Below are 144,007 nucleotides of genomic sequence, written 5' to 3'. Positions count from 1 at the left end.
ATCTGTATATAGAGGACAGCAGGCGGTGGTGAGGTAGTGTTATCTGTATATAGAGGACAGCAGGCGGTGGTGAGGTAGTGTTATCTGTATATAGAGGACAGCAGGCGGTGGTGAGGTAGTGTTATCTGTATATAGAGGACAGCAGGCAGTGGTGAGGTAGTGTTATCTGTATATAGAGGACAGCAGGCGGTGGTGAGGTAGTGTTATCTGTATATAGAGGACAGCAGGCGGTGGTGCGGTAGTGTTATCTGTATATAGAGGACAGCAGGCAGTGGTGAGGTAGTGTTATCTGTATATAGAGGACAGCAGGCAGTGGTGAGGTAGTGTTGATCTGTATATAGAGGACAGCAGGCGGTGGTGAGGTAGTGTTATCTGTATATAGAGGACAGCAGGCGGTGGTGAGGTAGTGTTATCTGTATATAGAGGACAGCAGGCGGTGGTGCGGTAGTGTTATCTGTATATAGAGGACAGCAGGCAGTGGTGAGGTAGTGTTATCTGTATATAGAGGACAGCAGGCGGTGGTGAGGTAGTGTTATCTGTATATAGAGGACAGCAGGCGGTGGTGAGGTAGTGTTATCTGTATATAGAGGACAGCAGGCAGTGGTGAGGTAGTGTTATCTGTATATAGAGGACAGCAGGCAGTGGTGAGGTAGTGTTATCTGTATATAGAGGACAGCAGGCGGTGGTGAGGTAGTGTTATCTGTATATAGAGGACAGCAGGCGGTGGTGAGGTAGTGTTATCTGTATATAGAGGACAGCAGGCGGTGGTGCGGTAGTGTTATCTGTATATAGAGGACAGCAGGCAGTGGTGAGGTAGTGTTATCTGTATATAGAGGACAGCAGGCGGTGGTGAGGTAGTGTTATCTGTATATAGAGGACAGCAGGCGGTGGTGCGGTAGTGTTATCTGTATATAGAGGACAGCAGGCAGTGGTGAGGTAGTGTTATCTGTATATAGAGGGACAGCAGGCGGTGGTGAGGTAGTGTTATCTGTATATAGAGGACAGCAGGCAGTGGTGAGGTAGTGTTATCTGTATATAGAGGACAGCAGGCAGTGGTGAGGTAGTGTTATCTGTATATAGAGGACAGCAGGCGGTGGTGAGGTAGTGTTATCTGTATATAGAGGACAGCAGGCAGTGGTGAGGTAGTGTTATCTGTATATAGAGGACAGCAGGCGGTGGTGAGGTAGTGTTATCTGTATATAGAGGACAGCAGGCAGTGGTGAGGTAGTGTTATCTGTATATAGAGGACAGCAGGCAGTGGTGAGGTAGTGTTATCTGTATATAGAGGACAGCAGGCGGTGGTGAGGTAGTGTTATCTGTATATAGAGGACAGCAGGCGGTGGTGAGGTAGTGTTATCTGTATATAGAGGACAGCAGGCAGTGGTGCGGTAGTGTTATCTGTATATAGAGGACAGCAGGCAGTGGTGAGGTAGTGTTATCTGTATATAGAGGACAGCAGGCGGTGGTGAGGTAGTGTTATCTGTATATAGAGGACAGCAGGCAGTGGTGAGGTAGTGTTATCTGTATATAGAGGACAGCAGGCAGTGGTGAGGTAGTGTTATCTGTATATAGAGGACAGCAGGCAGTGGTGAGGTAGTGTTATCTGTATATAGAGGACAGCAGGCAGTGGTGAGGTAGTATTATCTGTATATAGAGGACAGCAGGCAGTGGTGAGGTAGTGTTATCTGTATATAGAGGACAGCAGGCAGTGGTGAGGTAGTGTTATCTGTATATAGAGGACAGCAGGCAGTGGTGAGGTAGTGTTATCTGTATATAGAGGGACAGCAGGCAGTGGTGAGGTAGTGTTATCTGTATATAGAGGACAGCAGGCGGTGGTGAGGTAGTGTTATCTGTATATAGAGGACAGCAGGCAGTGGTGAGGTAGTGTTATCTGTATATAGAGGACAGCAGGCGGTGGTGAGGTAGTGTTATCTGTATATAGAGGACAGCAGGCGGTGGTGAGGTAGTGTTATCTGTATATAGAGGACAGCAGGCAGTGGTGAGGTAGTGTTATCTGTATATAGAGGACAGCAGGCGGTGGTGAGGTAGTGTTATCTGTATATAGAGGACAGCAGGCGGTGGTGCGGTCATGTTAGCTGTGAAAATCCATGAAAACAAATAAAAATGACCCCTTTTCTGGTGTCTCTATGCTCTTCTTCATACTGTGTATTTCTCTCTTTTGTAACAGTGGCTCAATAATATTATGGTCAGAAGAAACCTGTTAGGGGTCTATGTTGGGGGAAGGAATTTTAGCTGTGTGGGGCCCCAACATTTCTGATGGCGGCCCTGAGTGAGACACTATACTACGCTCAATGTACATGAATCAGTAGGAGATGTCTTACCAGGCACTACTAAAACTACAGATCTTTGCCCGGTGATCAATGAAGAGGATGGGGCACTCACCAGAAAGTCAGACCCCCCATCTTATACATGTGGCCTACCCTAAGGACAACCTGTCCTCTACAAAGACCCTGATACAACCAATAAAGTGTAGAATCATGTCTACAACCCAACCCTGAGGCTATGCAGGAATCTGCTGCCCAACCTCATCTACAATTTCTCGGTATAATGTTATATAGTGTTTTGCTGTTTTTCTTATAGAATTTACATAGTTTCCTTTGGAAAGTTCAGAAAAATGAGGCATCCCAAAGGGCATCCATTCCTTCCTGGTAGGGCGGTGGGCAGACTGGAGGTACAGGTTTATCCTGTCAGGCAATGGTTCCCGAGAATATAAGATAAATTCTAGAGACAAAGCAAGAGAGACGTCAGATGGACATAGCAGCAGGTGAGTGAACGTGAATCCTGTTCTTAGCATTCTCACTACCATACAGGTGGGCTATAGTGTACAGGTGATCTTTAGTCTAAAGGTGGTCTTTAGTGTACAGGTAATATTTAATGTACAGGTGATCTTTACAGGTGGTCTTTAATGTACAGGGGATCTTTACAGGTGGTCTTTAATGTACAGGGGATCTTTACAGGTGGTCTTTAATGTACAGGTGATCTTTACAGGTGGTCTTTAATGTACAGGTGATCTTTACAGGTGGTCTTTAATGTACAGGTGATCTTTACAGGTGGTCTTTAATGTACAGGTGATCTTTACAGGTGGTCTTTAATGTACAGGTGATCTTTACAGGTGGTTTTTGGTGTACAGGTGTCTTTAGTGTACAGGTGGTCTTAACAGGGGGTCTTAAGTATACATGTAGACTTTACAGGTAGTCTTTAATGTACAGATGATCTTTACAGTACAGGTCATCTTTAGTGTACAGGTGGTCTTTACAGGTGGTCTGAAGTGTACATGTAGACTTTACAGGTAGTCTTTAATATACAGGTTATCTTTAGTGCACAGGTGGTCTTTACAGGTGATAGTTTACAGGTCATCTTTAGTGTACAGGTGTCCTGTGGATAAATTTTTAGTGCCCGGAATCCCCCTTTTAGCTTTATTGCGGACATATTAGAAAACAGACTGTGCTTTTGTGTCCTACAAACATAATGTATCCATTCCTGAAAGGGACCCGGGCAAGGCAGTGTTTGCACATAGATGGGCCCACCACAAGGCCCCATGAACTCCCCCATTCTGGTTCATTGAATTTGGAGAATAATTTTCAGACATAGGGGTTCATTTACAAACATGATCCTGACTCTCTTTTTTTCTCTGGTTTTGCACCCAAATTGTGTCGCACTGTCCATGCGACACAATTTGCGACCAGAAAACCCCAAACCCTCCACTTAACAAGGAAAACCAGAAAAGGGGGCATGGCCATGGCAGAAAGGGGTGTGGTCCCAACAGTTTTGAAAAATCCCAACATATTTGAAAATGTGGTGGATTTCAGCTGGGAAAAACACAACAGATCACAACAATTGTAAAAAATAAAGCAAAACATATGGAAAAGTGCAAAATGTGGGGAAACATTAGTAAATACCTTGGGAAAATACCTGTCGGGAATAAAAACCAACAAAGAAAAGAACACTACACTCTTAGTAAATAAATCCCATAGTGTTTTAAAATAGGTTTCAAACCCAATGAAACCCATTTGGAGAATTGCGTGTACATAGCATGCGTCTTTTGAAAAGGCGAATGTAGTTTGAGATTTTAATCAATGATAATGCTTTGTATTTTTAGAGAACACATTTTTATAAAATGCTTGGTTTACATGCAGACTACAAAGGTTGTTTGTGTTATAGCACCCTCATTGGGAATGTTTTGGGGTCACAGGTTAGGTCTTTTCTGATTGTAATCATTCATTTTCTTTTCTATGTCCTCTAGTCCAGACCATCATGATGACTTCACCCAGTCAAAACTTGACTTTGCAGAATCGCCTTTTTTTTACTTCATCTCTATAAACTGTGGATCAAATAGCAATAGTGTTGCCTGGGTGCCCTTACAGTAATAGTGCCCCCTTCTGTGCTTCAAAGTAATGTCCCTCTTGTGTCCCCATACAGTAGGTAGGTTGGAGAGCCAGGTAGGTGAAGCCCCCAATATGGACCCCTTTAAGCCAAAGACCCCCCTCCCATATAAGTAAATAGACAAACCCACATTCTTCCCTAAATTAGGTTGACTCCCCCTCATTAGATGGGAAGACCCTCTAATAAAATGAGGGAGTGCGGAGGAATAGCTGGAAGCTGAGCCTGAATGTATATAGAGAAGACTGGAGGAAAAGCTGGGGACATGTATATAATGGAGAATGGAGGAATAGCTGGCGGCATGTATATAGAGGAGTATGGAGGAATAGCTGGGGACATGTATATAGAGGAGTCTGGAGTAATAGCTGGGGACATGTATATAATGGAGAATGGAGGAATAGCTGGGGACATGTATATAGAGGAGTATGGAGGAATAGCTGGGGACATGTATATAGAGGAGTCTGGAGGAATAGCTGGGGACATGTATATAGAGGAGTATGGAGGAATAGCTGGGGGCATGTATATAGAGGAGTATAGAGTAATAGCTGGGGACATGTATATAGAGGAGTCTGGAGGAATAGCTGGGGACATGTATATAGAGGAGTCTGGAGGAATAGCTGGGGACATGTATATAGAGGAGTCTGGAGGAATAGCTGGGGACATGTATATAGAGGAGTATGGAGGAATAGCTGGGGACATGTATATAGAGGAGTATGGAGGAATAGCTGGGGACATGTATATATTGGAGTCTGGAGGAATAGCTGGGGACATGTATATAGAGGAGTATGGAGGAATAGCTGGGGGCATGTATATAGAGGAGTATGGAGGAATAGCTGGGGACATGTATATAGAGGAGTCTGGAGGAATAGCTGGGGACATGTATATAGAGGAGTCTGGAGGAATAGCTGGGGACATGTATATAGAGGAGTCTGGAGGAATAGCTGGGGACATGTATATAGAGGAGTCTGGAGGAATAGCTGGGGACATGTATATATTGGAGTCTGGAGGAATAGCTGGGGACATGTATATAGAGGAGTATGGAGGAATAGCTGGGGACATGTATATAGAGGAGTATAGAGGAATAGCTGGGGACATGTATATAGAGGAGTATGGAGGAATAGCTGGGGACATGTATATAGTGGAGTCTGGAGGAATAGCTGGGGACATGTATATAGAGGAGTCTGGAGGAATAGCTGGGGACATGTATATAGAGGAGTCTGGAGGAATAGCTGGGGACATGTATATAGAGGAGTCTGGAGGAATAGCTGGGGACATGTATATAGAGGAGTCTGGAGGAATAGCTGGGGACATGTATATAGAGGAGTATAGAGGAATAGCTGGGGACATGTATATAGAGGAGTCTGGAGGAATAGCTGGGGACATGTATATAGAGGAGTCTGGAGGAATAGCTGGGGACATGTATATAGAGGAGTCTGGAGGAATAGCTGGGGACATGTATATAATGGAGAATGGAGGAATAGCTGGGGACATGTATATAGAGGAGTCTGGAGGAATAGCTGGGGACATGTATATAGAGGAGTCTGGAGGAATAGCTGGGGACATGTATATAGAGGAGTATAGAGGAATAGCTGGGGACATGTATATAGAGGAGTCTGGAGGAATAGCTGGGGACATGTATATAGAGGAGTCTGGAGGAATAGCTGGGGACATGTATATAGAGGAGTATAGAGGAATAGCTGGGGACATGTATATAGAGGAGTCTGGAGGAATAGCTGGGGACATGTATATAGAGGAGTCTGGAGGAATAGCTGGGGACATGTATATAGAGGAGTATGGAGGAATAGCTGGGGACATGTATATAGAGGAGTCTGGAGGAATAGCTGGGGACATGTATATAGAGGAGTCTGGAGGAATAGCTGGGGACATGTATATAGAGGAGTCTGGAGGAATAGCTGGGGACATGTATATAGAGGAGTATAGAGGAATAGCTGGGGACATGTATATAGAGGAGTCTGGAGGAATAGCTGGGGACATGTATATAGAGGAGTCTGGAGGAATAGCTGGGGACATGTATATAGAGGAGTATGGAGGAATAGCTGGGGACATGTATATAGAGGAGTCTGGAGGAATAGCTGGGGACATGTATATAATGGAGAATGGAGGAATAGCTGGGGACATGTATATAGAGGAGTCTGGAGGAATAGCTGGGGACATGTATATAGAGGAGTCTGGAGGAATAGCTGGGGACATGTATATAGAGGAGTCTGGAGGAATAGCTGGGGACATGTATATAGAGGAGTCTGGAGGAATAGCTGGGGACATGTATATAGAGGAGTATGGAGGAATAGCTGGGGACATGTATATAGAGGAGACTGGAGGAATAGCTGGGGACATGTATATAGAGGAGTCTGGAGGAATAGCTGGGGACATGTATATAGAGGAGTCTGGAGGAATAGCTGGGGACATGTATATAGAGGAGTCTGGAGGAATAGCTGGGGACATGTATATAGAGGAGTCTGGAGGAATAGCTGGGGACATGTATATAGAGGAGTCTGGAGGAATAGCTGGGGACATGTATATAGAGGAGTCTGGAGGAATAGCTGGGGACATGTATATAGAGGAGTATGGAGGAATAGCTGGGGACATGTATATAGAGGAGTATAGAGGAATAGCTGGGGACATGTATATAGAGGAGTATGGAGGAATAGCTGGGGACATGTATATAGAGGAGTATAGAGGAATAGCTGGGGACATGTATATAGAGGAGTCTGGAGGAATAGCTGGGGACATGTATATAGAGGAGTCTGGAGGAATAGCTGGGGACATGTATATAGAGGAGTATAGAGGAATAGCTGGGGACATGTATATAGAGGAGTCTGGAGGAATAGCTGGGGACATGTATATAGAGGAGTCTGGAGGAATAGCTGGGGACATGTATATAGAGGAGTCTGGAGGAATAGCTGGGGACATGTATATAATGGAGAATGGAGGAATAGCTGGGGACATGTATATAGAGGAGTCTGGAGGAATAGCTGGGGACATGTATATAGAGGAGTCTGGAGGAATAGCTGGGGACATGTATATAGAGGAGTCTGGAGGAATAGCTGGGGACATGTATATAGAGGAGTCTGGAGGAATAGCTGGGGACATGTATATAGAGGAGTATGGAGGAATAGCTGGGGACATGTATATAGAGGAGACTGGAGGAATAGCTGGGGACATGTATATAGAGGAGTATGGAGGAATAGCTGGGGACATGTATATAGAGGAGACTGGAGGAATAGCTGGGGACATGTATATAGAGGAGTCTGGAGGAATAGCTGGGGACATGTATATAGAGGAGTCTGGAGGAATAGCTGGGGACATGTATATAGAGGAGTCTGGAGGAATAGCTGGGGACATGTATATAGATGAGTCTGGAGGAATAGCTGGGGACATGTATATAGAGGAGTCTGGAGGAATAGCTGGGGACATGTATATAGAGGAGTCTGGAGGAATAGCTGGGGACATGTATATAGAGGAGTCTGGAGGAATAGCTGGGGACATGTATATAGAGGAGTATGGAGGAATAGCTGGGGACATGTATATAGAGGAGTCTGGAGGAATAGCTGGGGACATGTATATAGAGGAGTCTGGAGGAATAGCTGGGGACATGTATATAGAGGAGTCTGGAGGAATAGCTGGGGACATGTATATAGAGGAGTCTGGAGGAATAGCTGGGGACATGTATATAGAGGAGTATAGAGGAATAGCTGGGGACATGTATATAGAGGAGTATGGAGGAATAGCTGGGGACATGTATATAGAGGAGTCTGGAGGAATAGCTGGGGACATGTATATAGAGGAGTCTGGAGGAATAGCTGGGGACATGTATATAGAGGAGTCTGGAGGAATAGCTGGGGACATGTATATAGAGGAGTCTGGAGGAATAGCTGGGGACATGTATATAGAGGAGTATAGAGGAATAGCTGGGGACATGTATATAGAGGAGTATGGAGGAATAGCTGGGGACATGTATATAGAGGAGTCTAGAGGAATAGCTGGGGACATGTATATAGAGGAGTCTGGAGGAATAGCTGGGGACATGTATATAGAGGAGTATGGAGGAATAGCTGGGGACATGTATATAGAGGAGTCTGGAGGAATAGCTGGGGACATGTATATAGAGGAGTCTGGAGGAATAGCTGGGGACATGTATATAGAGGAGTATGGAGCAATAGCTGGGACATGTATATAGAGGAGTCTGGAGGAATAGCTGGGGACATGTATATAGAGGAGTATGGAGGAATAGCTGGGGGCATGTATATAGAGGAGTATAGAGTAATAGCTGGGGACATGTATATAGAGGAGTCTGGAGGAATAGCTGGGGACATGTATATAGAGGAGTCTGGAGGAATAGCTGGGGACATGTATATAGAGGAGTCTGGAGGAATAGCTGGGGACATGTATATAGAGGAGTATGGAGGAATAGCTGGGGACATGTATATAGAGGAGTATGGAGGAATAGCTGGGGACATGTATATATTGGAGTCTGGAGGAATAGCTGGGGACATGTATATAGAGGAGTATGGAGGAATAGCTGGGGGCATGTATATAGAGGAGTATGGAGGAATAGCTGGGGACATGTATATAGAGGAGTCTGGAGGAATAGCTGGGGACATGTATATAGAGGAGTCTGGAGGAATAGCTGGGGACATGTATATAGAGGAGTCTGGAGGAATAGCTGGGGACATGTATATAGAGGAGTCTGGAGGAATAGCTGGGGACATGTATATATTGGAGTCTGGAGGAATAGCTGGGGACATGTATATAGAGGAGTATGGAGGAATAGCTGGGGACATGTATATAGAGGAGTATAGAGGAATAGCTGGGGACATGTATATAGAGGAGTATGGAGGAATAGCTGGGGACATGTATATAGTGGAGTCTGGAGGAATAGCTGGGGACATGTATATAGAGGAGTCTGGAGGAATAGCTGGGGACATGTATATAGAGGAGTCTGGAGGAATAGCTGGGGACATGTATATAGAGGAGTCTGGAGGAATAGCTGGGGACATGTATATAGAGGAGTCTGGAGGAATAGCTGGGGACATGTATATAGAGGAGTATAGAGGAATAGCTGGGGACATGTATATAGAGGAGTCTGGAGGAATAGCTGGGGACATGTATATAGAGGAGTCTGGAGGAATAGCTGGGGACATGTATATAGAGGAGTCTGGAGGAATAGCTGGGGACATGTATATAATGGAGAATGGAGGAATAGCTGGGGACATGTATATAGAGGAGTCTGGAGGAATAGCTGGGGACATGTATATAGAGGAGTCTGGAGGAATAGCTGGGGACATGTATATAGAGGAGTATAGAGGAATAGCTGGGGACATGTATATAGAGGAGTCTGGAGGAATAGCTGGGGACATGTATATAGAGGAGTCTGGAGGAATAGCTGGGGACATGTATATAGAGGAGTATAGAGGAATAGCTGGGGACATGTATATAGAGGAGTCTGGAGGAATAGCTGGGGACATGTATATAGAGGAGTCTGGAGGAATAGCTGGGGACATGTATATAGAGGAGTATGGAGGAATAGCTGGGGACATGTATATAGAGGAGTCTGGAGGAATAGCTGGGGACATGTATATAGAGGAGTCTGGAGGAATAGCTGGGGACATGTATATAGAGGAGTCTGGAGGAATAGCTGGGGACATGTATATAGAGGAGTATAGAGGAATAGCTGGGGACATGTATATAGAGGAGTCTGGAGGAATAGCTGGGGACATGTATATAGAGGAGTCTGGAGGAATAGCTGGGGACATGTATATAGAGGAGTATGGAGGAATAGCTGGGGACATGTATATAGAGGAGTCTGGAGGAATAGCTGGGGACATGTATATAATGGAGAATGGAGGAATAGCTGGGGACATGTATATAGAGGAGTCTGGAGGAATAGCTGGGGACATGTATATAGAGGAGTCTGGAGGAATAGCTGGGGACATGTATATAGAGGAGTCTGGAGGAATAGCTGGGGACATGTATATAGAGGAGTCTGGAGGAATAGCTGGGGACATGTATATAGAGGAGTATGGAGGAATAGCTGGGGACATGTATATAGAGGAGACTGGAGGAATAGCTGGGGACATGTATATAGAGGAGTCTGGAGGAATAGCTGGGGACATGTATATAGAGGAGTCTGGAGGAATAGCTGGGGACATGTATATAGAGGAGTCTGGAGGAATAGCTGGGGACATGTATATAGAGGAGTCTGGAGGAATAGCTGGGGACATGTATATAGAGGAGTCTGGAGGAATAGCTGGGGACATGTATATAGAGGAGTCTGGAGGAATAGCTGGGGACATGTATATAGAGGAGTCTGGAGGAATAGCTGGGGACATGTATATAGAGGAGTATGGAGGAATAGCTGGGGACATGTATATAGAGGAGTATAGAGGAATAGCTGGGGACATGTATATAGAGGAGTATGGAGGAATAGCTGGGGACATGTATATAGAGGAGTATAGAGGAATAGCTGGGGACATGTATATAGAGGAGTCTGGAGGAATAGCTGGGGACATGTATATAGAGGAGTCTGGAGGAATAGCTGGGGACATGTATATAGAGGAGTATAGAGGAATAGCTGGGGACATGTATATAGAGGAGTCTGGAGGAATAGCTGGGGACATGTATATAGAGGAGTCTGGAGGAATAGCTGGGGACATGTATATAGAGGAGTCTGGAGGAATAGCTGGGGACATGTATATAATGGAGAATGGAGGAATAGCTGGGGACATGTATATAGAGGAGTCTGGAGGAATAGCTGGGGACATGTATATAGAGGAGTCTGGAGGAATAGCTGGGGACATGTATATAGAGGAGTCTGGAGGAATAGCTGGGGACATGTATATAGAGGAGTCTGGAGGAATAGCTGGGGACATGTATATAGAGGAGTATGGAGGAATAGCTGGGGACATGTATATAGAGGAGACTGGAGGAATAGCTGGGGACATGTATATAGAGGAGTCTGGAGGAATAGCTGGGGACATGTATATAGAGGAGTCTGGAGGAATAGCTGGGGACATGTATATAGAGGAGTCTGGAGGAATAGCTGGGGACATGTATATAGAGGAGTCTGGAGGAATAGCTGGGGACATGTATATAGAGGAGTCTGGAGGAATAGCTGGGGACATGTATATAGATGAGTCTGGAGGAATAGCTGGGGACATGTATATAGAGGAGTCTGGAGGAATAGCTGGGGACATGTATATAGAGGAGTCTGGAGGAATAGCTGGGGACATGTATATAGAGGAGTATGGAGGAATAGCTGGGGACATGTATATAGAGGAGTCTGGAGGAATAGCTGGGGACATGTATATAGAGGAGTCTGGAGGAATAGCTGGGGACATGTATATAGAGGAGTCTGGAGGAATAGCTGGGGACATGTATATAGAGGAGTATAGAGGAATAGCTGGGGACATGTATATAGAGGAGTATGGAGGAATAGCTGGGGACATGTATATAGAGGAGTCTGGAGGAATAGCTGGGGACATGTATATAGAGGAGTCTGGAGGAATAGCTGGGGACATGTATATAGAGGAGTCTGGAGGAATAGCTGGGGACATGTATATAGAGGAGTCTGGAGGAATAGCTGGGGACATGTATATAGAGGAGTATAGAGGAATAGCTGGGGACATGTATATAGAGGAGTATGGAGGAATAGCTGGGGACATGTATATAGAGGAGTCTAGAGGAATAGCTGGGGACATGTATATAGAGGAGTCTGGAGGAATAGCTGGGGACATGTATATAGAGGAGTATGGAGGAATAGCTGGGGACATGTATATAGAGGAGTCTGGAGGAATAGCTGGGGACATGTATATAGAGGAGTCTGGAGGAATAGCTGGGGACATGTATATAGAGGAGTATGGAGGAATAGCTGGGGACATGTATATAGAGGAGTATGGAGGAATAGCTGGGGACATGTATATAGAGGAGTATGGAGCAATAGCTGGGACATGTATATAGAGGAGTCTGGAGGAATAGCTGGGGACATGTATATAGAGGAGTATGGAGGAATAGCTGGGGACATGTATATAGAGGAGTATAGAGGAATAGCTGGGGACATGTATATAGAGGAGTCTGGAGGAATAGCTGGGGACATGTATATAGAGGAGTCTGGAGGAATAGCTGGGGACATGTATATAGAGGAGTCTGGAGGAATAGCTGGGGACATGTATATAGAGGAGTATGGAGGAATAGCTGGGGACATGTATATAGAGGAGTCTGGAGGAATAGCTGGGGACATGTATATAGAGGAGTCTGGAGGAATAGCTGGGGACATGTATATAGAGGAGTCTGGAGGAATAGCTGGGGACATGTATATAGAGGAGTATAGAGGAATAGCTGGGGACATGTATATAGAGGAGTATGGAGGAATAGCTGGGGACATGTATATAGAGGAGTCTAGAGGAATAGCTGGGGACATGTATATAGAGGAGTCTGGAGGAATAGCTGGGGACATGTATATAGAGGAGTATGGAGGAATAGCTGGGGACATGTATATAGAGGAGTCTGGAGGAATAGCTGGGGACATGTATATAGAGGAGTCTGGAGGAATAGCTGGGGACATGTATATAGAGGAGTATGGAGGAATAGCTGGGGACATGTATATAGAGGAGTCTGGAGGAATAGCTGGGGACATGTATATAGAGGAGTATGGAGGAATAGCTGGGGACATGTATATAGAGGAGTATGGAGGAATAGCTGGGGACATGTATATAGAGGAGTCTGGAGGAATAGCTGGGGACATGTATATAGAGGAGACTGGAGGAATAGCTGGGGACATGTATATAGAGGAGTCTGGAGGAATAGCTGGGGACATGTATATAGAGGAGTATAGAGGAATAGCTGGGGACATGTATATAGAGGAGTATGGAGGAATAGCTGGGGACATGTATATAGAGGAGTATGGAGGAATAGCTGGGGACATGTATATAGAGGAGTATAGAGGAATAGCTGGGGACATGTATATAGAGGAGTCTGGAGGAATAGCTGGGGACATGTATATAGAGGAGTATGGAGGAATAGCTGGGGACATGTATATAGAGGAGTCTGGAGGAATAGCTGGGGACATGTATATAGAGGAGTCTGGAGGAATAGCTGGGGACATGTATATAGAGGAGTATGGAGGAATAGCTGGGGACATGTATATAGAGGAGTCTGGAGGAATAGCTGGGGACATGTATATAGAGGAGTATAGAGGAATAGCTGGGGACATGTATATAGAGGAGTCTGGAGGAATAGCTGGGGACATGTATATAGAGGAGTATGGAGGAATAGCTGGGGACATGTATATAGAGGAGTCTGGAGGAATAGCTGGGGACATGTATATAGAGGAGTCTGGAGGAATAGCTGGGGACATGTATATAGAGGAGTCTGGAGGAATAGCTGGGGACATGTATATAGAGGAGTATGGAGGAATAGCTGGGGACATGTATATAGAGGAGTCTGGAGGAATAGCTGGGGACATGTATATAGAGGAGTCTGGAGGAATAGCTGGGGACATGTATATAGAGGAGTCTGGAGGAATAGCTGGGGACATGTATATAGAGGAGTATGGAGGAATAGCTGGGGACATGTATATAGAGGAGTATAGAGGAATAGCTGGGGACATGTATATAGAGGAGTATGGAGGAATAGCTGGGGACATGTATATAGAGGAGTCTGGAGGAATAGCTGGGGACATGTATATAGAGGAGTCTGGAGGAATAGCTGGGACATGTATATAGAGGAGTCTGGAGGAATAGCTGGGGGCATGTATATAGAGGAGTCTGGAGGAATAGCTGGGACATGTATATAGAGGAGTCTGGAGGAATAGCTGGGGACATGTATATAGAGGAGTATAGAGGAATAGCTGGGGACATGTATATAGAGGAGTCTGGAGGAATAGCTGGGGACATGTATATAGAGGAGTCTGGAGGAATAGCTGGGGACATGTATATAGAGGAGTCTGGAGGAATAGCTGGGGACATGTATATAGAGGAGTCTGGAGGAATAGCTGGGGACATGTATATAGAGGAGTCTGGAGGAATAGCTGGGGACATGTATATAGAGGAGTATAGAGGAATAGCTGGGGACATGTATATAGAGAAGACTGGAGGAATAGCTGGGGACATGTATATAGAGGAGTCTGGAGGAATAGCTGGGGACATGTATATAGAGGAGTCTGGAGGAATAGCTGGGGACATGTATATAGAGGAGTATAGAGGAATAGCTGGGGACATGTATATAGAGGAGTATGGAGCAATAGCTGGGGACATGTATATAGAGGAGTCTGGAGGAATAGCTGGGGACATGTATATAGAGGAGTCTGGAGGAATAGCTGGGGACATGTATATAGAGGAGTCTGGAGGAATAGCTGGGGACATGTATATAGAGGAGTCTGGAGGAATAGCTGGGGACATGTATATAGAGGAGTCTGGAGGAATAGCTGGGACATGTATATAGAGGAGTCTGGAGGAATAGCTGGGGACATGTATATAGAGGAGTATAGAGGAATAGCTGGGGACATGTATATAGAGGAGTATGGAGCAATAGCTGGGGACATGTATATAGAGGAGTCTGGAGGAATAGCTGGGGACATGTATATAGAGGAGTCTGGAGGAATAGCTGGGGACATGTATATAGAGGAGTATAGAGGAATAGCTGGGGACATGTATATAGAGGAGTATGGAGGAATAGCTGGGGACATGTATATAGAGGAGTATAGAGTAATAGCTGGGGACATGTATATAGAGGAGTCTGGAGGAATAGCTGGGGACATGTATATAGAGGAGTCTGGAGGAATAGCTGGGGACATGTATATAGAGGAGTCTGGAGGAATAGCTGGGGACATGTATATAGAGGAGTCTGGAGGAATAGCTGGGGACATGTATATAGAGGAGTCTGGAGGAATAGCTGGGGACATGTATATAGAGGAGTATGGAGGAATAGCTGGGGACATGTATATAGAGGAGTATGGAGGAATAGCTGTGGACATGTATATAGAGGAGTCTGGAGGAATAGCTGGGGACATGTATATAGAGGAGTATAGAGGAATAGCTGGGGACATGTATATAGAGGAGTCTGGAGGAATAGCTGGGGACATGTATATAGATGAGTCTGGAGGAATAGCTGGGGACATGTATATAGAGAAGACTGGAGGAATAGCTGGGGACATGTATATAGTGGAGTCTGGAGGAATAGCTGGGGACATGTATATAGAGGAGTATGGAGGAATAGCTGTGGACATGTATATAGAGGAGTATGGAGGAATAGCTGGGGACATGTATATAGAGGAGTCTGGAGGAATAGCTGGGGACATGTATATAGAGGAGTATGGAGGAATAGCTGTGGACATGTATATAGAGGAGTATAGAGGAATAGCTGGGGACATGTATATAGAGGAGTCTGGAGGAATAGCTGGGGACATGTATATAGAGGAGTCTGGAGGAATAGCTGGGGACATGTATATAGAGGAGTCTGGAGGAATAGCTGGGGACATGTATATAGAGGAGTCTGGAGGAATAGCTGGGAACATGTATATAGAGGAGTCTGGAGGAATAGCTGGGGACATGTATATAGAGGAGTCTGGAGGAATAGCTGGGGACATGTATATAGAGGAGTCTGGAGGAATAGCTGGGGACATGTATATAGAGGAGTATGGAGGAATAGCTGGGGACATGTATATAGAGGAGTCTGGAGGAATAGCTGGGGACATGTATATAGAGGAGTCTGGAGGAATAGCTGGGGACATGTATATAGAGGAGTATGGAGGAATAGCTGGGGACATGTATATAGAGGAGTCTGGAGGAATAGCTGGGGACATGTATATAGAGGAGTATAGAGGAATAGCTGGGGACATGTATATAGAGGAGTCTGGAGGAATAGCTGGAGACATGTATATAGAGGAGTCTGGAGGAATAGCTGGGAACATGTATATAGAGGAGTCTGGAGAAATAGCTGGGGACATGTATATAGAGGAGTCTGGAGGAATAGCTGGGACATGTATATAGAGGAGTCTGGAGGAATAGCTGGGGACATGTATATAGAGGAGTCTGGAGGAATAGCTGGGGACATGTATATAGAGGAGTCTGGAGGAATAGCTGGGGACATGTATATAGAGGAGTCTGGAGGAATAGCTGGGGACATGTATATAGAGGAGTATGGAGGAATAGCTGGGGACATGTATATAGAGGAGTCTGGAGGAATAGCTGGGGACATGTATATAGAGGAGTCTGGAGGAATAGCTGGGGACATGTATATAGAGGAGTCTGGAGGAATAGCTGGGGACATGTATATAGAGGAGTCTGGAGGAATAGCTGGGGACATGTATATAGAGGAGTCTGGAGGAATAGCTGGGGACATGTATATAGAGGAGTATGGAGGAATAGCTGGGGACATGTATATAGAGGAGTCTGGAGGAATAGCTGGGGACATGTATATAGAGGAGTCTGGAGGAATAGCTGGGGACATGTATATAGAGGAGTATAGAGGAATAGCTGGGGACATGTATATAGAGGAGTCTGGAGGAATAGCTGGGACATGTATATAGAGGAGTCTGGAGGAATAGCTGGGGACATGTATATAGAGGAGTCTGGAGGAATAGCTGGGGACATGTATATAGAGGAGTCTGGAGGAATAGCTGGGGACATGTATATAGAGGAGTCTGGAGGAATAGCTGGGGACATGTATATAGAGGAGTATGGAGGAATAGCTGGGGACATGTATATAGAGGAGTCTGGAGGAATAGCTGGGGACATGTATATAGAGGAGTCTGGAGGAATACCTGGGGACATGTATATAGAGGAGTCTGGAGTAATAGCTGGGGACATGTATATAGAGGAGTCTGGAGGAATACCTGGGGACATGTATATAGAGGAGTCTGGAGGAATAGCTGGGGACATGTATATAGAGGAGTATGGAGGAATAGCTGGGGACATGTATATAGAGGAGTATAGAGGAATAGCTGGGGACATGTATATAGAGGAGTCTGGAGGAATAGCTGGGGACATGTATATAGAGGAGTCTGGAGGAATAGCTGGGGACATGTATATAGAGGAGTATAGAGGAATAGCTGGGGGCATCTTATGGTGTCACCATCATGGAAGGAAAAATACTTCTTTGACAGCCATTGAGGTATTTCCAGTTGTACAACCTGTAGATAATTGACAGACAGTGAGAACAGAGAACAATACTGGGGAATCCAGTCCGGCCTGTTAAGTTATGTGTAAAGTCAACGCTGCCTGGGGATGGGGAAAGGGGGTTGGGGTGGAGGGGGATCAAGGAGAATGAAGCCACCCTAGGAGATATAGAAACATTTAGGTATATAGATAGATAGATATGAGATAGATAGATAGATAGATAGATATGAGCTATAGATAGATAGAGAGATATGAGATAGATGTGAGATAGATGTGAGATAGATAGATAGATAGATAGATAGATAGATAAGCGATAGATATGTAGATAGATATGAGATGGATAGATAGAGAGATAAGAGATAGATAGATAGATAGATAGATAGATAGATATGAGCTATAGATAGATAGAGAGATATGAGATAGATGTGAGCTATAGATATGAGATAGATAGATAGATAGATAGATAGATAAGCGATAGATATGTAGATAGATATGAGATGGATAGATAGATAGATAGATAGATATGAGATAGATGTGAGATAGATAGATAGATAGATAGATAGATATGAGATAGATAGATAGATAGATATGAGCTATAGATATGAGATAGATAGATAGATAGATATGAGATAGATGTGAGATAGATAGATAGATAGATAGATAGATAGATAGATATGAGCGATACATATGAGATAGATATGTAGATATATATTTGAGAAAGATAGATAGATAGTTCATATAAATCTCTTTGGATTACTAGATAGATAAATAGATAGATAGATAGATATGAGATAGATAGATATGAGATAGATATGAGATAGATAGATATGACATAGATAGATATGACATAGATAGATAGATAGATAGATAGATAGATAGATAGATAGATATGAGATAGATATGAGATGGATGGATATGAGATAGATAGAAAATATGAGATAGATATGAAATAAATATGAAATCTATAGATAGATAGAGATAAAATCATATGATTCCGCAGCACTCAATTCCAGAAAAAGGTGAAGTTTATTCCATTAAAAAACAAGTGTCCATAAGCAACGTTTCAGCCGGCTCTCCTGGCCTTTGTGAAGCTCAGTACAAATGGTGCCAAAACCACATTTAAAAAGGGTCACCACTCAGGTAGATAGATAGAAAGATAGCAAAAAGAAATCTCTCCGCAGCACACAGGATATTCGTGAAAAAAGGTTTGTGTTTTATTCCATGGCACAAAAAAGTGTTAACTCCCACAGCAAGCGACGTTTCGACCCAACTCCTTAGGTCATTTTCAAGCAGTGCTTTTTGCTGTCTGAAAGGGTTTACTTTGGGCAAGCTGTTCTTCTCCTTGATATAGATAGACAGAAAGACAGAAAGACAGACAGACAGACAGATAGATATACATGAGATAGATATATATGATATAGATAGATATGAGATAGATAGATTAGATATGAGATAGATAGGATAGATATATATAAGATAGATATATGTGAGATAGATAGACAGACAGACAGACAGACAGACAGACAGACATGAGATAGATAGACATGAGATAGATAGACATGAGATAGATAGACATGAGATAGATAGATATGAGATAGATAGATATGAGATAGATAGATAGATATGAGATAGATAGATAGATATGAGATAGATATGAGATAGATAGATATGAGATAGATAGACATGAGATAGATAGACATGAGATAGATAGACATGAGATAGATAGACATGAGATAGATAGATAGATAGATATGAGATAGATAGATAGATAGATAGATAGATATGAGATAGATAGACATGAGATAGATAGACATGAGATAGATATACATGAGATAGATATACATGAGATAGATATGATATAGATAGATTTGAGATAGATAGGATAGATGTATATGAGATAGATAGATAGATAGATAGATAGATAGATATGAGATAGATAGATATGAGATAGATATGAGACAGATAGATATGAGATAGATAGACATGAGATAGACAGACATGAGATAGACAGATATGAGATAGACAGATATGAGATAGACAGATATGAGATAGATAGATAGATATGAGATAGATAGATAGATATGAGATAGATAGATATGAGAAAGATATGAGATAGATAGATATGAGATAGATAGATATGAGATAGACAGATATGAGATAGACAGATATGAGATAGACAGATATGAGATAGACAGATATGAGATAGATAGACATGAGATAGATAGATAGATAGATATGAGATAGATAGATATGAGATAGATAGATATGAGAAAGATATGAGATAGATAGATATGAGATAGATAGATATGAGATAGACAGATATGAGATAGATAGATATGAGAAAGATATGAGATAGATAGATATGAGAAAGATATGAGATATATAGATAGATAGATAGATATGAGATAGATAGATATGAGATAGACAGATATGAGATAGACAGATATGAGATAGATAGATATGAGATAGATATGAGATAGATAGATATGAGATAGATAGATATGAGATAGACAGATATGAGATAGACAGATATGAGATAGACAGATATGAGATAGACAGATATGAGATAGATAGACATGAGATAGATAGATAGATAGATATGAGATAGATAGATATGAGATAGATAGATATGAGAAAGATATGAGATAGATAGATATGAGATAGATAGATATGAGATAGACAGATATGAGATAGATAGATATGAGAAAGATATGAGATAGATAGATATGAGAAAGATATGAGATATATAGATAGATAGATAGATATGAGATAGATAGATATGAGATAGACAGATATGAGATAGACAGATATGAGATAGATAGATATGAGATAGATATGAGATAGATATGAGATAGATAGATATGAGACAGATAGATATGAGACAGATAGATATGAGACAGATAGACATGAGATAGACAGATATGAGATAGACAGATATGAGATAGACAGATGTGAGATAGATAGATATGAGATAGATAGATATGAGATAGATATGAGATAGATAGATAGATATGAGATAGATATGAGATAGATAGATATGAGATAGATATGAGATAGATAGATAGATATGAGATAGATATGAGATAGATAGATAGATATGAGATAGATATGAGACAGATAGATATGAGATAGATAGACATGAGATAGACAGACATGAGATAGACAGATATGAGATAGACAGATATGAGATAGACAGATATGAGATAGATAGATAGATATGAGATAGATAGATATGAGATAGATAGACATGAGATAGATAGACATGAGATAGATAGACATGAGATAGATAGACATGAGATAGATAGATAGATAGATATGAGATAGATAGATAGATAGATAGATAGATAGATATGAGATAGATAGACATGAGATAGATAGACATGAGATAGATAGACATGAGATAGATATGATATAGATAGATATGATATAGATAGATTTGAGATAGATAGATAGATAGATAGATATGAGATAGATATGAGATAGATAGATATGAGATAGATATGAGACAGATAGATATGAGATAGACAGACATGAGATAGACAGACATGAGATAGACAGACATGAGATAGACAGATATGAGATAGACAGATATGAGATAGACAGATATGAGATAGATAGATAGATATGAGATAGATAGATAGATATGAGATAGATAGATATGAGAAAGATATGAGATAGATAGATATGAGATAGACAGATATGAGATAGACAGATATGAGATAGATAGACATGAGATAGATATGAGATAGATAGATATGAGATAGATAGATATGAGATAGATAGATATGAGAAAGATATGAGATAGATAGATATGAGATAGATAGATATGAGATAGACAGATATGAGATAGATAGATATGAGAAAGATATGAGATAGATAGATATGAGAAAGATATGAGATAGATAGATAGATAGATAGATAGATATGAGATAGATAGATATGAGATAGACAGATATGAGATAGACAGATATGAGATAGATAGATATGAGAAAGATATGAGATAGATAGATATGAGATAGATAGATATGAGATAGACAGATATGAGATAGACAGATATGAGATAGACAGATATGAGATAGATATGAGATAGATATGAGATAGATAGATATGAGACAGATAGATATGAGATAGATATGAGATAGATAGATATGAGATAGATAGATATGAGATAGATAGATAGATAGATAGATATATAGATATGAGATAGATATGAGATAGATAGATAGATATGAGATAGATAGATATGAGATAGATAGATATGAGACAGATAGATATGAGACAGATAGATATGAGACAGATAGACATGAGATAGACAGATATGAGATAGACAGATATGAGATAGACAGATGTGAGATAGATAGATATGAGATAGATAGATATGAGATAGATATGAGATAGATAGATAGATATGAGATAGATATGAGATAGATAGATATGAGATAGATAGATGTGAGATAGATAGATGTGAGATAGATAGATGTGAGATAGATAGATAGATATGAGATAGATAGATAGATAGATATGAGATAGATATGAGATAGATAGATATCAGATAGACAGATAGATATGAGATAGATAGAAAATAGAAGCAACATACAGGCGCCTGCACTCACCGCATAAGTACTTGTCAGCGCCCCACGTTACCTTGTATACCGATCCGGAGGAGCAGCCTGACAAGTACTTATGCGGTGAGTGCAGGCGCCTGTATGTTGCTTCTATTTTAGTATTACTGATTTGCTATTCATATTCCTAGCACCGCCGCATGTGGATTTACCTGACTACCTGCCCTGTGTTCTCATTGTCCATCTCGGGGGGGCTGCATCCATAAGGTATCGGTGCCAGTTTTTCTTCTTTTTTTTCTTGCTAAGTATAATGAGATAGATAGATATGAGATAGATAGATAGATAGATAGATAGATATGAGATAGATAGATAGATATGAGATAGATAGATAGATATGAGATAGATAGATATGAGATAGATAGATATGAGATAGATATGAGATAGATAGATATAGATAGATATGAGATAGATTGATAGATAGATAGATATGAGATAGATAGATAGATAGATAGGTATGAGATAGATAGATATAGATAGATATGAGATAGATTGATTGATACATAGATAGATAGATTAGATAGATAGATATGGGATAGGTAGATAGATAGATATGAGATAGATATGAGATAGATAGATAGATATGAGATAGATAGATAGATAGATAGATAGATAGATATGACTCAGAGAAGGCCTTGTGGCTCCATGTTGCAGATTTCAAAATGAAAAATAATAATAAGCACAACCTGTAATATAATGTGTACACACCCTAATAATAAGAGTAATAGTAAATATATAGATAATAATATAACCTGTAATATAATGTATACACAGCCTAATAATAAGAGTAATAATAAATATACAGATAATAATATAACCAGTAATATAATGTGTACACAGCCTAATAATAAGAGTAATAATAAATATACAAATAATAATATAACCTGTAATATAATGTGTACACAGCCTAATAATAAGAGTAATAATAAATATACAAATAATAATATAACCAGTAATATAATGTATACACAGCCTAATAATAAGAGTAATAGTAAATATATAGATAATAATATAACCTGTAATATACTGTGTACACAGCCTAATAATAAGAGTAATAATAAATATATAGATAATAATATAACCTGTAATATAATGTGTACACAGCCTAATAATAAGAGTAATAATAAATATACAAATAATAATATAACAAGTAATATAATGTACATACAGCCTAATAATAAGAGTAATAATAAATATACAAATAATAATATAACCAGTAATATAATGTGCACACAGCCTAATAATAAGAGTAATAATATACAAATAATAATATAACCAGTAATATAATGTATACACACCCTATTAATAAGAGTAATAATAAATATACAAATAATAATATAACCAGTAATATAATGTGTACACAGCCTAATAATAAGAGTAATAATAAATATACAAATAATAATATAACCAGTAATATAATGTGTACACAGCCTAATAATAAGAGTAATAATAAATATGCAAATAATAATATAACCAGTAATATACTGTGTACACAGCCTAATAATAAGAGTAATAATAAATATACAAATAATAATATAACCAGTAATATAATGTGTACACAGCCTAATAATAAGAGTAATAATAAATATACAAATAATAATATAACCAGTAATATACTGTGTACACAGCCTAATAATAAGAGTAATAATAAATATACAAATAATAATATAACCAGTAATATAATGTGTACACAGCCTAATAATAAGAGTAATAATAAATATACAAATAATAATATAACCAGTAATATAATGTATACACAGCCTAATAATAAGAGTAATAATAAATATACAAATAATAATATAACCAGTAATATAATGTGTACACTGCCTAATAATAAGAGTAATAATAAATATACAAATAATAATATAACCAGTAATATAATGTATACACAGCCTAATAATAAGAGTAATAATAAATATACAAATAATAATATAACCAGTAATATAATGTGTACACAGCCTAATAATAAGAGTAATAATATATAGATAATAATATAACCAGTAATATAATGTGTACACAGCCTAATAAGAGTAATAATAAATATATAGATAATAATATAACCAGTAATATAATGTGTACACAGCCTAATAATAAGAGTAATAATAAATATACAAATAATAATATAACCAGTAATATAATGTGTACACAGCCTAATAATAAGAGTAATAATAAATATACAAATAATAATATAACCAGTAATATAATGTGTACACAGCCTAATAATAAGAGTAATAATAAATATATAGATAATAATATAACCAGTAATATACTGTGTACACAGCCTAATAATAAGAATAATAATAAATATACAAATAATAATATAACCAGTAATATAATGTGTACACAGCCTAATAATAAGAGTAATAATAAATATATAGATAATGTAACCTGTAATATAATGTGTACACAGCCTAATAATAAGATTAATAATAAATATACAAATAATAATATAACCTGTAATATAATGTGTTCACAGCCTAATAATAAGAGTAATAATAAATATATAGATAATGTAACCTGTAATATAATGTGTACACAGCCTAATAATAAGAGTAATAATAAATATACAAATAATAATATAACCAGTAATATACTGTGTACACAGCCTAATAATAAGAGTAATAATAAATATACAAATAATAATATAACCAGTAATAAACTGTGTACACAGCCTAATAATAAGAGTAATAATAAATATACAAATAATAATATAACCAGTAATATAATGTGTACACTGCCTAATAATAAGAGTAATAATAAATATACAAATAATAATATAACCAGTAAAATACTGTGTACACAGCCTAATAATAAGAGTAATAATAAATATACAGATAATAATATAGCCAGTAATATACTGTATACACAGCCTAATAATAAGAGTAATAATAAATATACAAATAATAATATAACCAGTAATATACTGTGTACACACCCTAATAATAAGAGTAATAATAAATATACAAATAATAATATAACCAGTAATATAATGTATACACAGCCTAATAATAAGAGTAATAATAAATATACAAATAATAATATAACCAGTAATATAATGTATACACAGCCTAATAATAAGAGTAATAGTAAATATATAGATAATAATATAACCAGTAATATAATGTGTACACAGCCTAATAATAAGAGTAATAATAAATATATAGATAATAATATAACCAGTAATATACTGTGTACACAGCCTAATAATAAGAGTAATAATAAATATACAAATAATAATATAACCAGTAATATAATGTGTACACAGCCTAATAATAAGAGTAATAATAAATATATAGATAATAATATAACCAGTAATATACTGTGTACACAGCCTAATAATAAGAGTAATAGTAAATATACAAATAATAATATAACCAGTAATATAATGTGTACACAGCCTAATAATAAGAGTAATAATAAATATACAAATAATAATATAACCAGTAATATAATGTGTACACAGCCTAATAATAAGAGTAATAGTAAATATATAGATAATAATATAGCCAGTAATATACTGTGTACACAGCCTAATAATAAGAGTAATAATAAATATACAGATAATAATATAGCCAGTAATATACTGTGTACACAGCCTAATAATAAGAGTAATAATAAAAATACAAATAATAATATAACCAGTAATATAATGTGTACACAGCCTAATAATAAGAGTAATAATAAATATATAGATAATAATATAACCAGTAATATACTGTGTACACAGCCTAATAATAAGAATAATAATAAATATACAAATAATAATATAACCAGTAATATAATGTGTACACAGCCTAATAATAAGAGTAATAATAAATATATAGATAATAATATAACCTGTAATATAATGTATACACAGCCTAATAATAAGAGTAATAATAAATATACAAATAATAATATAACAAGTAATATAATGTATACACAGCCTAATAATAAGAGTAATAATAAATATACAGATAATAATATAGCCAGTAATATACTGTGTACACAGCCTAATAATAAGAGTAATAATAAAAATACAAATAATAATATAACCAGTAATATAATGTGTACACAGCCTAATAATAAGAGTAATAATAAATATATAGATAATAATATAACCAGTAATATACTGTGTACACAGCCTAATAATAAGAATAATAATAAATATACAAATAATAATATAACCAGTAATATAATGTGTACACAGCCTAATAATAAGAGTAATAATAAATATATAGATAATAATATAACCTGTAATATAATGTATACACAGCCTAATAATAAGAGTAATAATAAATATACAAATAATAATATAACAAGTAATATAATGTATACACAGCCTAATAATAAGAGTAATAATAAATATACAAATAATAATATAACCAGTAATATAATGTATATACACCTTAATAATAAGAGTAATAATAAATATACAGATAATAATATAACCAGTAATATAATGTATACACAGCCTAATAATAAGAGTAATAATAAATATACAAATAATAATATAACCAGTAATATAATGTGTACACAGCCTAATAATAAGAGTAATAATAAATATACAAATAATATAACCTGTAATATACTGTGTACACAGCCTAATAATAAGAGTAATAATAAATATACAAATAATAATATAACCAGTAATATAATGTGTACACAGCCTAATAATAAGAGTAATAATAAATATATAGATAATAATATAACCAGTAATATACTGTGTACACAGCCTAATAATAAGAGTAATAATAAATATACAAATAATAATATAACCAGTAATATAATGTGTACACACCCTAATAATAAGAGTAATAATAAATATATAGATAATAATATAACCAGTAATATAATGTGTACACAGCCTAATAATAAGAGTAATAATAAATATACAAATAATAATATAACCAGTAATATAATGTGTACACCCTAATAATAAGAGTAATAATAAATATATAGATAATAATATAACCAGTAATATACTGTGTACACAGCCTAATAATAAGAGTAATAATAAATATACAAATAATAATATAACCAGTAATATAATGTGTACACAGCCTAATAATAAGAGTAATAATAAATATACAAATAATAATATAACCAGTAATATAATGTGTACACAGCCTAATAATAAGAGTAATAATAAATATACAAATAATATAACCTGTAATATAATGTATACACAGCCTAATAATAAGAGTAATAATAAATATACAAATAATAATATAACCAGTAATATAATGTGTACACATCCTAATAATAAGAGTAACAATAAATATATAGATAATAATATAACCAGTAATATAATGTGTATACTGCCTAATAATAAGAGTAATAATAAATATACAAATAATAATATAACCAGTAATATAATGTATACACAGCCTAATAATAAGAGTAATAATAAATATACAAATAATAATATAACCAGTAATATAATGTGTACACAGCCTAATAATAAGAGTAATAATAAATATACAAATAATAATATAACCAGTAATATAATGTGTACACTGCCTAATAATAAGAGTAATAATAAATATACAAATAATAATATAACCAGTAATATAATGTATACACAGCCTAATAATAAGAGTAATAATAAATATACAAATAATAATATAACCAGTAATATAATGTGTACACTGCCTAATAATAAGAGTAATAATAAATATACAAATAATAATATAACCAGTAATATAATGTATACACAGCCTAATAATAAGAGTAATAATAAATATACAAATAATAATATAACCAGTAATATACTGTGTACACAGCCTAATAATAAGAGTAATAATAAATATACAAATAATAATATAACCAGTAATATAATGTGTACACTGCCTAATAATAAGAGTAATAATATATAGATAATAATATAACCAGTAATATAATGTGTACACAGCCTAATAATAAGAGTAATAATAAATATACAAATAATAATATAACCAGTAATATAATGTGTACACTGCCTAATAATAAGAGTAATAATATATAGATAATAATATAACCAGTAATATAATGTGTACACAGCCTAATAATAAGAGTAATAATAAATATACAAATAATAATATAACCTGTAATATAATGTGTACACAGCCTAATAAAAAGAGAAATAATAAATATATAGATAATAATATAACCAGTAATATAATGTGTACACAGCCTAATAATAAGAGTAATAATAAATATACAAATAAAAATATAACCAGTAATATAATGTATACACAGCCTAATAATAAGAGTAATAGTAAATATATAGATAATAATATAACCAGTAATATAATGTATACACAGCCTAATAATAAGAGTAATAATAAATATACAAATAATAATATAACCAGTAATATAATGTATACACAGCCTAATAATAAGAGTAATAATAAATATACAAATAATAATATAACCAGTAATATACTGTGTACACAGCCTAATAATAAGAGTAATAATAAATATATAGATAATAATATAACCAGTAATATACTGTATACACAGCCTAATAATAAGAGTAATAATAAATATACAAATAATAATATAACCAGTAATATACTGTGTACACAGCCTAATAATAAGAGTAATAATAAATATACAAATAATAATATAACCAGTAATATACTGTGTACACACCCTAATAATAAGAGTAATAATAAATATACAAATAATAATATAACCTGTAATATAATGTGTACACAGCCTAATAATAAGAGTAATAATAAATATACAAATAATAATATAACCAGTAATATACTGTGTACACAGCCTAATAATAAGAGTAATAATAAATATACAAACAATAATATAACCAGTAATATACTGTGTACACAGCCTAATAAGAGTAATAATAAATATACAAATAATAATATAACCAGTAATATACTGTGTACACAGCCTAATAATAAGAGTAATAATAAATATACAAATAATAATATAACCAGTAATATAATGTATACACAGCCTAATAATAAGAGTAATAATAAATATATAGATAATAATATAACCAGTAATATAATGTATACACAGCCTAATAATAAGAGTAATAATAAATATACAAATAATAATATAACCAGTAATATACTGTGTACACCCTAATAATAAGAGTAATAATAAATATACAAATAATAATATAACCAGTAATATAATGTATACACAGCCTAATAATAAGAGTAATAGTAAATATACAAATAATAATATAACCAGTAATATACTGTGTACACAGCCTAATAATAAGAGTAATAGTAAATATACAAATAATAATATAACCAGTAATATACTGTGTACACAGCCTAATAATAAGAGTAATAATAAATATATAGATAATAATATAACCAGTAATATAATGTGTACACAGCCTAATAAGAGTAATAATAAATATACAAATAATAATATAACCAGTAATATAATGTGTACACAGCCTAATAATAAGAGTAATAATAAATATACAAATAATAATATAACCAGTAATATAATGTGTACACAGCCTACTAATAAGAGTAATAATAAATATACAAATAATAATATAACCAGTAATATAATGTGTACACAGCCTAATAATAAGAGTAATAATAAATATATAGATAATAATATAACCAGTAATATACTGTATACACAGCCTAATAATAAGAGTAATAATAAATATACAAATAATAATATAACCAGTAATATACTGTGTACACACCCTAATAATAAGAGTAATAATAAATATACAAATAATAATATAACCAGTAATATACTGTGTACACAGCCTAATAATAAGAGTAATAATAAATATACAAATAATAATATAACCAGTAATATACTGTGTACACAGCCTAATAATAAGAGTAATAATAAATATACAAACAATAATATAACCAGTAATATACTGTGTACACAGCCTAATAATAAGAGTAATAATAAATATATAGATAATAATATAACCAGTAATATAATGTGTACACAGCCTAATAAGAGTAATAATAAATATACAAATAATAATATAACCAGTAATATAATGTGTACACAGCCTAATAATAAGAGTAATAATAAATATACAAATAATAATATAACCAGTAATATAATGTGTACACAGCCTAATAATAAGAGTAATAATAAATATACAAATAATAATATAACCAGTAATATAATGTGTACACAGCCTAATAATAAGAGTACCGTAATAATAAATATATAGATAATAATATAACCAGTAATATACTGTATACACAGCCTAATAATAAGAGTAATAATAAATATACAAATAATAATATAACCAGTAATATACTGTGTACACAGCCTAATAATAAGAGTAATAATAAATATACAAATAATAATATAACCAGTAATATACTGTGTACACACCCTAATAATAAGAGTAATAATAAATATACAAATAATAATATAACCTGTAATATAATGTGTACACAGCCTAATAATAAGAGTAATAATAAATATACAAATAATAATATAACCAGTAATATACTGTGTACACAGCCTAATAATAAGAGTAATAATAAATATACAAATAATAATATAGCCAGTAATATAATGTGTACACAGCCTAATAATAAGAGTAATAATAAATATATAGATAATAATATAACCAGTAATATAATGTGTACACAGCCTTTTAAGAGTAATAATAAATATACAAATAATAATATAACCAGTAATATAATGTGTACACAGCCTAATAATAAGAGTAATAATAAATATACAAATAATAATATAACCAGTAATATAATGTGTACACAGCCTAATAATAAGAGTAATAATAAATATACAAATAATAATATAACCAGTAATATACTGTGTACACAGCCTAATAATAAGAGTAATAATAAATATACAAATAATAATATAACCAGTAATATAATGTGTACACAGCCTAATAATAAGAGTAATAATAAATATACAAATAATAATATAACCAGTAATATAATGTATACACAGCCTAATAATAAGATTAATAATAAATATATAGATAATAATATAACCAGTAATATACTGTATACACAGCCTAATAATAAGAGTAATAATAAATATACAAATAATAATATAACCAGTAATATACTGTGTACACAGCCTAATAATAAGAGTAATAATAAATATACAAATAATAATATAACCAGCAATATAATGTGTACACAGCCTAATAATAAGAGTAATAATAAATATACAAATAATAATATAACCAGTAATATACTGTGTACACAGCCTAATAATAAGAGTAATAATAAATATACAAATAATAATATAACCAGTAATATAATGTGTACACACCCTAATAATAAGAGTAATAATAAATATATAGATAATAATATAACCAGTAATATAATGTGTACACAGCTTAATAATAAGAGTAATAATAAATATACAAATAATAATATAACCAGTAATATAATGTATACACAGCCTAATAATAAGAGTAATAATAAATATATAGATAATAATATAACCAGTAATATAATGTATACACAGCCTAATAATAAGAGTAATAATAAATATACAAATAATAATATAACCAGTAATATACTGTGTACACCCTAATAATAAGAGTAATAATAAATATACAAATAATAATATAACCAGTAATATAATGTATACACAGCCTAATAATAAGAGTAATAGTAAATATACAAATAATAATATAACCAGTAATATACTGTGTACACAGCCTAATAATAAGAGTAATAATAAATATATAGATAATAATATAACCAGTAATATAATGTGTACACAGCCTAATAAGAGTAATAATAAATATACAAATAATAATATAACCAGTAATATAATGTGTACACAGCCTAATAATAAGAGTAATAATAAATATACAAATAATAATATAACCAGTAATATAATGTGTACACAGCCTAATAATAAGAGTAATAATAAATATACAAATAATAATATAACCAGTAATATAATGTGTACACAGCCTAATAATAAGAGTAATAATAAATATATAGATAATAATATAACCAGTAATATACTGTATACACAGCCTAATAATAAGAGTAATAATAAATATACAAATAATAATATAACCAGTAATATACTGTGTACACAGCCTAATAATAAGAATAATAAATATACAAATAATAATATAACCAGTAATATACTGTGTACACACCCTAATAATAAGAGTAATAATAAATATACAAATAATAATATAACCTGTAATATAATGTGTACACAGCCTAATAATAAGAGTAATAATAAATATACAAATAATAATATAACCAGTAATATACTGTGTACACCCTAATAATAAGAGTAATAATAAATATACAAATAATAATATAACCAGTAATATAATGTGTACACAGCCTAATAATAAGAGTAATAATAAATATATAGATAATAATATAACCAGTAATATACTGTATACACAGCCTAATAATAAGAGTAATAATAAATATACAAATAATAATATAACCAGTAATATACTGTGTACACAGCCTAATAATAAGAGTAATAATAAATATACAAATAATAATATAACCAGTAATATAATGTGTACACAGCCTAATAAGAAGAGTAATAATAAATATACAAATAATAATATAACCAGTAATATAATGTATACACAGCCTAATAATAAGATTAATAATAAATATATAGATAATAATATAACCAGTAATATACTGTATACACAGCCTAATAATAAGAGTAATAATAAATATACAAATAATAATATAACCAGTAATATACTGTGTACACACCCTAATAATAAGAGTAATAATAAATATACAAATAATAATATAACCTGTAATATAATGTGTACACAGCCTAATAATAAGAGTAATAATAAATATACAAATAATAATATAACCAGTAATATACTGTGTACACAGCCTAATAATAAGAGTAATAATAAATATACAAACAATAATATAACCAGTAATATAATGTGTACACAGCCTAATAATAAGAGTAATAATAAATATATAGATAATAATATAACCAGTAATATAATGTGTACACAGCCTAATAAGAGTAATAATAAATATACAAATAATAATATAACCAGTAATATAATGTGTACACAGCCTAATAATAAGAGTAATAATAAATATACAAATAATAATATAACCAGTAATATACTGTGTACACCCTAATAATAAGAGTAATAATAAATATACAAATAATAATATAACCAGTAATATAATGTGTACACAGCCTAATAATAAGAGTAATAATAAATATACAAATAATAATATAACCAGTAATATAATGTATACACAGCCTAATAATAAGATTAATAATAAATATACAAATAATAATATAACCAGTAATATACTGTGTACACAGCCTAATAATAAGAGTAATAATAAATATACAAATAATAATATAACCAGTAATATAATGTATACACAGCCTAATAATAAGAGTAATAATAAATATATAGATAATAATATAACCAGTAATATACTGTATACACAGCCTAATAATAAGAGTAATAATAAATATACAAACAATAATATAACCAGCAATATACTGTGTACACAGCCTAATAATAAGAGTAATAATAAATATACAAATAATAATATAACCAGTAATATACTGTGTACACAGCCTAATAATAAGAGTAATAATAAATATACAAATAATAATATAACCAGTAATATACTGTGTACACAGCCTAATAATAAGAGTAATAATAAATATACAAATAATAATATAACCAGTAATATAATGTGTACACAGCCTAATAAGAAGAGTAATAATAAATATACAAATAATAATATAACCAGTAATATAATGTATACACAGCCTAATAATAAGATTAATAATAAATATATAGATAATAATATAACCAGTAATATATTGTATATACAGCCTAATAATAAGAGTAATAATAAATATACAAATAATAATATAACCAGTAATATACTGTGTACACAGCCTAATAATAAGAGTAATAATAAATATACAAATAATAATATAACCAGTAATATAATGTGTACACACCCTAATAATAAGAGTAATAATAAATATATAGATAATAATATAACCTGTAATATAATGTGTACACAGCCTAATAATAAGAGTAATAATAAATATATAGATAATAATATAACCAGTAATATACTGTGTACACAGCCTAATAATAAGAATAATAATAAATATACAAATAATAATATAACCAGTAATATAATGTGTACACAGCCTAATAATAAGAGTAATAATAAATATACAAATAATAATATAACCAGTAATATAATGTATACACAGCCTAATAATAAGAGTAATAATAAATATACAAATAATAATATAACCAGTAATATACTGTGTACACAGCCTAATAATAAGAGTAATAATAAATATACAAATAATAATATAACCAGTAATATAATGTGTACACAGCCTAATAATAAGAGTAATAATAAATATACAAATAATAATATAACCAGTAATATACTGTGTACACAGCCTAATAATAAGAGTAATAATAAATATACAAATAATAATATAACCAGTAATATAATGTGTACACAGCCTAATAATAAGAGTAATAATAAATATACAAATAATAATATAACCAGTAATATACTGTGTACACAGCCTAATAATAAGAGTAATAATAAATATACAAATAATAATATAACCAGTAATATAATGTGTACACAGCCTAATAATAAGAGTAATAATAAATATACAAATAATAATATAACCAGTAATATAATGTATACACAGCCTAATAATAAGAGTAATAATAAATATACAAATAATAATATAACCAGTAATATACTGTGTACACAGCCTAATAATAAGAGTAATAATAAATATACAAATAATAATATAACCAGTAATATAATGTGTACACAGCCTAATAATAAGAGTAATAATAAATATACAAATAATAATATAACCAGTAATATACTGTGTACACAGCCTAATAATAAGAGTAATAATAAATATACAAATAATAATATAACCAGTAATATAATGTGTACACAGCCTAATAATAAGAGTAATAATAAATATACAAATAATAATATAACCAGTAATATACTGTGTACACAGCCTAATAATAAGAGTAATAATAAATATACAAATAATAATATAACCAGTAATATAATGTATAAACAAACAACAAAAAACGTGATCTCAAATGGCTGGAGGGGCTCAACCCCATATGCGGTTGTGCATTTATACTGGGGGAGCAGATCCTGCCCTTGTGTCCGTTGTTAGGGGCGATCCCCAGCATAAAAATGCAAACAATGGAGGATTCCTGCAGCGGACTACAAGTGCCACAATAGAATCCTACACCAGATAGACGGTGCGGATGTGTAACAATAAGAATACAATACAGGGATATAGGTCACTACTGTGGTAGATGTAACAATACATTGGCTAATCCCTCAACACTGATGTTATAATTGAGACATTCGCCAGTGTATCCTTATATGAAGGACACACCAGAGCCCGCACCAACGCCAGTATATCCTTATATGAAGGACACACCAGAGCCCGCACACCAACGCCAGTGTATTCTTATATGAAGGACACACCAGAGCCCGCACACCAACGCCAGTATATCCTTATATGAAGGACACACCAGAGCCCGCACACCAACGCAAGTATATCCTTATATGAAGGACACACCAGAGACCGCACACCAACGCCAGTATATCCTTATATGAAGGACACACCAGAGCCCGCACACCGACGCCAGTATATCCTTATATGAAGGACACACCAGAGCCCGCACACCAACGCCAGTATATCCTTATATGAAGGACACACCAGAGCCCGCACACCAACGCCAGTATATCCTTATATGAAGGACACACCAGAGCCCGCACACCAACGCCAGTATATCCTTATATGAAGGACACACCAGAGCCCGCACACCAACGCCAGTATATCCTTATATGAAGGACACACCAGAGCCCGCACACCAACGCCAGTATATCCTTATATGAAGGACACACCAGAGCCCGCACACCAACGCCAGTGTATCCTTATATGAAGGACACACCAGAGCCCGCACACCAACGCCAGTATATCCTTATATGAAGGACACACCAGAGCCCGCACACCAACGCCAGTATATCTTTATATGAAGGACACACCAGAGCCCGCACACCAACGCCAGTATATCCTTATATGAAGGACACACCAGAGCCCGCACACCAACGCCAGTATATCCTTATATGAAGGACACACCAGAGCCCGCACACCAACGCCAGTATATCCTTATATGAAGGACACACCAGAGCCCGCACACCAACACCAGTATATCCTTATATGAAGGACACACCAGAGCCCGCACACCAACGCCAGTATATCCTTATATGAAGGACACACCAGAGCCCGCACACCAACGCCAGTATATTCTTATATGAAGGACACACCAGAGCCCGCACACCAACGCCAGTATATCCTTATATGAAGGACACACCAGAGCCCGCACACCAACGCCAGTATATCCTTATATGAAGGACACACCAGAGCCCGCACACCAACGCCAGTATATCCTTATATGAAGGACACACCAGAGCCCGCACACCAACGCCAGTATATCCTTATATGAAGGACACACCAGAGCCCGCACACCAACGCCAGTATATCCTTATATGAAGGACACACCAGAGCCCGCACACCAACGCCAAGGTTTCTCATTTTGGTGCGAGACCTAACGCTAGTCCTACCTGTGCTTGATAAGCAGAACAGGGGCCAGTGGGCAATTACGGCAGCATTCGGTTGACTCACAGCGTCCTCCCAGATACCCTCCAGTGTGACTGAGCACATGCAATGGGAGGGGGAGGCTGCAGGCCCCCCCTGAGTTGGCTAATATAGGTGCCTGGCCTCTCAGGTGCTTCCTTAATGCTGCCTGGTAGATATTCAAGGCGCATTAATGTTGGAGTTTACACACCTCCAAATATAAAATTTAAACAAGCAACAAAAAACGTGATCTCAAATGACTGGAGGTGTCTACCCCATATGCGGTTGGGCATTTATACTGGGGGAGCAGATCCTGCCCTTGTGTCCGTTGTTAGGGGCGATCCCCAGCATAAAAATGCAAACAATGGAGGATTCCTGCAGCGGACTACAAGTGCCACAATAGAATCCTACACCAGATAAACAGTGCGGATGTGTAACAATTAGAATACAATACAGGAATATGGGTGCACTACTGTATACACAGCCTAATAATAAGAGTAATAATAAATATATAGATAATAATATAACCAGTAATATAATGTGTACACAGCCTAATAATAAGAGTAATAATAAATATACAAATAATAATATAACCAGTAATATAATGTGTACACAGCCTAATAATAAGAGTAATAATAAATATACAAATAATAATATAACCAGTAATATAATGTGTACACAGCCTAATAATAAGAGTAATAGTAAATATATAGATAATAATATAACCTGTAATATACTGTGTACACAGCCTAATAATAAGAGTAATAATAAATATATAGATAATAATATAACCTGTAATATAATGTGTACACAGCCTAATAATAAGAGTAATAATAAATATACAAATAATAATATAACCAGTAATATAATGTGTACACAGCCTAATAATAAGAGTAATAATAAATATATAGATAATAATATAACCAGTAAAATAATGGGATTTCTTAAGACAAGAAGCAGATAATGGAGCAGAGGGAAATTATCTCCATAAGGACATCATGTAATGTGCGATATTATATGCGGACCCTGGAGTTACTGCAGATTCTCCGATGAGTTTTAGGTTAGGATTCTACGCAGGTTTTTTTGTTGTTTTTCTTTGCATTTTTTAAATCTTTTCTGACACTGCAGTTTTTGAGCCAAAGCCAGAAGTTTATTCAAAAGGAATTGGAAATATCAAGGAAGGACTAATACTCCTCCTTTCTACTGGATCCTACTGAAGCCTTATAGAATTTTCTATGATCATCTAATAATCCTGAATTTATCAATTTGCCCCTCTGGTTCATTTTTACTGCCCCGTCTCACAGAAAATAGTGGCTTTTTCTTCTACAGAAATGCAATTGTATCATTTCATCATTCTGTCTTATCTTTACACTAGGCCCACAAAATAACATATCATTTCTCTTCTTTTTCAGCAATGGGGCGCTCTCAGGCTCTGCCATTCCTCCTGCTGCTCTGCCTGGAAATCAGTGAGTATCAGTTATAGTTGGGATATTAAAAGGGTTACATCAAGATTAGTTTCTGCCTATCCATAAAATAAGAGGCCAGGACAGATCAGGGGGTTGTACAGCTGATGTGTAATATTGTTTAATATTATGTCTGATACTTGTCTTTGTTTGTTCCCATAATTGTAAACGCTGCGGAATCTGTAGGCGCCATATAAATAAATAAATAAATAAAAATCAGCCCAGGCTCCATTCACTCCCTATGGGGCTTCAGAAGATTGCTGAGCGGTGCCCTCACCGATCCTCAGAAGCCCCAGAGTGAATGGAGGCCACACTATATTAGATGTATTTGGGGTATATTAGGTGTATTCTGGTAATATTAGATGCATATGGGATATATTAGGTATATTCAGTGTATATTAGATATATTTATTGTATATAAGGTGGGTTTTGGTTATATTAGATGTATTCAGAGTATATTAGTTGTATTCAGGTTATATTAGGCTTCTTTGGGGTATATTAGGTGTATTCAGGGTATATAAGGTATAGTAGTTGTGTTTTGGGGTATGTGTATTTGGGTTATATTAGGTGTATTCAGGTTATATTACATGTATTCAGGATAGATTAGGTGTTTTAATGTATATTAGATATATTCAGGGTATATGAGATGTGTTCCGGGTATTTTAGATGTATTCAGGTCATATTACATGTATCTATATATATAAAACTAAACGTGTGTGTGTGTTCCACAAAAACTTCCAAACATGAAACTTGGCACACATGTTACTTATATGTCACCAACAAACATAGGATCGGTGATTTAACCCTTACTCACCCCCTCCTCAACAAGGATTAGGAAGGAAAAACCGGGCAATGCCGGGTATTCAGCTAGTTCAGGATAAGTTAGATGCTTTTGGGGTATATTAGGTGTATTTGGGGTTTATCACATGTATTCAGGATATATCCATATTTTTTTGTGGTATATCAGGTTTTTTGGGGGGTATATTAGTTTTGCATTGTGTTTTGTTTGTTGACACATTTTTTATCCTTCCAGTATTTTAACCCCTTCAGGACTGAGGCTCATTTTCCTCATCTGACCTGTCTCACTTTATGTACTATTGACCTTGTGATGAGTGATTCTGAGATTTCTTTTGTGACACATTGTACTTTATGTTAGTGAAATATAGTCATTCCACATAGATTAGTAAATTCACATTTACAATCTGTCTATGTGGCAACACCCTTTTACTATTCTTAGGACCTCAGATGAATTACAGTAGAAGTTCTGCAGCAAATTTACCAATTTCCTTGAAAATTTCCATAAATAGTTTTTTGAGAGTTTGAGAGACTTGGATGCTAGAAACCCCTCATATTAACTTATTTTAAAACTGCCCCCCCCCCTGAAATTCGATGTATAATAAAAGAAAAATGTTTTTTTTCCTGATTCTCAATTTTAATAAATATATTTAAAAATATATAAAATACAGGAATGTAGGTCACTACTGTGGTAGTTGTATACAGTGACATTGGCTAATCCCTCATCACTGATGTTAAAATTGAGAGATTATCCAGTATATCCTTATATGAAGGACACACCAGAGGATTTAGGGAAAAGATTTAGGCAAAAGGATTTGGGCAAACTAGAAGAATGGTCAGAACTTTGGCAACTGAAATTTAATGTGGATAAGTGCAAGATAATGCACCTGGGGGGTAAAAACCCTCAGGCAGAATATAGAACATGTGACACAGTCCTGACCTCAGTATCTGAGGAAAGGGATTTAGGAGAAATTATTTCAGAAGACTTAAAGGTAGGAAGACAATGTAATAGAGCAGCAGGAAACACTAGCAGAATGCTTGGATGTATAGGGAGAGGTATAAGCAGTAGAGAGAAGTGCTCATGGGAGTATAGGGAGAGGTATAAGCAGTAGAGAGAGAAGTGCTCATGGGAGTATAGGGAGAGGTATAAGCAGTAGAGAGAAGTGCTCATGGGAGTATAGGGAGAGGTATAAGCAGTAGAGAGAGAAGTGCTCATGGGAGTATAGGGAGAGGTATAAGCAGTAGAGAGAGAAGTGCTCATGTGTGTATAGGGAGAGGTATAAGCAGTAGAGAGAAGTGCTCATGGGAGTATAGGGAGAGGTATAAGCAGTAGAGAGAAGTGCTCATGGGTGTATAGGGAGAGGTATAAGCAGTAGAGAGAAGTGCTCATGGGAGTATAGGGAGAGGTATAAGCAGTAGAGAGAAGTGCTCATGGGAGTATAGGGAGAGGTATAGGCAGTAGAGAGAGAAGTGCTCATGCCGCTGTACAGAACACTGGTGAGACCTCACTTGGAGTATTGTGCGCAGTACTGGAGGCCGTATCTCCAGAAGGATATAGATACTCTAGAGAGAGTTCAGAGAAGATACCAAACTTGTACATTGATTGCAGGATAAAACTTACCAGGAAAGGTTAAAGGACCTTAACATGTATAGAAGAAAGAAGAGACAGAGGGGATATGATAGAGACTTTTAAATACATAAAGGGAATCAACAGGGTAAAGGAGGAGAGCATATTTAAATGACGGAAAACTACCACAAGAGGACATAGTTTAAAATTAGAGGGGCAAAGGTTTCTGCAGTAATATCAGGAAGTATTAATGAGAGTAGTGGATGCATGGAATAGCCTTACTGCAGAAGTGGTCGCTGCAAATACAGTCAAGGAGTTTAAACATGCATAGGATAAGCATAAGGCTATCCTTCATATAAGATAGGGCCAGGGACTATTCATGGTATTCAGAATATTTTGCAGACTAGATTTGCCAAATGGTTCTTATCTGCCGACACATTCTATGTTTCTATGAGCAGGCTCTGGTGTGTCCTTCATATAAGGATATACTGGCGTTAGTGTGCGGGCTCTGGTGTGTCCTTCATATAAGGATATACTGGCGTTAGTGTGCGGGCTCTGGTGTGTCCTTCATATAAGGATATACTGGCGTTAGTGTGCGGGCTCTGGTGTGTCCTTCATATAAGGATATACTGGCGTTGGTGTGTGGGCTCTGGTGTGTCCTTCATATAAGGATACACTGGCGTTGGTGTGCGGGCTCTGGTGTGTCCTTCATATAAGGATACACTGGTGTTGGTGTGCGGGCTCTGGTGTGTCCTTCATATAAGGTTATACTGGCGTTAGTGTGCGGGCTCTGGTGTGTCCTTCATATAAGGATACACTGGCGTTGGTGTGCGGGCTCTGGTGTGTCCTTCATATAAGGATACACTGGCGTTGGTGTGCGGGCTCTGGTGTGTCCTTCATATAAGGTTATACTGGCGTTAGTGTGCGGGCTCTGGTGTGTCCTTCATATAAGGATATACTGGCGTTGGTGTGCGGGGTCCGGTGCGTCCTTCATATAAGGATATACTGGCGTTGGTGTGCGGGCTCTGGTGTGTCCTTCATATAAGGATATACTGGCGTTGGTGTGCGGGGTCCGGTGCGTCCTTCATATAAGGATATACTGGCGTTGGTGTGCGGGCTCTGGTGTGTCCTTCATATAAGGATATACTGGCGTTGGTGTGCGGGCTCTGGTGTGTCCTTCATATAAGGATATACTGGCGTTGGTGTGCGGGCTCTGGTGTGTCCTTCATATAAGGATATACTGGTGTTGGTGTGCGGGCTCTGGTGTGTCCTTCATATAAGGATATACTGGCGTTGGTGTGCGGGCTCTGGTGTGTCCTTCATATAAGGATATACTGGCGTTGGTGTGCGGGCTCTGGTGTGTCCTTCATATAAGGATATACTGGCGTTGGTGTGCGGGCTCTGGTGTGTCCTTCATATAAGGATATACTGGCGTTGGTGTGCGGGCTCTGGTGTGTCCTTCATATAAGGATATACTGGCGTTGGTGTGCAGGCTCTGGTGTGTCCTTCATATAAGGATATACTGGCGTTGGTGTGCGGGCTCTGGTGTGTCCTTCATATAAGGATATACTGGCGTTAGTGTGCGGGCTCTGGTGTGTCCTTCATATAAGGATATACTGGCGTTGGTGTGCGGGCTCTGGTGTGTCCTTCATATAAGGATATACTGGCGTTAGTGTGCGGGCTCTGGTGTGTCCTTCATATAAGGATATACTGGCGTTGGTGTGCGGGCTCTGGTGTGTCCTTTATATAAGGATATACTGGCGTTGGTGTGCGGGCTCTGGTGTGTCCTTCATATAAGGATACACTGGCGTTGGTGTGCGGGCTCTGGTGTGTCCTTCATATAAGGATATACTGGCATTGGTGTGCGGGCTCTGGTGTGTCCTTCATATAAGGATATACTGGCATTGGTGTGCAGGCTCTGGTGTGTCCTTCATATAAGGATACACTGGCGTTGGTGTGTGGGCTCTGGTGTGTCCTTCATATAAGGATATACTGGCGTTGGTGTGCGGGCTCTGGTGTGTCCTTCATATAAGGATACACCTTGGCGTTGGTGTGCGGGCTCTGGTGTGTCCTTCATATAAGGATACACTGGCGTTGGTGTGTGGGCTCTGGTGTGTCCTTCATATAAGGATATACTGGCGTTGGTGTGCGGGCTCTGGTGTGTCCTTCATATAAGGATATACTGGGGTTGGTGTGCGGGCTCTGGTGTGTCCTTCATATAAGGATATACTGGCGTTAGTGTGCGGGCTCTGGTGTGTCCTTCATATAAGGATATACTGGCGTTGGTGTGCGGGCTCTGGTGTGTCCTTCATATAAGGATATACTGGCGTTGGTGTGCGGGCTCTGGTGTGTCCTTCATATAAGGATATACTGGCGTTGGTGTGCGGGCTCTGGTGTCTCCTTCATATAAGGATATACTGGCGTTGGTGTGCGGGCTCTGGTGTGTCCTTCATATAAGGATATACTGGCGTTGGTGTGCGGGCTCTGGTGTGTCCTTCATATAAGGATATACTGGCGTTGGTGTGCGGGCTCTGGTGTGTCCTTCATATAAGGATATACTGGCGTTGGTGTGCGGGCTCTGGTGTGTCCTTCATATAAGGATATACTGGCGTTGGTGTGCGGGCTCTGGTGTGTCCTTCATATAAGGATATACTGGCGTTGGTGTGCGGGCTCTGGTGTGTCCTTCATATAAGGATATACTAGCGTTGGTGTGCGGGCTCTGGTGTGTCCTTCATATAAGGATATACTGGCGTTGGTGTGCGGGCTCTGGTGTGTCCTTCATATAAGGATATACTGGCGTTGTGTGTCCTTCATATAAGGATATACTGGCATTGGTGTGCGGGCTCTGGTGTGTCCTTCATATAAGGATATACTGGCATTGGTGTGCGGGCTCTGGTGTGTCCTTCATATAAGGATATACTGGCGTTGGTGTGCGGGCTCTGGTGTGTCCTTCATATAAGGATATACTGGCGTTGGTGTGCGGGCTCTGGTGTGTCCTTCATATAAGGATATACTGGCGTTGGTGTGCGGGCTCTGGTGTGTCCTTCATATAAGGATATACTGGCGTTGGTGTGCGGGCTCTGGTGTGTCCTTCATATAAGGATATATTGGCGTTGGTGTGCGGGGTCCGGTGCGTCCTTCATATAAGGATATACTGGCGTTGGTGTGCGGGCTCTGGTGTGTCCTTCATATAAGGATATACTGGCATTGGTGTGCGGGCTCTGGTGTGTCCTTCATATAAGGATATACTGGTGTTGGTGTGCGGGCTCTGGTGTGTCCTTCATATAAGGATATACTGGTGTTGGTGTGCGGGCTCTGGTGTGTCCTTCATATAAGGATATACTGGCGTTGGTGTGTGGGCTCTGGTGTGTCCTTCATATAAGGATATACTGGCGTTGGTGTGCAGGCTTTGGTGTGTCCTTCATATAAGGATACACTGGCGTTGGTGTGCGGGCTCTGGTGTGTCCTTCATATAAGGATATACTGGCGTTGGTGTGCGGGCTCTGGTGTGTCCTTCATATAAGGATATACTGGCGTTGGTGTGCGGGCTCTGGTGTGTCCTTCATATAAGGATATACTGGTGTTGGTGTGCGGGCTCTGGTGTGTCCTTCATATAAGGATATACTGGCGTTGGTGTGCGGGCTCTGGTGTGTCCTTCATATAAGGATATACTGGCGTTGGTGTGCGGGCTCTGGTGTGTCCTTCATATAAGGATATACTAGCGTTGGTGTGCGGGCTCTGGTGTGTCCTTCATATAAGGATATACTGGCGTTGGTGTGCGGGCTCTGGTGTGTCCTTCATATAAGGATATACTGGCGTTGTGTGTCCTTCATATAAGGATATACTGGCATTGGTGTGCGGGCTCTGGTGTGTCCTTCATATAAGGATATACTGGCATTGGTGTGCGGGCTCTGGTGTGTCCTTCATATAAGGATATACTGGCGTTGGTGTGCGGGCTCTGGTGTGTCCTTCATATAAGGATATACTGGCGTTGGTGTGCGGGCTCTGGTGTGTCCTTCATATAAGGATATACTGGCGTTGGTGTGCGGGCTCTGGTGTGTCCTTCATATAAGGATATACTGGCGTTGGTGTGCGGGCTCTGGTGTGTCCTTCATATAAGGATATACTGGCGTTGGTGTGCGGGCTCTGGTGTGTCCTTCATATAAGGATATACTGGCGTTGGTGTGCGGGCTCTGGTGTGTCCTTCATATAAGGATATACTGGCGTTGGTGTGCGGGCTCTGGTGTGTCCTTCATATAAGGATATACTGGTGTTGGTGTGCGGGCTCTGGTGTGTCCTTCATATAAGGATATACTGGCGTTGGTGTGTGGGCTCTGGTGTGTCCTTCATATAAGGATATACTGGCGTTGGTGTGCAGGCTTTGGTGTGTCCTTCATATAAGGATACACTGGCGTTGGTGTGCGGGCTCTGGTGTGTCCTTCATATAAGGATATACTGGCGTTGGTGTGCGGGCTCTGGTGTGTCCTTCATATAAGGATATACTGGCGTTGGTGTGCGGGCTCTGGTGTGTCCTTCATATAAGGATATACTGGCGTTGGTGTGCGGGCTCTGGTGTGTCCTTCATATAAGGATATACTGGCGTTGGTGTGCGGGCTCTGGTGTGTCCTTCATATAAGGATATACTGGCGAATGTCTCAATTTTACCATCAGTGTTGAGGGATTAGCCAATGTATTGTTACATCTACCACAGTAGTGACCTATATCCCTGTATTGTATTCTTATTGTTACACATCCGCACTGTCTATCTGGTGTTGGATTCTATTGTGGCACTTGTAGTCCGCTGCAGGAATCCTCCATTGTTTGCATTTTTATGCTGGGGATCGCCCCTAACAACGGACACAAGGGCAGGATCTGCTCCCCCAGTATAAATGCCCAACCGCATATGGGGTAGACACCTCCAGCCATTTGAGATCACGTTTTTTGTTGTTGTATATATATATGAGCCAAAAACAGGCGCAGCACTCCAACAAAAAGGGTGATTTAATATGTCATTACTACATGCTGACATGAGATATTAAATCACCCTTTTTGTTGGAGTGCTGCGCCTGTTTTTGGTTCTTGTCCGTGGATGGACTCTGATCAAGTCCTGAGGGACGCTGGCACCATCTTTCACATTGGGTTGGATAAGAAGTGCTGCATTGTTCTGGGACTGTATATATATATTAATTTTTATAACACGGCAGGTACTAACCGAAAAATTCGACAGAATATTACCCCAAATGGGAGGGTTATAGAACTATCCCATGAGTAGTGCTAATGCGCAGCTAGACCCAGGCCTCAGAAGTAAAGGATCACTCTGCAGACTTTGGGGCCATATTTTGCAACATTTTCATAACTTTTCATTTTTAGGCCAGCAGAGTTGTGTAAGAGGTTAGTTTTTTATGCCATTTTTTTTACTATTTTGAGATTAATATGACCTTTTTATCAGTTTTTCTGATTTTTTTTGACCGACAGAATTGTGTAAGGACAATTTTTTTTTCAAGGCCAGATGTTCTTCCTATTGGTATTATTTTTGTGATACAGGCTACACTTATTTTGGAAGCAAGGGTTACCATGTATTAGCAATTATGGCTTGTTGTTTTTTTTCAAATGTCATTTACTGTGTAGGGTCAATAATATTACAGTTTTATAGAATGTGCAGATATCTATTATGTATAGGGCTTTATTGGAAAAGGGGCAATTTCATTTCTTTAAACATTATTATTATTATTTTCTGTAATATATATATATATATATATATATATATATATATATATATATATATATGAGGGCTCCTAGTGCAAGCAAATAGGCAGAATGTGCATCTGTATTTTCTAGGCAGACATTTTCAGCCTTGTGAATATGACCTTAGGATGCGTTTCCACTTGAGTGTTTTTCTTGGTTATCTCCCAGAAGTGTGTTCAAAAGGAATTCGAAATATAAAGGAAGGCTTTATACTTCTCCCTCCTCATGGATCCACATCTGGCTTAAGCTTAAAAACTGTAGTGATATTTTTTCTTACACTGTATGACACAATATAAATGGCTGGACCTCAGCAGCTTCCATACAAGGTAAACTTAGAGGCCCCTGGCTGCCATTCCATCCATTGGAACCCCACGATCTCCTCATGGGATCACAATTGGGCAAAAGGGGAGCTTTCTCCCCCTGTCAATCTTATAAATGTAGTGAAATCTAAGGGGTTGAACTGCAGATTCCAGCACCATCTTCAGCCCTTACCGCTGTTCCCATGCACTCCACTCCTGAGCATCTACAACCTATTCCTGCCTATGACATAAATGTACATCATGGGGTAGGAGGGGTTAAGGGTAATTTCAAACACGAGCATTGTCATTCGGCTGTGAATATGCTGGTAACACTTTAAAGGTGTCATATAATAGAGAAAAGTCTTAGAAAAATATAGGAGTAAGGGGCATTATTTAAAGGGGTTATTCAGGAATAGAAAGGTGAGCTAATTTCTCCTAAAATACTTTTCAATAGTAAGTCAGCTTGGCACTGCTCCTTTAAGGTCCCACACTACATTCGGAGCTGTCTGGGTTGGACACCTGTGCTCCGCTATGTGGCAGTGCTCTGCCACGTCAAACACAATTAGTCAATAAGTCAATAACAGTCGATAAGAAGGAACTAAATGTGGCACTCACCATGCGTTAAAGGCTTTTTGGTCTTTATTTCATAGGTGCACACACATACTTGCAGTGGGCAGCGGCCCTATTTGTATGTCGGCAGTTTCCTTCTGCATGTCTGTATCTGCACCTATGAAATAAAGACCAAAAAGCTTTCCACGCATGGGGAGTTTCGCGCTTAACTCCTTCTTATTGAATTAGATTCTTCTAAAAACAGCACCACCCCTGTCCTCAGGTTGTGTGTGGTATTACAACTTGGCTCTATTTACTTCAATGGAACTGACTCTAATACCTCACACAACCTGACGTAGTGCCCACCTCAACCACTTATTGACTGAGTGGGAAGGTCCTTTGTGCGGCTCAGACACAAGACAGTATAGTGCGGCAGGGACGGACAAGGAGATAGCGCAGGGGAATAAGGGGGTAAGTATAGTTTATATTTTAGTTAACTGCATCCTGAACACAGTTAAACAGGAACACATTTCTTCAGAATACCCCTTTAAATGATGAATGGAGCCTCATTAAAACAGGAAACCTGTCACAACATATGTACCATGGGGTTGGAGGGATAAAGGGTAAGATCACACACAAGCATTGCCATTCGTCTGTGAATGTGCTAGAAACACTTAAAATGCAAAAATATATATATATACACCAATATTTTTTTTATTATATCACAATTTTTCTCCCTTTCTTCTCTCCCTTCTCCTACACCAGCCCTGTGCTCCGCCGGGGTCCCCGGAACAGAGTTCATCACAGCTTTTATGCAGAACCATAATAGAAGTACCGGCAATCCCACCCTCAGCCTCTCCATCACTGCCTTACAGGACTCCACCACGGTCAGCGTCAGGATCAATACCATCAGCGCCACTTCATTCAATCCAAAGTTCACCTTAAATAAACTGGAGGAAAAGACCATTCCACTTCCATCTAAGATCCAGCTGATGGATTCTGGGAGCTCCTCGTATGTCGTGTCTGTCTCTTCCAATAACCCGGTGTCAGTTGTTTCTATAAACTTCAAGGAACAAAGCTCGGACAGCGCATCTCTATTTCCAGTGACGGTATGAAATCCACCACCAAGTCTATTGGAAATGGTTTTGATTTTTTTCTACTACATTTTCTTCCACTATGAAAAGAACATTGCTGGGGATCCCTCAGGTCTACTTCTGGAGGTCCATCTTCTGCTGCCTGATCTTGCCCTTGTCTTTCTCTACTCTGTTCTTTCCTCTCCACCATCATATTCTACATCCACCCTCAGACCTTTGTGGGGTCTTCAATAAGGTGTAGAGGCAGCACAACCAATTTAGTGCCCCCTTCTCTATCTCACACTTTGAATTGTTTCTTCTCAGACCAAAGGAAGGTTGACGTAAACCAAATGTTGTAAAGTGTGAGATAAAGAACAGGACACTAAATTGCTTGTTGTGCCTCTACTCCTTATTTGTGGACCTTTGGGCCAGCCTGGTGAGGTGGACATCTCTTTACCTGTATTATTTTAGTTCTGTGCTGTTTTTTTCTACTGAACTTCTCAGTGCTTTGTCTTCAGTCATCTCAGTCCTACACATTTGATCATTCTTCATTCATCTTTTGAATGTTGCCCAACTATGTCAAGATTCTATAAACCCAACACTTTCAATCCCTGGTAGTTCTATTCCTCTAGTTCTCTCAATACTGCAGTTGTCAATGTGCACAGGGCTACTGGCAACTCAAGGGGCCTAAAGACTCATCTGAACTTGACAAGACCCCCCAGTATAATGATGAATGGCAGGTGGGGGCCCTCATAGATTTTGCATTGGACCAATGAGCTTATGCCTCTGGCCAAAGGCATGTATGCCATAGAAGCAGACCACAAGATACTGTGGGGCCCTTATAGGGAGCTGAGGCATGAATGGTCCAGAAGCTTTACTACCGGATAGCGCAAATGTGTGCAGGGCCCCTCTTCCTAGACAAACAGCATTTAGGGTCACAGAAAGTGTTTTTCGATTCTGCACCAGTTAGTAAAATAAAGAACCATAATGTGGGGCCCATTTGTATTCTTTTTATGGGAAAAGTCTTTTAAGGGAATCAAAGCACGCAAGTGAAATTTACTTTTTCTAGACAAAGATTTGGATTAAGTAGTTTCGGTGAAAAGTAGTGGTCTTAGACCTCATATACATGGTAGAGCTGTATAGCAGCACACTGGAGTCTTTACAGCCATGTACAACCACCATATGGTGCCTATGTACAGCATGATTCTTTTTTATAGAAGCACTAAGAACCGAACATGATTCCATAAGCTTTTAACCAAAACAGAACTTTTCATGCTGCTGTATAAAATCAGAAACATACAAGTGTATAGTATGACCAGAGCTCCATGTTGATAAGGGTGCTATTACAGGGCCACATGCATACACCTTAAAGGTGTTGTACAGGTGTAGAAAAATATTTCTAGTGCAAAATGTGTCCTCTGGTTGTGTATGATTATGCAGGATAGCCTCCTTCACTTTAATGCAGTTGAGTTGCCATACTAGACACAACTCATGGACAGATGGGGCACAAAATAAAGCTGCCGTTGGGGACATTAATCAATGTTTGATTAGGTAAGAGTGGTTTCACACAACGTTTTGTACTTACGGTTCCCGTATACGGCTGGGAGGAGGGGGCGGGGCTTAATCGTGGCACCCGCACTCAGCCGTATAGGGGGACCGTATTTAATGCATGTCTATGAGCCGACCCCCCCCCCCCCCCTCCTCCCAGCCATATACGGGAACTCTAAGTACAAAACGTGGTGTGAAACCACCCTAAGCAAGATCTGAAGTCATTTATTTATTTATTTTTGCTTTAGTTTTGCTTATATTCTACATATTTATCATACTATCACAGGGGGTTGATAAATTTGGAGCACATAAGCAAAACAAAAAAGTCGCAGCTGAAACTTTTGTGAGACTTTTTCATTTTGCTCAAGTACGGGAGTTTTGTACTCCAGGTCAGACCTGGAGTAGACTTGCGACTTTTTGTAAGGGATTTGTGATTTTTTTTGCCTACATGTGACTTTCACACATTATAAATACTTGACCACTGCAAAGTGAAAACTGAAATTTGCTTAGGTAAGGCTGTTTGTAACTTTCTGCTTACTCACAACAGACGCACAAAAAAGTGCTTAGGCGCATGTGCGACTTTTGTACGCAAAAAAAGGCTCTAAATACCCATGTGTTTCTAATCCTTTAAACTTCTTTAAAAGTCAAGGCCACAGACAGTTAAGGTGCAATAAATAATATGACAATTTCAGCCAAGGAGGCCATTTTTGACCAAATTGACTGACGATTTAAGGAATATGAAGGTTTCTTGAATCTCCATGATAATTGATGTTGGGGGAAAAAAAGGTTCAGGGCTTTTAGATTTCAATATATCGATGCTTTGATTCAATATGAGAAGAGTCCGAGAAGACCAGCAGATAATTCCCTATAGAAAAAGCATCGGGAGGAGAAGTTCTTGACACTTGTGATCTTAGGTGTCCATGATGGGTGTTAGGATGGTAATCATATTCTAGATTTTATCCTTTAATATAATTTCTTCATTGTTTCTCTGTAGGAGTTGGGAACTGAATATTACATTGTAACTCCTCCGGAAGGATCTTTTAAAGAGTTTGCCATTATTGCAAAAGAACCTGCAACACTAACCATATTCCCCACTGGACTATTGGCCTATTCTGGTAAAAACTATGGCAAAGGAAAGTCATTCAAATTTACACTTGAAAGCTATCAGGTTTTACAATTCCAGAGTGGAGATGATCTGAGTGGTACCAAAGTTCTGTCAAACAAACCAGTCGCAGTTTTAAGCGGGCATACCTGCTCCCTGAAGTTCACCAAGTGCAACCATGTGTACGAACAGCTGCAGCCCACTTTCATCTGGGGGACAATGTTCTTCATACCGACTGTGTCATTCCAGACCAGGTATGATCTAGTGTATGTCACAGCTGCCACTCCGAACACCCTAGTGACCTATCAAGCTGGATCCCTGCAGAGAAGTGAGAAACTAGATTCAGGAGATGTCATGGAACTTCAGCTGAAGGCAAACGCTCCACTGGTCATCAATTCTACAGATGGCATCCAAGTAATTTATTATGGTACCGGTGGCCATAAAGGAACAGTAGAATATGACACAGTTCTTATGACTGTCCCAGATGTGACATCATTTTGCACTTCATTCCAAACACTGGTCCTGGAGGATTTTAGTAATGAAGCAATTGTTGTCGCTAAGACAACTGACCTTGAAAGCATAACTGTGAACAAAGCTTCTCTGCGGGACGTCAGGTGGAACAAAATTCAAGGAACTGAATATTCTTGGGGGGAGTTTCCACTGACATCTAGCTCCAGCCAACACGTGGTTGAAAGCAGCAAAAGTCCCTTTAGTCTGAGTGTTTTTGGGATCTCCAACTTAAATGCATTCGGAGAGGGTGCTACTTGTCTTGGTGGTAAGTTGATGCAGCAAAATCCTCTCTGTTAGGCTATGGAGAGTGCAGAATGAGTCAGGATTTTGTGGGGTCAAATACATTTTTATGTTGTAGCAAAAATTCTGGACTTAAATGGAGTCTGTATCTTATATCTAAGAAGGCATTTTAATGGAGAGGACTCCAAAGATTTTTGTGTTTGCCAGCTTACAACAGGGAGTAGAAAGATAAAAATTACAGATTTGGATCTTTTAAGCTATTTACCAGAGTTTATTGAGTTTTCAGAGGGGACAGAATATCCTTAAAATAAACTTTTTAACATTCAAATGTAACATAAAATATTTCCGTATATTATTCAGGCTCCTCCCGACCATCATGCAGCCAAGTCACCTGCAGGAAGAAAGAAGTCTGTAAAATCGATCATGGTAAAGCCACCTGCCAGGGAACAGGAGAAGCCACGTGCTGGGCATGGGGAGACCCCCATTACCACACATTTGATGGGAAGAACTATGATTTCCAGGGTACATGCTCTTACATCATGTCCAAAACCTGTGATCCTGACCTTCCTTTCTTTAATATTGAGACCATGAATGAAAATCGAGGTTCATCTCTTGTATCGTACCTCAAATCCATCAACATCCAGGTCTACAATTATAATATCACAGGCATCAGGTCGGAATTTGGAGTAGTGAGGGTAAGTGCCTTGCAAGACAATCACTGTAAAACTAAGATATTAAGTTTCATAAATATAATGCATTTTATATATAAACATATAGCTACAAACTTAGGCTAGGTTCACATCACGATTTAACCATCCGATTATCTGACCGTAAAATTGGACAAAATTTTATACAATTGTATACAATCATATGTAAAAATTTCTCTGTCCAATTTAAAATCGTATCCAAAAATCGTACAGATGAAAATTCCCTCCGATTTTCAATAAAAATCTGATCCTGTTTTTAACCTCTTAACGACAGTAGATGTAAATGTACTTCATGGTGACGTGGTACTTAACGCACCATGACATACACTTCCGCGCTGACATGATCGCGAGCACCGCTATCAGCAGCCAGGGACCCGCCGGTAATGGCGGACATCCGCGATCGTTCGGATGTTCGCCATTAACCCCTCCGATGCCGTGATCAATACAGATCACGGCATCTGCAGCATTGCGGTACTTTTAATGGATGATCGGATCGCCCGCGGCGCTGCCGCGGGGATCCTATCATCCAGCATGGCGGCCGGAGGTCCCCTCACCTGGCTCCGGCCATCTCCAAGGGTCTTCTGCTCTGGTCTGAGATCGAGCAGACCAGAGCAGAAGATCACCGATAATACTGAGCAGTGCTGTGTCCTATACATAGCACTGCACAATATTAGCAATCAAAGGATTGCAATGAATAGTCCCCTATGGGGACATAAAAAGTGTAAAAAAAAAGTTAAAAAAAATGTAAAATAAAAAAGTCAAAAAATGTGAAAAATCCCCTCCCCCAATAAAAAAGTAAAACGTCTGTTTTTCCCATTTTACCCCCCAGAAAGTGTAAAAAAAATTATTAATACACATATTTGATATCGCCGCGTGCGTAAAAGTCTGAAATATTAAAATATATTGTTAATCATCCCATACGGTGAATGGCGTAAACATAAAAAAATCAAAAATGTCCAAAATTGCTGCTTTTTTGTCACATTTTATTAAAAAAATAAATAATAAAAAATTTATAAAAAGTTAAACCTAAGCAAAAGTGATACTACAGATCATGGCGCAAAAAATGAGCCCTCATATCGCCCCATATACAGAAAAATTTGAAAGTCATAGGTAGTCAAAGTAGGGTAATTTCAAACATACTAATTTTGTTAAAATGGTTTGAGATTTTTTTTAAGCGGTACAATTATAGAAAATAATATAATCATGGGTATCATTTTAATCGTATTGACCCACAGAATAAAGAAAACATGTCATTTTTACCGGAAATTGTACAGCGTGAAAACAAAACCTTCCAAAATTTGCTAAATTGCGGCTTTCTTTTCAATTTTCACACATAAGTAATATTTGTTTGGTTGCGCCGTACATTTTATGGTAAAATAAGTTATGTAATTACAAAGTACAATTGGTGACGCAAACAACAAGCCCTCATATGGGTCTGTGGATGGAAATATAAGAGCGTTATGATTTTTAGAAGGCAAGGAGGAAAAAACAAAAAATGCAAAAATAAAATTGGTCTGATTCTTAAGGCCAAAATGTGCCTGGTCCTTAAAGGGGAGCTCCGGTGGAAAAAAAGTTTTTTCAAATCAACTGGTGCAAGAAAGTTAAACTTTTATTTAAAAATCTTAACCCTTCTAGTACTTATCAGCTTCTATATACTACAGATATACTACAGAGAAATTTGTGAAGTTCTTTCCAGCCTGACAACAGTGCTCTCTACTGACACCTCTGTCCGTGTCAGGAACTGCCCAGTAGGAGAGGTTTTCTATGGGGATAGGATTCTAATCTGGACAGTTCTGACATGGACAGAGGTGTCAGCAGAGAGCACTGTAGTCAGACTGGAAATAAATTCACACATTTCTCTGTTTTATACAGCAGCTAATAAGTACTGGAAGGATTAAGATTTTTTAATAGAAGTAATTTACAAATCTGTTTAACTTTCAGGCACCAGTTGATTTGAAAACATTTGTTTTCTACTTCTTTCCACTGGAGTTCCCCTTTAACCCCTTAACGACGCAGGACGTTTATTTACGTCCTGCGCCGGCTCCCACGATATGAAGCGGGATCGCACGGATCCCGCATCACATCGCGTCGGTCCCAGCGCTAATCAACGGCCGGGACCCGCGGCTAATACCACACATCGCCGATCGCGGCGATGTGCGGTATTAACCCTTTAGAAGCGGCGTCAGTGATCAGCATGAGAGATCAGTGTGTGCAGTGTTATAGGTCCCTATGGGATAATAATGATCAGTATAAGAGATCAGTGTGTGCAGTGTTATAGGTCCCTATGGGATAATAATGATCAGTATAAGAGATCAGTGTGTGCAGTGTTATAGGTCCCTATGGGACCTATAACACTGCAAAAAAAATGTAAAAAAAAAGTGTTAATAAAGGTCATTTAACCCCTTCCCTAATAAAAGTTTGAATCACCCCCCTTTTCCTATAAAAAAAATAAAACAGTGTAAAAAAAATAAAAAATAAACATATGTGGTATCACCGCATGCGTAAATGTCCGAACTATAAAAATATATCATTAATTAAGCCGTACGGTCAATGGCGTACGCGCAAAAAAATTCCAAAGTCCAAAAAAGCGTATTTTGGTCACTTTTTATACCATTAAAAAATGAATAAAAAGTGATCAAAAAGTCCGATCGAAACAAAAATCATACCGATAAAAACTTCAGATCACGGCGCAAAAAATGAGTCCACATACCGCCCCGTACGTGGATGGAAAAATACAAAAATTTATAGGGGTCAGAAGATGACATTTTTAAACGTATAAATTTTCCTGCATGTAGTTATGATTTTTTCCAGAAGTGCGACAAAATAAAACCTATATAAGTAGGGTATCATTTTAACCGTATGGACCTACAGAATAATGATAAGGTGTAATTTTTACCGAAATATGCACTGCGTAGAAACGGAAGCCCCCAAAAGTTACAAAATGGCGTTTTTTTTTTCGATTTTGTCGCACAATGATTTTTTTTTCCGTTTTGCCATGCATTTTTGGGTAAAATGACTAATGTCACTGCAAAGTAGAATTGGTGACGCAAAAAATAAGCCATAATATGGATTTTTAGGTGGAAAATTGAAAGGGTTATGATTTTTAAAAGGTAAGGAGGAAAAAACGAAAGTGCAGAAACGGAAAAACCCTGAGTCCTTAAGGGGTTAAGGGGTTAAAATGAATATGTATGCCAATGGCAATAAAGTTTTATATATTTGAAGTGTATGTGTTTTGAAGTCTACTGCGCATGCGTACAAAAAAAATTGTGTGCGATTAATCTGATAGAATCGCACAGCCACACGATTCCATGCGATTTACATAATAAAAACATCGGACACGATTTCGATCGGATTTTGAATCTGGACGAAAAATTGTGGTCAACCACGATTTTACCTCCGATCTTAAATCGTGCAAAATCGGATGCAGATCAAAACGGATGTATTTCTTGTCTATCATTAATGAATGGAAGTCAATGGATATGACTTGGCATGCAGATTTGTACGATTTCAAAGTTAAAAATCGTGAGAAGTAGGATGGTAAAAACATGATGTGAATGCACCCTTAAAGGGGTAATTCCACTCATTACAAGGTTGCTGTTCGCTGGGATATCTGTGGGGGTTCTTCTGCACAGTTGCCTGTGGTGGTCCAGATCTGCAGGTGGCCCCTCTGAGTGAATGTGACCGGCCATAGCTTCCTGCACAGCCCAGTAGCTGAACACAAGGAAAACCTCGGAAGGGGTAGCAGTAATTCAGCAGTGATTCTGTGTCTTTTCTAATCTCATGGTCAGTGGAGGTACTAGAGGTTAGTTATGTTAAAAATCCCTTTTAGCTATTCTTAAATGGGTTTCTCATCTCATTGTCTCCTATCCACAGGGTAGGGGGTATCCTATGGGGGCAATTTAATGAAATTGTAAAAACTCTTTACAATGATTAAGTTCATTCCAGTAAAAAAATTTCCAGTATGTGGCCCCCAAAAACATCACCCCCAAAGACTGAATAATGGATGATCAAAGTCCCTGGACAAAATATTTTGTGGGGGCACCATTCTACATCTGGGACAGTGATCCCATCTGACCACCTTTCACAGCCATATATAAGAGAATTGGCCCTCACCACTGAAGTCTATGGCTGTTATGGAGCCAACTAAGCCAGCAGGAAACAGCTCACCCCGTCCCATTCAGCACGCCTGTAGAAAGGACCAATCGGTCAGACTACCGGGAATGTACAAAGAAGAATGTCCAGCACCACGGTGTATGATCTTTAATGTCTCAGCTTTATTCAGGAACAGATTTTCCAGCATATACCATATATGATAATGCAGACCTCCAACACGTTTCACGCAGAGTGTGCTCAGTCATATAGTATTTCACATTGGACAAATACACATACCTGAAAACCCCATCTTGAACCTGTTAAATGGTTCCCCAATTAATTAAAAGATTCCCACAGTACAGGTGTGAAAACGGGTGAACATTAACCCTATATCTCTTACCATCAAGGAAATGCAAATTAAGTACAACAGTTCACTGGCAATAAAACAATATAAAGAAAGGTGCACATTTATAGATTGCAGCATTATTTAAAGATAGTATATCTGAATGGGTATAAACAGACAGCCAGTACTCACAAAATATTTCTTCCTAGCAGCATTGGTCAGTACTGTAATGATACCGCTCAGGTGCTAAAAACCACATAGTATGAATCAGATGTCAACAGAGATTGGGAATTTCAGGTGATGCAAGTTCCTTCTGGCATAGAATGAGTAAAAAATAATATTATTGGAGGCATTTATACAGTCGGGAAACGTATAGGATGTTTGTACTTAACACTAGGGAAGTGTTTGGCCTGAATCAGAGGTTGGACCTTATTATGATATATTGAGGGTGTGTTCATAACATGTGGTTTTTAGCGCATGAATGGTAACTTAATGGTATTTACTGATGCTAGATAGAAATACTTTTCATATCCTAGTACTGGCTGTCTGTTTATACCTGTTCAGATATACTATCTTTAAATAATGCTGCAATCTATAAATGTGAACGTTTCTTTATATTGTTTTATTGCAAGTGAACTGTTGTTGTTCATTTGCAAGTCCTTGATGGTAAGAGATATAGGGTTAATGTACACTCGTTTTCACATCTGTACTCTGGGAATCTTTTAATTAATTGGGGAACCAATTACCAGACTGAGCACACTCTGCGTGAAACGTGTTGGAGGTCTGCATTATCATGTATGGTACATGCTGGAAAATCTGTTCTTGAATAAAGCTGAGACACTGAAGATCATACACCGTGGTGCTGTACATTCTTTTTTGGACATCCCAACTAAGCCAGTAACTCCCATAGTCAAACATTTTTGTGGATACCTCTTCTTGGTCATCATTGATGGTGGGTGGTATAGACCCCGGGGTAAATGTCCCATGTCCCCTCCTCACAGTTCCTTTAAATTTTTTTTATGTTTTCTTCATTTAATAGGTAAATAATCAGCTGGTTCAGCTTCCTCTTAACTTGAATAACAATAAGCTGATATTATTGCAAAGTGGAACTTCCTTAATTCTCAAGACAGATTTTAAGCTCAAAGTCATTTACGACTGGAACATTCTCCTGAAAATTACTGTTCCTAGCACTTATTATGGCTCTGTTTGTGGTCTTTGTGGAAATTACAATGATAACCCAAAGGATGACCTTTCCAAAGATGGAGAGACTTTAACCCCAATAGCCTATGGCCAAGTTTGGAAGGTGAAAGAGACCAGCGAAACAAACTGCCATGATGACTGTAATGGAGAATGTGTGACCTGCACTAATGACAAGAAGAAACTCTATGGTAAAAACCAGTACTGTGGCATTCTCACCCAGAGTAATGGGCCATTTAAAGCTTGCCGCGACAAAGTTGATTCCATATACAAGGACAACTGTGTATACGATATGTGCCTCAATAATGGATACAAACAGATCTTGTGCCAGACATTAAAGACCTACAGTGATGCATGCGCCAGGGAAGGCATACAAGTTGAAGACTGGAGAAATATAACCGATTGCCGTAAGTAGAACCTCAAGATCTTCTTTAAGTAGAGAACCTGGAAAGTAGTCATGGGCATTAGATGTCTGTAACCTGACAGGGCTTATTCTGTAGGGATGGATTATCAGGTAGTAGGGCTACTCTCTTTCCTTTAAAGAAGTTGATCCATTATAGTTTTCAATAGAAAAATATCCCAGCCAGGAAAATCTGAGCAGATGTCTTGGGGGCCGATGGTGATCTAAGTAAACACTCAACATATGTGAATCAAAGAATAGTAGATAGGAAAACCACTGTGCCTACATAGGAGGTGGGGGTCATAGATTGCTCAAAAGTCTTAAGTGTTGAAGGTTATAAGGGTTGGCTTGAGTCTATGGCTATGACCATCATTCTGAAACAGAACCAAAAGGTAGTTATTAGATTTGATTGGAAAATGATTATTATTTTTTTTTTCTTAAACTTTTTATTTCTTTTAAAAATTCACAAATCATAAAATTGCCTACCACATAAAACACAAAAAACTAATATAGTTTATATAAAAAAAGGATTACCATACTACCTCCATCCCTCACATCCCAACCCACCCTAACCTAATTAAACCAGAGAGAAGAAAAAAATAAAATAAAAAAAAATTACAGAATATCAACAATTTCTCAGCTTTTCTGGCTTTCAAGCCTCCTACATTCTTACAACTTGATTTTCCCTTTTCCTATAACCCTTAACAGAAAGAATTTCATAACTTTGTATCTTGCTAATCATATTCAACCACTCTTCGTCTTTGGGAACCCTTTCTGATAACTATACCCTCAGTATAAGAACCTTAGCACAAAAGAGTCATTTTAATAACAATGCACTGTTTTGCGTATTCTCTATCGAGTCCCCTAATATAGCATGTTTAAAGGTGATACCCAACTCCTGTCCTAGAATCACGTCCAAAAATGAAATTATTTTCCTCCAATATGCAGCAATAGGAGGGCAGACCCATATTATATGTGAAAAATCAGCCTCTTCAAAATGGCATCTAGGGCAAACTGCTTGATTGGCATAAACAACATTTTTCATAACCTTTGGAGATAACGCCTAAATAGTATCCTTATTTGCATAAGACTGAAATTACTACTCACCATTATCTTATTCACATTCTTTGTAAATTGATTCCACTCCTCTGATGATAAATTCCCTACCTCCATCTCCCAATGTGCCTTCATTTTTCAATTTGTGTCGGTGGCCATTTCTCCATTAAGTGATTTATAAATGTACACCATTGATTTCTTAACCACAGTCGTATCTAATAAATATCTAAATAAGGCTGCGTGCAAAATATCAAACAGTGTTTTATTATCCGTCTTGTGATAAACGTGAGCTAATTGCACATCCCTAAAATAGTGAATTTTTTTTTTAACCCGTACTGATCCATTAAATTAGATCAGACCCCCCAACGACAACTATTTGTGCTATATAATGTATCCCAATCTTTAAAGGGGTATACTAGGGAAAAACTTATATATACATATACACTTATATATATCAACCGGTTCCAGAAAGTTAAACAGATTTGTAAATTATTTCTATTAAAAAATCTTAATCCTTCCAATAAGTATCAGCTGCTGAATTTGAGTTGTTATGTTCTCTCTGGCAACAGTGCTCTCTGCAGACATCTCTACTTGTCTCGGGAACTGCACAGAGTAGAAGAGGTTTCCTATGGGGATTTGCTTCTACTCTGGACAGTTCCCAAGACAGGTGTCATCAGAGAGCACTTAGACAGAAAAGAACAACTCAACTTCAGCAGCTCATAAGTACTGAAAGGATTAAGATTTTTAAATAGAAGTAATTTACAAATCTGTTTAACTTTCTGGAACCAGTTGATATATATAAAAAAAAAAAAAAGGTTTTACCTGGATAACCCTCTTTAACCAAAATTATTTGGTTCTTTTAATATTCAGATCAGAAAATTGTCCATCTTTCTTTCTTGACATATTTCCCATCTCCACCTTGTTCTACAGTAGTAGTTCTTTCTTTTTCTAATTATGGTCCCTACTGATATTATTATCAATATTATTTTTTTGTAATTTTTCTCCAGCTATGGATTGTCCTGATAACAGCACATATAACCCATGTGGAAGTGCTTGCCCAGCTACATGTCTGGACCCAAATGCTCCGTCCACATGCACAGAACCTTGTCTCGAAGTCTGTGAGTGTGATCCAGGATTCGTGATGATTGAAGGAGAATGTCAACCAAAGAAAAACTGCGGCTGCTTCTACAAAGGTCGTTCCATCAGTCCAGGTGACTCATTTTGGGACGATCCCGACTGCAGCAGAAAATGTTTTTGTAATCCAATTACTCGCAAAGTCGAATGCAACAATACTAAGTGTTCAAATGGAGAAAAGTGTTTGGTCATTGATGGAATCCAAGATTGTTATCCGACCAAATACAAAACTTGCTCGGCTTCAGGAGATCCTCACTATGTTACCTTTGATGACTTCCATTACGACTTCCAGGGATCATGCCAGTACCTGCTGTCAGGGCTTTGTATGAAGAGAAATGATTTATCTGACTTTGAGGTCACTGTACTCAATCAGAATCAGGGAAGTCTCCTTGTCTCTTATACCACTGCTGTCACCTTCAAGATATTTGGAATAGAGATTCAAATCCGCAGAGAATTCCCAGCAACAGTTTTGGTAAGTTCACACATGATGGAATCATGGTCACATGACTAGATTGACCAATCAGATACAAGTACAACACTCAAATGCAAAATATGTGTAAGATTATTATAGCTGTAGAAGTATCGAGATGCGGCAAATGGGTATGAACAATTGTATGAACAAACTAGAACATTCTTTCACAATTGGCCAAAGGATATCAGTGATTGTTAAAGGGGTCCTCCACCATAAGGTGATTTTAGTAAGTACCTGGCAGACAGTAATGGACATGCTTAGGAAGGATCTGTGCTTGTCTTGGGTCTAAATGGCTATGTTGTGAGATTACCATAATACTGTGGCCAACTTTTTGTGAATGTGTATTTCCTGTTGGAGTTTTCTTCTTTTGCCTACAAATCCCATAATTCCATTTTCCTCCCTCCCACACATCAGCCACCCCACCCATTGAAACATAAATGAGCTGCATCCATTCAAAAGAACTGTGGTTTTCAGTCAGGGTGCCTACAGCTGTTGCATTAGTTGCAGATTGATCTCTCTCCCACCAAGCGATCGCTTCACCCATTGAAGCAGACAGGCTCCCTGTCATCAGGTGACTAGTCAGTCAGGTCTCAGCTGCATTGCAACCTGGAAAAAAATCAGAGACAACAGTCAATTTGTGTGCTGTTAAAAATAAATATTGGGGTGAAAATCGCAGATGAATTGTGAGAAAACCATCACAAACAGGTACAGACACTATATTATGAACTACACTAACTTTACAGCCACTGTAGAATAGTCAAATAAAAATTATTCCTGGAAGACCCCTTTAAGCTTTAGTTATTTGGATTCCATAGTATAATAATGTTTTATGGTGGATTTAAAGATTGTCATAATAAATCGAATTACACACAATAACTAAGTTAATAGATGTAGTTTACTTTGGTGATAAAGCCAAATAAAGCTGCAAAAATTGCAACAAAACACAAAGAAGTAAAGAAGAATGGAACAACAAGGTATGCTTAGACATAAAGTCTTACAACAACAAAGGGGAGGGGGTCGCAATGTGTTAAATATATCCTAGAAGCTTTATATATAATCCATTTTTATTGACGCCAGCAGAATAGAATACATGTCCAAAATTAGAAAGCAAATGTGCCATGGTGAATGAAACTAAGACATTCTTGAACACATACACAGTTGCAAAAGGGTATCAGATTTTTTTCAATCTTAGGGTGGTTTCACACCACGTTTTGTACTTACAGACCGCGTTTTTGCCTACGGTCGGGAAACCGCATATGGCCAAAAACGCAGCTGACCGGAGGCTGCGGTTCACTCCGGTCGGCTCATAGACATGCATTAAATAAGGTTCCCCTATACGGCCGCGATTAATCCCCGCCTCCCCCCCCCTCCTCCCAGCCGTATACGGGAACCGTAAGTACAAAACGTGGTGTGAAACCACCCTTAGAGGCTTTAGAACAACTTCTGATCATCTTCCATCCATCCATGATTGTTCATTTGACATTACGGAGATAAAAACGGTGGTTTCTTTTTTTTAGGTGGATGGAATAAAGTCTAACATTCCATTGAAATGGAAAACAAAGCTTGGTAATATTGACATCTTTCAGTCTGGGAGACAATGTATTGTTCAGACGAATATTGGAATCCGGGTGACATTTGACTGGGAGGCGCGAGTCGGTGTGACGCTTCCCTCAACATACTCTGGATCCGTGTGTGGCCTGTGTGGAAACTATAATGGTAATCCTATGGATGACCTGAAAGATCGCGATGGTAATCTTCAGCCTGATCTTCCTTTGTTTGGTCACAGCTGGAGAAAAGGTCAAAATGCCGACCAATGCATAATTCCCAAGGAAATTAACTGCACTGGTCTTCTACACCTGGAACAAGAGCAGAAGAAGACCCTGCAAGAGTGTGGCATGGTGCTTGACACAAAGGGTCCTTTCAGAGATTGCCATTCTAAAATTAATCCTGAATCTTACTTTAAAGACTGTGTTTATGACATGTGTGCATATGGTAAAAGGCAAGATCTCATCTGTAGACTACTGACCGGTTATGTTGCTGCATGTCAGGATGCTGGGGCTGTCATCTATAACTGGAGGTCGGACTTTGTCTGTCGTAAGTATATTCGTGATCAGTAGCTGCATTTCTTTAGAGCATCATTGGCAGACCAATGCCTGTCCTCAGAAAGTACCACATATTAGCTATGAGTCCTTGTTCAGGCACTTAGTTGTCCACAGTTGTGATACGGTATCTATAGAACATATATGCCTATAATGGGCCTTTTATTTCACATGTGAGCTGCCAGAGATTCAGACAGTGCTTCCAAGGGAGAACACCATCATGACATATTGACACGTGGAGACATTATATGGCAGTACATAAAACATAGGAACTCTGTGTGCAACCAAATACGTTCAACGCATGAGGCCTAAACCTTAGCAGAAAATACACCATTTAGTTCTGTACTGGAGAATTGAACAGAATAAAATTTAGCCACAAAAGTAGTTTTGTACCAATATATAATAAGTCAAATAAAATGCAAAAAGGTATTGAAAACTATAATTTGATACAAATCTTAACTGTGTTTCACTTGCAGCCATGTCGTGCCCACTGAACAGCAGATACAATGTGTGTGTCAGCAGATGTCCTTCCACCTGCCTCTCTTTGTCATTGTCCACAAAATGTGACAACTTATGCAGGGAAGGCTGTGACTGTCAGGCGGGCTATGTTCTCAGTGGTACTGAGTGTGTTCCCTTGTCCCAATGTGGATGTCTCTACAACTCCCAATATTTCAAGCCAGGGGACATTTTCTATCCAGAAAACACTTGTGAAAACAAATGTACCTGCAACAATGGAGGGACTGTGACCTGCGCGCCCACTTCGTGTGGTCCCTATGAAAAATGTAGCATTGTTAAGGGGGTGCAAAGTTGCAATCCTGTGGGAAAAGCTGTGTGTTCATCCATTGGGAGAACAACCTTCAATACATTTGATAATTTTGGATATGATTTCAATGGAAACTGCTCTTACGTACTATCAGAGACCTGCCTGACTGAAGGGTCACAGCTGACTCCTTATGTTATTAGGATCAGGAACATAGACGGCTCAGTTTCCACAAGCAAGAAAGTCATACTTGAAGTCTACAACTATACTGTCACTTTTTTACAAGGAAATGAAAACAAAATTTTGGTAAGACCATTTTTGTTACATTAATACTTATATTCATATTAAAAGCATTTAACCTATTTAGAATTTTAAAGTTTCCTTACAGGGAGTATTTCCATCTTAAGCAGTTATGGGGATCTAAAGGACAGTCAAACCTCTAGGGCCCTAGGCTCAACCGTCCATGTCATCTTATATGCCCCCACCAACCATATCCTCCCATATTGTCCTCGCCAGCCATGCCCCCTCACTTTGCCCCCAGACAGCCATCTCCCCTCACATTGACCCCAGCTAGCCATGCCCCCTCACATTGCCCTCAGCTAGCCATCTCCCCTCACATTGACCCCAGCTAGCCATCTCCCCTCACATTGCTCCCAGCCAGCCATCTCCCCTCACATTGACCCCAGCCAGCCATGTCCCCTCACATTGCTCCCAGCCAGCCATCTCCCCTCACATTGCTCCCAGCCAGCCATCTCCCCTCACATTGCTCCCAGCTAGCCGTCTCCCCTCACATTGACCCCAGCCAGCCATCTCCCCTCACATTGCTCCCAGCTAGCCATGCCCCCTCACATTGCCCTCAGCTAGCCATGCCCCCTCACATTGCCCTCAGCTAGCCATGCTCCCTCACATTGCCCTCAGCTAGCCATGCCCCCTCACATTGCCCCCAGCCAGCCATCTCCCCTCACATTGACCCCAGCCAGCCATCTCCCCTCACATTGCCCCCAGCCAGCCGTCTCCCCTCACATTGCTCCCAGCTAGCCATGCCCCCTCACATTGCCCCCAGCCAGCCATGTCCCCTCACATTGCTCCCAGCTAGCCATGCCCCCTCACATTGCCCCCAGCCAGCCATGTCCCCTCACATTGCCCCCAGCCAGCCGTCTCCCCTCACATTGCTCCCAGCTAGCCATGCCCCCTCACATTGCCCCCAGCCAGCCATCTCCCCTCACATTGACCCCAGCCAGCCATCTCCCCTCACATTGCTCCCAGCCAGCCATCTCCCCTCACATTGCTCCCAGCTAGCCATGCCCCCTCACATTGCCCCCAGTCAGCCATGCCCCCTCACATTGCCCCCAGCCAGCCATGTCCCCTCACATTGCCCCCAGCCAGCCGTCTCCCCTCACATTGCTCCCAGCTAGCCATGCCCCCTCACATTGCCCCCAGCCAGCCATGTCCCCTCACATTGCTCCCACCTAGCCATGCCCCCTCACATTGCCCCCAGCCAGCCATGCCCCCTCACATTGCCCCCAGCCAGCCATCTCCCCTCACATTGCTCCCAGCTAGCCATGCCCCCTCACATTGCCCCCAGTCAGCCATGCCCCCTCACATTGCTCCCAGCTAGCCATGTCCCCTCACATTGCCCCCAGCCAGCCATGTCCCCTCACATTGCTCCCAGCTAGCCATGCCCCCTCACATTGCCCCCAGCCAGCCATGCCCCCTCACATTGCCCCCAGCCAGCCATCTCCCCTCACATTGCTCCCAGCCAGCCATGCCCCCTCACATTGCCCCCAGCCAGCCATGTCCCCTCACATTGCCCCCAGCCAGCTGTCTCCCCTCACATTGCTCACAGCTAGCCATGCCCCCTCACATTGCCCCCAGCCAGCCATGTCCCCTCACATTGCTCCCAGCTAGCCATGCCCCCTCACATTGCCCCCAGCCAGCCATGCCCCCTCACATTGCCCCCAGCCAGCCATCTCCCCTCACATTGCTCCCAGCTAGCCATGCCCCCTCACATTGCCCCCAGTCAGCCATGCCCCCTCACATTGCTCCCAGCTAGCCATGTCCCCTCACATTGCCCCCAGCCAGCCATGTCCCCTCACATTGCTCCCAGCTAGCCATGCCCCCTCACATTGCCCCCAGCCAGCCATCTCCCCTCACATTGCTCCCAGCTAGCCATGCCCCCTCACATTGCCCCCAGCCAGCCATGTCCCCTCACATTGCTCCCAGCTAGCCATGCCCCCTCACATTGCTCCCAGACAGCCATCTCCCCTCACATTGCTCCCAGCCAGCCATGTCCCCTCACATTGCCCCCAGTCAGCCATGCCCCCTCACATTGCTCCCAGCTAGCCATGTCCCCTCACATTGCCCCCAGCCAGCCATGTCCCCTCACATTGCTCCCAGCCAGCCATGCCCCCTCACATTGCCCCCAGCCAGCCATGCCCCCTCACATTGCCCCCAGCCAGCCATCTCCCCTCACATTGCTCCCAGCTAGCCATGCCCCCTCACATTGCCCCCAGCCAGCCATGTCCCCTCACATTGCTCCCAGCTAGCCATGCCCCCTCACATTGCCCCCAGCCAGCCATGCCCCCTCACATTGCTCCCAGCCAGCCATCTCCCCTCACATTGCTCCCAGCTAGCCATGTCCCCTCACATTGCCCCCAGCCAGCCATGCCCCCTCACATTGCCCCCAGCCAGCCATGCCCCCTCACATTGCCCCCAGCCAGCCGTCTCCCCTCACATTGCTCCCAGCTAGCCATGCCCCCTCACATTGCCCCCAGCCAGCCATGTCCCCTCACATTGCCCCCAGCCAGCCGTCTCCCCTCACATTGCCCCCAGCCAGCCGTCTCCCCTCACATTGCTCCCAGCCAGCCATCTCCCCTCACATTGCTCCCAGCCAGCCATCTCCCCTCACATTGCCCCCAGCCAGCCGTCTCCCCTCACATTGCTCCCAGCTAGCCATGCCCCCTCACATTGCCCCCAGCCAGCCATGCCGCCTCACATTGCCCCCAGCCAGCCATGTCCCCTCACATTGCTCCCAGCTAGCCATGCCCCCTCACATTGCCCCCAGCCAGCCATCTCCCCTCACATTGCTCCCAGCTAGCCATGCCCCCTCACATTGCCCCCAGTCAGCCATGTCCCCTCACATTGCTCCCAGCTAGCCATGCCCCCTCACATTGCTCCCAGCTAGCCATGTCCCCTCACATTGCCCCCAGCCAGCCATCTCCCCTCACATTGCTCCCAGCTAGCCATGCCCCCTCACATTGCCCCCAGCCAGCCATGCCCCCTCACATTGCCCCCAGCCAGCCATCTCCCCTCACATTGCTCCCAGCCAGCCATGCCCCCTCACATTGCCCCCAGCCAGCCATCTCCCCTCACATTGCTCCCAGCTAGCCATGCCCCCTCACATTGCCCCCAGCCAGCCATGTCCCCTCACATTGCTCCCAGCTAGCCATGCCCCCTCACATTGCCCCCAGTCAGCCATGCCCCCTCACATTGCTCCCAGCTAGCCATGTCCCCTCACATTGCCCCCAGCCAGCCATGTCCCCTCACATTGCTCCCAGCTAGCCATGCCCCCTCACATTGCCCCCAGCCAGCCATGCCCCCTCACATTGCCCCCAGCCAGCCATCTCCCCTCACATTGCTCCCAGCTAGCCATGCCCCCTCACATTGCCCCCAGCCAGCCATGTCCCCTCACATTGCTCCCAGCTAGCCATGCCCCCTCACATTGCCCCCAGCCAGCCATGCCCCCTCACATTGCTCCCAGCCAGCCATCTCCCCTCACATTGCTCCCAGCTAGCCATGTCCCCTCACATTGCCCCCAGCCAGCCATGCCCCCTCACATTGCCCCCAGCCAGCCATGCCCCCTCACATTGCCCCCAGCCAGCCGTCTCCCCTCACATTGCTCCCAGCTAGCCATGCCCCCTCACATTGCCCCCAGCCAGCCATGTCCCCTCACATTGCCCCCAGCCAGCCGTCTCCCCTCACATTGCCCCCAGCCAGCCGTCTCCCCTCACATTGCTCCCAGCCAGCCATCTCCCCTCACATTGCTCCCAGCCAGCCATCTCCCCTCACATTGCCCCCAGCCAGCCGTCTCCCCTCACATTGCTCCCAGCTAGCCATGCCCCCTCACATTGCCCCCAGCCAGCCATGCCGCCTCACATTGCCCCCAGCCAGCCATGTCCCCTCACATTGCTCCCAGCTAGCCATGCCCCCTCACATTGCCCCCAGCCAGCCATCTCCCCTCACATTGCTCCCAGCTAGCCATGCCCCCTCACATTGCCCCCAGTCAGCCATGTCCCCTCACATTGCTCCCAGCTAGCCATGCCCCCTCACATTGCTCCCAGCTAGCCATGTCCCCTCACATTGCCCCCAGCCAGCCATCTCCCCTCACATTGCCCCCAGCCAGCCATGCCCCCTCACATTGCCCCCAGCCAGCCATCTCCCCTCACATTGCTCCCAGCCAGCCATGCCCCCTCACATTGCCCCCAGCCAGCCATGTCCCCTCACATTGCCCCCAGCCAGCCGTCTCCCCTCACATTGCTCCCAGCTAGCCATGCCCCCTCACATTGCCCCCAGCCAGCCATGTCCCCTCACATTGCTCCCAGCTAGCCATGCCCCCTCACATTGCCCCCAGCCAGCCATGCCCCCTCACATTGCCCCCAGCCAGCTATCTCCCCTCACATTGCTCCCAGCTAGCCATGCCCCCTCACATTGCCCCCAGCCAGCCATGCCCCCTCACATTGCTCCCAGACAGCCATCTTCTCTCACATTGCCCCCAGCCAGCCATGCCCCCTCACATTGCTCCCAGACAGCCATCTTCCCTCACATTGCCCCCAGCCAGCCATGCCCCCTCACATTGCCCCCAGCCAGCCATGCCCCCTCACATTGCTCCCAGACAGCCATCTTCCCTCACATTGCCCCCAGCCAGCCATGCCCCCTCACATTGCCCCCAGCCAGCCATGCCCCCTCACATTGCCCCCAGCCAGCCATCTCCCCTCACATTGCCCCCAGCCAGCCATGCCCCCTCACATTGCTCCCAGACAGCCATCTTCCCTCACATTGCCCCCAGCCAGCCATGCCCCCTCACATTGCCCCCAGCCAGCCATGCCCCCTCACATTGCTCCCAGACAGCCATCTTCCCTCACATTGCCCCCAGCCAGCCATGCCCCCTCACATTGCCCCCAGCCAGCCATCTCCCCTCACATTGCTCCCAGCTAGCCATGCCCCCTCACATTGCCCCCAGCCAGCCATGCCCCCTCACATTGCTCCCAGACAGCCATCTTCCCTCACATTGCCCCCAGCCAGCCATCTCCCCTCACATTGCTCCCAGCTAGCCATGCCCCCTCACATTGCCCCCAGCCAGCCATGCCCCCTAACATTGCCCCCAGCCAGCCATGCCCCCTCACATTGCCCCCAGCCAGCCATCTCCCCTCACATTGCTCCCAGCCAGCCATGCCCCCTCACATTGCCCCCAGCCAGCCATGTCCCCTCACATTGCCCCCAGCCAGCCGTCTCCCCTCACATTGCTCCCAGCTAGCCATGCCCCCTCACATTGCCCCCAGCCAGCCATGTCCCCTCACATTGCTCCCAGCTAGCCATGCCCCCTCACATTGCCCCCAGCCAGCCATGCCCCCTCACATTGCCCCCAGCCAGCCATCTCCCCTCACATTGCTCCCAGCTAGCCATGCCCCCTCACATTGCCCCCAGCCAGCCATGCCCCCTCACATTGCTCCCAGACAGCCATCTTCCCTCACATTGCCCCCAGCCAGCCATGTCCCCTCACATTGCTCCCAGCCAGCCATCTTCCCTCACATTGCCCCCAGCCAGCCATGTCCCCTCACATTGCCCCCAGCCAGCCATCTCCCCTCACATTGCCCCCAGCCAGCCATCTCCCCTCACATTGCTCCCAGCCAGCCATCTTCCCTCACATTGCCCCCAGCCAGCCATGTCCCCTCACATTGCTCCCAGACAGCCATCTCCCCTCACATTGCTCCCAGACAGCCATCTTCCCTCACATTGCCCCCAGCCAGCCATGTCCCCTCACATTGCTCCCAGACAGCCATGTCCCCTCACATTGCTCCCAGACAGCCATCTCCCCTCACATTGCTCCCAGACAGCCATCTTCCCTCACATTGCTCCCAGACAGCCATCTTCCCTCACATTGCCCCTACCATGTCCCTTTACAGGCTCAATGAAAAATGAAAAAAAAAAACCACTCACCTCCATTCCCTCAAAGCTCCAGGCACTCCTCCCCAAGACTCCTATTCTCTGTGTGTGCAGCAGCATCCATACGCTGCGTGCACAGGAAGCCTAATATTTAACCCAACACCACAAATTCCATCTCACCCTCTGATCATGATAAAGAAGAGTTTAATGTTGAATTTTATGGCAGCAAGAAATAGATTTAGACTAAATAATACACAATAAAGAAACTCTGTACATTTAGAATCTGATGCCACCGTATAAAGCAAGAAACGATTACTATTAATATAATTATGATTAAAAAACACGTTAGGGTAAGTAGTAGTGGCAGCGTTATGGAAGATGGTGGACGGCCTCAGATAATCACTGATCCCAACCTGAATTATTTTTCACAAATTTAATATTTTCTCTACTTGTGGATGACAATTTCATCTCCCTCAGGGTCACAATACCTCCTGCTTCAAATATTCTGACTGTGAAGAAAAAAAGTTGCCCCAAAAAACACTCTAAATAAGTCCCCAAAAATGCTAAAAAACTAAAAACAAAAAAAAAACACATGAAAAAAACATACTAAAATGAAGCAATTTTTAGAGCTGTTTTCTTAAAGCAGATTTTGTAAACATTGAGGGAACTTTATCAAAACCTGTACAGAGGAAAAGGTAACCAGTTGCCCATAGCAACCAGATTGCTTGTTTTAGTCTCAAAAGGGGATGTAAAAAATATAAAAGGCAAACTGATTGGTTGCTGTGGGCAACTGGTTAACTTTTCCTCTGCACAGGTTTTGATAAATCTTTCCTATAGACTTCCAGTCCAGGTATGAGAGAACATGGTTATTGAGGTGATGACAATTTGCTGCTGTGTTTCTTCTTGGCAAAGCAGTTGGAAAAACTATTCCATCGTGTTGTTCAAGCCGTAACTGCTGACTTGTGACTTGTAGTAGCAGGGGCGGCAGTTTCAGATTTCTAGACAACTGCTTAGAAGAACCCATGGTGCTGATTGTTGGGGCAAGGTCAGATGAGTCTGGGCATTTAAAACCTTTGAGATTGACATCACGTGGTCTTCCCAGATGATGATTGAGAACAATCCATGACACTGGCAGGTCTCAGCTTTGTAAAGGGGGCAGTGCATGCTATAAATTCTGCAGGGTGCCCAAACTTTTGTAAACGCCATTTATTTGTTTTCTGTTATTTTGAAAGTGTAAATGATGGAAATAAAATGTAACTTTTGGTGACATATTATAAGAAGGTCTAATCTGTAATTTGATCCTTTTGGAGATTTTTCCATCTTTCCTTGGCTTTTTTATGCACATTAATACAAATTTTTACCTGGGGTGCCCAAACTTTTGATCCCCACTGTAGAGTCATTGACTGCCTTAAGCTGCTTTCATAGACAGTCCAACATTTTCAGGGTGGAAGAGGTTTGAGTTGATGTCCAGGTTTTTGACAGTATGTTCTAATCTACCTTATTTCTTTAACCAGGTAAATGATATCATTCGAAATCTCCCATTTGAGCTGGAAGGCAGTAGCCTCAGGGCTGACTATGAGGGTGGAGGACTCATCCTTAAAACCAACTTTGGCTTAATCGTCACTGTAGACAATGCTGTTCATATAACCATACCCGCGACCTATCACAAGCAGACATGTGGTCTGTGTGGAAACTACAATGATGACATCAAAGACGATCTTAGTCCATATGATGACGATGCTGAATCATTTGCGGATTCTTGGAAGGAACCAGAAGAATTCTGTGCTACAAATAAAATTTGCACAGGTGTGAACCAAACATGCCCTGACTGTCCCCGATCATTACGCAAGATGCTTTCTGGGGAAAATTTCTGTGGAATTCTGTCTTCTCCAAGTGGGCCTTTCTCACCGTGTCATGCCACAATTGACTCTAAAGTCTACCGGACAAGCTGTGTAAATACACTATGCACAAAGACTGGAGAACTTTGTACAATTCTTCAAGGCTATGCAAAACTTTGTCAGGACGCGGGTATAGCTATTAAACCATGGAGGACACCAAGCTTTTGTCGTAAGTACTAGATTCTTATACTTTCTGTGAAAAGCAGACTCCAAGTAAGTGAGACTCCACATCCAGCCATGTCCCTCACAAGCCATGACCTCTGTTGGTCAACATCGGCAAGAATCTTCAAATAAATAGTTACAGTTGATACTCCCATTCTTACCTGGGATTCTACTAGGAACCCTACAAAAGGAACCCCTAAAATAAAATGATGACGTGTACATGCAGCTTTGATGTCCCCTAGCATGCAAGCAAATTGAGTGCCTTATAGCACAGTTAATCTGCAGTATAATAGCAGGTTAAGGAAAAGGGAACTATACTAGGGGGGCACCTGTCACGATTTTTGTCAATCATGATCAACAGTTATGAAATATTGCAGAAAGATAAAAGGGCCACATTAAGTTTAGTGGAGACTTTATTACAATAGGGGAATCATATTACCTCTGTAAACCAAATACCACCTGACTCCTATCTCAGCTACATTTAGGAAGGCGGAAGGCAATGGATACCCGCGGCCAAGGCAGTCAACGGTTCCACACAGGCGGCCACACTGACATCACGACAGCTTGTCAATTTAGTGGAAAGAGGACATTAGGTGGTCTGCAGGTTAATATTAACCTGTGGTCTGCTGGTACTGGACAATTATTTTATCTGTAATTTTAACAACTGGATTGTAAGAACTGACCAAGGGGGGAAGGGTGTGTGATGGAGGCTGTGAAGTTGGTGAAGGCTCTGGTGTATGCACTCTATGTGCTCTTCCTATAATATTGATATCTAATGTATAACACATGTCCGTTCTGATCCGGTCTCCAGCATACACCTGCTCCCAGGAGAACAGTCATTATGAGCAGTGTGCCGATGTTTGCTCCACCAGCTGCTCTTCCCTCTATGATCTTACCATCTGCCCCACAACCTGCTCAGAGGGCTGCCAGTGTGACACGGGCTACTTCTTCCAAAATGGTCTCTGTGTGACCCCAGACTTGTGTGACCGATGCATCTTAAACTCCACATTTTACAGGGTAAGGAGATGACAGTGATCATCAGTCTGAGCAGCGTCACTAATAATACAAGGTGATGGTTCTGACGGCATTATAGGATTGACTATAGCCGCTAGCCAATGCGCTTCTAATATCCTCTACCCCATCCTCTTCTTTAATGATTGTTTTCTATTTTCACAAGTTCTATGTCTTCTCCTACTAATTTCCTTCTTCTTTATTCCTCTTTCCTATTGTATTTTTCTCATTCTTTTTTCATCTTCATCATTACTTCTTCCTTTCCTTCTTGATTTTCTTTCCTCCAGTTAATATTTTTGCCTTTCTCTAGGTCAATCAAACCATCATCTCAGAAGACTGCAGCCAGTCCTGTACTTGTACTTCCCAACATGTGATGGTCTGTGAGCTACACAGCTGTGCTTCTGATGAAATCTGTACAGTCCTAGATGGACAAGTCCAATGTATTAATAAAGGTCAGGCAACCATTGTTGGATTTTGGAAAAACATATTTTTGTGTATATATATATATATATATATATATATATATATATATTATTGCTTTTTGAATATATGTAGTTACAAATGTGTGTGGTAACATTAGCATACAGTTTGGGACAATATGCTCTCCCTCTATAGAAGGCAGCTCATCATAAATATTTGTTTTTTGTTTTTCTAGATCCTTGTAAGTCAGTTACATGCAGAAACAAAGAGCACTGTGAGACCAATGATGGTAATGTTCCAGTTTGTGTTCCTGACTATACAAAATCGTGCACTGTATGGGGAGATCCTCACTTTACAACCTTTGATGGATACAACTTTGACTTCCATGGCACTTGCACATATATCTTGGCTGCATATGTTGGTTCTGATGCAACCTTGGAGTATTTCCGTATTGAAGAAAGGAATGACAACAGAGGAAATCCGTCATCCTCTTCCGTCAGACTGATCAATATCTTTGCATACAACTTCAACATGTCTATGTTGAAAGATGAACTTGGACAAGTTCGAGTAAGTGCTCTTCATGGATGAGCGGCTACTACAAGCACCATATATATATGCTAAAAAGTTCTATCTGCTATGCAACAGAACCCCTGCCAAGGGAAATGTGGTTAAGCACAATTAGGCATTTAAGAGGTTTTCCCAATAGGGTATGTCATAGAGATGCACCCCTCACATAAGACCCCTCTATGTTCCAGTAAAAGCTGCATCTACTCTTAACGACCTGGTGTATCCATGTCTCACGCAGACAGCTATTCATGGTCGCTTTGATGTTGTCTTGGTAAAAAAAAATAGGCTTTTATCACAGAGATATATAGAAAATCCTTCCATTTCAGGTCACTGAACCAAAATAAGAATGCATGTTCGTAAAATGTTAAGATCTATTTCTTTCATACTTTAATCCATAATTTAATATGTATTTTTGTAAATTTTTAGCTAAACGGTGAAATTCTGAATCTTCCTCTTATTAATGACAAATTCACCATTGCTCAAAGTGGACCATCCGCAGTCCTGAAGACGGCCTTTGGCCTTAGGGTTGAATATGATTATGACTCGCATGTGGAAATCACCATCCCCAGTACCTATCATGCCACCATTGGAGGTCTCTGTGGAAACTTCAATGGCAACTCTCGAGATGACAAAGTATCTCCTGACAACAAACAAATGACAGTGATAACCAAGTGGGCAATGTCATGGAAAGTATCTGATGGAGATGATTTCTGCTGGGACATTTGTCATGGAAACTGTGCTGAATGCAACGAAACTCTAAAGACCCTCTATGAAGGAGAAGAGTACTGTGGCCTTCTTGAGTCTGACGATGGGCCTTTCAAAGATTGCTATGACACAGTCCGCCCTGGAGTATTCTTTAACAACTGTATTAAAGATGTTTGTAGTCACGATGGCCTTGGCCTGTGTCAGGCTTTTGAAGCCTATGTTACTGCATGTAGAAAAGAAGGAGTACTCATCCAGGACTGGAGAAACATCACAGGATGCAGTAAGTCCAGATCTTACTCTTTTCAAATTTTTTTATTTTCTGTTTTTTATTTTTTTTTATACTGCTGTGTCCAAAATTTTTAATGTAATTGTCATAATATCATTGTAATTTAAATGGATTTGTTTTTTTTACCTTTGTTAGATATGAATTGCCCACAGAACAGTCACTATCAATTTTGTGGCACTGCCTGCCAGGCCACTTGCTTAGACAAAACCTCTCCAGACAGATGCACAGAACCATGCCGGGAGACATGCCAATGCAATGAGGGATTTGTTTTTAGTGCTGGACAGTGTATTGATGTCACCACCTGTGGTTGTGTTTATAAGGATCTTTATTACAAGCCAAACCAAGAGTTCTGGCTTGATGATAAGTGCAGTGTTCATTGTAAGTGTGACCCCATTCTTGGAATGGTAGTGTGCAAAGAGAACAAATGCCAAGACACGGAAAGATGTATGCTGAGAGGTGGGGTCCGGGACTGTTATCCAGTAAGTTACTCCACATGCATAAGCACAGGAGATCCCCACTATACAACATTTGATGGAAGGAAGTATGACTTCATGGGGACATGTACCTACCAGCTGACTGGATTGTGCCCTTCTGTGAATCCAAACCTCACCCCTTTTCAAGTCAAAGTTCAAAATGATAGAAGGGCAAGCAAAACTGTTTCCTACACGAAGTCGCTGACCCTGGAAGTGTACAATCAAACCATCACATTGACCAGGGAATATCCACATAGAGTTTTGGTGAGTTTTAACTGGTATATTTTATAGTTTATACTTGTATCATGTTGCAATGGAAGGGAATAAAGACTTATGAGAACACCTGCTTTTCTCTCTAGCTATCTTCTCATGGGTACAACACCACTTGGTTTACTAGAGAATATTCTCTGTATATCTCATAGTGCTAGATGTCCGATAGTAGAGAAGTGGCCAGATAAAAAAAAATCTGTCCAATAGCCCCCTATGATATGCCATGTATAATAGTAATGTATGTTCTTTTATGTGCTGAAGAGGCTGTTGACCCCCCTTTGGCCCTAGAGCCTAGGTGTCACTGCCACCTCTACATAGCTGTGACCCTGAAGACTGCAATGCGAGTGCTGCCAAAAATTAAGCAGATACAATTTATTTAGGGTATAGACATCCTGACATGTTACACAGCCTACTTAAGATGACTTTCCACCCTCAAGTATGACAGTACCAGTATAACAAGGTCAAGTATTCACATACCTGTGGCTCTCCAGCTAGCACAAAGTACAACAATCCTGGCAATCGGAGTATCATGGGAGTTGTAGTTTGCCAACAGCTGGAGATCCACAGGTAGGGGAATTTTTTAAAGTAGTCTCCAATCTGTGGCTATTTGTTGCAAAACTACATCTCCCAGCATGCTCTGACTACTGCTTTTTGTCAAGGTATCATAGGAGTCCCTCTTTTGTAATAAACAGAAAGTTTGGAGACAACTACACTGGAAAGTTCTATCTGCGATCCAGTGCTAAAATCCTTCATGTTCCATTACATTTCTTGTCACTACCATGTCTATCTGCATTGTGTCCCACTCCCTTTTCCACAAACTCTGCATTAAAGGATGTTTCATGTATAAAAACGTATCCCCTATCCGAAGGATGGGAGATAAGTTTTAGATCGCGGGGACCCCATCGCTGGGGCCCCCCGCGATCTCCTGTACGGAGCCCCTGTGCTGTAGCTCAGGAGCGCGTCATGACCCCCACCCGAAGCGGAGGCCACCATGCCCCCTCTATATAGTTCTATGGGAGAGCTGTTCGGAAACCTTTGGTTCTCCCATAAAGCTTCCTTCGGATAGGGGATACGTTTTTATACATGACTTATCCTTTAAAACGCTCCAATTTTTTTTCCAGGTTAATGGAGTGGCCAAATTTCTCCCTTGGTCCCTGGAATCCAACAGAATCAAAGCGTTTATGAGAGGAGAACATGCTTTTATCAGAACTGATTTTGAGATAACCATCAATTACAACTGGGAAAATTATGGCCGAGTCATGGTGCCCAACACTTATGCTGAAGTCCTCTGTGGTTTATGTGGGAACTTCAATCAGGATCCTAGTGATGACTTGACCCCGAAAGGCACCGAAGAAGATTCAAATAAGTTTGAAGAAAAGTATAGGGTCGGGGAAGAAACAGAATGTAAAGCCGGGTGTGTGGTAGAGTGCCCAGACTGCAGTACAGATGATACACTTAAGTACTCTGATAAAAAGTATTGTGGCATTATCAAGATGCCGGACGGACCTTTTAGTCAATGCTTTGATGTCATCGACCCTACATCATATTTTACTGACTGCCTATATGATAGCTGTCTATCTGGAGGTCAGTATTCAGCCATATGTGGAGCCCTTGCTCGGTATGTCTCTGAATGTCAAGAAAAGGGAGTCTCCATTGACAACTGGAGAAAATATACTATATGTGGTAAGTGAAGCCTCCATATCTCAATGCTAAATGATATTATACAATGATAACTTGATATTGCAGAGTTGAAGTTGGACTACCAATCCTATAGTGACCATTATGGCCATGGTAAACAGGTTTCACTGTAAAATTTGGTAATTTTCGGCATGTAGCTACTTTATAATTGCCAAGGATCCAAGCCTAAAAAAGGTAACCCCAAGACTATGACCATGCATTGTGGTGCAGTGGGAGTAACCCCTATAGATATGAGGTGTGGTGATACACATACCACAGGCTCAGAACATCAGAACTATAAGGTGATGTCTAGATGAACAAGAGTTCTTCAATCATACAAAACCACGTGTTCTGATGCACTGCATTACCCTGGTGCCATCTCCAGCTGCTGATGTCTAAGGTTTTCGTTTGGCCAAGGAATTCCTCTCCAAGTGTCTAAAATCTATTATCTAAGTATTATAAGTTTCACATGTATAACTTGTATTCTGTCTGTTGTACTGCTATCTCTGCATACACGGAAGTAAAAGGGTTATTAGTTTGTTTTTACTGCCAGAACTGGTGGATTGCTTGTGTAAAGGTTGCATTAAACTTTGGTAACATGGCCTACTCTCTATTAGAAGCTGCTCTTCCCAGATGCCAGAGGGCTGGAACCAAACCAGTTCAGTCTAGTCCCGCTCAGGATTAGAATCAGCTCTGGGTGGATTCTGTTTGACATTCAGGTTTATCTAATACTGTCGGAGTCCACGCTGAGAGAAAAAATTCTCTCTACTATCCCGTTCCTGCTCAGAGAGGGAAAATTGTCTAGCCAGAAGATGGAATGGCTTAGCATGGACTCTTCTGCAAACAATTAACTCTTTTTGGGCTTCTAACCAGAGTTACTGCATGGCTTCTGTATTTTACACCCTATAGCCATTAGTACAAATGTCATCAAGTGTATATTCACCACAGTCAACCAATCTATGTAGGCCCTCCTTGGTAGAGACTTATCTTATTGGATTGCATATATCACTGTTATGTACACAAAATGGTGTAGAGTATATTCAGAGATGTTCCTTCAGTATTACTGCTAACAAATCAAATAAAGGGGAACTGCGCCCAATTTCAAACCATCCACCAGAAAGAATGTAATGCTGCCTGGTTGTGCATAGTCTCTCAGAAAATGCTTTCTAATTTCCTGCATGTTTAGAGTGATTCTATTGCGCAAATGATCATGGGTTCCACACCAAATCATACCACGGGGTCAAGGACTATTTACACTTGTGTATTCACAAACATTTTACAGGTTTGAGGGGGATGTACAGGCTGAGCAAATCACAAAGCTATCTGTGACTATACTAGAGACTTCCTAAGGTACTGCTACCCTCACTTGTCCTGGACTACTCCACCCATTCTACTAGGGGGCACCAACCTGAGTATTAACAATTTGAGTAATGGAGGTGAATTGCCAAAAGAGTTGGGAATATAATAAGTACATATAATGCATTAATAACATACAACATGAGAACAGCTATTACCCAGTACAGGTATTAAATTTCTCTTTCATTTACCTCTCAGGAACAGTATGGATCATCTTCAGCAGACAAACAGGGTCTCAGATTATAAGTACACAGCCCTGACTTTCTCCCTGTCCATGCTAAGCCCCTCACCCACTTGTGGCCTCTGTTTGCACTCTCTTTCTTTCAATATGATGCTGACTGCCTATTATTAGGGGAAATATGTAACTAGTAACTAAAACATCAAGACAGAACTCAGGAAGCGAGGAGGGGCTACTCCACACTTCCAGTGTTCTGTCTTGATGTGTCTGTTACTAGAGACAGATCTCCTCTAACAATTGGCAGTGAACATCATGTTGAAGGAAATAGAGACACCTAGTGGGCAACACTTTAGAGCTGTTTCTCTGGGGTAATGAGTAATTTTAATAAATTAAGTGATCTACAAATATGTTATGAAGTATATAGGCTATCATATGGAGATGGGGGAGGGGTTTGAAATGACAGTGACCATTTAAAGAATTCAAAGGACTCTCAAGACTACGATCATTTATCAAGAGTTATGTCTAAAAACAAAAAGGTTTAAATATAACAATCTCAATCACTCTCTTCTTCTTTTAGAGCCGATCTGCCCTCCGAATAGTCATTATGAGATCTGCGGACCCGGATGTCATGCAACATGTTCAAACCTGAACTCTGCCTCTGACTGCCAGAAGTTCTGCACGGAGGGGTGCTATTGTGACAGTGGCTTCGTGCTCAGTGGAGATACATGTGTTCCCTTTTCTGAATGTGGCTGTGACTACAATGGTACTTATTATCAGAGAGGTCAGACCTTTTTTTGGGACAAACAATGCAATGAGCAGTGCCAATGTACAGATAATGGATTGGTGGAATGTCAGGCAGCATCCTGTAACTCCAATGAAGAATGTAATATAGTCAATGGAGCCATTGGTTGTCATTCTAAGACTACAAAAACTTGCCTGATGACTGGGAACCGACACTTTGCTACGTTTGATGGCCTAAACTACAACCTTCAGCACTCATGCTCCTACACCTTGACTGAGGTTTGCGAAGACTTAAAACTTGAGAACTTTTCTATAGTGGCCCGGAGTGGAGGTTTTGAAAGAGACAACATAGTAGGGACACAATCATTGCAAGTGAATGTGCATGGGTATGAGATTATCATTGATCGGGAGGCACAGTGGACAGTGAAGGTAAGCTATTACATGGGTGGAACAATCTAACATAATTCCACATGTCCTATGCTAAATCCCTGCTCCAATATAAATTTGTATTCCTTGTGGCCTCCATGTTAGGGTTGCCTCATAATTGTAAGAAATATTATTGGTGCATGCTTACTACCTCTGAAGTATGCCAATCCTCCATCATTTTGCACCTTAAGGTTTGGAAGAAAGATGTAGGCCGAGTAGGCAGCTGCTTAGGGCACCACTATGGGGGAAGACAAAAAAGTGAAAGTTTCTACGTTTTACTTCTGGGACATGAGTGATGTGATGTACTCTAAAACCCTGCCTTGGGCACTAAGAAAGCTTTCCTTGCCCTTATACCCGAGCTTGTATTATTAGGGAACCTTAATGCTTGAAATTGCCTAATATAATTTCAGTAGTTGGTTAAGAGGGAGTGTAAAAAGGGCTTTTCATTGAATAATACTATTATTATTACAACAACAATAATAAATAATAATAATTGCATTTAATGTATTTCTATATAAAGGACATAAAGGACAAATTTTATCAACCAAAATTTTGTAATTCTGATTTGAAGAGCCCTGACCATTGCTGTTTCTTATCCTCTAGAATTGCATAATAATATGGTTGGCACCTTTTCTTACAGGTCAATGAGGAAAGCCGCATCTTACCTCTCATTCTGGGAAAGGGTAATGTTGAAATTCATCAAGAAGGGTCCAGTATTGTCCTCCAGACTGATTTTGAGGTGGTTGTTCGCTACGATACTATAAACTCTGTTCACATCACAGTTCCTTCTGCCTACAAAGGTGCAATGTGTGGCCTGTGTGGTGACTTTAATGGTCACTTTGATGATGACTTACGTCTACCCTCTGGCCAGATAACTGCTACTGCTGAGGAATTTGGGACAGCTTGGAGCACAAATGGGCACTGTTACTGTAAAGATAACTGCAATGGTTGTGAAGACATGAGGACAGCGATATTCAGCAGAGACAAGGCTTGTGGGTTGTTGCTGAAGGAAGATGGACCATTTTCTGACTGTTATGGACTAGTCAACGTGACCAGCTATTTTAACCAATGTTTGTTTGATATGTGTGCAAGTGATGGTCAAGCAAAGATCCTATGTCAAAGCCTTCAAGCTTATGTTACAGTTTGCCAGGCATCGGGGGCCAAAATACAGTCTTGGAGGTCATCCAATTTCTGCAGTACGTGCATTTGTTACCTCAACTATTCTTTATTGTGAAAGACTTTGGTCAGTAAGACCTCTGTGTGTATCGTATGTCACATCAGGTCTCACTTTGTCTTCTAGGTTTGGAGTGTCCACTGAACAGTCATTATGAGTTGTGCACTCACACTTGTGATGTTTCGTGTTCTGCTGTCTCCGCACCAGCTTCTTGCACTGAGGAATGCTCGGAGGGTTGTCAGTGTGATGACGGATACCTTTTTGATGCAAATCGTTGTGTGTCCATGGAAAACTGTGGATGCTTTCACAAAGGAAGATACTATAATGTAAGTGCAAGCGGGGCTGCCGTTTGGTCGGTGCCACTGTTGATGTCCTCCCTTATGGTGTACCATATTGTGTCCATACAATATCCAATTAAAACAAACGGAATATATCCTGTACCATAGATTTCTTATAGATTCATGTTCTGGGGGCGCAAGTTTTGGGCACTCAGGTACAGGGGCACCTTCTTGCGTAATGACAAGTAATGTCCCTCTTATGCCGCATATTTTGACCATCATTAAAGGGGTAGTCCAGCGGTAAAAAACGTATCCCCTATTATAAGAACAGGGGATAAGTTTCAGATCGCGGGGGGTCCGACCGCTGGGGCCCCCGCGATCTCTCTGTACGGGGGCCATGCCAACTGGCCAGATAGCACTTGTTGACCACCTGCACGAAGCGGCGGCCGACACACCCCCTCAATACAACTCTATGGCAGAACCGGAGATTGCAGAAGGCAGCGCTCTGACTCTGTTATAGAGTTGTATTGAGGTGGTGTGTCAGGTGCCACTTCGTGCAGGTGGTCAACACGCCCCCTTCCCGCAGGCTGTCGTGGCCCCGTACAGGAGATCTCGGGGGGCCCCAGCAGTTGGACGCCCTGCAATCTGAAACTTATCCCCTATCCTTAGGATAGGGGATACGTTTTTCACCATTGGATATCTCCTTTAAGGCCAACCCTGAGTCCAGAACTATTAACAGTAGGTGGTTCATATTAGTAAAGACATTGGAATTAAGCCTGTAATAAGGTTAAATGTCTTATAGCATTATGATTTACCTGGAAGAAAACATTTATATCTCAACAGGTCCGTTAAATGTTTTTATGCTGGGGTTCAAAGACTTCAACCATGTTTTTCTAATCATGGAAAATCCCCTTTAAGTCATTGCACTGACGTATCCAGATTGTTGGCAGCCATATTGAACTAACCTATATGAGGCATCACAAGCTTTCACTGGTTTTTCTTTCTCTTCTTCAACAGCTTGGAGATTCGGTTGTGTCCACTGACTGTCTTCAGCAATGCACGTGTTATAATGGTGGCATTGTTGAGTGCATTCAGTTTAACTGTTCAGATGCTGAGTACTGTGGTCTTCAGGAAGGAAAACAAGGATGCTTTAACAAACGTGGCACATGTTCATTAAGTGGTAGCGGCAGCCTGGTGTCATTTGACAATTTAGCTGGGTCTGTGGTCCCTGACAACACCTTTGACTTCGCCACTGTCTGCCATGATGCCGAGAGTTGGTTCCGAATTGTTGTCATTACGCAGAGTTGTGCGGCCCGTGATAAGTTTGATGTCTCCGCAGTCCATGTCTACTTCTCTGAATTCTCGGTGGCTCTGCGTCCTGATGGAAAGGCTTGGGTAAGAAGGTCTTGGCTAACCCCATATCTTATGGAGAAGCATGGACTGACCTTTTCTTTGCTGCTCCCCATAACAGTGGCAGGAGCTTCACCCATACCATATACACCCTCCACATTGTGCAGATCTTAATGTTTAGTCTAAAGATTCTTGTTGGGGCAAGAATATAAATCCACTTATAATGCTCCTGACAAAACCTTTAACTTCAGATTAGATGTGAGGTTTCCACTGCCACATACGGTAGCCAGAAAGTAGAAGTTGTACATTTTGTCTGCGTACAGTTATCCTGCAACCCTCAGCAACATCTCAGGGTGAAGGACACCTCATTAAACAGCTTAAGTCCCTGTCCCTCATATTACAGCTATAAGTCCCTGTCCCTCATATTACAGCTATAAGTCCCTGTCCCTAATATTAGTTATAAGTCTCTGTTCCTCATATTACAGCTATAGGTCCATGTCCCTCATGTTACAGCTATAAGTCCCTGTCCCTAATATTACAGCTATAAGTCCCTGTTCCACATATTACAGCTATAAGTCCCTCATATAAGTGACTCGTATTACAGCTATAAGTCCCTGTCCCTCATATTACAGCTATTATTCCCTGTCCCTCATATAACAGCTATTAGTCCCTGTCCCTCATATTACAACTATTAGTCCCTGTCCCTCATATTACAACTATTATTCCCTGTCCCTCATATAACAGCTATTAGTCCCTGTCCCTCATATTACAACTATTAGTCCCTGTCCCTCATATTACAACTATTGGTCCCTGTTCCTCATATAACTGCAATTAGTCCCTGTCCCTCCTATAACAGCTATTAATCCCTGTCCTTCATATAACAGCTATTAGTCCCTGTCCCTCATATAATAGCTATTAATCCCTGTCCTTCATATTACAGCTATTAGTCCCTGTCCATCATATTACAGCTATAAACCCCTTTCCCTCATATTAGTTTTTAGTCCCTGTCCCTCATATTACAACTGTAAATCCCTGTCCCTAATATTACAGCTATTGACCCATGTCCCTCATATTACAGCTATCAATCTCTGTTCCTCATATTACAGCTATCAATCTCTGTTCCTCATATTACAGCTTTTAGTCCCTGTCCCTTATATTACAGCTATAAGTCCCTGTTCCTCATATTACAGCTATTAATCCCTGTCCCTCATATAACAGCTATTAGTCCCTGTTCCTCATATAACAGCTTTTAGTCCCTGTCCCTTATATTACAGCTATAAGTCCCTGTTCCTCATATTACAGCTATTAATCCCTGTCCCTCATATAACAGCTATTAGTCCCTGTTCCTCATATAACAGCTTTTAATCCCTGTCTCACATATGACAACTATTAGTCCCTGTCCCTCATATAACACCTATTAGTCCCTGTCCCTCATATTACAGCTATACGTTCCTGTTCCTCATATTACAGCTATTAGTTCCTGTCCCTCATATTACAGCTTTTAGTCTCTATCCCTCATATTACAGCTATAAGTCCCTGTCCCTCATATTACAGCTATAAGTCCATGTTCCTCATATTACAGCTATAAGTCCATGTTCCTCATATTAAGGCTATAAATCCCTTTCCCTCATATTACAGCTATGAATCCCTGTTCCTCGTGTTACAGCTTTTAGCCTATGTCCCTTATATTACAGCTATAAGTCCCTGTTCATCATATTACAGCTATAAGTCCATGTCCCTCATATTACAGCTATTAATACGTCCCTCATATAACAGCTATTAGTCCCTGTCCCTCATATTACAGCTATAAATCCGTCCTTCATATTACAGCTATTAATCCCTGTCCCTCACATAACAGCTATTAGTTCCTGTCCCTGATATAACAGCTTTTAGCCCCTGTCCCTCATATTACAGCTATTAGTTCCTGTCCCTCATATTACAGCTATAAATTCCTGTCCCTCATTTAACAGCTATTAGTCCCTGTACCTCATATAACAGCTATTAGTCCCTGTTCCTCATATTACAGCTATAAGTTCCTTTCCCTCATATTACAGTTATAAATCCATGTCCCTCATATTACAGGTATAAGTCCCGGTTCCTCATATTACAGCTATAAATCCCTTTCCTTCATATTACAGCTATTAGTCCCTGTCCCTTATATTATAGCTATAAGTCCCTGTTCCTCATATTACAGCTATAAGTCCCTGTTCCTCATATTAGTTTTTAGTCCCTGTCCCTTAAATTACAGCCATAAATCACTGTCCCTCATATTATAGCTTTTAATCCCTGTCCCTCATATTACAGCTATTAGTCCCTGTTCATCATTTTACAGCTATGAGTCCCTATTCCTCATAATACAGCTATTAGTCCCTGTCCCTCATATTACAGCTATTAGTCCCTGTTCATCATATTACAGCTATTAGTCCCTGTCCTTCATATTACAGCTATAAGTCCCTGTTCCTCATATTACAGCTATAAGTCCCTGTTCCTCATATTACAGCTATAAATCCCTTTCCCTCATATAACAGCTTTAAGTCCCTGTCCCTCATATTACAGCTATTAATCCCTGTTCCACGTGTTACAGCTTTTAGTCTGTGTCCCTTATATTACAGCTATAAGTCCCTGTTCCTCATATTACAGCTATAAGTCCCTGTCCCTCATAATATAGCTATTAATCCCATTACCTCATATAACAGCTATAAATCCCTGTTCCTCATAATACAGCTATAAGTCCCTGTTTCTCATATTACAGCTATAAATCCAGGTCCCTCATAATATAGCTATGAATCCCATTCCCTCATACAACAGCTATTAGTCCCTGTCCCTCCTATAATAACTATTAATCCCTGTTCCTCATATAACAGCTATTAGTCCCTGTCCCTGATATAACAGCTTTTAGTCTCTGTCCCTCATATTACAGCTATAAATCCATTTTCCTCTTATTAGTTATAAATCCCTGTCCCTTATATAACAGCAATTAGTCCCTGTCCCTCATATTACAGCTATAAGTCCCTGTCCTTCATATTACAGCTATTAATCCCTGTCCCTCACATAACAGCTATTAGTCCCTGATATAACAGCTTTTAGTCCCTGTCCCTCATATTACAGCTATAAATTCCTGTCCCTCATTTAACAGCTATTAGTCCCTCATATAACAGCTATTAGTCCCTGTACCTCATATAACAGCTATTAGTCCCTGTCCCTCATATTACAGCTATAAGTCCCTTTCTCTCATATTACAGTTATAATTCCATGTCCCTCATATTACAGCTTTTAGTCCCTGTTCCTCATATTACAGGTATAAGTCCCGATTCCTCATATTACAGCTATTAATCCCTGTCCTTCATATTACAGCTATTAGTCCCTGTCCCTCATATTACAGCTTTTAATCCCTGCCCCTCATATTACAGCTATAAGTCCCTGTCCCTCATATTACAGCTATCAACCCCTGTTCATCATTTTACAGCTATAAGTCCCTTCCCCTCATATTACAGCTATTAGTCCCTGTTCATCATTTTACAGCTATTAGTCCCTGTTCATCATTTTACAGCTATAAATCCCATTCCCTCAAACAACAGCTATTAGTCCCTGTCCCTCCTATAATAACTATTAATCCCTGTTCCTCATATAACAGCTATTAACCCATGTCCCTCATATAACAGCTATTAGTCCCTGATATAACAGCTATTAGTCCCTGATATAACAGCTTTTAGTCTCTGTCCCTCATATTACAGCTATTAATCCATTTTCCTCTTATTAGTTATAAATCCCTGTCCCTTATATAACAGCTATTAGACCCTGTCCCTCATATTACAGCTATAAGTCCCTGTCCTTCATATTACAGCTATTAATCCCTGTCCCTCACATAACAGCTATTAGTCCCTGATATAACAGCTTTTAGTCCCTGTCTCTCATATTACACCTATTAATCCATGTCCCTTTAATTACAACTATAGGTCCCTGTCCCTCATATTACAGTTATAAATTCCTGTCCCTCATTTAACAGCTATTAGTCCCTCATATAACAGCTATTAGTCCCTGTACCTCATATAACAGCTATTAGTCCCTGTCCCTCATATTACAGCTATAAGTCCCTTTCCCTCATATTAGTTATAATTCCATGTCCCTCATATTACAGCTTTTAGTCCCTGTCCCTCATATTACAGCTATAAGTCCCTGTTCCTCATATTACAGCTATAAGTCCCTGTTCCTCATATTACAGCTATAAGTCCCTGTTCCTCATATTACAGCTATAAATTCCTGTCCCTCATATTACAGCTATTAATCCTTGTCCCTCATATAACAACTATTAGTCCCTGTCCCTTATATAACAGCTATTAGTCAATGTCCATCATATTACAGCTATTAGTCCCTTTCCCTCATATAACAGCTTTTAGTCCCTGTCCCTCATATTACAGCTATTAATCCCTGTCTCTCATATTACAGCTATAAGTCCCTGTACCTCATATTACAGCGATAAGACATTGTCCCTTATATTACATCTATTAGTCCATGTCCCTCATATTACAGCTATGACATTGTCCCTTATATTACAGCTTTTAGTCCCTGTCCCTCATATTACAGCTATTAATCCCTGTCTCTCATATTACAGCTATAAGTCCCTGTACCTCATATTACAGCTATGACATTGTCCCTTATATTACAGCTATTAGTCCATGTCCCTCATATAACAGCTATTAGTCCCTGTCCCTCATATTTTAGCTTTTAATCCCTGTCCCTTATATAACAGCTATTAGTCCCTGTTCCTCATATTACAACTATTAGTCCCTGTCGCTCATATAAAAGCTATTAGTCCCTGTCCCTCTTATAACAGCTATTAATCCCTGTCTTTCATATAATAGATATTAGTCCCTGTCCCTCATTTAACAGCTATAAATCCATGTCCCCCATATTACAGCTATAATACATTGTCCCTTATATTACATCTATTAGTCCATGTCCCTTATATTACAGCTATGACATCGTCCCTTATATTACAGCTATTAGTCCATGTCCCTCATATAACAGCTATTAGTCCCTGTCCCTCATATTTTAGCTTTTAATCCCTGTCCCTCATATAACAGCTATTAGTCCCTGTTCCTCATATTACAACTATTAGTCTCTGTCGCTCATATAAAAGCTATTAGTCCCTGTCCCCCATATAACAGCTATTAGTCCATGTCCCCCATATAACAGCTATTAGTCCATGTCCCCCATATAACAGCTATTAGTCCATGTCCCCCATATAACAGCTATTAGTCCATGTCCCCCATATAACAGCTATTAGTCCATGCCCCTCATATTACAGCTATTAGCCCCTGTCCCCCATATTAAAACTATTAGTCCCTGTCCCTCATATAAAAGCTATTAATCCCTATCCTTTATATAATAGCTATAAGTCCCTGTCCTTCATATACAGTGAAGTATTTAGTCAGCCACCAATTGTACAAGTTCTCCCCCTTATAAAGATGAGAGGCTGTAATTGTCATCATAAGTTATACCCCCAACTATGAGACAGAATAAGAGAAAAGTCCCATAATCCCATAAAATCCCATTGTCTGATTTATAAAGAATTTATTTGCAAATTGTGGTGGAAAATAAGTATTTGGTCACCTACAAACAAGTAAGATTTCTGTCTCTCACAGACCTGTAACTTCTTCTATAAGAGTCTCCTCTGTCCTCCACTCGTTACCTGTATTAATGGCTCCTGTATGAACTTGTTATCAGTATAAAAGACACCAGTCCACAACCTCAAACAGTCACACTACAAACTCCACTATGGCCAAGACCAAAGAGCAGTCGAAGGACACCAGAAACAACATTGTAGACCTGCACCAGGCTGGGAAGAGTGAATCTGCAATAGGCAAGAAGCTTGGTGTGAAGAAATCAACTGTGGGAGCAAATATTAGAAAATGGAAGACCTACAAGACCACTGATAATCTCCCTCCATCTGAGGCTCCACGCAAAATCTCACCCCGTGGTGTCAAAATGATCACAAGAACGGTGAGCAAAAATCCCAGAACCACACGGGGGGACCTAGTGAATGACCTGCAGAGAGCTGGGACCAAAGTAACAAAGGCTAGCATCAGTAACACACTACACCGCCAGGGACTCAAATCATGCAGTGCCAGACGTGTCCCCCTGTTTAAGCCAGTACATGTCCGGGCCCCTCTGAAGTTTGCCAGAGAGGAATTTGGATGATCCAGAAGAGGATTGGGAGAATGTCATGTGGTCAGATGAAACCAAAGTAGAACTTTTTGGTAAAAACTCAACTCATCGTGTTTGGAGGAGAAAGAATGGTGAGTTGCATCCAAAGAACACCATACCTACTGTGAAGCATGGGGGTGGAGACATCATGCTTTGGGACTGTTTCTCTGCTAAGGGACCAGGATGACTAATCCGTGTAAAGGAAAGAATGAATGGGGCCATGTATTGTGAGATTTTGAGTGAAAACCTCCTTCCATCAGCAAGGGCATTGAAGATGAAACGTGGCTGGGCCTTTCAACATGACAATAATCCCAAACACACTGCCCGATCAATGAAGGAGTGGCTTTGTAAGAAGTATTTCAAGGTCCTGGAGTGGCCTAGCCAGTCTCCAGATCTAAGCCCCATAGAAAACCTTTGGAGGGAGTTGAAAGTCCATGTTGCCCAGCAACAGCCCCAAAACATCACTGCTCTAGAGGAGATCAGCATGGAGGAATGGGCCAAAATACCAGCAACAGTGTGTGAAAACCTTGTGAAGACAGAAAACATGTGACCTCTGTCATTACCAACAAAGGGGATATAACAAAGTATTGAGATGAACTTTTCTTATTGACCAAATACTTATTTTCCACCATAATTTGCAGATAAATTCTTTACAAATCAGATAATGTGATTTTATGGACTTTTCTCTCATTCTGTCTCTCATAGTTGAGGTTATAACCTATGACGAAAATTACAGCCTCATCTTTATAAGGGGGAGAACTATTAGTCCCTGTCCCTCATATTACAGCTATTCATTCCTGTCCATCCTGTAACAGCTATTAGTCCTTGTCCCTCATTTAATAGCTATTAGTCCTTGTCCCTCATATTACAGCTATTAGTCCTTGTCCCTCATATAATAACTATTAGTCCTTGTCCCTCATATTACAGCTATTAGTCCATGTCCTTCATATAACAGCTATTAGTCCCTGTCCTTCATATTACAGCTATTAATCCCTGTTCCTCACATTACAGCTATTAGTCCATGTCCCTCATATAATAGTTATTATTCCCTGTCCCTCATATAACGGCTATTAGTTCTTGTCCTTCATATTACAGCTATTAGTTCCTGTCTCTAATATTAAAGCTATTAGTCCTTGTCCCTCATATAACAGCTATTAGTCCCTGAACTCATATAACAGCTATTAGTCCCTGACTCTCATACTACAGCTATTAGTCCCTGACCCTCATATTACAGCTATTAGTCCCTGTCCCTCATATAACAGCTATTAGTTCTTGTCCCTCATATTGCAGCTATTAGTCCATGTTCCTCAGATTACAACTATTAGTCCTTGTCCCTCATATAACCGCTATAAGTCCCTGTTCCTCATATAACAGCTATTAGTCCCTGTCTCTCATATAACAGCTATTAGTCCCTGTCCCTCATATTACAGCTATTCTTCCCTGTCCCTCATATTACATCTATTCATCCCTGTTCCTCAAATTACAGCTATTAGTCCGTGTCCCTCATATAATAGTTATTAGTCCATGTCCCTCATATAATAGTTATTAGTCCCTGTCCCTCATATAACAGCTATTAGCTCTCGGCCCTCATATTACAGCTATTAGTCCTTGTCCCTCATATAACAGCTATTAGTCCCTGACCCTCATATTACAGCTATTAGTCCCTGTCCCTCATATAACAGCTATTAGTTATTGTCCCTCATATTGCAGCTATTAGTCCCTGTCCCTCATATTACAGCTATTAGTCCTTGTCCCTCATATAACAGCTATAAGTACCTGTTCCTCATATTAACAGCTATTAGTCCCTGTCCCTCATATTACAGCTATTGGTCCTTGTCCCTCATATAACAGCAATTAGTCCCTGTCCTCATATCACAGCTATTAATCCCTGTCCCTCATATTACAGCTATTGGTCCTTGTCCCTCATATAACAGCAATTAGTCCCTGTCCTCATATAACAGCTATTAATCCCTGTCCCTCATATTACAGCTATTGGTCCTTGTCCCTCATATAACAGCAATTAGTCCCTGTCCTCATATAACAGCTATTAGTCACTGTCCCTTATATAACAGCTATTAATCCCTGTCCCTCATATTACAGCTGTTAGTCCCTGTCCCTCATATTAACCCTTGTCTATTGTTATTACAGCTGAATGGACGGACAGTGAGTCTTCCCCTGATGTCTGGGGCTGTGACCATAGAGTCCACACAAGGAGGATTTCTGATAAAACGTGGAGAGGACTTTGAGTTCACGATGGGTGAATCTGGAGACCTGACCCTCAATGTGCACCAAAAATTCTTGGGATCCCTCTGCGGAGCTTGTGGAAACTTTAATAGAAAGAAATCCGATGATCTTCAGACTCTGGGAGGAAAGTCACTTCCCAACTTCTCTGAGTTCATCATCTCTCTGACAGCTCAAGACTTTACTGGATGGTAAGAACCGAGATCAGGCAACAATCATCAGATATAATAATCACATATAATAATAATCAGATATAACAATCATCAGATATAATAATCACATATAATCAGATATAATCATCAGATATAATAATCACATATAATAATAATCAGATATAACAATCATCAGATATAATAATCACATACAACCATCAGATATAATAATCATCAGATATAATAATCACTTATAATAATCAGATATAATAATCAAATATAATAATCATCAGATATAATAATCACAATCACATATAATAATCATCAGATAAAATAATCACATATAATAATCATCAGATATAATAATAACATATAATAATCATCAGATATAATAATCACATATAATAATCAGATATAATAATCATCAGATATAATAATCACATTTAATAATTATCAGATATAATAATCACATATAATAATCATCAGCTATAATAATCAGATATAATAATTATCAGATATAATAATCACATATAATAATCATCAGATATAATAACATATAATAATCATCAGATATAATAATCACATATAATCATCAGATATAATAATCATCAGCTATAATAATCAGATATAATAATCACATATAATAATCATCAGATATAATAATCACAAATAATAATCATCAGATATAATAATCACATATAATAATCATCAGATATAATAATCATCAGATATAATAATCACCAGATATAATAATCATCAGATATAATAATCACATATATTAATCATCAGATATAATAACATATAATAATCATCAGATATAATAATCATCAGCTATAATAATCAGCTATAATAATCAGATATAATAATCATCAGATATAATAATCAGCTATAATAATCAGATATAATAATCATCAGATATAATAATCACATATTATTGGGAATTTTCCTATCCTTGGTGACGGAAAATTTAGATTTTAATAAAGACAAGACGCGTGTATTATGCTTTTAACTATAATCATCAGATATAATAATCATCAGAAATAATAATCAGATATAATAATCATCAGATATAATAATCAGATATAATAATCAGATATAATAATAATCAGATATAATAATCATCAGATATAATAATCACATATAATCATCAGATATAATAATCAGATATAATAATCATCAGGTATAATAATCACATATATAATCATCAGATATAATAATCACATATAATAATCATCAGATATAATAATCACATATAATCATCAGATATAATAATCATCAGCTATAATAATCAGCTATAATAATCAGATATAATAATCATCAGATATAATAATCACATATTATTGGGAATTTTCCTATCCTTGGTGACGGAAAATTTAGATTTTAATAAAGACAAGATGCGTGTATTATGCTTTTAACTATAATCATCAGATATAATAATCATCAGATATAATAATCAGATATAATAATCAGATATAATAATAATCAGATATAATAATCATCAGATATAATAATCACATATAATAATCATCAGATATAATAATCACATATAACCATCAGATATAATAATCACATATAATAATCATCAGATATAATAATCACATATAATAATCAGATATAATAATCACATATAATAATCATCAGATATAATAATCACATATAATAATCATCAGATATAATAATCACATATAATCATCAGATATAATAATCATCAGCTATAATAATCAGCTATAATAATCAGATATAATAATCATCAGATATAATAATCACATATTATTGGGAATTTTCCTATCCTTGGTGACGGAAAATTTAGATTTTAATAAAGACAAGACGCGTGTATTATGCTTTTAACTATAATCATCAGATATAATAATCATCAGATATAATAATCAGATATAATAATCAGATATAATAATTAGATATAATAATAATCAGATATAATAATCATCAGATATAATAATCACATATAATAATCATCAGATATAATAATCACATATAATCATCAGATATAATAATCACATATAATAATCATCAGATATAATAATCACATATAATCATCAGATATAATAATCATCAGCTATAATAATCAGCTATAATAATCAGATATAATAATCATCAGATATAATAATCACATATTATTGGGAATTTTCCTATCCTTGGTGACGGAAAATTTAGATTTTAATAAAGACAAGACGCGTGTATTAAGCTTTTAACTATAATCATCAGATATAATAATCATCAGATATAATAATCAGATATAATAATCAGATATAATAATTAGATATAATAATAATCAGATATAATAATCATCAGATATAATAATCACATATAATAATCATCAGATATAATAATCACATATAATCATCAGATATAATAATCATCAGCTATAATAATCAGATATAATAATCACATATAATAATCATCAGATATAATAATCACATATAATAATCACATATTATTGGGAATTTTCCTATCCTTGGTGACGGAAAATGTAGATTTTAATAAAGACAAGACGTGTATATTATGCTTTTAACTTCTTTTACTGGTACTGTATTTATAGGTACTGTATGTATTAGAGAACATTTTTTTTTACATATAAAGTGCATAATATCTAGGATGCAACCTAGTGTGCTATAATATCCCAACAACCAATCAGTCCACAGCGTATGTCATATAGGTAACTGTCACTCAGGTAACTTCCTTCTTCTTTGCTGTGAACTGGTAGAAGAACAACGAACTTGAACAAAGAATTCACAGGAGTGGAGAAAAAACTTTCGGAAATCGGAGGAGATGAACTTTCTATATGATCTAGTTATAAACGGAAAAGAAGATGACATTTATAGAGGCATCATTGTTGAGCTGTTGGAAAAAGAGAAAAATAGAAGCATTATAGGGATGGGTTCAAAAAAGGGGGGGGGGTAATACTCGCGTCTTGTCTTTATTAAAATCTAAATTTTCCGTCACCAAGGATAGGAAAAGACAAGACGCTCATATTATGCTAGTTTAAAGCTAGGCATATATATAAATAACAGAAAATAAAGTATAATATACATTAAAATGAAATTATAATAGAATCATAGAGACATGGGATTCAGGTTTAAAATAAAAAAGTTTTGAAAGTAGAATCAGAGGACCAATTGGCAGCTTTTAAAAAATCAGAGAGAGAAGCACCTGATTGGAAGAGTTTGGTAGAGACTGCTCCTCTGGTAGAATGAGCGCCAAACTTGGAGATATCAATGCCAGCCATATCCATGGTTTCTCTAACCCATCTAGCGAGTGTGGGTGCAGAAACAGGAGCATGAGGTTTGCAAAATGAGATAAGTAGTTGAGAGGAAGACGGGAGTCTAAGGGATTCAGTTCTGGATTCATAAGAACGAAGGCAACGATCCACACAGAGTTTATCGTGATATGGAAAAGAGGGATAAAAAACTGAATGAAGATTTGTCTTAGTACGACAGAAGATAGAGAAGATAACTCCTTGAGGAGTAAATTGTCTGCGGGAAATATCTAGAGATCTGACATCAGAAACGCGTTTAACTGAAATAAGACAGAGGAGAACTGTGAATTTAAAAGAGAGAAGTTTTAAAGACAATGAATCATTGTCATCCCAAGAGGTGAACATATTGAGGATGATATTGACATCCCAAGTGGAAGAGTAACTAGGTAAAGGAGGACATCTGAAGCAAATGCCTTTGAGTAATTGACAGATTAACCTCTTAAGGACGCAGGGTGTACGCCCTGTGCCTGGTATTTAAAACGGGGTCACGCCGTGACCCCGCATCATACCAGGTCCTTCCCGGCGGCTTATGATAGCCGGGACCCTGGGCTAATAGCGTGCGGCACAGATCGTTGTGCCTCGCGCTATTAACCCTTCAGACACCGCAATCAAAGTTGATCGGCGCGTCTAATACGAAAGTAAAAGCTTCCCAGAAGCTCAGTCGGGCTGATCAGGACTATCCCGATAAAATCGCTATGTCTCGATCAGCTAGGACGCGAGCGGAGGCCCCCTTACCTTGCTCCGTTGCATCCGATCGGCGTTTGATTGCTCCAAGCCTGAGCTACAGGCTTGAGCAATCAACCCCCTATTACGCTGATCCATGCAAAGCTATGGCTTTGCAGGGATCAGGGTAAAAGATCAGTATGTGCAGTGTTATAGCTCCTATGGGGGCTATAACACTGCAAAAAAAAAAGTGAAAAAAAAGTTAATAAAGGCCATTTAACCCCTTCCCTAATAAACGTTTGAATCACCCCCCCCTTTTCCCATGAAAAAACTGTGTAAATAAAAATAAACATGTGGTATCGCCGCGTGCGTAAATGTCCGAACTATAAAAATATGTCATTAATTAAACCGCACGGTCAATGGCGTACGCACAAAAAAATTCCAAAGTCCAAAATAGTGTATTTGTGGTCACTTTTTATATCATGAAAAAATGAATAAAATGTGATCAAAAAGTCTGATCAATACAAAAATGGTACAGATAAAAACTTCAGATCACAGCGCAAAAAATGAGCCCTCATACCGGCCCACACGCAGAAAAATAAAAAAGTTATAGGGGTCAGACGATGAGAATTTTTAACGTATACATTTTCCTGGATGATTTTTTTCAGTATCCAACCTATATAAGTAGGGTATCATTTTAACCGTATGGACCCACAGAATAAAGATAAGGTGTCATTTTACCGAAAAATGCACTGCGTAGAAACCGAAGCCCCCAAAAGTTACAAAATGACATTTTGTCTTCAATTTCGTCGCACAATGAATTTATTTTCCGTTTTGCCGTGGATTTTTGGGTAAAATGACTGTCACTGCAAAGTAGAATTGGTGGTGCATAAAATAAGCCATCATATGGAATTTTATGTGCAAAAGTGAAAGCGTTATGATTTTTAGAAGGTGATGAGGAAAAAATGAAAATGCAAAAACAGAAAAACGCTGAGTCCTTAAGGGGTTAAAGGATGTTTACCGATGGGAATAAAGTCAATAGGGAAATGTTTGGAAGAAATTGCAGAACCATAAAGATTAATAGTTCTATAGGCCTTACCATCACATAAGATGCTAGAAAGGAAATAAGATGTGAGAGATAGGTGCTTGTAAGGGATCCAAATCCTGTTGATTGCAATGAATCCAAATTCTCCAGGCCGATCTGTAAGCTGATCTGATACCCGGGGCCCAGGCATCTGAAAGGATGTCTTTAGTTGATTGAGAAAATTGAAGGTCAGGTCTTGCTGACCCGAGATCAACCAAGTGACCAGAGGTAATTGATTGGATAGAATTAAAGGATGACAATTCCCTTGAGGATCAAGAAGAAGATTCGGGAAGGATGAAAGAATTCATGGAAAATCTATGAGAAGATACAAGATTTGAGGAAACCAGGACTGGGTTGGCCAAAACTGGGTAATTAGTACTATTGTTACTTTCTGAGTTGAGGTTTGTTACTTTCTGAATTGAGGTTTGGAAGAGAACTCGAGGAATGAGGTTGAAAGGAGGAAAGGTGTAAAGTATTTTCTGAGGCCAAAATTGAAGAAAAGCGTCTACACCTAGGGCTTCTGGATCTGGACACCAACTGAAGAAAAGAGAAAGTTGGGTGTTGAGACATGAAGCGAAAAGGTCCATGTGAAGAGGACCCCATAATGTGTTGACCATTTAAAGAGGATGAAGTTTCCAATCGCTGGCATCTGTTAGGTAGTGACAGTACCAGTCCGCTATAGAATTGAAAATTCCTGGAAGATATTCCACTTTCAGGACAATGTTCCTGTCCAGACAAAAATGCCAGAAATCCTTGACAAAATCTGCTAAAATTTTGGAATTCGTAGCTCCCAAATGATTGATGTATTGGACAGCAGAAATGTTGTCTATGTGAAGGAGGATACAACAATGAGAGGAATTTTTTGCAAAACTCTTTAAGACACAAAATTCTGCTAAAATTTCTAGGCAATTTATGTGAAGAAGGGATTCTGAGGGAGACCATTTCCCTCCGGTAGAAAGGGGACCACAATGAGAGCCCCAGACGGATTCTATAATGATATACGTATTCGGGTGAAAAATCGTCTTCCCGTTCCAGGATTCTATGTGAGAAAGCCGAAGTTCCTCTTTGGCTTCGGAGGAGAGAAGGATTTCATCTGAATAGCCTAGACCCTCTCTTAAGTGGCAGATCTTCAACCGCTGTAGAGTTCTGTAGGTAAGAGTGTGAAAAATGGCTAGAATGGAGGCTGCAAGAAGGCCTACTATACAAGCTATTGTTCTCAGAGATATCAGATCTCTGCAGATAATTTGACAAATCTCTTTCCGAATGGTTTTCCATTTTCTGGGAGGAAGGCTCAGAGTGGTCAATTGAGTATTGATCATCAGGCCTAGAAATTCCAGTTCTTGTGATGGAACGAGAACTGATTTTTTTAAATTGATGAGGAAACCTAGGTGAGTTAGGAGGGATAAAGTCCAATCCATGTGAAGCAAAAGAAGATCTTTTGAATGTGCCATGATAAGAATGCTGTCGAGATAGATTATAAGACGAACCTCGTGACTTCTGAGGGAAGCAACTACTGGCTTCAGAAGATTTGTGAAGCACCAAGGGGCCGACAAGAGACCGAATGGTAAACAAGTGAATTGACATTTTTGATTGTTCCAAAGAAATTGGAGAAAACTTTGGGATGAAGGATGAATCGGGACTGTAAGATACACGTCTTTTAAGTCTATTTTGATTAACCAATCGTCTTTCAATAAAATGTCTCTTAGGTGAATGCCTTCCATTTTGAAGTGGCAATAAACAACTATGTTGTTCAGGATTTTTAAGTTGATTACAGGTCTGTGACCTCCATCTTTCTTTTTGACCAAGAAAAAATTGCTCAGGAGTCCTGTTGAATGCATAGGTACAGGGACAATTGCTTTCTTTGAAAGAAGGTCCTTTACTTCTAGATCTATGATATTCCTGTCTGATAGGGAAAATTGAAAAGGATGAGGGAGATAGAATTGGATGGGAGGAGCAACAAATTCTATTTGATAACCCATGACAGTGTTTAAAATCCATGAGTCGGATGTAATCATACTCCAATTTTTTAAAAAATGTATGAGTCTTCCTCCCAGAGGAATATGTAGGGAAGAAAAAAGGGTTGGACTTAACTGTAAGTGGTCTGGAACAGGGATATCCTCTCTCAATTCGTGAGCACCACGGTATGCCTCTGTATGGGAAGAAATATGGGGGGGGGGGCAGAGGAGGGTCCTGCGAACTGGGGTTGTGGAGGAGGGTAGGAGCCTCTATATTGTGGTCGCAACTGGGAGGACGGAATATTTTGGTGAAAATACTTTCTCCATGGAGATCGGAGCCTTGCTTAATGAAGAGAAAAGGTCTACATATTTATTCATTTCCCTAATGAATTTGTCCCCAAATAACAAACCTTTGGTGGGATTGGGAGGTTCAGTAGAAGCTAAGTTCGTCAATTGGGGGTCAATCTTCATTAAAATGGAGCGTTTCCGCTCTGTAGAAAGTGCCGAGTGCCGAAGGCAGACAGCTCTTTAAGCCCAACCCCTAAGAGTTTCCGTGTCAACATGTGTATTGTTATTAGTAGCCTCTTCGGCTAGATCTAGAATTTTGGTGATAGGTCTTAATAAATCCATAAGCTTATCTTGACAAGCTTTAAAACTTCTATCAACCCCTTATTGTTTTTTTTTACCGGTTTTAAATAAAAATTTTGTTAGAAGGGGAACTAATTCAGGCGTAGCAGATGAATTATGGGGTAGGGTAGGGCGAGGGCATTCAGCTTTAAGTTTGTTTCTAGAAGCCCTGTCAAGACTTTTATTGACCCATATGGCTAGGTATTCTGCCACTTTAGGGTCCGGAAGCCATTCTCCAGAGCAAGGATGGCAAATTAAGGAAGGGTCGAAAAAGGCATCCCCTGAATCGCCTATAGTAGTGTCTTCCTGTGTCACAGGGTCATCGTGGTCATCACCACTTTCCTCAGAGGCGTATGTAATCTCCTCTACATCTTGGATATCCGAATCTACTGATTCATCCGAGGAGGTGTCTCTGAAGGAGTCAGGTTTCACCTGAAAGGCGGATTTTTGAGCCCTAAATTTCTGGACCTTTTTGCGGGCAGAGGGTGATAAGTGTGGTGGGTTAGAACCACTGGTAGGAAGAGAGTACATTTTTGGGGGTTTATTAATATTTTGGTGGACTCCATAATGGAGTTTTGGAACCTTAGAGGAATGAGGGCCACCAGAAATATGACGTTTTTTTACTTTTAGCTTTGCCCGGACCTTGAAGTCCTTTGGCGAGATCAGACACAGATTCCTTGGGAGACCAAAATTGGTCTGAAGGAGTGTGGGGTTGTAACGCCACAGTATCTTGAGGGTTAATATGCTATAATGCCATAGGGATAGATTTTGAAATTGACTCCTGTAAAACAGATACTGCTGATTGCACAGCAGAGTGGACAGACCTATTTACAGAGGCGTCCACCATAGATTGTAGGTGATCCTGAGAAGCAGAATCCTTATTTTTACCACTATTTTCCTCAGAAAGGAATATATGATGGGAGGAAGAAAACGTGTATATACTGTGTAAAATTTAATTAAGCTAAATATTAAATATATATAGGAATTAATGATACATTATTAATTAAATAATGAATAAACAATTATGTTAAATACATTAATTTTAATAAATAATGAATAAATAAAACACTAATTAACTAAATAAATAAATAATTAAGTAATAATGAAATAAATTATGTAACTAAAACCTGTGTAGAAAATCCATGAGTAACGGCCACAAGGTGGCAGTATAGGCTCATGAGTGAAAATAAAAAGAGAAATTTAATTAAAGGAAAAAGTATACATGAAGGATATTGAAGAGATACAGTAGCGTGACCAGGCGAATGTCAGAAGCCCACCGATACCTGACAGGAGATCACCTCGCTGTCAGGAGATCTCATGAGAGCTAACAGACGAGCTCTCGGAGAGGAAAGATGGCGCCTGTGATGCAGCAAGAAAAGGAGAAGACGGGTGAACGGCGGAACAAAGATAGAATATGTCGGGAAGATTGGAAGATGCAGTGGCAAGTCGGGTGAGGATACCAAAGGGAATATGAAAGGTAAGGAGAGTTATATAAAAAACGGAATTTGTTAAAAGAAAATACTGCACAAAATGGGATACATTTATTATAAGAGGAATGTTATAAGAAAATGCGGACAAAAATAAGGACGGAATATATAGGAAATATATGAGAATTAAGAAAATTGAAATAATGAGGAAATGATATTGAAAATCATGAAAAAATAAGTAAAATATTGAAATAATTAAATAATAAATATCTATATAACGGAATGATTAACAGAGAAATAAATGTAATGAACATAAGACAATATTTTGTTAAATTAAATTATATAAGAAATTTTATGAGGAGCAAAATGATACTTATCTTAACACATTGCTGAGCAGCAAAGAAGAAGGAAGTTACCTGGGTGACAGTTACCTATATGACATACGATGTGGACTGATTGGTTGTTGGGATATTACAGCATACTAGGTTGCATCCTAGATATTACGTTTATATGCACTTTACAGTAACCCCCCGACCTACGATGGCCCCGACATATGATAAAATCGACATACGATGGCCTCTCAGAGACCATCGTATGTCGATGTCAGCCTCGACATACGATGCTTTTATATGTCGGGACCATCGCATTAACTGCTATCCGACAGTGCAAAATGCTTAAGCTGCATTCGGATAGCAGTGTAATGTGCCCCAGCAGGTTCACTTACCTATCCCCGCTGCTCCGGGTCCACTTCGCGATCCTCCGGTGTCTTGCGCATCTTCTCCAAGGTCCGGGCCTTGCTTTCCGGCGTCGTTATTACGTCACTACGCACGCCGCGCCGGTGCAGCAGCATAATAACGTCACCGGAAAGCAAGGCCCGGACCCTGCAGAAGATGCGCAAGACACCGGAGGATCGCGAAGAAGACACCGGAGCAGCGGGACAGCATCAGGAGCCCATGGAACAGCAGCGGGAGCGGTGAGGACCTGGTCCGGAGCGACGGGGACAGGTGAGTACAGATGCCTATACTTTACATTGCACGGATCCCTCAACATACGATGGATTCGACAAACGATGGGTCGTTTGGAACGAATTACCATCGTATGTTGAGGGACCACTGTACATGTAAAATTTTTCTCTAATACATACAGTACCTATTTGCTGCTGAGTTCAGTAAAAGAAGTTAAAACTATAATATGAGCGTCTTGTCTTGCCTTAAAATAATCATCATATATAATAATCATCAGATATAATAATCACATATAACATCAGATATAATAATCACATATAACCATCAGATATAATAATCACATATAACCATCATTTATAATAATCATCAGATATAATAATCACATATAACATCAGATATAATAATCACATATAACCATCAGATATAATAATCACATATAACCATCATTTATAATAATCATCAGATATAATAATCACATATAACATCAGATATAATAATCACATATAACCATCAGATATAATAATCACATATAACCATCATTTATAATAATCATCTGATATATTAATCCCATATAATCATCAGATATAATAATCACATATAACCATCAGATATAATAATTGCATATAACCATCACTTATAATAATCACATATAATCATCAGATATAATAATCACATATAACCATCACTTATAATAATCAGATATAATAATCACATATAATCATCAGATATAATAATCACATATAACCATCACTTATGATAATCATCAGATATAATAATCACATATAATCAGATATAATAATCACATATAACCATCACTTATAATAATCATCAGATATAATAATCACATATAATCAGATATAATAATCACATATAACCATCACTTATGATAATCATCAGATATAATAATCACATATAATCAGATATAATAATCACATATAACCATCACTTATAATAATCATCAGATATAATAATCACATATAATCAGATATAATAATCACATATAACCATCACTTATAATAATCAGATATAATAATCACATATAATCAGATATAATAATCACATATAACCATCACTTATAATAATCATCAGATATAATAATCACATATAATCAGATATAATAATCACATATAACCATCACTTATAATAATCATCAGATATAATAATCATATATAATCATCACTTATAAGAATCACATATAATCATCAGACACAATAATTTCTATTGGGGGGCACACTGGGGCCAGACAAAAATAAAGTGGAGGGATCATGGTGCTACATGGATGCTGGCAGGATATAATAGTGCCATACACTGTGCCCCGGGATATAATAGTGTCAAACACTGTGCCGGCAGGATATAATAGTGCCATACACTGTGCCCCGGGATATAATAGTGCAACACACTGTACTGCCAGGATATAATACTGCCATACACTTTTCCCCCTGAACATGATAGTGCCACACACTGTACTGCCAGGATTTAATAATGTCATACACTGTGTCCCCTGGATATAATAATGTCACACCCTGAGCCACCAGGATGCAATAGTGCAAAGCACTTGTACCCTTTGTATGTAAACGTGTCGAAGGGACCTGGTGTTTCCAAAACATAAGTCCCCATTCTTCATGGTGCACCATACCATATGAGCAGCTTCATGTATGAACAGCTCCGATCAGCCATAAAACTATTGTTTGTTGTTGATCAGTCATAAAGATGTAGAAATAATTATTAACATTTGCAGAATTGGTCAGTAATATATCTGTCCTCGTGCTAAGACGTCTCCCCTCAATGTTGTCTAGTCATTGGGGTCTAGAGAAACAACAGACATGCACAGACGCCAGTCATTCATCGTGGCATATAACAGAGGCATGCCATGGGGTTTATCTTGGGAAATTATGTATGATAACCTAAAAGAGAGTCCGAAAAATGGCTCTTATGAATAAATAAAAAAGGGGGTCTAATAAGACAGAAGACCAGATATAAACCTACAATACACTAAAGAAAGCGTAACCCTTATACCCCAATAAAAATAAAATACAAGTAATCTGTATAAAAATATATGTGTAAATTTTATTAAATACAAGAACATAAATTAAAAAATATATGCATATAAGACGGGAAGAGAAAATTCATACACAGTCAATGTAAATCCATAGATATTAATTGGTAAAAATTCATCTCAATTTACATGTAATGATTAATAATAAAAGCAGGATAAAAAAAATATATGTATAATAATAAAGGGAGAGTAAAGTCCGGTAGATAGAATATAAAAATATATCTATATATTTAGCGTAAAAAAATATGTAGTAAAAAATCATATATAAATAAAAAATATATCTATATGTATCTTCTGTTGCTATATATGTATATATATATATATATAAAATGAGGTCAAGTATACAAGGGTAAGTGTATACAAGGACGTATTGCAATAGTGTGGCCCAGACTGCAAAAAACTGAAATAAAATGCAAGTGCTGAAAACTATAAACACTTACTACATAAGTGGAAAATATCACACAGTGTATAACCAAGCAGAGTGCAACGTGCTAAATTAATCGTGATATTGGAAAGAAGTAACATGTGATGTGCTTAGTACAAAAAAGCACAAAAGTGCACTAAAGAAATGGCAGCTGAGCAAATAAAGAAAAAGGACATATAGATACCGGACTGAACCCCACGCCTGCTATGACTCCGACGCGTTTCGCTCGCAACCGGGCTTTCTCGAGGAGTATAAAATTTACACATATATTTTTATACAGATTACTTGTATTTTATTTTTATTGGGGTATAAGGGTTACGCTTTCTTTAGCATATTGTAGGTTTATAAATTATGTATGATGTAAGAGAAGGTACAGAAAAAGAACTCACAAAGATAAAGCACTTCTGCACCACCAGCTCACACTCGCTATTAGAAAGGCTCCTCCTCCCTCCATCCCTCTATTCGCACCTACCTCTATCCCCCTCTCCCCTTTCTCTATCCCCCTCCCTTTATTTCCCCTCCTTCTCCCTCCCTCTATCCACACTCATCCTCCCTCCCTTCTCTCTCAATCTGCCCCTCAACCTCCCTCCTCTCTCTATCCGCTCCATCTCCCTTGTTACTCCCTCTATCCCCCTCCTTCATCCCCTCTCCCTCTATCTGCCCCTACCTCCACCCTTCCACCTCCCTCCCCCTCCCTTTATCTTCCTTCTTCCCTCTATCCCCCCTCCTCCTCCCTCCCACCTCCCTCTATCCCCCCTCCCTCTATCCCCCCTCCAGCCCCCTTCTTCACCCTTACCTCCTTGCGGCACCATACATGGGACAGTTACCATAAACTAGAGGAATGACGTTGTTTATTTCTGTCATGTTTTTAGTAATAATGTTAACAATTTCTTAGTTATATTTGATTCTGGAAAAGCTGAGTGACAATCTCCATAAGACAGAAATTGGTAACCATATTGGCTGTCACCAGACTTTCCCAGAGTCATGTGACTGCAGTCTATGTAATATATTACATGGTTTTGTCTTCTGCAGCGACTCCGGGAAATGAAATGAATTCTCAGACGAGGGAAATTTCTCTGAAGACGCCCCTTAATCCCCTTCTGTAATCTTTTACTATCAATCTTCTTGTGCTATAAAGAAAATCATAAACAATGATGGTGAAATATGAATAATGGACATAAAATTACCGTATACATTTCTTTGAAAAATGTTTGTGTATTTTTCCTTGAGAGTAAATCAGTAAATGTGACATCTCATCGCCTCTGTATATTTACAAATATCTGTCTTATTTCAGGAAACACAGGAAGCAGCTACAGATAAAATGTACATAGTCAACCTGGACCCATAAAATATATAAGCCCTGCCCCCTACACCTTTCCTTGTTGTTCCTACTGATCTCTATATTATACTCCAGAACTGTACTCACTATTCTGCTGGTGAGGTCACTGTGTACATACATTACATTACTTATCCTGTACTGATCCTGAGTTATATCCTGTATTATACTCCAGAGCTGTACTCACTATTCTGCTGGTGAGATCACTGTGTACATATATTACATTACTTATCCTGTACTGATCCTGAGTTATATCCTGTAGATCTTTTATTAAAATTTCAAACATAACAATAAAAAATTACAAAACATAAACATATCATATCCGACAGAACATATCAATATAACGATCATAAAACCAACACCATAGCATAAAATACAACACCGGTCCACCCCACACTCATTCCTGCACACAAACAAATATATACAATATTTACAAAAGACATATTCCTATAATACCCATAATACCCATACCATACTAATAAACTATATACACTAATATACACTAATACTAAATGTGAATTTCCTGGCCCAGTTGCAATACCAAAAACCCAATACCAGTAATATACCAAAAAGAATAACAACAACAACAATAATAATATATACAAAATAATAAAAACCAACACAAACAAAATAACACCACTTTTTTTTTTTGGCCCTGAGCTGGTCCCGCATCCCATGCCCCCAGTACATGTTACCAGACGTCCATGAACCAGTCCAGGATTTTCTGTATATATAAAAGTCCCATACAAACCCCCTGCCCCCTTTTTAACCCACCACCCAACCTAAACTAAACCCAAACCCCAGGTGGCATCACACAATATATACAATATATACATTACATAAAATATACACAGACTAACAATATATACAATACATAAGTATACAAATAGACTACAACAATAAATACAATAACAAATACATATAACACTATAAGCCAAACAACAAACCCCTAAAGCTCAAGTTCAGCGCCTGCAAGCCCTATATTACCATAAACCAACTGCTCAAAACAAAAAGACTAATGTGCCAGCATCAGCCCACCACCAGGGGGAGACAACAGGCTAAGGCACTTTAAAGGCAGAGCCCCTCCATAGACGAGAGGCCCTGCCAGCACGCAGCCTCTCGTACTCCAGAGAACGCACCTTCACCAGGTCACCGAGAATGTTCCTAACCACCACATCCACAGGGAGGATTTTACGCTGCGTCGACACTAAACACCGTGCGTTCCACGTGTAGTACCTAACCACTGAGCTGACTAGGAATAAAGTGCACCGGTCCCAGCCTCCAAGGTTTCTGAATGCCCCATAGGCCCATTCCGCATAGGAGAGACTGGCCAGCCGAGGCCAACCAATGGAAGCGCCCACCCTGGTGTAAACCTCTGTGTTAAAGGGACAATGAAGCAGAAAATGCTCCATGCTTTCCAGCATGCCTCCACACTCTTCGCGGGGACATCCCCGGTCATCAGAGCTCCTGCACTTCAGATTGTCCCTCACGCACAGTTTCCCATGGAAGCAGCGCCAAGTCAAGTCCCAAAACTTCAAGGGGATCCTGATAGAATTCAAAAGCTCTAAACCCACCTCCAGATCCCGACTTGGGCAGTCCTTGAGCGCCAATGGCCTCTGGAAATTAGAAGACAGGACCCTCTTGTCAAGGAATTTCCTTGACAGAGTCCTAATCTCCCCCATCCCCAGACCCCACCGACGAATAACCTTCAGAACCGGGGTAGCGTAAGCCGGGAGATGCCCGTGTGGTGTGCGAAGATCCTTCACTTGCCCTCCTGTCTCCCATTCCTGGAAGAAAGGCCAAAACCATCCCCTACAGGAGGATACCCACGGAGGAGCCCTCTCTGACCAGAGGTTTGCTATATTGGTCTTAAGGAAGGTATTCACTAGGAATACCACGGGGTTGACCATACACAACCCCCCTAGTCTCCTTGTACGGTAAGTAACCTCCCTCTTCACTAGGTTCAGTCTGTTCCCCCATAACATCTGGAAGAACACACTGTAGACCCGGGTCCAAAGAGGTTCTGGCAACATGCATACACTGCCCAGGTATATCAGTAACGGGAGCAGGAATGTTTTGATCAGGTTAACCCTTTCCCGGAGGGTCAAAGACCAACCCTTCCACTGATCCACCTTCTGAGCGGCGATCTTAAGCCTGCTGTCCCAGTTTTGTTTGGGGTAATCCCCTTGGCCAAATTCGATGCCGAGAACTTTTGCAGATTCCTGGGGCTCTGGAAGGGCGTCCGGGAGATCAAAACCAGGATCTCCCCCTCCCAGCCAGAGACTCTCGCACTTATCCCGGTTGATCTTGGACCCGGATGCCTCCGAGTAGCGGTCCACCTCTGACATCACCCATTGGCCTTGTGAGGAGACAAACACGGTGACATCATCAGCATACGCTACCGCCCTCAGAGCCAAATCCGGCACCGCCAGGTCCATTCTCACCCCCGCCAACGGTCCACAATCAATCCTCCTAAGGAAAGGATCAATTGCAAAAACGTACAGCAACGGGCTCAAAGGACAACCCTGACGGACGCCAGACCCAACCTCAAAAGAGCGGCCAATCCAACCATTCACAAGCGGAAAACTCTCTGCCCCTGCGTACAAGGTCTTAAGCCAATCAACAAACCCCCCCGGCAGGCCATATCTCAGAAGAACAGACCAGAGGTACTCATGGTTAACCCGATCAAACGTTTTTGCCTGATCCAAGGACAGCAAGTACCCCTTCCAGTGGCCAGCCCTACCCTGCTCCACAGCCTCCCGGACACTGAGCAAAGCACTAAATGTACTGCGGCCCGGAACAGAGCAATGCTGAGCCCCCGAAAGGAGCCGGGGTGCAAACTCCACCAGCCGGTTAAACAGCACTTTTGCCAGAATCTTTCGGTCCACATTGAGAAGCGCTATGGGACGCCAATTCTCAATGTGGAACGGGTCTTTACCCTTTGACAGGATGATCAGCGCTGACCTCCTCATTGACTTTGGCAGAGTGCCCGAGGATAGACACTCATTAAATACCTCGGTCAACAGGGGAACCAAAGTGTCCTTAAAGGTCTTATAGAACTCAGATGTTAAGCCATCTGGACCGGGTGACTTCTTGAGGGCAAGCCCATCAATAGCCATCCTGACTTCCTCTTCCCGGATCATCTCTGTCAAAACGTCAAGAGAGGGGTCTACTCCTAGTTCAGGGATGGTTTCAGCCAAGAAAGCTGACACCTTATCCCGATCTAGATCCTTCCTTCCCAAGAGGTGCGAGTAAAAGAATCTGACGACCTCCAAGATCCCTGATCTGGACCTTTTCAAGGATCCCGTACTATCAATCAGTCCTGAGACTACCTTACTATTCACTGACATCTTGCAGTTTCTGTAAGGGTCGGGCGAGCGGTACTTCCCGTAATCCCTCTCAAAAACCAAAGATGCGTGCCTATCGTACTGACACCTCATCAGCAAGGATTTCACTCTGGAGATATCATCACGACTACCTCCAGTCGAGACAAGGTGCTCAAGTTTCTTCCTCAGGCCCTGGTACAAACGGTACCTGTTTAGGCTTCTGAGGCCTGAGAACTGGCGGAAGAATCTCGCAACCCTTTTTTTGAAGATCTCCCACCACTCTGACTTACTGCTACAAAGGCCCAGCAATGGTACCTGGCTCTGAAGAAAATCCTCAAAGGACTGTCTTATCTCCGCTTCCTCCAGGAGGGACGAATTCAGCTTCCAATAACCTTTACCCATCCGGGGGTCTCTGAAACATTCAGGGAAAACAAAATCATACAGTGATCGGAAAATTCCACCTCAACCACGGACACTGCAGAAGAGACGGCTTCCTCCTTTAAATAAAACCTGTCTATCCTAGACCTGCAGCTACCTCGATGATAGGTGAAACCCACATGGCCTGAGGGGCTCCAGATGTGGGCGTCCTCTAGGCGAGCTTCCCTAACTATATTATTGAGGGCCACGCTATCGTAAGCCAGCGGACCATTGGAACCTCTCCTATCTTGGGACCTCGTGACATTATTGAAGTCCCCTCCAAAAATCACTTGCTGGCTAGTAAAAAGGAAGGGCTTAATCCTCATAAAGAGATCTTTGCGGCCCCACTTGGTTTGTGGGGCGTAGATGTTAATGAGCCGGAGCTCTTGCCCCTTCATGAGGACATCCAAGATCAGGCACCTCCCCATTTCTAACTCAATAACCCGTCGGCATTCAACCGGAGCGGTAAAAAGGACCGCCACCCCACTATACGGCTCAGCCGCAAGAGACCAGTGGGAGGGCCCGCGCCTCCACTCTCTTCTGGCTTTAACCAGAGAGGCTAGATCTGACAACCTGGTCTCCTGTAAAAGGAAAATGTCGGCTTCAACACGGCCGAGAAAATCAAAGGCTGCGAATCTAGCCGTATCCGACTTTATACTGGCACAGTTAATGGATGCCAGCGTCAATGGGGTGAGTGCTGCCATCATGGGTGATTGAGTTAGACGGCCTCACCTTTATTTTTTCTTCCCCTTCTTCTTCGCCCCCTCATCCCCAGAAGAAGAAGAAATGGCAGGACCGCTTTTACCTCTTTTTTTTGACTCACCCTGGTCCATATGGTCCCCGTCTCCGTCCGACCCTGGTCTAGCCCTGCCCTCCGAGGAAGGTGCCTCAACAGGACAGGGCCCAGTTCCCCCCAGAGGCTCTTTCTCCCTGGGCACCTCGCCCTCACCTTCCCCCTCCAAGGAGGGGGAGGAGATGTTATCAAGGACGAGGTACCGGTTTGACAGGTCAACCAGAGGGGGGGCAGTCAGGCTTCCGGCCCGCAGTACGAGGGAGAGAGGGCTTGGACCTCTTCTTTCTCCCTTTCCTTTTGCCCTTGTCTTTCTTTTTGGCCTTCTCTACACTCTCCTCATCCACACTTTCATAGTGGGAGGAATCGGAAGAGTCGGCCATATTGCCTTCCTCTTCGCCCAGTCTCCTGATCTCCTCATCCAGCACGTCCTCCTCCAGGGCTTCAGTAATTTCAGGGCCAGCTTCAGGAGCAGGGGCCGGAGCTACCCCCGTCACTTGGGCACTCTCCAGCTCCCTACTCCTCCTCCGATTTTCCTCCCGCCTTAGTTTGGCGGGGCCCTTCCTCCTCACTAGCCCTGGTGCGCCCCCATCCCTGCTCGTACCCTCTCCAGCCGAGGCAACTTCACAGCTCTCCCCAGCCGGAGCGGCCGCCGCACGGGCGAAGGCGCTAGGACAACGGCTAAAAGGGTGCCCGAGGACACCACACAGATGGCAGCGGATCTGCCTACAGGATGCGGCCAGATGACCCACCCCACCACACAAAGCACAGACCTGTACAGTACAGGCTGCGCTAAAATGGGTGGGGCTACCGCACCTGTGACAGGCCTTAGGCTGCCCCTGGTAGAAGACCTGGATCCTGTCACGTCCAAGGAAGGCGGCTGACGGAATGTGGGCAACCGTACTCCCTGAACGCCTGAGTTTGACGGAAAACATCCAGGCCCCGGACCAGATCCCGTGCTCATCAATGTTTTTCTTGGGCATGTCCGTCACATCCCCATACCGACCGAGCCAGGTCATGATGTCGTAACAAGAAAGTGACTCGTTACGGGTCAAAACGGTCACCTTCTTGACCGAGTTCTGACGGGAAATTGCCTTTACGGCAAAATCCCGCCCGCCGGGCTCGTTCTTCGCCACCTCGTAGTTTGACCAGAAGAGTTCGAGACCCTCTGGCCGAACGAAACTGACGTCAAACTCGGACGTACCGTAGGGGTGGATCAGGGCAAAGATGTCACTCGCCCTGAATTCCATCTGGAGGAGGAGCTCAACCACTTTAGCGCGAGGTGGGCACGCATCCTCACCCCTCCAAATCAGACGGACCACATTCCTGCGGTTATTGTCCTGCCCGGTTGTCGGGAGGGACCAGACCACCTCCCCATTCTGCTCTCGGAAAGCCCCCAAACCATGCCTCTCTATCCAGAAAGACAGGTCGACTTCACCCCTTCCCTCTACCTGGATCGACCTGTCTCCCCTACGCAGAGCCTCCAGGAGGCGCTGTTGCAAGTAACCCCCGGGGACGGACGGAGACGGAGACCCCCCTGGACCCCCGGCAGCGACATTAGCATAGCTCCTAGGAGCAGTCACTGCCGGGGGGGCAGCCGGGCCAGACCCAGAACCACCATTCACACCACCATTCACATCATCCTTTTTTCCATCCATACCAGACTTCCCATTCGTACCACTACTCCCACCAACATTCACTCCACTGACACTCCTCTCATCCACAACACTACTACACTCAGCATTCTCACATCCTGCACTCATACCCTGCCTAACTGACTCTGGGCTGGCTGGGAGTTGTAGTATGGCTGGTTTAACCAAAGTCTTTTTCTCTGGCTTGGCTGCTGCTGGGGTCAATGCTGATGGCGATGGCTCCTCCTCCTTACTAGGCAATGACGCCTCCTGAGTCTGGGGCTGCCCCCCCGAGCGCACCCCAGCTCCTCCCACGGCGCCATTGCCGGACACTGATCCCGGCACCGGAACACTCCCCCCCTCACAGGGGAGTGCCCCGCAGTGCCCACAGAACACACTGTACTCGGGGGACCGCCCCCCGAGCACACAGACACAACGCTCTCCGGCCCCCGGACACTCCCCCCCCTCACAGGGGAGTGCCCCGCGGCGCCAGTAGTGCCCACAGTACTCGGGGAACCGCCCCCCGAGCACACGGCAGCGTAGCTTGCCTCTGGCACTTGGACACGCCCCCTGCCACCCTGGGGCGGTCCTGCAGTGCCAGAGCTGCCCGGCATGAGCCCATCCTGCCCTTCCCTACCGACAGGATGGGTGGGCTTCACAACTATTGCGCCCTTAGCCTTTCCTGACGCCATACTGTACTCCCCATGCTGGCCCCGCTCCACCACAGGAACGGGGTCTGGCAGTTTGGGGGAGCCCGCAGCCTGAACCAGCTTTGCAGCTGGCCCAGACTGCTGGAAAGGGACAAACACATATTGTACTGTCTCCTTCGTCTTACGCTTCTTGGAGCTCTGCTGGACCACCACATCCTCACATTCCTCGTCCCCAAAAGTGAAATTCTGGAGGTGGGCTGGGGACTCCTGCATCACAATTGCCCTCAGCAGACCCCCAGCCTCACCCTCCACGTCATCCTCCTCACTCTCGCTTGGTGGTAGTGCCACCTGTCCAGCCTCAATGTAGCTGTCCTGGGTCTGGGTTTCACATGGAGCAGCTAAAACATTCACACTTTCCTCCATCTTCTTTTCTTCCTCCTTTACCTCCTCACCACCATCCTCACTATCTTCGCCGCCACTACTCTCCCCATCATCCACCTCCACCTTACCTGGGGATTTCATGGCGGGAAACCGATCACTGTTGATCAGCTTCTCCTTGAAGAGACCGCTCCCCTCCAGTATCTCCGCTCTCCTCGCCTCCAGCTTCACAATCTCGCCTTTCAGCGATGTTATCCTTCTCTTCAGTTCTGGCTTGCTCTTTCTGGATCCGGTGCTCATCAGATTCTGGGCCGCACGCAGATCCTCTCTGGCCATCCTCAGCTCCTTGCCGCGCTGCTCATACTCTGCAAACCTTGCGGCCATGCGGGAGCAGTACGTGGAACTGGACTCTCCGGGCCCACTCTCCGACCACATCTCCACACTGCTTTTCCGTGCCCCTCTTCCACCTGTGGATCTCTGGCTGGCACCCGTAGCCTGGGAAGCAGAGCCTGCATTTCTGCAGACTCTGCCAGATCTTCTCCCGGCCGGAACAATGGCTGTTGAAGTTTTCACTCCACTCCCCGCCAGCCTAGAACGGGAAGTGGAGCCATGAGGCTCCATTGCAGGAGGCTCTTCCCCAGGAATCTGCCACCTCCCTGGGAAAGCAGGTGGAAAAAATCAGCCTCTCTCCACTGGAAGTCTGGAGTCTCAGGAGCTCAGCAACACACAGACACACCTAGTGACCACACCCTCCAGAGCTGTACTCACTATTCTGCTGGTGGGGTCACTGTGTACATACATTACATTACTTATCCTGTACTGATCATGAATTATATCCGGTATTATACTCCAGAGCTGTACTCACTATTCTGCTGGTGAGGTCAGTGTACATACATTACATTACTTATCCTGTACTGATCCTGAGTTATATCCTGTATTATACTCCAGAGCTGTACTCACTATTCTGCTGGTGAGATCACTGTGTACATACATTACATTACTTATCCTGTACTGATCCTGAGTTATATCCTGTATTATACTCCAGAGCTGTACTCACTATTCTGCTGGTGAGGTCACTGTGTACATACATTACATTATTTATCCTGTACTGATCCTGAGATATATACTGTATTATACTCCAGATCTGTACTCATTATTCTGCTGGTGAGGTTGTCAAGGATGGGGGCAGATGAGGCCTTAAAATGTGAATGACTGCTGCTGTATACTGCTGAGTGTCGACACAAGAAATATACACCAGACAAAAGTTGTTATAAAACGGTTTCTCAGCAGGAAGCTCAGGAGCCGTCCCCCAATGAGTGGTAAAGAGTTCTGTTTAATACACGGAAGTACATTCGTTTTTACATTTGTATTGCTGTACCTCGATGATGTCACCCTATACTCTAAGTCCTACCAAGAGCATCTTGGTCCCCTGTCGGACGTCTTCCAAGTTTTGATCAAACACGGATTAAAGATTAAGCTGTCCAAGTGCCATCTGCTTAAACCTCAGGTACATTACCTAGGTCAGGTTGTCAGTGCCGAGGGAGTCCAGCCTAATCCCGAGAAGGTGGATATTGTTAAGAACTGGCCTACCCCGCACGGTGAAAGATGTCTGGAGCTTCCTCATTTTGCCCAGATTGCGGAGTCCATCACAGCTCTCCTACGGGGTACGGCAAAGGAGAATTACAATGGGTAGCTACCTGTGAACTGGACCAAGGAGCAAGAGACAGCATTCCAAGCCCTGAAACACCTGTTGACAAAACATCCCATCCTGGCATATCCAGACTACACTCAGCCGTTCCGGCTGTATATTGATGCCAGCTTCGAGGGTTTAGGGGCAGTCCTATCCCAAGTCCTGGAAGGACAAGAGGGAGCGATAGCCTATGCCAGTCATAATCTGCGAGGAGCAGAGAAGAACGATGCCAATTACAGCTCCTTCAAACTGGAACTCCTTGCCCTTGTATGGGCTGTGACTGAGAAGTTTAAAGATTACCTGGCTGCCACACCATTCACTGTCTATAAGGATAATAATCCGTTGGCCCACCTAAACAGTGCCAAACTGGGTGCTATTGGGCAGTGTTGGGCTTCAAGGTTGGCCAATTACGACTACAATATCAAGTACAGAAGCGGCAAGTGGAATGTCAACGCCGATGTACTATCTCAAATAACCCCCGGCGAAGAACCACCAGAGGTTTGTGTGTCAGAATGTTGCGAACACAATTGAAGAGGGTGAACCCAGGTCCAAGAAGGTCTAGGAAGACCTATATACCTGGAGGACTCTTCAAGATGAAAGTCGAGTAATGGGGGATCTGTTGGACTACCTGCTGATGAAAAAGGTACCAACCCATCTAAGCTCAAAGCGACTACAAGTTGAAGCGTCTGTGGTGACAAAGGAAGCGACTGTTCATACACAAGGGGCTGTTGTACCAAAACTCTTTGGATCCGGTTTCAGGTGAACGACTTCATCAGATCCTGGATCCCACGAAGAGAAACGGCGATGGTCCTCAACGCCTACCATGATCAGTCGGGACACTTTGGAGTCCACAAGACCGAAGCTACTGTCAGGCGACGGTTTTACTGGATTGGGATGCAGAGCCACATTGAAAAATGGTGCCGTGAGTGTGCTGTCTGCAACGTCACCAAGAACGGACACAAGGATTCCAGAGAACCCCTCCATTCCATCCAGAGTGAAAGGCCTAACCAGTTGGTTGCGCTAGACCATGTCAAGTTGTCTCCTACCCGGTCCGGGTACACTTATGCTCTCACCATGGTGGATCACTACTCCAAGTGGGTTTTTGTTGTGCCAGTTAAAGATCTCACAGCCAAAACCACAGCCCAGATGTTCTACTCCCATTGAGTGCAAATCCTAGGATGTACGAATTCTGTCCTCATTGACCGGGAACGGCCATCGAGGCCCAACTCTTCCAGGAGCTGTGTCAATTTCATGCCTGCAAGAAACTCCGGAAGATTCCTTATCACCCTCAAGGGAATGGGCTCTGTGAGCGAATTAATGAAGTCTTCATTCACATGCTGTGAGCAGCGTCTGTGTCCAGAGAGGGCGAGGATGGGATAGATCAAAAAAAGACAGGGGGCACTCCCTTGTAGCGTATATCGATTTGGTGTGGTCACTCCACCGCACCTAAGTGATATACTCACCTATGAGGAGATGACGTATTGATTCCACGGCTGTAGTAAGTCGTTGCGATAGAGGTTCACTTTTATTGAGAAATACGGACAACGCGTTTTGGCACTCAAAGGTGCCTTCCTTAGCTCCAATTTGGCTGCACAATAAAACACACATAAATGGGCATGTATTTACATATATATATATTTATTAGGGGTGTGAATCGCCAAGAATTTGGCGATTCGATTCGAATCGCGATACCAGTGTGGCGATTCGATATATCGCGATACCGTCTAGGTGACGATACATCGCGATATATCGCCCACCTGGGAGCATTCATAGATCCCAATAGACGCCGCTGTCAGCTTTGACAGCGGCGATCTAGTACTCCGGTGCACACTTTTTTTTATGTTATCCCGTCCGGGCTGCAAAATAAAATAAAACGCACTTTCTCTTACCTGCCAACGAGCCCGCGGAGCTCCGGTACAGGTGTTCGGTCCCCGGGCTGTATTCTTCTTACTTCCTGTTAGTCCGGCACGTCACATGGAGCTTCAGCCTATCACCAGCGGAGGCGGGACATCGCTGCGGCCAGTGATAGGCTGAAGCTCCATGTGACGTGCCGGACTAACAGGAAGTAAGAAGAATACAGCCCGGGGACCGAACACCTGTACCGGACTGTACCGGAGCTCCGCGGGCTCGTTGGCAGGTAAGATAAAGTGCGTTTTATTAAAAATTCCACATCCCTAAAAGAATCGATTCAAAAATATTTTGAATCGATTCTGTATCGGCAAATGAAAAATCGCGATTATCGCGAGAATCGATTTTTTCTTACATCCCTAATATTTATGTTGTCACAACGCGATAAACGTATAAAAGAAATGTAAAATCAAGTAATCATTGAGTACAAGTTTTTTGTAATATAAATAAATAGATAAAAAAATAAAAAATAGCTTATTGGTAAATTGACAGTGCTAGGATGCACTAGGATGGAAGAGTATTTATACATATTTTTCCACATTTGTGGTAACTATAGAGTACACATATTGTGAGAGGGACAGCATCAAATGTCGCTTGGCAGCCTGGGCTTCACAAGTAGAGACAGGGACACTGTAGGTAAAGTCCAAGTCCAGGCTGTTCCTGGGTTTATTTTAAGTGTCAACACAACAATACAGCCTTAACATCAGGCCAAACATACAAAATAAACACCTGCTCGGCTGAGCTCTGACTAAACAAGGTACGACCCTAACTATACTAGAGACACACTAGGTGCCCCCGAACGTGAAACAAAACAGTAGAACACGGCCACTTACATCATGGTTCTTAGCATTCCAGCAGCCGCACACAGGCCTGCAGACCCAGGTTTTATGGAGCCTGCAATCAGCCTCACCTGGTATGTGGGAGTGACCTCCCACCCGGCACTTGGTCACTCCAGGAAAACCGACCCGGATTAAGCGGGTTGGATCCGCTATACTACAACTAGAATGTGCCAGTAACATAGTATCACTGACACACATAACTTCGGTTTTCCTTCACCGAAACCCAGGCATTTCGGTGACACATATCTGTCCACAAGCTGCCTAAAGCAGCATAGGAGAGCATCCTAGGAGAAATATACATTCCCTCAATAACTCTGCCTGTCACTGTCTCACATACCCTCCCCCTCTGTTCGAGCCTGTGGGATCGGACATTTTTAGCCATCAAACAGTGAACTCTTGAAAGTGCGTCGACATTGCCCTGTAGTTTTCCTGCCCTGTGTTCCACTGAAAAGCTAAAATTTTGTAGTGTCAGGAACCACCTCGTGACCCTGGCATTTCTTTCTTTGGCTTGAGACATCCAAGTTAACGGAGAGTGGTCTGTGATTAACCTAAAGTGACGACCCAGTAAATAGTACTTGAGGGACTCAAGGGCCCATTTGATGGCCAAACACTCCCGCTCAACAACACTATATTTCCTCTCTGCAGGTGTAAGCTTCCTACTTAAGTACGTGACTGGATGCTCTTCTCCACCTACCTCCTGGGTAAGTAAGTACTGCACCTAGTCCCACATCAGACGCATCTGTCTGTACAATAAACTCTTTTTTAAAGTTAGGGGTGATCAGAACTGGCTCTTTACAAAGGGTTAATTTTAACACCTGGAATGCTCTTTCTGCCTCTGGGTTCCAGGAGACCATGACAGACTTACTGTTCTTTGTCAAATCTGTAAGAGGTGCTGCTATACTTGCAAAGTTTGGGATGAAGCGACGATAATAACCCACAATACCTAGAAAGGCCCTCACCTGTCTTTTTGTTGTGGGTTGTGGCCAGCCCTGTATAGCCTCAACTTTATTGAACTGAGGCTTTATGATGCCCCTACCTATTATATACCCCAGGTACCGGGCTTCTTCCAGACCTAAAGCACATTTCCTAGGGTTGGCTGTCAGCCCTGCTTCTCTAAGAGAATTAAGTACAGCCTGTACCTTCGCTAGATGGCTATCCCAGTCCTCACTAAAGATAATGATGTCATCTAGGTACGCTGATGCATAGTGACGATGGGGCTTGAGGATAATATCCATCAACCTTTGAAAGGTGGCAGGAGCCCCATGCAAACCAAATGGTAGGCAGACATATTGGAACAGTCCTTCTGGCGTAGCAAAAGCTGTCTTTTCTTTGGCCCTATCGGTTAGGGGAACCTGCCAGTAGCCTTTAGTCAGGTCGAGGGTAGAGAAATATCTGGCATGACCGAGTCTCTCAATTAGTTCATCTACCCTCGGCATTGGGTATGCGTCAAACTTTGATACCTCATTCAGCTTCCGGAAATCATTACAGAAGCGTAATGAGCCATCCGGTTTTGGGATGAGCACTATAGGACTTGACCATTCACTCTTTGACTCTTCAATCACTCCGAGGTCCAACATTTTCTTAACTTCCTCTGATATAGCTAGTCTACGAGCTTCTGGGACCCGGTAAGGTTTCAAATTGACCTTTACACCTGGCTCAGTCAAAATGTCATGCTTTATGACGTTGGTACGCCCTGGCAATTCAGAGAACACATCAGTATTTCTCTGTATGAACTCCAGGGTCTCCTGTTTCTGAGACTTTGACAGGGACTCAGACACATACACCTCTGGGGCCTTGCTATGGGGTATGCTCACTGCAGTCAGGGTCTCCCTGTCCTTCCACGGCTTAATTAAGTTAACGTGGTACAACTGTTCCGGCTTACGTTTATCTGGTTGGTATACCTTGTAATTCACATTTCCCACCTTTTCAATGATTTCATACGGCCCTTGCCACTTGGCCAGGAATTTACTTTCTACAGTAGGTACCAAAACTAATACCCGATCACCTGGGTTGAAGCTTCTTATTTTGGCTGACCTATTACACACTCTGCTTTGAGCTTCCTGGGCTTGCTGTAGGTGCTCCCTGACTATGGGCATAACTGCAGAAATCCTATCTTGCATCTGAGAAATGTGTTCGATCACACTCCTATGGGGTGTGGACTCTTGCTCCCAGGTTTCTTTGGCAATGTCAAGGAGACCCCGTGGATGTCTACCATAAACTAGCTCAAAGGGAGAAAAACCTGTGGATGCCTGGGGAACTTCACGGACTGAAAACATTAAATAAGGCAAAAGACAGTCCCAGTCCTTCCCATCCTTCCCAACCACCTTTTTTAACATACTCTTTAGCGTCTTATTAAATCTCTCCACAAGACCGTCAGTTCGGGGGTGATATACTGATGTACGCAAATGTTTGATGTTAAGCAACTTACATAACTCCCTTGTGACCTTGGACATAAAGGGGGTCCCTTGATCAGTAAGGATCTCTTTTGGTATGCCAGTACGGGAAAACATATGGAACAGCTCTTTGGCAATAAGCTTGGAGGAGGTATTTCGTAAAGGTATGGCCTCAGGGTAACGCGTGGCATAGTCTACCACCACCAATATATACTGATGGCCCCTGGCAGACTTCACTATTGGGCCAACGAGGTCCATTGCGATCCTCTCAAACGGTACCTCTATGATGGGCAATGGTATCAGGGGACTTCTGTAATGGGGCATAGGAGCTGTTAGCTGACACTTGGGGAAGGACTCACAATACCGCTTTACATCAACATGTACACCTGGCCAGAAAAACCTTTGAAGGATGCGCTCCTTTGTCTTTTCGGTCCCTAAGTGACCTCCTAACACATGGTTGTGGGCAAGGTCTAAGACCATTCTACGAAAAGGCTGTGGCACTACTAGCTGTTCCACTATCTCCCCACGGACCTTGTCAATCTGATACAATAACTCCTGGTTCACTGCCATGTGAGGAAACACTGTATCAGCCCCGGGATATTGAGATTCTCCATTCACAACCTTAACATTTTCCCTAGCTTTCACTAAGGTGGGATCTCTGAGCTGGGCAGTCCCAAAATTATCCCGTGAGACCCCCAGTTCAGGCATTGCAGCCACCTCTTCCTGTTCCCCAGTTTCACCTGCAAGAACTGCTAGGGGAAAATTATCACTATTTTCCTGAGTCACCCCTACAGTCTGAACCATAGCATCGGGGTCAAACGGTACTGGATCAACAACAGGGCGTGCATTACCAACATTATTATTTTTCATAATACATGAAGCCTTGGTTTGCCACAAGTCCCAAAACAGGGGAAAGTCTCTTCCCAGAATTACTGTGTGCATTAGGGACCTCACAACACACACCTCATGAGAGGCGAGTCCACATGGAGTCTCTAGCTTTACTAGGGCAGTGGGGTACGCCTTGGTGTCCCCATGGATGCACAGAACCCCAATAACATGTCCGGTGAATGATGTAGGGTCCACCAGGCTGGCGTGCACCAGTGTGACCAAGCTCCCAGAGTCCAGTAGAGCCTCTACAGGATGGTCATTCACTTTGATATGACACATTTGTTGTTCAGTTTCTAATACAGTCCCTGCCGAGCAAACCGGCCGTGCGAACAAAGACCTCCGCCTTGCTGAGTCACACTCTATTGGCTCAACGGTAAGGGGACAGTTTGCTGCAATATGCCCAGGTCCACGACACCGCCAACATATTATGTGGCCCCGATCCCCTTGTGACTCTGGCCTGGTCCGTACTGTCCACTTAGTTCCCATTTTCTCCTCTGTGCCCTCCCCTCGTGAACCACCTCCCTTTGGGACATTTTTCACCCCCCTTATGCATGGAACAGTCTTACCGGAGGTTCCGGACGATTTGCTGTTCCCGGAGTTGGACCGTCCAGGAGGTGTGGTCTGGAGTAAATCCTCGGTTGCTTTATATCTCTCAACGAGGTTTACAAGGTGCTCCGCATCTTTGGGGTCGCCTTGTCCAACCCAGCGCTGGATCTCCGGGGGCAAAGAGCGGACAAACTTGTCCAAAACCACCTTTTCCACTATCTGTGCTGGCGTAGACTCCTCTGGCTGTAGCCACTTTTTAACCAGGTGGACTAGGTCGTACATCTGGGAGCGTGCTGGTAGGTGATCAAAGAAGGTCCAATTATGCACACGTCGGGCCCGGACATTGGTGTTCACCCCCAAACGAGCCAGGATCTCACCCTTTAATTTTGCGTAGTCCTGGGCATCTTGCTCGCCGAGGTCAAAATAGGCTTTCTGTGGTTCACCGGTCAGGAAAGGTGCCACTACTTCAGCCCACTGTGCCACGGGTAATTTCTCTCGCTCTGCCACTCTTTCGAAGACCATGAGATAAGCCTCAACATCATCGGTGAGCGTCATTTTCTGCATGGACGACTGTACAGCAGCACGAGTGGTGGGAAGCGAGCTTGGCGGCCTCTGCACATTTTGCGCCACAGCCAGGACTTGCTCTTGGAGTTGCTTGTTAATGTGCGGCTGCTCCCTTAATGCAAGCTGGTTAGCCTCTATCAGCAGGGCATTGGTTTCCGCCTGGGCCCGCATGGCCTCCTCATGTACCTTCTGCTGGTTTGCTGTCATCAGCTGGAGGTTACTGTTAGCTTGGATAAGCTGTTTCAAAAGTTCATCCATCCTGGCTGTCTCTGATTGCTGCGCAGCTGCAGCTTTTATCCAGGACATAGATTTTCAACACTTTTTCCAAGCGCCTGTTGTCCTTAGCAACGGTTGCTACAAATGTCCATTAACACGTGTATGTCTCTTTAAGAGTCTCTTTGCCCGCATCCTCCACCATATGTGAGAGGGACAGCATCAAATGTCGCTTGGCAGCCTGGGCTTCACAAGTAGAGACAGGGACACTGTAGGTAAAGTCCAAGTCCAGGCTGTTCCTGGGTTTATTTTAAGTGTCAACACAACAATACAGCCTTAACATCAGGCCAAACATACAAAATAAACACCTGCTCGGCTGAGCTCTGACTAAACAAGGTACGACCCTAACTATACTAGAGACACACTAGGTGCCCCCGAACGTGAAACAAAACAGTAGAACACGGCCACTTACATCATGGTTCTTAGCATTCCAGCAGCCGCACACAGGCCTGCAGACCCAGGTTTTATGGAGCCTGCAATCAGCCTCACCTGGTATGTGGGAGTGACCTCCCACCCGGCACTTGGTCACTCCAGGAAAACCGACCCGGATTAAGCGGGTTGGATCCGCTATACTACAACTAGAATGTGCCAGTAACATAGTATCACTGACACACATAACTTCGGTTTTCCTTCACCGAAACCCAGGCATTTCGGTGACACATATCTGTCCACAAGCTGCCTAAAGCAGCATAGGAGAGCATCCTAGGAGAAATATACATTCCCTCAATAACTCTGCCTGTCACTGTCTCACAATATACATATCTCTATATATGTGGTAAAAAATAAGAGTACTTGTATTTGCATTCGGTATACAAAATGTATCCGCCCTGGGTGACCAAAATATGGAGCTTGTCAGTGAGGAATAATAAAATGTCAAGAGATTGTTTATGCACGTACAAAGCATGTGTAGTATATGTAAGTAATAACTGGAACGCATTATAATTTATTACAAGATATATACGCGCAATTTCAGACTGGTTCATTTGGTGATAGTTTCAATAAAAAGAAATTATGGTAGGAACAGGCATTATGAGTATTACATACAATTACTGTTGTGTATGCATAATTAAGCAGGCTCAGTTCATAATGGTATGTTTCGGCATAAGGTAAGGACATCCAGTGTGAATGTAACGGGCATTAAAACATATGCGGCATCTATGTGCAATGATATTGACCTGCCATATATGGTGGAAGACACTTTTGTACTTACCACTTTTTTGGCGTAGGTGTGGGGAGAGAGAGAATGGAAGATGAATGGGGTAAAAAAGAATATGCTAGCAGATTGCGATTATAGAGGCTCTGCAAACAGAGAGAGGGAATGAACCCCAGGGGTTAAAAAGACTGGGGTATAGAAGACTCTGCAGGCAGAGTGAGGATAAGACTGGGGTATAGAAGACTCTGCAGGCAGAGTGAGGATAAGAGGATAAGACTGGGGTATAGAAGACTCTGCAGGCAGAGTGAGGATAGGCGGGATGGGTGAACAGATGGGGTTAACATGACCTGGCGAGTTGGTGAACATCAATAACTGGTTGGGATCCTGTATGTGTGGTGGTGCCTGCGTGGTCTGTCTGTGCGTGCAGGGAGCGTGCATATAGATAAGACTCCCGACACGTCACTTCTGGCCAGCGCCGCACGGGATAGTGTGTATAGAACAAAGCTCCTGTACATTGTACATCGGGGGATGAGGATTGTATAAGTGGAAGTGATGCATTGGCATAAGGGTGGTCAGGAGGATGAAATAAAAGATGCAGGGGATAAAAGATAACGTATGGCTGGAGTTTGGATAAGGGGGGATGGTGAGATGTATGGATGTATGGTATAATGCAGTAAATGTACTGGGTTCTAGAAGGAAAATTGCGGTGTGAGAGCTATATGGTGAAAGTGAGGGATTAGATGCATTTGTGTATAAGAGTGTATATATATATATATATATATATATATATATATACACCTGTGGGGTATGATGTCATTTGTGGTTTGTATTGAGGAGTCATATACAGGGTTATTGTGAGGTATTTGTTGGTGGGAGGTGAAAAATGGTTGTAAAGACATTTTTTTTTGAAAAATGGTGGAAATGAAAATAAAAAATGAATATATGAATATTTAGTTTAATGCAAATAATGAAGATTATGAAATAAGATAATAATAATAAATAAATCATAAAATAAATATATATTATATATAATTATAATGAAAAAGAGAGAAAAAAAGAGAGAAACAGGTTGCTGTGTCCAGACATGAAAAGTTGCCCAGGTTGTTACCCGAACTGTTAGAAATCTATAACAACACAGTGCACTGTTCCACTGGATACACCCCGTTCTATTTGATGATGGGCCGATACGGCCAGCTGCCAAATGATCGGACGTTTGGACTTCAAGCTCCATTCAATAACTCTCCGCAAGCTTCTATGGAGTGGGTCTCCGACCACCAGAGAAGGATCCAGGAAGCAAAAGAGATTGTAAACAGAAAGATGGGTGAGACCCAACAGAGGCCACAGCAAGACTACAACCATCATGCCGCCGCCAAACCTCTCCAGATAGGCAACAAGGTCTAGCTGCGGATGCTCCCGAGAACCCACAAACTCAACTCCACCTGGGAAATGGACCCCTACACAGTGACCGCCGTGCCCTATCCAGACTCAGACATGTATGCAATCCAGAAATCAGGGTACGAACCGTAAGTCGTTCATCGTAATCAGATCAAGTTGTGTCGCGAGGAAGATCTGCTTGTGCTCCCTGTGCCTCCCTCACCACCAGTCAGACCTGCGAGGGAGTATGTACCCGGAGAGGGAATTCACCCGTCCATGGATGTCCCTATGTTCCCTCCTGGCCGAACTGCAATCTTCGGTTTCATGCCAACCTGTGGGCCTGTGCAACCAACTCTAGTCCCTACACCGGCTCAAGATCTGTCACCGTTGTCCCCAAGTCCTGCCAGTCCAGAGTTACAACCTACTTTGGTTGCTGAAAGGGAGGAGCCTGTTGTAAGTCCAGCTGAGTCAAGATCTCCTGAAGAAGTTGACATTCCTGAGTCCCAAGAGATGGTGCTTTGTAGGTCTCAACGGTCCATACAAGGGCGCTTACCAGCCAGATATAAAGAATAAGCATCATATATCATAAACAGTAGTGTACTGCACATAATGTACACCTAAAAGTACACATAGTCATGTACACGTACCAGGAATGTCCACCTCAAGTCACATACAGTAGTACTGTATCACTCAAAATTACACAGTCTACTGTAATGTTATATGTCAAATGTGTATTGTCATATGTTCTTGTGTTCATGCACAGGATACTTTCCTGGCCAGAAGGTATTCTTAATACTAAGTAATGCACGTAATAATGTCTAAGGTAACAGAAATGTCAAATGTTATCAACATAAAATTTCTAGCATAAAAATGTCTAGCTTAAACTTAAATATAGTGTTCTGGGGAGAAGTGTTTTAAATGCCAAGGGACCCCAGTAGCCAAGGCATTGGGCAGAGAGCCTCAGCCAACCCAATCCGCAATTTATTACAAGACTGAAGCCTCCATTTTGAAATCTCTTCTTTTACTACTCAGGTGTTAGCAGCAAGGTATAATCACAAGGTACATAGAAAAAAACATTACATCTGCAAATAAGGTGTATCAGGCAACCAATCAGGTGCTAGCATAGGTGATATGAGACAAGGTAACGTACAATACTTCCTCTTCTTTGCTGCTCCGCTCAGAAGTTAAGTATTTATAGATTTGCTCTTACCTCATATACTATTACAACGTTTTTCTCACACATTTATCCACATAAATATATATATTGTGAGTATTATCATATATATATATATATATATATATATATATTTCCTACAGTTTTTCCTTATCTCCATTTATATATTTTTCTCTCTGTCCCCATACCAATACTGCCGTCCGTTCCATTGTTCACTTATTACTATATACCACACATATATATACCTCCCCAAGCTTTCCCCTAAGGTTTATCTTGCTTCGGCTTATCCCTCTTACCTCCGTTTCTTATATATTTTCTTTTTCAATAAAATACCCATTAACCTCTTAAGGATCCAGCCATTTTACACCTTAGGACCCGGCCATTTTTTGAACATCTGACCACTGTCACTTTAAACATTAATAACTCTGGAATGCTTTTAGTTATCATTCTGATTCTGAGATTGTTTTTTCGTGACATATTGTAACTTGCATCCTTTATTATGAAAAATTTGAAAATTTTGCATTTTTCTAACTTTGAAGCTCTCTGTTTGTAAGGAAAATGGATATTCAAAATATTAAATTTTTTTTTTCACATATACGATATGTCTACTTTATGTTTGCATCATAAAATTGACAAGTTTTTACTTTTGGAAGACACCGGAGGGCTTCAAAGTTCAGCAGCAATTTTCCAATTTTTCACAAAATTTCCAAACTCACTATTTTTCAGGGACCACTTCAGGTTTGAAGTGGATTTGAAGGGTCTTCATCTTAGAAATACCCCACAAATGACCCCATTATAAAAACTGCACCCCCCAAAGTATACAAAATGATATTCGGTCAGCCTTTTAACCCTTTAGGTGTTTCACAGGAATAGCAGGAAAGTGAAGGAGAAAATTCACAATCTTCATTTTTTACACTCGCATGTTCTTGTAGACCCAATTTTAGAATTTTTACGAGGGGTAAAAGGAAAAAATGTATACTTATATTTGTAGCCCAATTTCTCTCGAGTAAGCACATACCTCATATGTCTATGTAAAGTGTTCGGCGGGCACAGTAGAGGGCTCAGAACCGAAGGAGTGACAAGGGGATTTTGGAGAGTACGTTTTTCTGAAATGGTTTTTGGGGGGCATGTTGCATTTAGGAAGCCCCTATGGTGCCAGAACAGCAAAAAAAAAAAAAAACACATGGCATTTTGGAAACAAGACCCCTTGAGGAACATAACAAGGAATTAAGTGAGCCTTAATACCCCACATGTGTTTCATGACTTTTGCATATGTAAAAAAATAAAAAATAAATTCACTAAAATGTGTGTTTCCCCCCAAATTTCACATTTTTGCAAGGGTTAATAGCAGAAAATACCCCCCAAAATTTGTAACCCCATCTCTTCTGAGTATGGAGGTACCCCATAAGTTGACCTGAAGTGCACTACGAGCGAACTACAATGCTCAGAAGAGAAGGAGTCATATTTGGCTTTTTGAGAGCAAATTTTGCTCGGGGGGGGATGTCGCATTTAGGAAGCCCCTATGGTGCCAGGAAACTAGACCCCTTGAGGAACGTAACAAGGGGTACAGTGAGCATTTACCCCCACTGTGTCTGTCAGAACTTTGGAACAGTGGTCTGTACAACATTTTTAATTTGCACAGCCCACTGTTCCAAAGATCTGTCAGACACCTGTGGGGTGTAAATTCTCACTGCACCCCTCATTACATTCCGTGAGGGGTGTAGTTTCCGAAATGGGGTCACATGTTGTTTTTTTTTTTTTTTTTTGCGTTTGTCAAAACCGCTGTAACAATCAGCCACCCCTGTGCAAATCACCTCAAATGTACATGGTGCACTCTCCCTTCTGGGCCTTGTTGAGCGCCCCCAGAGCACTTTGCGCCCACTTATGGGGTATCTCCGTAGTCGGGAGAAATTGCATTACAAATTTTGGGGGGCGTTTTTCCTTTTTACCTCTTGTCAAAATGAAAAGTATAGGGCAACACCAGCATGTTAGTGTAAAAAATTTATTTTTTTACACTAACATGCTGGTGTAGACCCCAACTTCACCTTTTCATAAGGGGTGAAAGGAGAAAAAGCCCCCCAAAATTTGTTAGGCGATTTCTCCCGAGTACGGCGATACCCCATATGCGGCCCTAAACTGTTGCCTTGAAATACGACAGGGCTCCAAAGTGAGAGACCGCCATGCGCATTTGAGGCCTGAATTAGGGATTTGCATAGGGGTGGACATAGGGGTATTCTACGCCAGTGATTCCCAAACAGGGTGCCTCCAGCTGTTGCAAAACTCCCAGCATGCTTGGACAGTCAACGGCTGTCCAGCAATACTGGGAGTTGTTTTGCAACAGCTGGAGGCTCCATTTTGGAAACAGTGGCGTACCAGACGTTTTTCATTTTTATTGGGGAGGGGAGGGGGGCTGTGTAGGGGTATGTGTATATGTAGTGTTTTTTACTTTTTATTTTATTTTGTGTTAGTGTAGTGTAGTGTTTTTAGGATACAGTCACACGGGCGGGGGGTTACAGCGAGTTTGAGCTGCCGCGCAAAATTTGCTGCATCGCAAACTTGCAGCTTGATACTCACTGTAAGCCCCTGCCCATGTGAATGTACCCTGTACATTCACAGGGGGGACCTCCAGCTGTTGCAAAACTACAACTCTCAGCATGCACAGTCTATCAGTGCATGCTGGTAGTTATAGTTTTGCAACAGCTGGAGGCACACGGGTTGGGAAACACTGAGTTAGGAAACAGACAATGTTTCCAAACCAGTGTGCTTCCAGTTGTTGCAAAACCACAACTCTCAGCATTCTCAAGCATGCTGGGAGTAGTAGTTGGCAACATCTTTAGAGCCAGATGTTGCCGAACTACAACTCCCAGCATGCTTGGAGTTGTAGTTTTGCAACATCTGGAGGACTACAGTTTGCAGACCACTAATACAGTGGTTCCCAATCTGTGCCCTTCCAGATGTTGCAAAACTACAACTCCCAGTATGCCAAAACTGTCCAGGCATGCTGGGAGTTGTAGTTCTGCAACATCTGAAGGGCCAGATGTTACAAAACTACAACTCCCAGCATGGCTGGACAGTAAGGGCATGCTGTGGATGTGTAGTTTTGCAACATCTGGAAGGGCACAGTGGTCTCCAAACTGTGGACCTCCAGATGTTGCAAAACTGCAACTCCCAGCATGCCCAGATGCCAAGGGCTGTCTGGGCATGCTGGGAGTTGTAGTTTACAGGGTCCCATTACAGCAATGCATGTCGCTTTACGGCGACATGCATTGCTGTAAAGGGCCTGACCGCGGCTGAAGATCTACTCACCTGTCGCCGCCGCCATCTTCCTCGCCGGGATCCGGGTCTTCAGGGACGAGGTAAGTACCGGGGCTGGTCCCCAGCACTCCCCCGTCCCCCGCCGCGTCCTCCGGTCTTCCTCCCGTCCTCTCCGGACTTTCAGGGGCCGGGAGGAAGTAACCGCCCCCCCCTCCTGCGATTGGTCGGTTAACTAACCGACAGATCGCAGGAGATCGGAGGAGGTGGCAGGCTTGCCACCTCTCTCCTATACATTAGTATGGTCCTGGCTGTCTGTGACAGCCAGGATCATGCGAAATTACCGGGCGGTCGGGTCCCAGAGACCAGATCAGCCCGGTATCGCCGCAGATCGCAAGGGCGATTTCCCTACATGGCCCCCCTCGGCGTTTGCCCTGGATGCCTGCTGAAGGATTTCAGCAGGCATCCAGTTCCGATCTCTGCCCGGCGCGCGGCAGAGACCGGAAAACGCCAGGGCGTATGGATACGCCCTGGGTCCTTAAGGCCCAGGGTGTGAGGGCGTATCCAGACGCCCTGGGTCCTTAAGAGGTTAATCTTCCCCTCGGTATCGCTGGTCTCGGCACTGCCAGACTTCTCGCGATATCGCGTGAGCTGGTCCTCAGCTTCGCGCTCTTTTCATCTCCCGTTCTGTGACCGAAATTCCTGTCAGTCAGAACCTCGTTACTCCGGAGACGGCCGCGTCAGCATTCGGCTCTAGTGCTTCTCATTCATTTCTTAGCCTGTGGCACCATCTACTGGCTAACACTGGTATTTACCATCCAATACTGTGAATTGGATAGGTGAAATAGGTTTATTCCTAGTGACATATATATATATATATATATATATATATATAAACTTTATATACAATTTTTTCCACAGATATTCTCCATACTACTTAATATATATATATATATATATATATATATATATATTACAATATGGCCGATGAGGATACATCTAAAGATATGGGGTCCAATAGTAATTTTCAAATTATGGACGACAACGCCATACAATCTATGGTGAATTTGTCGGTTCAAGTCGCAATGTCCAGTATACCAGAAATTGTGGCTCAATCAGTAGCCTTGGTCATGTCCCATACTAATTATCAAAAATCCCCCAAAGCTGGACCCTCTACCCCATCGGATCAATTTTGGTCCGCGGAGGATTCCACGTCCAAACTAGCCAAAGGATGGGGGAAATCTGGGAAGGCCTCCCATAAACGGTCTATGCCTACTACCGGTCCTTCAAAATCTTATAAAAAGCCTTAAGTGGCTAAGGATCAGGTCCCTTGTTCTGCTTTTACAAAAAGCAAATATACTGATGCTAAAAAGTCGCATCCCATACCCTCCACCCGGGAGGAGAAACATGACAGCCGGGTTAAGAGAGTATCCCGTAGAGAGAAACCGGACTCTTACAACACTTCCCCTGACCAAACCTCATCTGAGGAAGGGAAGATTTCTGAGGGGTATTCAGACTCTGAGTATGAGGACATCTCTGAGAATGAGGACTCTACAGTCCAACAACTGAGAACCCTAAAACGGTTATTATGGACAGTGTGGGTATTCCGTACTTTGATCCCAGTCTACTTAAACACCCCCGTTCTGGGGAATGGGAACCTTAACCCCAGGTATCCCAATTTCTAAACCTTTGGGTAAGGAAACCCATTGAAAAGGCCACCCGCAACAGACTATGGGCAGAATGCCCAAGACCTAGTATCCCTAACAAGTTATCCATTCCCCACTTCCATTAGGAGGAAGGATTGTATATTTTTCCCAATACTTGGGCCATGATAACATCCGACCCTTGGGTCCTAAACTCAATCCTAGGTTATCAGATAGAATTCGTCCAACCTCCAATTCAACATTTAGTTCCACAACCAATTCATTTCTCAGAGGAGAAAGCATCTTCAAGTTTGGAATGGAAAGACTATCTTCAATTCCGTTCCAGATCTGATCATAGAATCAGATGCCAGCCGTTCAGGTTGGGGGGCTCGATGCGGTTCCTCTTCAACAGGAGGAAAATGGTCTCCAGAGGAATCTTTATTCCACATCAACTGTTTGGAATTCCTGGCAGGTTTCTTCGCTCTCAGAGTTTTGCGAAGAGCAGATCAGATTGTTGCATCCTCTTACGGATGGACAATATCTCCGCAGTACAGTATATCAACAAACTTGGTGGTACAAAATCTTTTCATCTGGCCAACATCGCCAAAGTTCTTTGGCACTACTGTCTTCAAAGGAATATCACCATCAAGGCAGAATACTTACCAGGTCTTTCCAACATCATCGCGGACTGGAACTCCCGTTTCCTTACGGATTTCAGCGATTGGCAATTGGATCCTCAGATATTCAATCGCATCAGTTTGCTGTGGGGTCCTTTTTCCCTAGACCTCTTTGCATCCCGACAGATTCGTCGTTTTTACAGCTGGCGTCCCGATCCAGAGGGCATAGATGCCCTCCTCCAACATTGGCCTTCAGAGAACCTTTATGCGTTTCCTCCCTTTATTCTGATTCCGAGAGTTCTCCTTCTCATCAAATCTCAAAAATCAACAGTAACTCTCATCACTTCTTGGTGGCCAACACAATCTTGGTTCCCTCAGATTCTGGAAATGCTTATCAATTTCCCTCACGTACTTCCATCTCATCCTTTTCTACTTCGGGATTCTTTAGGGAACCCTCATCCTCTCATAACCTCCAACAATCTTCTGTTGATAGCCTGGTGTGTTTCGGGTCAACAGACCCGGGTATCGGACTTTCTAACTCATCTAGAGAAATCCTCTCAGACGCCTGGGCTCCGGGTACCAGATCTGCTTACAGATCAGCCTGGAAAATTTGGTCTGGTTGGTGCATGCAACGGGGTTTGGATCCCGTACATGCACCTTTAAATCATATTATAAATTTTCTATCTTCATCTTTTGATGCGGGAAAAGCCTACTGTACCATAAACATCTATAGATCTGCCATTTCCTTCTACCACGCTCCTATTAATTATCTCTCTGTGGGTAAACATCCCTTAATTTGTAAATTACTAAAAGGCATAAAATTCAGACGTCCACCCTTACCCAGATACCAGTCTACCTGGGATGTGAATATTCTTTTGCAATATATCATTTCCTTAGGTGATAACCATTCCCTTTCCTTAAAAGTTCTATCTTTAAAACTAACGGCCCTTCTTTGCTTGATATCCCTTTAACGAATTTCGGATGTCAGGGCATTAGATATATCTCATAGACAATTCCTTCCTGATGGTGTTCCTTTTTCTATATTCAGACATACCAAAACTTCTCTTCATTCAGTATTCTATCCATCTTTCCCTCAACAGACACATCTCTGTGTAGTGTCATGCCTCCAGGCTTATGAACAAAGAACATAATCTTTCCGTAACCCTTCTGACACTCAATTACTCATTTCTTTCTGTAAACCCTTCCGTCCTGTTTCATCCGCTTCTTTGGCCAGATGGATGAAGCAGATTATGCAATTGGCAGGCATTGACATTTCTATCTTTAAGGCTCATTCTTCCAGAGGAGCCATGTCCACTAAATTGAAACAATCAGGGGTATCCTTGTCGGATATCCTTAAAGCCGCCAATTGGAATTCCAAATCAACTTTTAAAACCTTTTATTTCAGACGCATGTTTCTATGGCAATTGTTTAACCTTGTATATATCATGTCATATTTTATTCAAGTTTCCTTTCCATAGCTTTAAACTTGCAAAATGGAGCCTCCAGTCTTGTAATAAAATTGAGGATTTTATTGAAAGACGGAGGCTCATATTATGCATTTCTTTCTTTTAATTTAGCCCACAGCAGCAAGGGTTAACATACAGAAAAGTGAAGAAAACTTTTTAGCGTAACCAAACATCAGGTGTATGGTAGTCCATATCATCCAATCAGCATAGAGTACAGGTGATAAGGTCCGTGAACACCAACTGTTATTCCTCTTTCTTGCTGCTCACAGCTTAAGATAAGTACACACAAATTTTGCTCCTGCATTATTTCACGCATATATATTTATATACATATATATAGGTATATACCCGCGTGGTGTGTGCATGTGTATGTGTATATGTGTTTTTTCATGTCATACATATTCAGATATATTCAAATATATTTGATATTAAGTATATAGATATACTTTCCCTATCTTTTCTTCTCGTTGCCTATTTCATTGTGGTACCGGGGTTCTCAACTGTTAAACACCGTTTCTACTCACGGTCTTTCACACCTGGTCCCGGTTTATTGGGTCGGGTCCACGGGGTGATCCGGAGCGTTCTCCACGTCTCTCGGTGGACTCCGTTTTCATATTTTCTTCGGTGGCGCAGTTCCTTTTCGCTATCGGCCATCTTTCGGCCACGCGCACATGCGCAGTATCGTCTGATTCGCGTCTTCTCGTTTATCTCAAGAGTTACGGCGCAACTGGTTCTCAGTTGCTTCCCCGCCCCCTTTCTCCTCACAGATCTTCCCTCACAGTATTGCGCTACGATAGCTCGACAATATTAGGAAAAATATTGAGTTTTGTCCTTTCATCTGCCCATATACCTTAACTAGTGTATTTTTCAATACATTTGATAGGGTTTTGAAATTTCATAATTTAGAAAATCTCATTTTAAAATTTTTTCATTATATTATATCACCATGACTTCTGAGGTGAATACTGTCTCCCCATCTGAGGTTAGAGAATTAACCTTTATTAATGAGGCTCATGTACAAAATTTGGTCTCAGACTCTGTGAATAAGTCGGTTCACTCTGTCATTAAGGAGGCTTTTTCTTCTTTACAAGAATCTATTTCTACCTCAGTCAAAATGGCGATTACTCAAGCCATCCCTATGCAACAGGGTCTGACTACTCCCTCAGATTTATTCTATTCTGCCGAAGAGTCGGTCTCTCAATTAGCCAGAGGCTTCAAATCTGGTAAAGCTTCCAGAAAGCGGCATCATTGCCATGACGACCCTTCATCTAATAAGAAATCAAAGAAGGGTCAAGTTGACAAAATTACTGATGGCCGTTCACATCATCACGGCAAAAAAAATCAAGTGGAAAATCTTCCCACAAAAAACCCTCAGTCTGTGAGGAAGTTATAAATAAACGGACATCGAAATCCTCATTTAGAAACAAACCGGACTCTTATGTCCTATCTGACCGGTCATCTTCCGAGTCTGATACCTCTTCTGAGGAACATGATTCCAGTTACGAGGATGTGTCGGAATCTAATGAATCAGATAATGTAGCTGTAAATGACACCTCGGCTGAGGTAAGGTTGGACAGTTCTGGCACCCCCTATTTTGATCCGGATCAAATTTTTCATCCGAGATCAGGGGATTGGGTCCCACATCCAAATGTGGCCAAATATGTTCAGTCCTGTTTTAATAAACCTATGGACAAGAAAGCCAGAAACAGACTTAGGGCAGAATGCCCTAGACCATCTTTACCTGACATAACCACTACGACCCCTGACATAGACCTCACTTTGGTGAAATATCTATCTAAGTCAGGGAAGAACCCCAAAAAGGGGCTGGACCGATCTCTAAAATCGTGCCAGGATAAATTAATTGACATTTTGGGTCCTTTAACGAAGATTATGAATCTTTCTGAAGAGGCTCTAGCCTCTAAGGATCCCATTGACCCTCATGTCCTACACGGGTGAATACAAAGGGCATTTTGCTTCTTTGGCAATGCCAACTCTGCCCTCTCAGCTGAACGGAGAAGGGCTATTTTACTAAAGATGGATCCCCAACTTACCCATCTTGCTCCCAATGAACCGGCTCCCTCTAATGAGGGATTGTTATTTGGAGAATCATTCATTAAAGAGCTCAACAAATATGTGGGCTTATTTTCAAGCCTAGATAAGGCTCAAACATCCATAAAAAAGGTTTTTCAACCAAAGGTTTTTCCCAAGGCTGGGAGAGGAAGGGGCCGCTTCCCCAGCCGTACTGTCCAGGAACGACAACAGTTTCGAGGCCCCAATCAACCCAAGACCTCTCAAACAACTAACTCCTATACCTCTCCGTTCTTTCCCTATCGTGGAAGGCCATGGCGGTCCAGAGGATCCAGAGGATTCCAGAAATCAAGACCTTCTTCAGGTAAGTCCGATTCCTGTTCCTTTCCCTCACATACCCCTAGGGGGCAGACTAACCCATTTTTCCCAAAATTGGTCTATGATAACATCAGACTCTTGGGTGCTCAACACAATCAAAGGTTATCAAATAGAATTCATGACTCCTCCTTTTCAGTCTCATCTCCCCAATTCGATGGTTTTTTCCAGTCTAGATCAAAATCTTATAGATTTGGAGATCAGCGAACTTCTTTCAAAAAACGCTATCATCCCTATAGAAAGATCTCCTCAGAGTTTTATCAGCAACCTTTTTCTGGTGAAAAAGAAAGATGGCGGTCACAGACCAGTCATAAATCTCAAGTCTCTCAATGCCTTCATCAGATATCATCATTTCAAAATGGAGGGTATTCATCTCTTGAGAGATCTTCTTCTTCACGGAGATTGGCTGGTCAAGATAGACCTCAAAGACGCCTATCTCACGGTTCCCATTCATTCTTCATTCCAACATTATCTTCAGTTTTCCTGGAAAAATCTAATTTGGCAATTTACGTGCCTTCCATTCGGTCTGGCATCCGCTCCTTGGTGTTTCACCAAGTTGATGAAACCAGTAGTGTCCATATTGAGGAGTCGGGGTGTACGTCTGATAATATATCTGGACGACATCCTCATCATGGCTCAATCTTTTCATCTCATCAACCTTCATATGCAATGGACTCTTTCACTACTCACAGACCTAGGATTTGTTATAAATTACAAAAAATCTATTCTGACCCCTTTAAGGGAAGTAGAATTTCTAGGGTTTTTGGTGAACACCGTTACAGACACTTTGAGTCTCCCCCCAAGACGGTTGAAAACTATTCGTCGGGAGATTCGCTCGATTCTGAACAAGAATCTGATTTCCTTGAGGAATATTGCACGTCTAGTGGGCCTCCTATCTGCATCCATCCAGGCTATTTTCCCGGCCCCATTACATTACAGAGCATTACAACGACTCAAAATTCAACACCTCCAGAACGGTTTAAGTTATTCAGACTCGATCTCTCTCACACCAGAGACGAAGGAAGAATTACTTTGGTGGCTCCAACATATAGAATCTTGGAATGGGAAGGCAATTTTTCATCCCTTCCCGGATTTTTCTATAGAATCAGATGCAAGTCTTTTAGGTTGGGGTGCTCGCTGTGGCCATCTCTCCACCGGAGGGAAATGGTCTTCAGACGAATCCCTCCTTCATATCAACTGTTTGGAGCTTCTAGCTGGATTTTTCGCTCTCAAGAGTTTTGCAAAGAACAAATCCGATTGTTGTATTCTTCTACGGATGGACAATATTTCGGCGGTTCAATACATCAACCGCCTAGGGGGTACGAAATCAAAAATGTTGTCAGAAATCTCCAAAGAATTCTGGCATTTTTGTTTAGACAGGAACATTGTTCTCAAAGCCGAATATCTTCCAGGTCTTTCGAACAGGATTGCGGACTGGAACTCTCGTTTTCTTGTGGATGCCAGCGACTGGCGCCTAGATCCTCCCATATTTCATCAACTCAATTATCTTTGGGGTCCTCTGTACCTAGACCTCTTTGCTTCTCGTTTAAATCGTTAACTACCTCTCTTCTTCAGTTGGCGTCACGATCCAGAAGCCTTAGGCGTAGACGCCCTTCTCCAATCTTGGCCCGCAGAGACCCTTTACGCCTTTCCTCCCTTTTCTCTAATCCCCAGAGTCCTCCTACAAATTCTCTCCCAGAAATCGACTGTGGTTTTAATAACCCCCTGGTGGCCATCTCAAGCATGGTTCCCTCAGCTTCTGGGTATGACCGTAGATTTTCCTCGGATCATTCCAGTGTCCCCTTCAACCCTTCTGGATCCATCAGGGAATTCACACCCTCTAATTCTGTCGGACACCTTGTCTCTAGTAGCTTGGCTAGTATCAGGGAAATCTCTAATGATCAGGGACATTCACAATCGGCTAGAGACATTTTATTGGAAGCATGGGCCCCAGGAACCAGATCTGCTTACAGATCTGCCTGGAAGGTTTGGTCTCATTGGTGCGCACAACGGGATCTGGATCCCGTTCACTCATCTTTGAATGATATTCTAAATTTCCTCTCTTTTTCGTTCGATCAAGGTAAAGCTTATCGCACGATTAACGTATACCGTTCTGCTATCTCATCAAACCACATCCCTATTGATTCTAGTCCTATTGGCAAACATCCTTTGGTTTGCAGACTCTTGAAAGGGATTCGCTTCAGAAGACCCCCTCAGCCCAAATATACTTCTACTTGGGATGTTAATCTAGTATTGTCATTCTTGGATTCTTTAGGTCCTAATGACTCTCTATCCTGAAAACTCCTTTCCCTTAAACTTTCCATGCTGTTATGTTTAATCTCTTGTAAAAGAGTCTCTGATGTCAAGGCTCTTGATATTTCTCATAAGTCTTTTTCTCCTCAAGGTGTTAGTTTTTCCATTTACAAACGTACTAAAACCAATTTACATTCAGTGTTCTATCCTTATTTTCCACACAATGTAAATCTTTGTGTAGTTCTTTGCCTTCAATCTTACGAACGTAAAACACTTTCTTTACGCTCTAATTCTTCTTCTCAATTATTGATCTCTTATTGTCGACCCCATCTTCCCGTCTCGTCGGCCACTATTGCCAGATGGGTCAAGCAAACCATGCACCTAGCAGGTGTGGACACCTCCAGGTTTGGGGCTCACTCTGCTAGAGGGGCTATGGCCACTAGAGTCATTCAATCCGGAGGCTCTCTTTCAGACCTTTTGAAGGCTGCTAATTGGTCTTCAGAATCGACTTTCAGGACCTTTTATTTCAGACCTTCCTCTCATGTTTCTATGTCTGTAGTTTAATGATATGATTTATAGTTTAGCTTTAAACATGCATAATATGAGCCTCTGTCTTTCAATAAAATTGGAGATTTTCCTAGTCTTGATGACGGAAAATATGGATTTTATTAAAGACAGGAGGCGAATATTATCCCTCCCTTTGATCCCCCCCTATTTACCTTTATTTGTCGTTTTCTTGTTTGTTTCAGCCTAGAGGAGAGAATACTGATTCGCTTCGTGGTCAAGTCTTTGTTCCGATGTTTTCCTGTTTGATCTCCAAACTCCAGTTCTACTTCGAAGTTACTGTGTGGTTTTTCTCCTATACTCCTCGCAACAAGAAAGAGGAATAACAGTTGGTGTTCACGGACCTTATCACCTGTACTCTATGCTGATTGGATGATATGGACTACCATACACCTGATGTTTGGTTACGCTAAAAAGTTTTCTTCACTTTTCTGTATGTTAACCCTTGCTGCTGTGGGCTAAATTAAAAGAAAGAAATGCATAATATTCGCCTCCTGTCTTTAATAAAATCCATATTTTCCGTCATCAAGACTAGGAAAATCTCCAATTTTCCTAGTCCTTATGACGGAAAATATAGATTTTATTAAAGACAGGAGGCAAACATTTTCCCTCCCTTCCCTTTATTATTGTTATCTTATCCTTGTTCTTTCAGTGTAACTTGTGGACTGACAACTATCTTCGTGTCAACCGAACATTCATCTATCTACATCTTCTAGGATTCGTTTCCAGTTTCGTGAAGTTTTCTTCAGTTCATCGTTCAAAGGAACTTTCTCCATGAGGTTTCAGACCTCAAAGAATAATTATTTGCTGAATATACCCCATTTATATATTTTTTCTTTTTCACACCAACAAAGTTTTGGACTTATGTGTTTTTTCTTAGGTTTTACGTTCATGCTATACTATATGTTTTGACGTCAAAGAAGAGGAAGTATTGTACGTTACCTTGTCTCATATCACCTATGCTAGCACCTGATTGGTTGCCTGATACACCTTAGTTGCATATGTAATGTTTTTTTCTATGTACCTTGTGATTATACCTTGCTGCTAACACCTGAGTAGTAAAAGAAGAGATTGCAAAATGTTCGCCTCCTGTCTTTAATAAAATCTATATTTTCCGTCATAAGGACTAGGAAAATCCCCAATTGTCTTGTACCAAATGTATAGAATATTACCTGCACAGTCCAAAAATGTCATGTTATGCCAGTTACTTGTTAGCAGTCATAGATTGTGTTCCACACACCTCTTTTCCCGGCTGGAAGAAGTATTTCCTAAATCTCACACCTCCGCAGCAATCTAACTCTGAGGAAGGTCCAGGGATTGGACCGAAACGTCAGATTCTAAAGATTGCCAAATAAAAAACAAGTAATACTCAGTTCTGTTTGAGTGCCAAGATTTTCTACCTTTGTCTAGTCAACTGTTATGCATAGTCGAGTCATCAAATGCATAATTATAAGTCCTTAACCCCTTCCCAACCCAGGATGTACCGGTACGTCCTGGGTCCTCTCCCTTTCTATAACGTGGGTCCACGGCGTAGCGGGTCGGGCCCGGCACCTAGCAACGGCCAGGACCCATGGCTAGTAGCGCGTGGCACTGATCTCTGTGCCGCGCGCTATTAAGCCTTTAGACGCAATGTTCAAAGTTGATCGCCTCGTCTAAAGTGCCGGTTAGCTCGGTGGGCTGTTCAGGACCCCCACGGCGAAATTGCGGCATCCCGAACCTCTGGAGGACACAAGGAGGGTGCCTTACCTTCCTCCTCCGTGTCCGATCGCCGAATGACTGCTCTGTACCTGAGATCCAGGCAGGAGCAGTCAAGCCGCAGAAACAATGATCAATGCTAATCTATGGCATAGCATTGAACAGTATGAGAGATCAATGTACTGCATGTTATAGTCCCCTATGGGGGCTATAACATTGCAAAAAAAAAAAGTGAAGAAAAAGTTAATAAAGATCATTTAACCCCTTCCCTAATAAAAGTAAGAATCACCCCCCTTTTCCTGTTTAAAAAAAACCCCAGTGTAAATAAAAATAAACATCTGTGGTATGTCCGAATTATAAAAATATTTCATTAATTAAATCGCACAGTCAAAGGCGTACGCACAAAAAAATTCCAAAGTCCAAAATAGCGTATTTTTGGTCACTTTTTATTTAATAAATAAATGAATAAAAAGCAATCAAAAAGTCCAATCAATATAAAAATAGGACCGCTAAAAACGTCAGATCACAGCGCAAAAAATTAGCCCTCATACCCTGTACACGGAAAAATAAAAAAGTGATAGGGGTCAGAATATGACGATTTTAAACATTTACATTTTCCTGCATGTAGTTAGGATTTTTCCCAGAAGTACAAAATCAAACCTTTATAAGTAGGGTATGATTTTAATGGTATGGGCCTACAGAATAAAGAGAAGGTGTCATTTTTACAGAAAAATGTACTGCGTATAAACGGAAGCCCCCAAAAGTTACAAAATGGTGTTTTTCTTCAATTTTGTCGGACAATAAAAAAAAATTCCGTTTCGCTGTAGATTTTTGGGTAAAATGACTGATGTCATTACAAAGTAGAATTGGATGGCACAAAAAATAAGCCATCATATAGATTTTTAGGTGCAAAATGGAAAGTTATAATTTTTTAAAGGTAAAGAGGAAAAGACGAAAGCCCAAATACGGAAAAACCCCGGGTCATGAAGGGGTTAAAATGAAGTTTCAGTACTAGCCAAAGTCTTCACTAATCCTGTTCTCAATTGAGCAACCAAAAATCAGAGCATGTATGGACAATATTACTGAGACTCTTATTTTATCAGTTTTACCAGCCTGGGATGGACGTTTGTTTGCAGAAAATGCCTCAGGACTGCATCCGGCCCAGGGCCACCTCGACTCTCAACTCAAACAGAACCTACGATGAGGGCGACTTGTGTTAAGTAGGGGGGTTTGTTCTGTCCCAGTACAGGACATGGTCCTGCACTACACTTAGGCTCTGTCAGGTTGAGTTCCTCAGCTACCTGGGGCCTTTCCTGCAGTGTCTCCCCTGGTGTTATTATAGTGTTCTTTAATGTAATAGGATTATAGTCAGTATGTCAATGTATAGTCAGTATAAAGGAACTTTGGAGGACTCCATTAAATGTCTAAAGGACCTGTGAAATGTCAAACGTTATGTTTATGTTTTTACAAGTTTAATACATGACCCGCAGCTTGACCAATGGGCTTTGGCTCAGCTCCCCACTATATAAGGGGGCGGCCATTACAATTCTCTCTCTTCTACCATCTCTTTACTGAGACCAGCAAACACCAGAGATCTCAGTGCTAGTGTCCAGTACCTAGAAGGCCTCAAATCCACAGTCATTCCAGTAAAACAAGTATATGTCTGCTGTCACTATCTACAGTCTAGTCAAGCCCCAAGTTAATCCTAGTACAAGTATAATTGGTCTGAGCAAGCTGTAAGGTCCTTCTGTGTTCCTGTCCTAGCCTAGCTGTGAAGATAATAACACCTATGTGACCTCAGTAAAGCCTCCGTTAAACCATAACGGAGGTTGTGGACTCTCATTTTCACTGCCTAACTATTAGAGGAGATACCATTTGGGTGGTTCCGGTAGCCAAAAAACACTCCGGCGTCACAAACATTAGGGGTTAATAACACCTTGCCCCTGGGGTTAATACCATCTTGCCCCATCCACCTACACAGCTACACCTCGTGGTCCCATCCATCACCTTGGGTCACTACAACAACCCTGACGGACACCAGACCCAACCTAAAAAGAGCGGCCAATCCAACCATTCGAAAGCGGGAAACTCTCTGCCCCTACATACAATGTCTTAAGCCAATCAACAAGGGACATAGATCTCCTCTACATTAATTGTCGTGCATTCAGTTAGGACATAGAGCTCTTGTACCTCCATGTGTGAGTTCAGTAAGGACATAGATCTCCCCTACGCCTCCATGTGTATGTGTTCAGTAAGTACATAGATCTCCTCTACCTCCATGTATATGTGTTCAGTAAGGACATAGATCTCCTCTACCTCCATGTATATGTGTTCAGTAAGGACATAGATCTCCTCTACCTCCATGTGTGTGTTTTCAGTAAGGACATAGATCTCCTCTACCTCCATGTGTGTGTTTTCAGTAAGGACATAGATCTCCTCTACCTCCATGTGTGTGTTTTCAGTAAGGACATAGATCTCCTCTACCTCCATGTATATGTGTTCAGTAAGGACATAGATCTCCTCTACCTCCATGTGTGTGTTCAGTAAGGACATAGATCTCCTCTACCTCCATGTGTATGTGTTCAGTAAGGACATAGATCTCCTCTACCTCCATGTGTGTGTTTTCAGTAAGGACATAGATCTCCTTTACACCTCCATGTATGTGTTCAGTAAGGACATAGATCTCCTCTACCTCCATGTGTGTGTTCAGTAAGGACATAGATCTCCTCTACCTCCATGTATGTGTTCAGTAAGGACATAGATCTCCTCTACCTCCATGTGTGTGTTCAGTAAGGACATAGATCTCCTCTACCTCCATGTGTATGTGTTCAGTAAGGACATAGATCTCCTCTACCTCCATGTGTGTGTTTTCAGTAAGGACATAGATCTCCTCTACCTCCATGTGTGTGTTTTCAGTAAGGACATAGATCTCCTCTACCTCCATGTATGTGTTCAGTAAGGACATAGATCTTCTCTACCTCCATGTGTGTGTTCAGTAAGGACATAGATCTCCTCTACCTCCATGTGTGTGTTCAGTAAGGACATAGATCTCCTCTACCTCCATGTATGTGTTCAGTAAGGACATAGATCTCCTCTACCTCCATGTGTGTGTTTTCAGTAAGGACATAGATCTCCTCTACCTCCATGTGTATGTGTTCAGTAAGGACATAGATCTTCTCTACCTCCATGTGTGTGTTCAGTAAGGACATAGGTCTCCTCTACCTCCATGTGTGTGTTTTCAGTAAGGACATAGATCTCCTCTACCTCCATGTATGTGTTCAGTAAGGACATAGATCTCCTCTACCTCCATGTGTATGTGTTCAGTAAGGACATAGATCTCCTCTACCTCCATGTGTGTGTTTTCAGTAAGGACATAGATCTCCTCTACCTCCATGTATGTGTTCAGTAAGGACATAGATCTCCTCTACCTCCATGTGTGTGTGTTCAGTAAGGACATAGGTCTCCTCTACCTCCATGTGTATGTGTTCAGTAAGGACATAGATCTTCTCTACCTCCTTGTGTATGTGTTCAGTAAGGACATAGATCTCCTCTACCTCCATGTGTGTGTTCAGTAAGGACATAGATCTCCTCTACCTCCATGTGTGTGTGTTCAGTAAGGACATAGATCTCCTCTACCTCCATGTGTGTGTTCAGTAAGGACATAGATCTCCTCTACCTCCATGTGTGTGTTCAGTAAGGACATAGATCTCCTCTACCTCCATGTGTGTGTTCAGTAGGGACATAGATCTCCTCTACCTCCATGTGTGTGTTCAGTAAGGACATAGATCTCCTCTACCTCCATGTGTGTGTTCAGTAAGGACATAGATCTCCTCTACCTCCATGTGTGTGTGTTCAGTAAGGACATAGATCTCCTCTACCTCCATGTGTGTGTGTTCAGTAAGGACATAGATCTCCTCTACCTCCATGTGTGTGTTCAGTAAGGAAATACATAGTTACATAGTTAGTATGGTTGAAAAAAGACATACGTCCATCAAGTCCAACCAGGGATTTGAAGGGAAGGGTGTAAGGGGATAAGGGAAAGGGATGTAGTTTTATAATTCTGCATAAGCATCAATGTTATTTTGTTCCAGGAATGTATCTAACCCTGTTTTAAAGCTGTTAATTGTTCCTGCTATGACCAGTTCCTGAGGTAGACCGTTCCATAAATTCACAGTCCTCACGGTAAAGAAGGCGTGTCGCCCCTTTAGACTAAACCTTTTTTTCTCCAGACGGAGGGAGTGCCCCCTTGTCCTTTGGGGGGGTTTAACCTGGAACAGTTTTTCTCCATATTTTTTGTATGGGCCATTTATATACTTATATACATTTATCATATCCCCCCTTAAACGTCTCTTCTCAAGACTAAACAATTGTAACTCCTTTAATCGCTCCTCATAGCTAAGATGTTCCATGCCCCATATTAGTTTAGTCGCACGTCTCTGCACCCTTTCCAACTCCGCAGTGTCCCTTTTATGAACAGGCGACCAAAACTGAACAGCATATTCCAGGTGAGGCCGTACCAATGCTTTATAAAGGGGGAGTATTATGTCCCTGTCCCTTGAGTCCATGCCTCTTTTGATACATGACAATATCCTGCCGGCTTTGGAAGCAGCAGCCTGACATTGCATGCTAATCTG

At 41.0% G+C, this 144,007-nt stretch overlaps 1 protein-coding gene and 1 long non-coding RNA gene across 2 annotated transcripts; both read left to right on the top strand.

Annotated features, from left to right (window-relative positions):
• The first annotated feature begins 22,348 nt into the window (after positions 1-22,348).
• On the top strand, positions 22,349-48,319 carry LOC130344228 (uncharacterized). The gene is made up of 3 exons (XR_008883211.1): positions 22,349-22,363; positions 38,203-38,256; positions 47,974-48,319. It is a non-coding gene; the product is annotated as an uncharacterized LOC130344228 (long non-coding RNA).
• Positions 48,320-51,359: 3,040 nt separating this feature from the next.
• On the top strand, positions 51,360-105,313 carry LOC130344227 (IgGFc-binding protein-like). The gene is made up of 19 exons (XM_056554397.1): positions 51,360-51,706; positions 52,042-52,376; positions 57,863-58,427; positions 60,484-61,082; positions 62,600-63,176; positions 63,658-64,247; positions 71,618-72,170; positions 72,975-73,180; positions 73,485-73,626; positions 73,830-74,161; positions 74,588-75,146; positions 75,288-75,889; positions 77,017-77,578; positions 79,684-80,276; positions 80,914-81,469; positions 81,574-81,773; positions 82,743-83,120; positions 91,431-91,714; positions 105,183-105,313. Exons 1-19 carry the CDS (start codon positions 51,403-51,405, stop codon positions 105,196-105,198), a joined length of 7,953 nt encoding a protein of 2,650 aa, XP_056410372.1. The 5' UTR covers positions 51,360-51,402; the 3' UTR covers positions 105,199-105,313.
• The last annotated feature ends 38,694 nt before the right edge of the window (positions 105,314-144,007 follow it).

This window comes from Hyla sarda, unplaced genomic scaffold (genome assembly GCF_029499605.1).
Source record: "Hyla sarda isolate aHylSar1 unplaced genomic scaffold, aHylSar1.hap1 scaffold_706, whole genome shotgun sequence".
Taxonomy (NCBI): domain Eukaryota; kingdom Metazoa; phylum Chordata; class Amphibia; order Anura; family Hylidae; genus Hyla; species Hyla sarda.
Note: the sequence above shows the minus strand (reverse complement) of the source record. Positions and strands in the feature narration are given on the sequence as shown.

Excerpts from the sequence above, each read along its gene's own strand:
- LOC130344227 (XM_056554397.1), top strand. The coding sequence starts at position 51,403 with ATGACTGTCCCAGATGTGACATCATTTTGCACTTCATTCCAAACACTG. Across the intron at positions 72,171-72,974 it reads GAGGACACCAAGCTTTTGTC|CATACACCTGCTCCCAGGAG; the intron begins GTAAGTACTAGA and ends TCCGGTCTCCAG. Across the intron at positions 77,579-79,683 it reads GAGAAAATATACTATATGTG|AGCCGATCTGCCCTCCGAAT; the intron begins GTAAGTGAAGCC and ends TTCTTCTTTTAG.